We start from the raw sequence: 144,179 nt of genomic DNA on the forward strand, positions 1-144,179 counted from the left end.
GATACGGACGAACACAGCGCGCTGGAACCCACACTGCTTGTCGAGTAGAAGGATCTTCCACGGCAGCGTAACCGTGACCCCAGGTGATCAGTGGTGTAGGGCCTTTCCAGGTTGGATCTGGAGCTTGGCAATACTTTACCAAAGGCCTTGCTAAAGATTCAGTAGTTCGAAAATGCAAATTAACAGGTGAGTCTGCAAAAGAATCTAAAAAGGTTAAATAATTCCAAGTATATAATGCTACAGCAATGAGATGTTGAATCTTTCGCAGATGGTAAGGGCCAGACTCAGTTTGTAATTGTTTCTGAAACAATGCCTTAAAGGTATGATGAGCTCGCTCAACTATAGCTTGACCCTGAGAGTTGTAAGGAATTCCGTGCACTAAAGTAATATTCCATTTCTGACAAAAGGTTTGAAATTCCTTACTAATATAAGCGGGGTCATTGTCAGTTTTAAACTGAGAAGGCCGACTCATTACAGCAAAAGAGGATAGGCAATGAGAAATAACATCTGAAGTACGTTCATGTTTTGAAACAGTAACCCAAAGGAAATGTGAATGAGTGTCAATAGATGTATGAAGATAACAGTATGGCTTAAAGGTTGAAAATTGAGTTACATCCATTTGCCAAATTTGATTAGCTTGGGTTCCTCGTGGGTTGACACCCACTGGAAAGGGAACTGCCAGTTGCTGACAAGCTGGACAAGCATGGACAATATCCCGGGCTTGAGATAATGAAATTTTAAATTGCTTTGCAAGCGATTTGGCATTTTGATGAAAATAAGAATGACTATCAACAGGATCAACAAACAAAGACGCAACATCCTTTAAGGATTCATCTGCCTTCCAATTTCCTTCAGTCAAGGCATTAGTAAAGGGAGTATGACTTCGAATGTGTTCTACATACAAAGAATACAAGCGAGTTTCCAAACTATTCTTTAAAGATAAAAACAAGGATAACAAATTCTTATCCAAAGAGAGAGCACAATAAGAAAAGGGAAGAGATTGCATAGCTAAATACACATATTGAGTATCAACGATCAAGTTAATAGGTTGGTCATTGAACTGTAAATTGTAAAGCCAAAATCACAGCAGCCAGCTCAGCACGTTGAGCTGAAGTCTGCGTGGCAGTAAATTTAGAATACCGTTGTTGTTGAATCTGCCAGACAACCACACCCCTTGTAGGTGATCCATCAGTAAAGACTGTAAGAGCTTTAGAAATAGGATTTTGCACAAAAATGGAAGAAAAGGCCAGATTTAAAGTAGTAGTAACCACTATTCTAGGATCCTTGGGTAAAGAATACAACAAGTTTCCCACATATTGAGAAAAGGCTATCTGATATGATTCTGAAATCATCATCAAATGCTCATGTTCAACTTTTGTACGAGTGAAAGCTATGCTAATGAGATCCTGTCCTGTAAGATGTAAGGCTTGTTTACGACCTTTAATAATCAAATCCTCTAATGCTGATTGATAAGGATAAATGTTTCTAGGCGGAGTAGCTGACAAATTAATCCATTCATGAATGTTGACCACTTGTGGTGAGGCATTAGAATAAATACATCCCGCGGGTAAGGTTGTAGTGGGAAGAATAGCTAAGCAAAGTCCTATTGTTAAGGATGTTATCCTGTCCACATATCAATGCTTAAATTTATTCAATATTTCTTGAAGGCATGTTCTTTGAAGATCAGTTAATACAACTAGATCTCCTGGTGATTGTACTCCCTTCAAAGACTGAAATAAGGGCAACATATCACCAGTTGTAATGTAGAAGAATGGGCGTGCCCAATTAATAATGCCAAGTAATTTTTGCCATTGTACTAATGTATATGATTTCTGTACTTGTAATTCAGGAAGAATTGGAATGGAGAAATTGTGCAACATTCTATGTCCTAAGTAGGTATAAAGTTCTACCTTTTGAATTTTGTCTGAGGCTTTATACAATCCCTGTTGTGCCACAATATCCATTAACTCTTTTAACAACTTAGATTCATCAAAATCCAGGGCTGCTATCAATATATCATCCATATAATGATAAATAGGAAGGAAATTTATTCCGAAAGGGTTGAAGGGCATTATCCACGAAATATTGACAGTGTAGGGGAATTAAGCATTCCCTGAGGCAACACTCACCAATGATATCATTTTGTGGGCATGCTATTATTAAAAACTGGGACAGTAAATGCAAATTTTTCTTTGTCTTGAGGCTGCAAAGGTATAGTAAAAAAGCAGTCTTTAAAATCAACTACCAATAATTTATAAAAATTAGGAATTAAGTTAGGATTTGGTAGACCACATTGTAAAGGACCCATGGGTTGGATACATTTATTAATTTCTCTTAAATCCTGCAGGAGACGCCATTTCCCATTTTTCTTTTTTATAACAAAAACAGGAGTATTCCAAGGACTAGTAGAAGGTTCTATATGACCAGCAGCCAATTGTTCTTGAACCAATTGTTGTAAAGCAGCGAGTTTTTCCCTTGATAATGGCCATTGTTCCACCCAAACCGGCGTAGAACAGAGCCATTTAAGAGGAAGAGCCATCATCAAGAATCAAATAGGCATTAAGAAGAGAGAGGATTTCACGGCCCCAAATATTAATATGAATATCTAGAATGTATGGTTGTAGGAAAAAGGACTTACCAGCAGATGTTGTAACATTAATTTCTTGAACACTCTGCCAAGCAGCTGTAGAACCTCCTATTCCCCACAATGAAGAAACTGTCGTTTTTGGCCACTGTACTGGCCACTGTAAAGAGGAGATGACAGTAACATCGGCTCCAGTATCCAATAACCCTTGAAATGGTTGTTTATTTAGGAAGAGCGTTAACAAAGGACGAGAGGAGTTCAGCTGATGAAGTAAGCCTACAGATAAAGAAGTTGATCCAAATCTTGCATCCACACGATTACCTATACCAGGATATGGAATTTCATGTGGAATAAGAAGCAATTGAGCAACAGAAGAATTACAAGGAAGAACTTGAGGAAGATTCACCCAAATCTGAATCATAATGATACCAGTGTAATCTGAATCTATTACCCCAGGCACAACAAAACAGCCCTTTTTGTGTGCAGAAGAATGAGGCAAAATTAAGCCAACTAATCCTGAAGGAAGAGGCCCTTGAAATTGAGATGGAACTATTTTAACTTCCAAGGGAAATTTAAATTCAATTTCCTCTTGAGTGATTAAATTGATCCCAGCGCTACCGGCTGTGGCTGGGGAGGAGTGAGAGAGACTGTTGGAGGAGTCAGAGTGATGGGAAAGGCACACTTTGGATTCTGGGTGGGTGCCACACCCATTGGCAAGTTTCCCGACCGAAACCAACATTGATTGGCCCAATGAAATCCCTTTTTACAAATAGGGCACTTCTTAGAAGGACGATTCTGAGGCATAGAAGGTGTAGAATGACAGTCCTTCTGAAAGTGGCCAGGCTTCTTACACTTAAAACGGTTACCAATTGGTCACTGTCCTTTCTGAATAGCAGCTGCTAACATATGCATTTTATAAGTTTGTGATCCAATATCCTGGCAGACTCGCAGCATATCTGCCAGAGTGTAATGAGCAGTAGCCTTTAATGGCTGTAAAGCTATTTTACAATCTGCATTAGCATTTTCAATAGCTAATTGGCGAAGAAGTTCACCAGCAGCTTCCTGATGATCAAACTGCTGTCTAATTGCTTTGGACAGATGCTCAACAAAATCAGCATAAGGCTCATTAGCATTCTGTTGAATGTTTGAAAAATTTGCTCTAGGTTCTCCAGCTTGGGGTACCTTAAGAAAAGCATGAAAGGCACATTCAGAAACAATAGTTAACATAGCTGGAGGAAGAACAACTTGAGTAGGAATTGTACCAAATGGTCCAGAACCAAATAGCTGCTCAACTGTATATGCTCCTCCCCCTCCTAAAGCAGCAGTGTGAGCATGTCTCATATATTCACTCTCCCAAACCACATATTGCATGGATGTTAAAATCATGCGAAATATTTGCTTCCAATCTTCAGGGATCATTGTATAACCATTTTTTATTCCTTCTACAAGTCCTCTTGTAAAATTACCACTAATCCCATAGTCTATAACTGCCTTTTTAAACTCTCTTAAGATCTGATACGGCAGACCCTCCCATTCTGCTACTTGCAGTCCAAGCTGTGGCCCCTGACCAGGACGATATTGTACTGGACAAACAGACAGTAATTCTGCAAGTTCTGTTCCTGAGACAGAGGCATCCTTTTTACAATTCTCAACCATTTTCTGAAAAGAAGACTGAACAATAGAGTCAGGAGGCTTTTGCCCTGTATCTGCAGGAGCTGAGGGAATTGAAGACATATATTCAGGTGAAGAAGGGGGATAAATGACAGCATTAGTATAACGTGAAGGTGGAGGTGTTAAAAGAGAAAGTTCATTGAGACCAAATTTTTCAATTGCATGTCTACATAAATGCCACACATGCAAAACTTCTATTTTTGCTCGAGGTTCAATATGCAATGTTTTCCCTATACGTTCCCAATCAGTTAATTTTAAAGACCCCTTTTCTGGATATCATAAGTGTTAGGGATAACATTGTTTACCCTAACTGGTTTGGGTAAAAATAATAAATATGGTATCATGGTTTGTTAGTTAAACTGTGTGTAACTTTAACAGCAAGAATGTAATTAAGGGTGTGGTTGTAAAAGCACTATATAAGAAGCGAGGCCATTGCAGCTCGCTCTCTCTGGCCTACTGATCTCTAATTACTGAATGGATTGATGACTGCGTTCTTGCTGAAAAGGGGAGAGAAGAAGGAGTGTTGATTTTTCTCAACGGAGAGATAGTAAAAAGATTGGACTGATTTATTGTAAGTGAACTGACATTGGCTATTCAACACGGACTTTGCAATTAGAGTATCCTCGACAAGACTTGACTGAAATTGATATATGACTAATGGACCGTTTATTTGACTATGCTATAATTCTTAAATGGAATAAACTATATTCTTGATAGCACAAGCATATCTGTATTTTTACTGCGTGTTAACTAGAAAACTTATCTCACACATTTACTTGTCTTCCTATCTGACTTCGCTGCACATTCTGTTTAGTTTGTTTTCCTTAACACCCGTTGGGGAATCCAGGCTTAACACTGGTTATGGGCCCAGAGAGACTGCAAAGTCAGTTTAACTAGGATAAAAACAGGTTTATGTAAAAAGTGAGATTTTTGTGTTGTTACACGTTACAGTAAACAGACAGCTGTGTTTTATCAATTATAGTTTTATATCCATATAGTGAAATATGGCACAAGACAGTCTACAAAGTTTGTCCCTTATATCCAAGCTGGATGGAACAAACTATGTTTCATGGTCTATGAAATGTAGTCTACTTCTACGAAGAGAAGGTCTGTGGAACATAATTGAAAACCCACCAAACATAGAAGAATGGGATTCTGAAGATGAGGAAGATAGTAAAAAGATAGAAGAATTTAAACAGAAAAATGAACAAGCACTTTGCATCATAGGACTAACATTAACTGATCAGCAACTTGTTCATATACGAGGAGAGCAAACAGCTGTTGAGTGTTGGCAAAAACTGAGGAGGTTTTATGTTCGAGATAACGTTGGTGCTCACATAAATCTAACACGGAAGCTTTTCCGCACGTATCTCCAAAAGAATGGTGATATGCTGAGTCATTTGAATACTATGAAAAGCATTTTTCAAGAACTTCATGAGAAGGAGTTAATTTTCTCTGAACTACACCAGGTCTACATAATTCTATCTTCATTAGACGAAAGTTTTGATGACTACGTAACTTCCCTTGAAATATTGCCTAAAGAAAGCCTAACTTTAACTGATATCACTGGCAGATTGATTGAAGAGGCCAGAAGAAGGCTTGAAAGAGATCAGTTAAGGAGGGAGCAACCTCAAAAGGAAAATAATGAATCTCCTACTGCATACGCAATTAAAAAGTGTTTTAATTGTGGAGGGAGAGGACATTTTGCAAGATTTTGTAAGAAACCAAAGCGCCAGAATGCAAGCCAGAATGCTGTAAGCCACCAAAGAAGAAATAAGAATTATGAGTTAGCAATGTATAGTAATGAAGTTGTAAAAAATAATTTATGGGTGGTTGACAGTGGTGCGTCCCACTGTATTACTAATGATAACAAAAAATTTGTAAAAATGTCCATGAGTTCACAGCATATCTCATTGGCAAACGGATGGAAAATTAAAGCAAAAGGTGAAGGTATTGCACATTGTTCTTATATAAATGAGAACGTAAAAATGTTATATGTACCTCAACTTAAATTTAATTTGCTTTCTGTTAGAATGTTGGTTAGATTAGGATACATAGTTACCTTTAGGGGAGATACTTGTTTAATTGAAAAAGAAGGTAAGAAAATTACTGCATCTTTAAGAGGTGACTTATATGTGTTAAATGATAATGGTTTAGAGGTGGCTAACACAATTTATGATAATAAGAAACCTCATGATGAATGTATTCACTTGTTACACCGAAGGTTAGGTCATTTAAATTTTAAAATGATTAAGAGAACTGTTCAACTATCTAAAGGAATAAGTTTGAAACCTTGTAATAAGTATTTGCAATGTTCTGCTTGTAATCAAAACAAAAGCAAAGTTATACCGGCAAATAGAGTTGATGGATTTACTACCAAAGAGCCTTTAGAGGTAGTATTTGCCGATATAATAGGTCCTAAAAAGCCAAGTGTAGGTGGTGCTAGATACATATTAAGCATAATGGACCACTATTCTAGGTATGGTTTCTGTTTTTTAATGAAGAGAAAAACTGAAACGTATACAAATTTCTTTAATTGGTTAAAATTTGCAGAGAGGAAAACTAAAAAGAAATTAGTAACTCTTATAACAGATAATGGTACGGAATTTACAAATAATAAATTCCAGAGTAGACTTAGAATGGCAGGTATTCAACATAAAAAGTCTGCACCATATAGGCCTCAACATAATGCATTTATAGAGAGATGAGGTCAAACACTGCAATCAATGGGAAGAACTATGTTATCTGATTCTGGATTACCTGAAAATTTGTGGGGAGAAGCTATAATGTGTGGGAATCACATATTAAACAATGTTGTTAATTCAACAACAGGTGAATTACCATTCACTCTGTGGCATGGTAGGAAACCTGATTTGAGTTATATTCACACATTTGGTGCACCAGCATGGGTGCATATTCCTACACAACTCAGGCACAAAGGACAACGTAGAGCTAAAAGATTAATTTTTGTTGGATATCAAGCAAACCATAGATCTTATAGATTCTGGGAACCAGGTACATCTAGAGTATACTGCAGTGCTAGTGCACAATTCCTAGAACATATAGGATGGAATAGATTAGAGCAGGATTCAGATAATGATGTTATTATAGAACCCTATAAGAGGCAGAAGGAAAAGACTAGTTATAAGAAAAGTCCAATTAAGGAAGAAGTCCATGAAGAACAAATAGAATCAGATCAAGAGGAAATAATTGATCAAGAAGAGATAGATAGTCAAGAACAGGAAATAAAGGAAAGTCCACCTGTAAGTCCTGTTATACCTAGACGCACAACGCGTATAACTAGACCATCTGAAAGATATCAGGCGAGTATTGTTTGCCAAGTAAATAAAGTTCCTTCTAGCATAGATGAACTTAAGATGTATCCTGCTAAGGATCAGGAGAATTGGCAAAAGGCAATGGAAAAAGAGTTAAATTCTTTAAAGGAAATGAAGGTTTATGAAGAAACCAAATTACCTCCAGGAGAAAAATCCATTGGGTGCAAATGGATATTTAAAGTAAAGACTGGAAATAATGGGAAAGTAACCTATAAAGCTAGATTAGTAGCACAAGGATTTAATCAAAATGTATTTGATTATGATGAGGTATTTGCACCAAATCTTAAGGCTACAACTTTAAGAGCAGCTTTAGTATGGGCAGCTAAGAAGAATTATATAGTTAACCATTTAGACGTAGAAACTGCATATCTGCATGCACCTTTGCAGCATACAATATATTTGAAAAAACCAGTTGGTATAAATGATAATAAAGTAAATAGCAATGATTGTTGGAAACTCAAGAAGAGTTTATATGGATTGAAACAATCTGGCTATGAATGGAACCAATATATTGTGAAAGAATTAAACAATATAGGGTTAAAATCTGGTTTAGCAGATCCATGTATGTTTAAAAGAGAAAATAATGGAACGGTGTCATTATTGTTATTATTTACAGATGATATTGCTTTGATTACTAAGACCAATAATGAAGCTACTGAGATTATTTCATTATTAGCCAAAAGGATAAAATTAAAGCATTTAGGTGAAATCAAAAAGTATCTAGGATTGACAATTAACAAAACCACAAAAGGATTTAAGATATCTCAAGAGGATAAAATTTGCCAATTAAATTGTATAAAATGGAACTTTGTAAGTCTGCAAAGACTCCAATGAGTCAGGAAATTTGCAAAATTGATGCTCAAAGTCCCAAATTTGATAAGACCATATATCAATCTTTGATTGGTAGCTTATCATATATAAGCAATTGGTCAAGGCCAGATATAGCTTATAGTATTAATCAGCTGGCACGATATAATAATGATCCACATCAATGTCATTGGCAAGCATTAAAGAGAATTTTAAGATATCTTAAAGGAACAATGCATCATGCATTGTATCTAGAGCCAAAAGGTGATTTGAATCTTAGTGCCTATGCAGATGCAAGTTTTGCAACTGACATAAATACTAGAAAATCAACATCTGGGATGGCTATATTATTTGGTAAGACTCTAATAGGGTGGAGGTCAATCAGACAACAGCATATTAGCTTGTCAACCATGGAAGCAGAATTTTCATGTCTGTCATTACTATGCACTGACTTAATTCTGTACAAACAGTTATTATTAGACATGGGTATAACTGTTAAAGAATCTATTATTGTGTACGAAGACAACCAGGCAGCTATACAATTAGCTACTAATATTGCTGTAAAGACTAGATCAAAGCATACTGATTTAAGATACTTAAATGTTAGAGAATCTGTTAAAAATGGTTTAATTAAACTTGAGTACTGCATGACGGAAGAAAATATTGCAGACCAGTTTACAAAAGCTCAAGGTGTTGTAAAATTTAAAGAGAGTTGTAACAATTATGATTTAAGGGTGTAAATGGTTATATTATTGTAATATTATTATTATTACCCAAAAGGGGAGAATGTTAGGGATAACATTGTTTACCCTAACTGGTTTGGGTAAAAATAATAAATATGGTATCATGGTTTGTTAGTTAAAGTGTGCGTAACTTTAACAGCAAGAATGTAATTAAGGGTGTGGTTGTAAAAGCACTATATAAGAAGCGAGGCCATTGCAGCTCTCTCTCTCTGGCCTACTGATCTCTAATTACTGAATGGATTGATGACTGCGTTCTTGCTGAAAAGGGGAGAGAAGAAGGAGTGTTGATTTTTCTCAACGGAGAGATAGTAAAAAGATTGGACTGATTTATTGTAAGTGAACTGACATTGGCTATTCAACACGGACTTTGCAATTAGAGTATCCTCGACAAGACTTGACTGAAATTGATATATGACTAATGGACCGTTTATTTGACTATGCTATAATTCTTAAATGGAATAAACTATATTCTTGATAGCACAAGCGTATCTGTATTTTTACTGCGTGTTAACTAGAAAACTTATCTCACACATTTACTTGTCTTCCTATCTGACTTCGCTGCACGTTCTGTTTAGTTTGTTTTCCTTAACAACCGTTGGGGAATCCAGGCTTAACAATCAGTTAGTTTTAAAGACCCCTTTTCTGGATACCATAAGCACTGAGCTGCAATCTCCTGGACCAGCCTTAAGAGATTTCTCTGTGGTACCTCAGTATTATTTTTCTTCAACAAATAGCCTAATTCATCTACATGCTTCCTTTGTTCCTCAGAAAGCGAAGACCCCATACTTACAGAAACCAAAAGGTTGAAGAAACCACAAAGGGTTGAAGGTGCACCAAATCCTTGCCGGACGAAGTAAGAGCGTCCCTGTTCAGGCGCCACTTGTTGTAATGACGAGGCGGTCGAGTTGTTTGATCATGATCAACTGAATCATGATGATCTTTATTGGAGTCTAGTCTTGCATTTATACACATTTTTAATTATCCTCCAACATTGGTTAACTTTGGTTACTGCTTAACTTTCGTTACTGTTTAGCATAACAGTAATTAACACAATTAATTATCTCTAGTTAAACTCTAACATATGTTTACTTCCTCTCTCTAATCCTCCTTTAGATTAGTGACTTTGTTTGCCTGAGTTGTATTTGCTTGGAAACATTCTTTATCTGAGGTTTGCCATCCGAGATAGGAACATTCCTGCAATTACAACTCTACAAGAATAAATCCGAAAAATGTTGGAAATGTCATCAGACACCTGGCTCATATTACCATAGGTGGTGGACTTGTGCAGATGCTAAAAAATACTGGACTAAAATCCACATGTGGTTGGAAAAAATGACAAAAAAACATATAGACTTGAAATCAGAGATATTTTTATTGGGAATTTTACCTGAAATATATAGTAAAGACTTGAAATACCTGATTGTAAATGTATTAACAGCGGCTAGGATTGTATTTGCTAAAAACTGGAAAAATGAGAAAATACCATCACAGGAGGAAATCATTAAGAAAATATTGGAATGCGCTAAAATGAGTAGATTGACATTTGAAATTAGAGAACAAGAGGATAAACAATTTTATAAAATTTGTGATCTTTTCTATCAATGGTTAGACAATAAAGTACAGTAATGAAATATGTAGACTTTTAGAAAATAATAAATATATAAAGATGTACTTCTTTCTTATTATATCTACAAAATGATTTTAGGATAGATTTGGGATGATAATATGAACTGTTATAAAATAAACTAAGTAAATTATGGTTATCTTGTAAAACATGAATGAATAAAAGTATAGTCAAATGATTGATTAATAATGATACTAAGGTATTTAATTTTTGATTGACAATATGAGATTATATGTAATGTAACTGTAATTGAAGACTACAAAATGGAAGCACAAAACAATTTGTAAACCAGCCGGCACACTATATGTATACCTATGGAAGATAGTTTGATGTTTTTATGTTTTGTTTGTTTATGTTTGTTTTAAAAAACCAATAAAATTTAAATAAATAAATAAAAAAGTAATAGGAAAATAACACCTGAAGGAGTTGAGGAAATCTCTAGGTTTGGCTGGATATTGACTTGATTTAATGGATGTTCCCTTGGGGAAGGATTAAAAGAGGGGAGATTTAATTATTTATTGATGATAGTGGATCACTTGACTGGATGGGTTGAGGCCTATCCAGCCATGAGAGCCACCACAGCAGTAATTACCAAAATTATACTGGAATAGATAATACCTAGATATGGGATAGTAGAAGCTATAGACAGCAACTCATTTTTCTGCAAAAGTGCTTCAATCAATCATAGAGTGTGGAATTCAGTGGGAATGTCACATTCTGTGGAATGCAAATTCATTTATGCCATGGACCAAATGTTTACCCTTGGTCTTTCTCAGAATTCAAACCCATCCAAAAAGGAACGTTTTACCTTATGAAATGAAGTTGGAAGTTCCACAAATGAAACTAAAGATTTTTTTTGTAAAGAACTGTGTACTTGGCCTTTCCTCTTCTTTATCTTACCTCAGAAACAAAGGACTACTAACTGAAACACTACCTCACAAATTTGCTGTCCATAAGTTCCAGCCTGGTGATTGGGTCCTGATAAGAGCTGACATGAGGAAAAACCTAGCCAAGCTTGAGACAGGTCCTACCAAGTCCTGGTGACCACTGAAACGGCAGTCTGAACAAAAGACAAAGGGTGTAAAAGGACATGCGTGTAAAAAGACCAGTTGATGAACTTAAACAGTGGAAAGTGGTTCCTGGAGAAGACCAGCTGAGAATAAAATTACCAAAAACTGATGTGGTCATGGTGGGTTTTGTATTTTCTCATTGCAGGAGTACCAACTTTTTGATTTTTCCTGCCTGGGTTATTCCATCTGAAGATCCCAAGCTAAGCTGTGAAACTTTGCACCCCACAGGATGTGTTGGTTCTGTGATTGTAACTGTATTACTGAATGTTGTTATTCATCTCTTTCCTGAAACATGTGAATCTAGCTCCCTTCTCTCATCTGTGATATCCCCATATTGTTACCAGTTTATCTGTTTAGTAACTGCAATACAGATGTGTTATGTCCCACCTTCTAAAATAAACAGTTAAGGCTGAAAGCAGCAGTCCTTGTAAAGAAAGGCAGCAAACAGGAAAATGTTATGTCCCACCTTTTAAAGTAAACAGATAAGGCTGAAAGCAACAGTCCTTGTAAAGAAAGGCAGCAAACAGGAATTTTCACAGATAGCTCCAATAAGTAAAAGTTCCAACGAACTAAATCCAAGACTCAACAAGATTCTTCAGATCAAAATCCTTCACAAAATAATTCCAATAAGTAGAAGTTCCAACGAATTAAATCCAAATCCCAACAAGATATTTCAGATCAAAATCCTCCAAACTGTGCTCTTCAGTTCTCCTTGCAAATAGACACTTTGTTCCGGACAAAGTGCAAAGTCATATCTCTCCCTTTATAGAGTAACTAATTAGTCTAATTGCTGGTCTGCTCTCCTACTGTATCCTCGTTGGTTCCTCCTTGTCAGGAGACGCCTTGTCCTGACATCTACTCAGCAATCATCCAAATTATCATCTTCTTCACCTGAAGATATCATTGGTTCCTCATTATCACCCGTTCCCGGCTGACCACCTAATTGAAGGGTGGAGGAGTTTGAAGGTTCAAGCCGATCTTGCAAATCAAATGCATTCAACTCCTCCTCATCGTTAGAACTTGCTGATTCATATAAGTCCTCCTCACTGGAGCTGTCATTCAAAAACCTGTAGCAGATGCCGGAATCACAACACTATCCTCACCGCAGGGCCCTTCCCCCGGGTCTGGCGATCCGGATGCGGTTTCAAGGGAAGCGTGCATGAAAGTCTCAAGCAGATCCAAGCATGAAGTGTAGACGCATCCGTCCAGGAACAAACCTCCGAGTCATCTACCCTCCTCCTGACCAAATACTGGAAGCGACCTTTGAGCCAACGGGAATCAAGGACGCCGACCACCGTATCGTCAACAGCAGGCTCCTCAGAAGGCAATGATAACGGACCCGGTTCAGCAGAATCACGTAATCGACAAACAGAAGAATCAGGAATCAAAAGAGATCGATGAAAGACGGGTGAATACGCATGGATCGTGGCAAAGTGAGGCGGTATGCCACGGGATTAATAACTGCCTCAATCGGGAACGGACCAATAAACCGATGATCAAGTTTTCTAATAGGGCGATCGACCTTCAGATGTTTTGTAGATAGCCACACTTTATCACCCACAACTAACGGAGGTGTATCTCGACGGACCGATCTGCAAACCGCTTATAATCTTCTTTTGCCTTGTTCAATTGTTGTATCAGTAGACGGCGAACTGCGTGTAGTTCTTCCAAAAACTCTCGGGTCTCAGGAACCGGGAATCCATCATAGTTAATGGGAAGAAACGCGATGATAACCCATATTTGCAAAAATGGCGTGACACGGGTGGAGGTATGCTGCGAGTTGTTAAACGCGAATTCTGCTAACGGGAGGTATTTCACCCAATCGCTTTTGTCGCAAATTAACAAAACATCTCAAATATTGAGTAAGAATCCCAATCACCTTCTCCGTCCCGCCATCAGTTTCCGGATGGTGCGCTGACGCTAAACATACTTTCACTTGCAAAGCCGCCATTAACTGTTTCCAAAATTCTGCTGTAAACTGGACCCCACGATCAGAAACCACTCTATCAGGCAGTCCATGTAGACGGAAGATATGTTGCAAAAATAACTGAGCCAGAAAAGGGACGATGGTAATTTCCGACAGGGAATGAAATGGGCCATTTTAGTCAACATATCCACTACCACAAGCACTGTTGTGAACCCCGATGAAGACGGTAAATGTGTCAGAAAGTCCATAGAGATCGCTCCCCATGGTCTACTTGGAGTCGGCAAGGGTTGCAAAAGTCCAGGAGGTGCACCGGATGCTGCTTTCGCTGCCTACATTGAACGCAAGAAGCGACGTAAGAAGACACATCATGACGAACTCGAGGCCACCAAAAAGTCCGAGTGACCAAATGCAAGGTCTTGTGTAATCCAAAATGACCAGCGGCTGGGTTATCATGACATTGTGTCATGATGAGAGCCCTCAACGGTCTGGTAGGCACATATAATAAACCCCGATATCGAAGCAGATCGCCTTCAAAAGACCATGGAGAAGTTGGGCCAATGTCCTCCCCGTCTCTGCTGCGCCCACGCATCCAAACGTTGCGCCTCGTAGTTGGGCCCGTAAATCTACCGGTTCCTGCAGTACGGCTAGAGATTCCGGTGGTAACACTGTCCGTAAAGGAAGAGGATCTTCGGCACAAGTATACTCCGGTTTCCGAGATAATGCATCCGCCCGCCGGTTCTGACCACTTGGAACGTAAGTAACCGAGAAATTAAATCTGGCAAAAATAACGACCAACGAATCTGCCTTTGATTCAATTTCCTAGCCGTGGTCAAATGTTCCAGGTTCCTATGATCTGTCCGAACCTCCACCTTATGTCGAGCTCCCTCCAAATGATGTCTCCAAGTCTCAAAAGCAACCTTAATAGCTAACAACTCTTTTTCCCAAATGGTATAGTTGCGTTCCGAAGCTGTAAGCTTCCTAGAATAATAAGCGCAAGGAAACAAAAGAGCGCCATCCTCCGAAGCTTGTAACAGCACTGCTCCGATAGCGACATTAGAAGCATCTGTCTCGACCACAAATGGGCGATCCGGATCAGGATGCTTCAATATGGGTTCAGTTATAAATGCTTTTTCAAAGTGTCAAAAGCCTGTTGTTGTGGAGGCCCCCACACAAATGGAACCTTCTTACAAAGAAGCTGGGTTATGGGATCCATTATCTTCGCAAAACCTGGAATGAAAGTCCGATAATAGTTGGCAAATCCTAAAAGTCGTTGCACATCTTTAACCCGACGAGGAGCTTCCCAACTACACAACGCCTCAACCTTTTTGGGGTCCATAGCAATGCCCACAGGAGAAATAATGTGTCCCAAGAATTCGATAGACGACTGAAAAAGAAACATTTTTCTAATTTAGCATAAAGTTTATGTTCCCGAAGACGCTGAAGCTCTTGACGCACCTGCTGAAGATGTTGCTCTTTAGATTTTGAATAAATCAAAATGTCGTCCAAATATATGACAACAAACTTATCCAACATGTCTCGAAAGATATCGCTCATTAAATGTTGAAATACAGCAGGAGCGTTGGTCAAACCAAATGGCATAACGGTGTACTCGAAATGACCATAACGAGTGCCAAAAGCCGCCTTCCACTCGCCTCCCTTACGCATCCGAACCAAATTGTAAGCTCCACGTAAGTCAAGTTTCGTGAAAATTGTAGCTTCCCGTAACCGCTCCAACAATTCGGAGATGAGCGGTAAAGGATAGCTATTTCTCACAGTGATAGCATTTAAGTGTCACAACAAAGACGAAGTTCTCCGACTTCTTCTTGACAAAGAGAACGGGTGCTGAAAGAGGGGATGACGAAGGTCGAATAAATCCCCGAGCTAGATTTTTATTCAAAAATTCTCGAAGTGCAACTAGTTCAGGCTCAGACAAAGAATACAACCTCCCCTTTGGTAATGGAGCGTCCGTATCAAATCCACGGGACAGTCGTAAACACGATGTGGTGGTAATTGATCTGCCTCCTGTTCACTGAAAACATCGGGAAATCCGACAGCTCTGAAGGAATCGAGGCAGCAGAAGCGACAATATGTTGGCCTGCGCAGACATGTCTCAGGTGGTCCACACATTGCAGGCTTGGAAAAGAAACAGCGTTTCTGCGCCCAAGCCACCAACGGATTGTGTAGACGCAGCCAGGATACTCCGAGCACCAAAGGAAGATGGAGGTTCAAGTGATATAAAAACTTATCGCTCCTCATGATCCCCAATACGCATACGCAGTGGTTGGGTGGCAAAGCGAATAGGTCCCGACTTGAGTTCGCGCCATCTACGGTTTCCACCTGCATGGGGGATTCACAGGCACTAAAGGAACTTTGAAATGTTTTACAAAATCATAATCCATAAAGCTAGTCGTAGCCCCTGAATCCACCAGTGCCACGGCAGGGATTCCTCCTTCCGAGATTGCAAGAATATGCGAGTGTCCAAAAGTAAATGTCGAGGAGGGCCAGAATTAACTTCGGCAATTTGAGATGAAAGTGAATACTGTGCCCGACCTAGGGTTTCCTGAGGTCGGGCCTACCCTGCTTCCCGACGGACCAGCAATGGGTTTTGATACAGGTCCACGAGTCCCCTTCCGAGTGCAGGAATTAGCAAAATGTCCCGAACCCCCGCAATAAAGGCACAAACCTTCCTGAAATCTTCTCGATCGCTCCTGAACTGTTAAACGAGGGCGGAGTGCGCCTATCTCCATCGGCTCCTCTGCTGGAATTCTGGATTGGAAAACCCTCATAGACGGGGTGCGTGAACGAGGAAACACAGGTGGCTCTGCAACGGTCCGTTTACACCCACGATGTTGTAGGCGAGCTTCAACACGTAAGCATTGAGTAATCAATGTGTCCAAAGTTGAAGCACGCTCTGCATGAATTAGTTCATCCTTGATAATGTCGGACAAACCCTCTTGGAATGCTGCCATGTGAGCTGGTTCATTCCAGGTGGAGTCCATACACAACAAGCGAAATTCTGCAACGTATTCTTGCAATGAGTGTTTACCTTGAATAATATCCTCAATTTTCTGTCCACAATTTGAGATTTAATTGATTCTCAAACATAACGTTCATCTGTTGAATAAACCCCTGAAATCGTCCAGTAATGGACTATCTTGTACTAATAAAGGAGTAGCCCATTTGGCAGCCTGCCCGGTTAACAAACTAATAATAAAGCCAATTTTAACTCGATCGGTTGGAAAATCCTCCGCCTCACAGAAAAATACAATTGGCACTGACCCAAAAATGTTGAAAACATGTCCGCTTGCCCAGAAAATTTATCTGGCATAGCTATCGGAATTTTTCTCACAGGGGGTGCAGGGGGAGCTCCAGCTGCAGCTGAAACAGTTTGAGAATTGGCAACGAACGATAATAATTGTGTTACCTGATTTTGAAGGGATACATTGCTCTGAAGTAATTGATTTATTTGCATCTGTTGCTGCTCCACCAATTGTTGCATTTGAGTTGAATCCATCGTTGCAAAGATGGTCTGTTGGGTCCGGAACAAAAAAATGTTATGTCCCACCTTCTAAAATAAACAGTTAAGGCTGAAAGCAGCAGTCCTTGTAAAGAAAGGCAGCAAACAAGAAAATGTTATGTCCCACCTTTTAAAGTAAACAGATAAGGCTGAAAGCAACAGTCCTTGTAAAGAAAGGCAGCAAACAGGAATTTTCACAGATAGCTCCAATAAGTAAAAGTTCCAACGAACTAAATCCAAGACTCAACAAGATTCTTCAGATCAAAATCCTTCACAAAATAATTCCAATAAGTAGAAGTTCCAACGAATTAAATCCAAATTCCAACAAGATATTTCAGATCAAAATCCTCCAAACTGTGCTCTTCAGTTCTCCTTGCAAATAGACACTTTGTTCCGGACAAAGTGCAAAGTCATATCTCTCCCTTTATAGAGTAACTAATTAGTCTAATTGCTGGTCTGCTCTCCTACTGTATCCTCGTTGGTTCCTCCTTGTCAGGAGACGTCTTGTCCTGACATCTACCCAGCAATCATCCAAATTATCATCTTCTTCACCTGAAGATATCATTGGTTCCTCATTATCACCCGTTCCCGGCTGACCACCTAATTGAAGGGTGGAGGAGTTTGAAGGTTCAAGCCGATCTTGCAAATCAAATGCATTCAACTCCTCCTCATCGTTAGAACTTGCTGATTCATATAAGTCCTCCTCACTGGAGCTGTCATTCAAAAAACCTGTAGCAGATGCCGGAATCACAACACAGATGTATTGTTTCTTTTCAAACTCTGCCTGCAAGCCTTCCCAACACTTCCCAATGCTACCCAGCAGACATGAAGGAGAGGATACTGAGATGGATCAGTAAAAAACTCTTTTTCAATCCCCAGAAAACAGCTGGAAAGATTATGGGGGGAGGGTGGAAATTCAGTGTAATGTTTTTGTAAAGTCCAGCTATAACTTAAGATCATGATGTGCCAAAAATGAACTTAAGCAGAGGCTTTGAAGAACAAAATCTAACTTTAACTGATCAATAAGGTTAGGGTAAGAGTAAGATCTATCCTCACATACACACAAGACAGATATGTGAGGAAGGTTACAAAGCATATACAGCAAGTAGAGTCTTCTTATACCTTTAAGATCCTTACAAGTAGTGTAACTGCATTGTAACACTTTCTAACTTAGATTTACATCTTCCCTGCAAAAGACAAATGTCTTTCTGGTACTGTTTACCTTTCATTATCCCTTCTCCTATTGTCCTGCTAATTGATCACAATTGACCAATTAAGGAGGCTATTAACAGCATTCCCATGCTGGGGTGAAATGTATCCATCCAGGAAAACACATGGATTCAGACTGATTTAGATGGGACAATCGTGTCTGCATAGGAGAGGTATGTAACTGATTGCAGGCATGTGTTATAATTGTTTTACAACAAGTGAAAGGTTAAAGAAATCTTCTCTACAACAGCAAGATAAGAAATGCCTATAGAGTGACAAATGCTTAACAGAGACACTTCTACATATACAAGAAAACAGATGCCTAACATCAAGATAACAAATGCCTATAGAGTAACATTCTACTTAATGCTATAATATATTTTACTACATTTCTTTATTTATTACCCTTCATTTTCTTTATTGTCTTATTTATATTGTAACCAGTTTAATGCACTCATGTAAGGATTGTATTTGAGAGTGATTGCCACAACAAGTTCTGAACACCTTGGATTTCTGTCTGGTGGGAGGGAAATTTGTCCAGCATGTTGTATTGCCTATATTGTAAAAGTAGTTGCATACACATGCACACACACAGAGACACATCATTCAGAATTAGACACCTCCACACAAAGCTGCTCCTAGCTTCCTTTTTTGTGGGTTTTTTTTTCCTGCTCTGTGGCACTTTGCCCAAGCAGTCATATCTCCCTGCTAATTCCATGGGGGAAGAGACATCCCCCTTCAGACAATTCCCTCATTTGAAGAGATAGCAGAGGAGAGATCTCCAAACCCCAAGCCCTGACTGTGACTCACAAATGATGCTGCCCAGTAAAGCAGGATATGTTGCACTGGTGGTCTCATGAGCAGGACTCCCAGGGCTCATTGTGTGTAACTTTAAAAATACTAGATAGCCTAGATTGCAAAATGACTAACCTCAATTTGGCCTCACAAACTCTGGGAATAGGCAGAGCTAGGACAGGTTCTAGACAAACCCTGGAAATAGGCAGCCTGTAGGAATTTAAAGGAAAACCATGACTGTAAATAATTTTGGGGCTTGTGCTTGCTTAAAACCTGTCTGGAAGCTCACAGAAAATGATATCAAACATCTGAATTTGCATGGAAAATTAGATACTGTAAATTTCTTTCCAGAACTTTTGCCCTGGCATGGTTGAGAGCTCTCCTTTAGGGAGCCACTGAAGGGATCCTTTTCTACTGCTCTTATCAATGCCTTTACCTTTGCTTCAGAAAAAAATTAAATGCACTCCTCACTCACCATGATAGAAAGCATTCTATTGTTTCTTTTTAAAAAGAAAAAAGGGAGGAATAAGGGGAAATAGTAATAAGGATATAACATGATAACATTGGTGGAGACCTGTTATTCAAGCATTTACTTGTTATTCTGTAAACATTTGTTCCCTGTAACAAACATACTATATTATGCTTCTGTAAAAGTATTGTAAAACACATGCCCCTGCTAATCTTACCCTTGTTTTTCTTGTAACTGATATGTATCCCAGGCAAGAGCTGAATACAGTTCACACATCAGCTCTAACTTATACCTTTGATCTGTGTTGTTAGTTCCATGTATCAACAGGGGGCCAAGTGGCTAATTGACTAATTGGGAGAACAAAGGAAGGATGAAATAACACTGAAGGCATCTACCTTCTGGAGGAAGTTAGGAGGCCAGAACCGGGAACTAAGCTAATGCCTATAAAAGCAAGCCATACCTTCCCCAAGATGTGGTTATTCCTTACATGCATTGTCTCTGTATGTCCAGGATATAGTTCACCCAGTATTTTGTTTTGGCCATAAATAAAATGGGGGCTGCTTTCCAAGAGCATGCTTCTCCTTTTCTCATCCAGGGAGGTATAATATTCTGCCTTTTTAATATTTCCTAGAATATTTAATTCTTGTAGGAGAGGGGTGGGTGCTAACTTTCTACAAGGGAAAATTATCCCATCAATAAACATAGGATTAAACATCACCAAGCACAGAATTAAGCATCACCAAAAAAACAGTTTAGACCAAAACTCAGAAAGGGTATATAACAATCACATTTGAATATCCATCTTTCTAGCTAGCCAAAGAAGCCTTGCTAAATGTCACTCATCTTGGTTCCTTGTCATTAAAAGATTCTTTCTGGCAGCTATGCTTCATTATTCAATTACTAGCACTATACCCATGCTTTGCTACAAAACTTTGTGATCAGGCTTAGTTTTTGGGGAGGAAAATAAAGAAAGAAAATTGTGCCTCTGCCTACCAGCATCCATCGGTATTCATCTGGCTAGCACCCTGTCAGTGTGGGAGAGTTGAGGGCTGTTTGGAAACTGAAACAGTATTTGCTGTGTGAGCACAAAGGAGACAGCAAGGAGCCTGGGTGTGGCTTAGCTCAACTGTTCCATACTGGTTGCTGCTGTGAAACTAAAACTGAAACTCCTCTCCTCTGGTTGTGTTTTGCATTTGGAACAGACTTCTTTTCAGGTGGGGTGGGGGAGTAGAACTCCTTAGCATCAGATTATGTTAATATAATATACGAAATACTAATGCTCTGATAGTCATTTCGAAAAATCCTTTCTTAGTGAGCATCTAGAAGTCAAGAGGAACATACATGCCAAATTTCAAGTTTGTAGGCTTTATGGTTCTGGAGATTTTGTGATGATGCGTGAGTGGTATTTTCCTTTACATATATAGATTTCTTCAAAGCTCTGAATGTTGCATCACTGCGGGAAGAATCCTAATTGGGGAGCATTTTCCTCCCAACAGTTGCAACTGTGAATAAATTCTACTGAAAGTAATTCAAATTATTCTCTAATAAGTTTGTAAAACATCAGCCAAATTCTAGGTATTTATGAGGGAGGGGTGGGAGTTCTTATGTACAGTGTTTTATCTGGAAAAGGGACTCTTACCACTATAGAGAGCAGCATACAAAAACTTGTCTACATTAATTCCGCTTTACTTCTAGCAACCAATTACCGAGGATAATAGTACTGACTATTGGTAGGGGATCACGTGCACATTAGACCAGGCAGTCCAGGTGATCAGAGTGGAGTTTGTCAGGAATGGCGTCTCAGTTCTATTCTCGAGATTGCCAAGCTTTAAAGCAAATTCTATAAACTTGAGTAACTCATACTGCTCTGAATTCTGAAAAATGTAGCATGCACGATATCACGTGGCTTTAAATATTAATTTGATTATATTCATTGATTTATTTATATTTTATGTATTTATATTATAGTTTATATTTTAATAGTATGTTTAGGACATAGTCTAAAGTCATTGTATAGAACGAGTAAATAAATAACTTCCCGATTCAGTCCTATGTGGAATTGCATATTTATTGGAGTCAACATTTTCTTAACTTTCTTCTATTATTCCTTTGAAATGCAGAACGATTTGTAAAGTTTAAAAAACAGAGTAATCTCAATCTTGCCTTTCCATCTGCAAAGATTTCGTCGCTAACGGCATTTTTCCATTAATCGTCTGGAAACTAGCTTTCTGAATAACGACCTCAAATATGTCACTTTTTGTCTTTCCCCACAAGTTGAAGTGGTGCAGTCTACGAAGCAGGCGGAGGCAAATGCTGATTATATCTAGAGTGACGTCACAATACATGTCTTGTACTGTGCATGTTTATTGTGTATCCTTTGATCAGCTGATCTAGAAACAAGCGAATCGTCCCGAAAATTGCAGTTCCCGGCAGCTGCGTTTTCTCATCGCGATTGTTAAGAGCGCTGGAACGGTCGATTAAGGAGACAGGGATAGTCGAAGTGTCCGTATCTGTTCAAGCCATGAAGTTCCAGTATAAGGAAGACCATCCTTTTGAATACAGAAAAAAAGAAGGAGAGAAAATCCGAAAGAAATACCCAGACCGAGTTCCTGTGAGTAGGGAGGCGTAAAATCGTGCTTTTATCTATAGGACCCATGGACTTTTGAGCTAATATAACCTGCCTTATTTGTCGGGGAGTTGAATTTTGTTGCCTGATTTTTTTTCAGACGATAGGCTCACCTCTTGATCCTTTCAATCTTTGATACTGAAGCTGAGGTAGAGACTATTTGCCAGTCTCTACTTCAGCTACAGAATCACAATATTAACAAGTTGAAAGGATCAAGAGGTGTATCTATCTATCTATCTATCTATCTATCTATCTATCTATCTATCTCTGCTTGCACTGGCACGAAGCTGAAAGCATCAGCCTGAGGATGGCGAGTGGGACCTCGCCGAAATGTCGCCAAGATACTCTTAATCTTACATGGGAAAAGACCCGAACACACCTAGACTTGCATATATACGTATACATATATATACATATATATACATATATACATAGACATAGACATAGACATACACACACACACACACACACACATATATATATATATACACACACACACACACATATACATATATATATACACATACATATACATATGTACAGATATATATGTATATGTATACGTATATGTATGGATATATGCATGTTTATATATGTGTGTGTATATATATGCGTGTGTATATACACACACACACCCTAATACCTTTTTTCATGTCTCTTCCTGATTTTTTTTATGATTTGTCCTATATGCTATATGCTGCTTAAGAATTTATTTGCCTCATTCCAGTATCTTCCCTAGAAAAGATTAAGGGAGAAGGATCACTATAGTTTTAGTAAAATAACTGTCAATTTTAAGCCTCTAATTATGCTTCTGGAAAGATCCATTTGCTGAGATGAATCATAGCCCCCTTTTTTTCTTTAATCCTGGGATATTTTTGGTCCTTTTGTTTCAAAGAAGTAGAATATGGCTTGCAGTACTACTGGACAGTAAATTGCAGTGATATCAATGGGGCTAACTTCCAAGTAAAGCTGTTCATAAGCCTGCATTCTCCACCCATAATGCAGCATGATTCAAGGTACTTGTTTATAAGACAGGTCAAGATAGAGAGTATTTGACCATACAGTCACCAGGAGTTAAACCCAACCAATATCACCTGATTAACTAGGAAGCTTTCAGTTGGAATGTAATGATAATACATGTTTTTGCTTGATAATATCACATGATTTTCTAATGATAGTTCCTCATTTACTGTTGCAATATTCTTTTATAAAATTTATTATTTTGGTTGATGAATGGTGAACTAAAATAACTAATATAAATCTCATCCAAACTATCAAAAACTGTTCGTATTGTGATTACCAGTATTTTTTCAGCAGGTTGAGATTCCTCTTGATACTGTGTTGGCCAGTACCTTTAAAAAAAATCTGTGACATAATTAATAGAAATGTAAATGACATCTTATCTTTATTGTAGAGAGACAGCTGGGTTTTCCAATCTTGTGGTTTTTTTCAGGCATTTTTCTCCTATTAAATCATAAAAATACTGAACATGAGCCTAAGACACTGCAACTGTCATAAATATGAGTCAGTTGCCAAACACCTGAATTTTGATCATGTGACTATGACAATGCTGCAATGGTCGTAAGTGTGAAAAAGGGTCATAAATTACTTTTTTCAGTGCTGTTGTAACTTTGAACAGTCACTAAATGAACTGTTGTAAGCCGAGGATTAACTGAACTGTTGTAGGGTCATGCAATTACCATTTGTGACCTTTCTTGCCAATAAGTAAAGACAATGGGGAATCCAGATTTGCTTAATGTCTGCATGATTCACTTAACAACTGCAGTGATTTGCTTAACAGCTATGGCAAAAAAGGTCATAAAATGGGAGAAATTCACTTAACTGCCTTGCTTTGCCACAGAAATTTTGGGCTCCATTGTGGTAGTAAGTTAAGGATTACAGGTACAAAATTGTCATGGGAACAGACTGATGCTTGAAAAGGAGAGCAATGGGGATTTTGCAGCTATTAAATTTATTCTACCAGATCATTCTGTGATAGGGTGAATAGATAGATGGAGGTCATCTATGAATTTATTGCTTTATGTGTAATGTTTAACACTTTCTGTAGCTAGAAGGTAAAGAGCCTGGTGCCTTTGAATATTTCATCTTCAGAAAAATATATAAGCTTTATAAGTCTGATTGGGCATATAATTTGTATTTCATGTATATTTTTAGTACATAATATATACGGTATATTAAGGTTAAGAAATGTTGGAGAAACTACAGTATTTTCTTACATCATCTTTCCCTGTTAATCCCCGTGAATGCCAAAGATTTGAAAAATGTTACTATTATTAGGAATAAAACTGATAGAACTGCATTCATATAAGTGATAGGATGCTTAAGGGCTATTTAGATTATAAAGAAAAATCACACTAATATCAGAGCTTATCTACATATAACAACAAAATAAATTATGCGCTAGGTTCTCCCATAAAATATATTTAATATAGCCAATGTTGTTGGATTACTTTCTGTTTTCTCTTACTGCTGTTTTTTTGTTCTACTTTATTAAATAAAGAGATCCTTCAAGCCACCAGATAGCAGCAGAGACTTCCATCAAAGGGCTGCCATCTAGTGGCAACCAGAATCTTTGCAATATAAATTTGGTAGCCATAATTTGGTGGAATTGATGAGTAAAGACAAAACCAATTGCATAGCACCTCCTTCTAATCAGTAGCTGCGTGAGAGAGCTATTCAGTGGTGGGATTCAGCCAGGATGGGCTGGTTCGGGCAAACCGGTAGTACAAATTCTGGCTGGCCCCTCCCAGCCCAGTCACTCCTCATCTCATTCTTGCTCCCAGAGGGTTGCAGGGAGGCCTACTAGGCTGCGTGACTGGGAGCCGCTAGATGGCAATGGAACAGCAGCCTCGATCAGCTGGGAGACTAATCAGTCATTTCAGACAGACCTTACAACTTCGGGAGATCTTTTTCCCCCTCAGAAGTTGGAAGTCTGACTGAACCTTTTTTAAACTGGTAGTCACATGGTTGTCTTTTGTTGCCCTGCATGGAGGCATTCCAGAACACCCACCATTCTCTCACTAACCTGCTTTCCAGCTCCTGTTCTCCTGCTGCAGGGCAACAAAAGAAGACCGTGTGACTACCGGTTTAAAAAAGGTTCAGTCAGACCTTCTAAAAAAGAAGTTGGAACTTCTATTTTGGAAGGATTTCTTTGGAAGGACTTCTTTTTTGAAGTCAAAACGACTTCTCTTCAAAACTACCCTCAAAACGACGCTATAGAGCGCTGCACACCAGAACAACTAGACATAAGGACAGTTTTTTCCTGAACGCCATCACTCTGCTAAACAAATAATTCCCTAAACACTGTCCAACTATTTATAAAGTCTGCATTACTATTACTATTAATCTTCTCATCACTCCTTATCACCCATCTCCTCCTACTTGTGACTGTATGGCTGTAACTTGTCGCTTGTATCCTTACGATTTACATTGACTGTTTCCTAATATGATTTGATTGCTTATTGTACCCTATGCCTATTATTAAGTGTTGTACCTTATGATTCTTGACTCTTGATGAATGTATCTTTTCTTTTATGTGCACTGAGAGCATAAGCACCAAGACAAACTCCTTGTGTGTCCAATCACATTTGGCCAATAAAGAATTCTATCTATCTATCTATCTATCTATCTATCTATCTATCTATCTATCTATGATCACCAACACCTTAAATTGCATCTGAAAGCAAACCAGCAACTAATGCAGCTCACAGAGCGATGCTATGGGCCATTTTTGACACTCCAAAACTGCCCACCCCGCCACAGCTGTACCAGCTGTAACCTCTGAATGTTCAAGGATAGCTCCATGTGGAGCAATTAAAATAGTCCAACCATGAGATGACTAGGGACTAAATAGCTAAAGGGACGTGCATAAATGCACAATAGTGCCTACCATCCCTGTCCTATTGTCCCCAATTATTAGTTCCTATTTCTTGTATTTAAACTTATGTTTATTCTTGTTTCTGTTATATTGTAAGCTTTTGACAAATTAAATAAATAAACAAACAAACAAACAAACAAATGAATAAATAAAATAAATGCAGGGAATCCTGATCCAGGAAAGGCTGCAACTGGCACACAACATGAAGTTGTGGAAAGGATCTCCTAGCCACAACTGCCATCTGCTCCTTGAGCAGGAGTCGTGAGTCCAAGACAACTCTCAAGTTGGAGGCTGGATCTGTCTGGGGCAGTGCCATCTCATCAAAGATAACAAAGTTCCAGAACTCCGAGCCCCATGTACCCAAATCCATCCAGTCTTTGCTAGAGTTAAGTCGAAGTCTGTTATCCTCTGTCCAGGCCTCTACACCCTCCAGGCACCGTGAGAGAGCAGCCACAGCATCACTTGGGTCACCAAGAGTGGTGATACAATGTTTTATTGTTTTAAAATGTTCTAAAGTTTTTATTTGTAATATATATTTTGAATTGTGAGCCACCCAGAGTCGTTTGCTGAGATGGGCAGCTCTTTTAGATTCAGCCAATAAGGAAGAAGAAATTTTACAAATTGTTTTACTAGTCAGCTATAAAATATAATTCTTCTCTAATGCTTTCTCAAAATGGACATCAATTTGTGAGATCAAATTATATACATACAGGTAGTCCTCAACTAAGCCTAAAATTTATGTTGCTAAAAAATTTGTTGTGAATTTTGACCCATTTTATGACTTTTTTGCCACATTTGTTAAGTGAATCACTGCAGTTGTTAAATTAGTAACTCAGTTGTTAAGTGAATCTGGTTTCCCCATTGACTTTGCTTGTCAGAAGGTTGCAAAAGATGATCACATGACCCCAGGACACTGCAACCATCATAAATGTGAGTCAATTGTCAAGAATCCAAATGTGACCATGAGGATGTTGTAATGGTCATAAATGTGAAAAATGGTCATAAGTCATTTTTTTCAGTGCCATTGTAACTTTGAACGGTCATTAAGTGAACCATTGTAAGCCAAGGACTACCTGTATTAAGACTTGGACTTTATCTAAATTAATGAACATACCTTTAGATTGTTTTTGTTTAAAAGGGTTTGTATCAGTTCATGACCCTTGACTTTTTATTTTCAAATATTAAAGTAATATTTTTCATATGTGTATGTCATTTATCTCTTTAAAAAGATTGGGGAATATAGTGATAATGGGAGAGACTTGAATAGTTTACAACATTGTGATGAGAAGTCCCTCACCTGTTTTATAAGGATATGGTCCCTTCAAAATAAATTTATTTATTTTTTGTTCCTTTCTCTAGGTTATAGTGGAAAAAGCACCCAAAGCTAGAGTACCTGATCTGGACAAGAGGAAGTACCTTGTTCCATCAGATCTCACTGGTAAGAATATCTTGTTTCATACATTTTAACTACAGTATATTACCTGCTAAGTAGTAATTGTATTAATTTCAATTTCAGTCTTGGCAGCTTATTTGATGACTTTGGGACAAAAATCCTTTCTTTTAGCTCAGCCAAATTGATAAGGGGTTCAAATAAAATCTTTATTATTCAAAAGCATAAAAATGCAATAAAATAAAAGTATATCTATAAAAGCTAAAAAGTGTAAGAATAAAAATCTAAAAATAATCTTTAAAAGGGGCCTAAAAGGAGGGTTAAGAGCAATGGCTAGAGATAGGGGAACATGACGAACTAAATACATATCATACATAGCACTCTATAGTGATAAACTAGGTGCTCATTAAAACTGGTTTGTGACACAGATAATTTTCTGACAAATTTCAAATGCAACTACACAGAACCTGACAACATTTTATGTTGTGACAGGTTTAGTATCTGGGAGCAGCAGGGAGGTGTAGAATTATCCTGTCCATCTCGGTCCATCATGCAATAATGGTGAGATGAAGCTAGTGTGACTATTCTGTAATATGTTCTATAGTACATGTTTTATAGTTTCTATATGTCTGGAATCACAGGGACATTGATTTTTTTAGGTAAGGGATCTTTTTGTATTGACCTTCAAGGACATTGCATGGAGGGTATGACATTGTGCCAAAGTAAAGGCCCTTCAATGATCAGGTACTTCAAAATTGGTTAATGATGCCATAAGAGAGGCATACTTAATTGTCAATAAAGTTTGCAGTCCTGGCTAGGTTCTGTCAGTGCTCTTTGTCCATTATTAGCTGTTTAATGAAAGCTTTGGCCTGATATGCTGCATAGAAGACCTGGAGTGAAGCCCAAGTATGAGATTTTAGTTTTTACTATCTTTTTCCACGTGGACTGAAAATCATCCCTCATAGTGAGGCAAGGCCAAGGGGCAAAAAGGATAGTATGAAGCAGTAGTTGAGTATGTTACCTACACTCTAGCCTTTACTTTTATGAGGCCTGTCTCTTGTCTAGTGGCATTAGAGCCATGTTTTGGGGTTTGAAGGGCTAATCTTAGGAATCTGTACTGAACAAGTTATAATGGTACAAAATTAACTCAGGCAATATGAGTGCTCCAAGATCTACATGAATAACACCTCTGGTAGTGAGCTGCATTAGTTGCCATTTTGTTTCTAGGTCCAATTCAGACTGCTGGCTATAATTTTAAAGTCCTCTGTGTCATGCAAAGAGGATATTTGAGGAACCACCTCTCACCAGTTATATTTATCAGACAAAAGAGACATATTGCAGATCCTGTTGACCAGGGAACTTCATCAGGCAGGACCTAAGAAGAAAGTGTTACTGATATGGGTCTCATCCTGGAATATTGTTATCTCTGAGGTGAAGCTGGCCCCAACCCTATTGGCATTTCAGAAGAACCTTAAAACATGGTTTAATTAACTTGGGGATCCCCTCATAGAGTGAAGCTTGCTAAATGGGCAATGACAATTAACAAAATTCATTCTCTTACCACAATTTTGTTTTTTCTTGTGTTTATTTTATTTTAATTGGTGATTTATCAGCTCTTGCACTTTATCAGCTTTTTCTTCCTCTGCGGAAGAGCGGGAAAGAAAGCTGGACATCCTGAGATGTCCCACTGTGGGAGACAGCTCAGGTTTCACTCAGTGGGGGAGAAAGGCTTTGGAAATTGCCTTTTCATTTTCATTCATCATTAATATTGTAATCCATCTCTTTGTTTTTCAAACAAATTATTTGTATTTAAAAAAATTAGCCTTCTTGAAAGCCATTGAGAAGGCGTGGTATGAATTCTGCACTTGAGTGGAAATACAGACACTTGCACTCTCAAAGCTCACAATGCTTCCTCGCTTGGGGTGCACCACTGCTTTACTGGTGTGTTCAACTTTGTGACTCAGCTACACTCTTTAGCTGAGGTGGGCTGCAGTTCCCATCACCTTTGGGAGGCCTGGGTGATGGAAACTTTAGGTGAGGCTCCTCACAGCTGAAGTAATCTGGCTCACCTATGGTCAGGTTGGCCATTGCGAGAGACTCGTCCTACATGTGTGGTGGAGCTGGAGGATGGGGATGGCCTCCAAGATTATATCAGATTAGAATAATTTCATTGTCACTTTGCATGTACACTAATTTGCATACATTAAAATGAAATTTTGTAGCTTGTCTATATACCTCTATCATTCCAGACACTGAATCTAGTTTATTTACCATTCTTACAAGTGATATGCACACTATCACGTGACATTGACTATCTATCTGCCATATATAAACCTTCTGGTTTTTCCTATTTCATCAGAACGTTTTACAATTGGGACTGGGAACTTAGTTTTATGAGAGACTGAGGGAACTGGGTATGTTTAGTTTTGAGAAAAGACAATAGGGAATATGAAAGTAATTTCTGACTATCAGGAGCTTAGTTCATAGAAGAAGGTCAAGAACCAATTATTAGAACAAGGTTGATCTTTGCTGAATGTGTCAAATTGCAGGCTGGGCAACTATCTGTCAGGTAATACATAACTCAAGAAGTAGATTCGGCCTAACCAGACTATTCCAATGGAGCCTATGATTTATATGTGTATCATTCTATACTTTATTTTATTGGATTTATTTAAATATAAACTATGATTTTATTTATATATTATATAAATTATGACTAAAAAGATTATGAACTATGACATAAGAAAAAAAGGAAATAAAAGTACCCCCCACCACAGATGAACTGGAACAGCCCCTTATTCCTGCGTAATCCCCAAATGGCCATTTCTCAAAGTGGGGCGGGGGGGGGGGGGAATGGCAAAGAAAACTCTTTTCTCCAATCCTTTTCCAAGCTGATGGGAGGACAAGGAATGCCGACTCCCCCTCCCTTTCAAAAAAAGCCCTGAGAGCCATGGGTTCCATTCCATGGGTGGGAGAAGACAGTGGACATCAGGCAGCTCCGGGGGAGGGGCAGCTTCAATCAAGATCCCTGCTGACAATGTGGGGGGGAGGGGGTTGGAACCCCAGACCAGCCAGAGATAGTCCTTAGGATATTCCACGGTGGGTGAGCAGTTAGAGTGCACTACTGCAGGCTACTTCTGCTGACTGCCAGCTGGCATGCAATTTGGCAGTTCAAATCTCACCAGGCTCAAGGTTGATTCAGCCTTCCATCCTTCCGAGATGGGTAAAATGAGGACCCAAATTGTTGGGGGCAATATGCTGACTCTGCTTAGAGAGGGCTGTAAAGCACTGTGAAGCGGTAAATAAGTCTTAAGTGCTAAGTGCTATTGCTATACTCAGATTATGAAAAATAGATTTCCCCCTGAGGAATATTTGAGAAAGACTTTCCTGGATATGGCCTGTTCCAGCTGCAGCCATTTGGCCTCCAAGCCACTCCCCTACTATGGGACTTCCCCCAGTCTGGGCAATGAAGCTGACCTTCCCTTCCCATCACCCAGGAGACCCTCTACATTAGGCCTTCCCTCTGCTGATCCTGGGTGATTCGCCCTCCCTTCTCCTCCTTAGTTAGCCTCCTCCTGCATTTTCCCCTGTTTCCAAGTGAGCTGGAAGGAGCCCAGAGGCCCCTTTCAGAGAAGGACCTTCAACGCTCCCTGGGGCAGTTTGGGAGCCTAAATGGATGTCTAGTCCACCCCTCAGATTCTCAGCACAGTAGCTGAGAATCATGAAGAGACCACAGAAAGTGGAGGGTCCCTTCAGGAACTGCCATGAACCTCCTCCTTGAGCTGCAGCCTCCCTCCCTATACTGAACGCAATTTCTCAGGTTGTCTCTGCGCAGAACTATCTCCTCCATTGGGTGAAGTCACAAAGGACTCTGCCCAGGGACTGATGATGCAGGGAGAATTCCCATTGGTGCTGCCGGTTGTTCTGGCCCCTCCTGTCTCAAAAGTCTGAGATAAATGCTTTCTCCGCCCAATTCAGAACTGCCAATTCCTCTTTTGAGGCTGGAAGTATCTGGCCGGGACACACACACACACACACCTATTCATTTCATAGATGAAGATTTCTGCCATAGGAAGAGTTACTGTGCTGGATGAGAAGAGGTGAGGGGCAGCCTTGAGGGTCACACACAGATACCACCCCAATCCAAAGGGAAGCCTCCTAAAACCCTCACCTAAACCAGGAAGAGGCAGAGAAGATTTGCAGGGATCCCTCCTAGCTCCTAGATCCTCCCCCCAACATCCCCCCCATGGGGGAATCCTCTGCTTGGCGCTCTCAGGAAAGGCACAGCTTTACTTCATGGGAGAAAAACGTGATTTCCTTCCTTGAAACACACGTCTCTCTTGCTCGGAATGTCTGGACGAATCAGCTCCTTCAGTTTTCCCGCCCCTCAATGCCAAAGATGAAGGAATCTCCCTCTTTCTTTCTGTGGGTTAGCCTGGGAGGGGAGGGGTGAGATTTCAGCCGGTTCACCAACAACAAAAAGTTAGCTATTGGTTCTACTGAACTGGTGAGAACCAGCTGAATCCACCACTACTCCCCAGAATCAAAGCTGAGATAGGCAGCTGTTCTGTACAAGCCATTTGCATACTTGGAAGCGCCGCTCTGTGATTGGTCGGAACGCACGGCAACCTGATTGGCTGAGCTAGCCGCACTGATTGGCCGCCAAGAATCCCCCGCGATTGGTGGATACTAATCGCGGGAGATTCAAAGCGGTGTCATTGGCCGCGGCCGCCTCAGCCAAAGAATAAAAGCCACTGCTTTTCTTCTGTAGCCCGAGCCAATCTCGGGACTTAATAAAGAGCTGAACCAAGTCACTGGCTCCCGAGTCTTTTTCCCTGCGACGGACTTAACACTGGCGACGAGGGTGGGATCCCGCAACTGATCCCCACCGAGCACGTGGTCCTGAGGGAACAAGACCGACGTGATGGCCAGCCTCGCACCGCCCGCACCCTTTAACCAAGCTACTGAGGACTGGGAATCGTACATTGATCGGTTCCTGATGTTCCTAGAGAGTAGCAACCTCAAGGACGCAAATGGGCAGAAAAAAAGGGCTGTTTTCCTGACACACTGCGGGCCCACAGTGTTTAAGATGGCGAAAGCCCTTGCGAGACCCGAGGACGTGAAGGCAATGGACTGGGCTGACCTCGAGCCATTGCTCCGAGGCCACTATGCTCCCGCCGTGCCCACCCTCATTAGACGGCACGACTTCTACCGGAGGGACCAGAAGTCGGGTGAGAGCATCAGCGACTTCGTGGCAGACCTACGGAATCTAGGAGGCCTGTGCGGTTTCACGGACATGGACGAGGCACTCCGAGACCGCGTCATCCTCGGGCTCAAAGACCCGGTCCTATAAAGCCAGCTGATGGCAAGAGGAGACATCTCCCTCACCGACGCCCTTGCCGAAGCCACCGCCGCCGAGGTAACCCGGAAATCGGCGGCCCGAATGCAGAGACAGGACACCGGGGACCGAGCCATGACCTCCGAGGCAAGCACGAAAACCGAGATGCGTCCAGAAGCAAGCCACCGGGAAACCACCACCCACCATGGCGACCTCGACTCCGCCTCCGACACCACAGATGAAGAGGAGGACATCCATCGACTCCAAACAGAACGGGACCGGCGCAATCGACGGAGTCGTAAGTCGGGGCCCCAATGTGCTGGGTGCGGAGGCGACCACCCTCGATTGGAGTGCCGGTTTTTCGACGTGATCTGCCGGCACTGCGATAAGAGAGGCCACATCGTCCGAGTCTGCCGCCTCAAGAAAGCCTACAGCCCCCGACGACGAGACAACAGCGGCCGAAGACGAGACGGCACCCCCCCCAGGCCCAGGGACCGACAAGCCAAGAGTCGTTGGAACCGGGACGGACGGGGCCAATGGGACAGCGAGGACCGGAGGAGAGAGGAGACCCACCAAATGGTCATCGGCCATTCATCAAGCGCAGACGCCCGGAAGGTATACGTGGAAGTGGGCATCGAGGGCAAGCCATGCAAAATGGAGGTGGACTCCGGGTCCTACCTCTCCATGGTTGCATGGCGGGAAATCAAGCGCCTGGTGCCCGGAATCCACAAGAGGGGGCTGGAAAGCCAGAAGTTAATCCTTAAAGACTACCAAGGAAATTGCATCCCGGTAGTCGGGACAGGACATTTCAAAGTGACATTCAAAGGGCGCACAGCAAAGCTTCCCCTGACGGTCGTGGACTGAGACCGCCCCAGCCTTTTGGGTCTACAGTGGTTTGCGCCGCTCGGGATCGAAGTGACGGGCATCGACCACATCGCAGAGGCAAACTGGGAAGAGCAACTCGCAAGGGACTTCCAGGAAGTGTTCGACGGCACCCTAGGCAAGTACCGAGGGCCCCCCATTTCTTTCAGCCTAGACCCCAGCGTTCCCCCGATCCGTTTAAAACCACGGCGGGTACCTTTCGCACTCCGACCTAAGATCGATGAGCAGATAGACAAGCTCATCAAACAGGGGGTCCTAGAGCCAACTGATCACGCCCAGTGGGAGACCCCCATAGTCACCCCAGTCAAGCCCGATGGGTCGGTGAGAATCTGTGGGGACTATAAGGCCACCCTAAATTGCGCCTTACAACAAAGCGCCTACCCCGTCCCAGTAGTGCAGCACCTCCTACACTCACTGGGGGGAGGCAAGGTTTTTGCGAAGCTCAACCTGGCACAAGCTTACCAACAGTTACCGGTCGACGCAGAAACCGCCGAAGCGCAGACCATAGTCACCCACCGGTGGGCTTTCCGCTGTAAGAGACTCCAGTTCGGAGTCAGCGTAGCCCCAGGAATTTTCCAGAGCCTCATGGAAAGACTCCTACAAGGAATCAAGGGGGTGGTGCCCTACTTTGACGACGTACTGGTGTCAGCAGCCAACCAAAGAGAACTGGAGGGTCGCCTGAGGGAGGTACTAACAAAATTCAAAGAGGCCAGGCTTAAAGTCAAAAAAGAAAAATGCCAGCTGCATACAGAGAGGGTCGAGTTCCTAGGATACCTCCTAGACCGGCACGGCATTCACCCAACCGGAAAAAAAATCAGAGCCATCAAAGAAGCCCCCAGGCCAAGGAACAAAACAGAACTGCAGGCATTTCTCGGGCTGATTAATTTCTACAATGTTTTCCTACCCCAAAAGGTGACCACGGCGGAACCGTTGCATAGGCTGCTCGATACGACAGCCACCTGGACCTGGGGGAAGCGAGAGGAAGCTGCTTTCAACCAAACCAAGGACCTAATCACATCGGATGCCGTCCTCATCCAGTACAACGAGACCCTCCCACTGACAGTCACGTGCGACGCATCACATTTCGGGATCAGGGTGATCCTCAGCCACACACTCCCAAATGGAAACGAAGCACCCATCGCCTTTTACTCAAGAACCTTGTCGAAGCCGGAAAGGAACTATAGCCAACTCGACAAGGAAGCCCTGGCAATCATCGCCGCCGTCAAAAGTTTCCACGAGTACCTCTACGGCAGGACATTCACCATCATCACGGATCACAAGCTGTTGTTGGGCATCCTGGCAGGGAACAAGGCCACCCCGAACATTCTATCCCCAAGAATGACAAGGTGGTCTGAGTTCCTCGCCGCCTACAGCTACCGGCTGATCCACCGACCCGGCAAAACGATTACACACGCAGACGCCTTGAGCCACACACTGTTACCCGACCTGGACGCTGACCCAGCATCCACAACATCCACCTTGAGCATCGAGGCCATACCCAACCTCCCCCTAACTGCGTCAGACATTGCCCACGAAACCAATAAAGACAAACGTCTGGCGCGGGTATTACAATGGGCGGAGAAGGGCTGGCCGGAAAAGGACGTCGATGAGACATTCAGGACTTTTAAAAACAAACAATTGGAACTTTCCACGCAGAAGGGTTGTATATTATGGGGGGACAGGGTGATAATCCCAGAAAAATTACAAAAAAGGTTCTTGGACTTGTTACATGAGGGGCACCCGGGAATCGTCAGGTCAAAAGCCCTGGCCAGAAGCTATGCTTGGTGGCCAGGAATGGACAAGCAAATTGAAGCCTGGGTGGCTAGCTGTAAGCAATGCCAGGAATCCAGACCATGCCCACCCGCCGCCCCAATCCGGGAGTGGGAAACCCCCAGGGGACCATGGTCCAGGATACACATAGATTTCGCCGGACCCACAAAAGGATACACATTCCTCATAACGGTAGACGCTTACTCCAATTGGCTGGAGGTAAGCGACATGAAAACTGCCACCACCGAGGCCGTCATCCGAGAACTCAACAGACTATTCTCAACCCACGGCCTCCCAGACGTGGTCGTGTCAGATAACGGACCACAGTTCACCGCCCTGGAATTTGAGAAATTCCTAGCGGAACAGGGAATACGGCACGCCCTGACAGCGCCGGCTCATCTGGTGGCGAATGGTAGGGTGGAACGGATGGTCCAATTCACGAAAAAAACAATCCAAAAAATCGAGACGGGGAACATGCAGGAAAAAATAAATAAACTCGTTTTCATCCAGCACATAACCCCAAACACAACGACCAACCAAAGTCCCGCAGAACTCCTAATGGGGAGGAAACTAAGGTCCCCCCTGGATAGGCTGCACCCCACATACAACCCCGAAAAACCCACTAATTCATCGAGCAGGTACCGAACGTTTACACCAGGCGACATGGTATACGCAAAAAACCTGAGAGGGGACCCCCTCTGGATACCGGCAACGATAACCCAAGCAACAGGTCCCCGCTCGTACCGGCTACAAACAACCGACGGACAAGAATGGAAACGACACATCGATCAAATAAGATCAAGAACAACCACGGGAAACACAACTGACACGCAAATAAGCACAGACAGACACCTAGAAAGAGAACGGAACCTCCCCAGCACAAACCAAGAGGGGAGGGAAGGCCCTGGGAACCAACCCCAACCAGAAAGAAACCAGGAATACTTACCAACAGACACCCAGCTCGAAGCCTCAGCAGGGAGAAGCAGCCAGGCCAGCTCAACCAGCCCGGAAAGACCAAGCAGGAGCAGCGACAACAGCAGCTCGACCAACCCGTGTAGACCGGGAGGGAGCTGCAACGAAAGGCCCGACTCACACTTCCAGGCGGTTCCATCGACGAGGCAGAGAGCGACACAGAACCCGACCGAACCGGCCGAAGGCCAACCAACAACTAACTTGCGCAAGTCAAGTAGGCAAGTACGGAGCCCCGCCTACTTACGGGACTACGTTATATAGGACCATACCAAGAGGGGAGGGGTGTTCTGTACAAGCCATTTGCATACTTGGAAGCGCCACGCTGTGATTGGTCGGAACGCACGGCAACCTGATTGGCTGAGCTAGCCGCACTGATTGGCCGCCAAGAATCCCCCGCGATTGGTGGATACTAATCGCGGGAGATTCAAAGCGGTGTCATTGGCCGCGGCTGCCGCAGCCAAAGAATAAAAGCCGCCGCTTTTCTTCTGTAGCCTGAGCCGATCTCGGGACTTAATAAAGAGCTGAACCAAGTCACTGGCTCCCGAGTCTTTTTCCCTGCGACGGACTTAACAGCAGCAATACAAAGGTAATTAAACAAAATAAATATGTTAAAAGGAAACAAGAATAGTAATTCAGGAAACCAAATACTAATACAGGTAGTCCTCAACTTATAACCACAATGGAGTCCAAAATTTCTGTTGTTAAATGAGACATTTGTTAAGTGAGTTGTGCCTCATTTTACAACCTTTCTTTTTTTCCCAAAGTTTTTTATTTTTATTTTTTATACACCTCTTCACGTGAGCAACGTGATTCCAGATTACAATATTTATACATAGTCCTAGTTACACTTTCAACTTTCTTAATTAATATCACTTCAAAATATTATCCATTCAACTAATCTTTAGATAAATTTCCCTTTCATATTTCAATTCATTAATTCAGTATCAAAATCATTTCATCCTCACATATATTTTCAATTCTTTATCCCCTATTATTTCCATTTTCAGCTTACCACCTATTTTATGTTACTTTATATATATTATTATCATATATAACTTTCTCAAGACCAAAATATAATTAGACAGTCAATGAAAGAAAAAATGAGTAAAAGTAAAGTAAGATTAATACATTTAGGATCCACATGGTATATCCTCCCATCTACAATATATCTTATATCTATTCCAGAGATATAATCATTTCATATTTTTTCTTTGTTTCTAAAATTTATCTATATAATTTTAATAAATTTTCATTCCCCTGCTTTGATTATAATATAATTCATCCATTATAAATATTTTACATTCCCACATAAGCCCTTCTAGTTCATCATATTTTCTATTTTCTCATATCCTTTGTATAACCAATTGTATTTTCTATTTCATGTATACCACAAAGAAAAATAAAAAAATAAAAACAGAGTTAATTTCCCCTTTTACTTCCCTTTGACCAATTTCAACCTATAGCATTTATATAACTCTAATCACACTTTTAAAACATAATTAATACCAAATTTTCACCCAAATCATCATTTTTTGTTTTCCTAATATCATTTAAATAGTCATTAGCATATTTTAGAATACACACACACATACACACACACACACACACACACACACATATAAAAAGAAAGGATTAATAACAATAGAATCCTCTTAATATCACTCACCCCATCTTCATTTTTCTCATGTATAATTATCTAATAATCTTAAAGTAATTCCCAGTAAGTTATAAGCTTCAAATCTCCCCAGTCTGCATTTCTAATAAAAAATACAAAGATACATTCCCATGTGGTGTCCCCTTTTTATGCTATAACTAACCCTTATCTCTAAATCTCTCGGCCTTGTCATTTCTCTTAGTTTTAGCCAGCTTTCCCTTTATTAAGTTTTCCTGGCCTTTCTTCTTTATCCCTCTTTTTTCCTCTAATATTACATTTATTTCCATCTGCCAGTCCCTCATCTTTCCTCCCCCCTCACTTTCCGTTTCTCTTTTTTGAAATTTCTTCCTGCACAGCTTCTTCTTCTTTTGCTTACTCTTGGGAGCTTTTTCTCTTTTATTTATTATCTCTGTCATCAATGTCTTAGTTTTAGTTCCTTTTGTGTCTTTTGCCAATGAATCTCCGTGTCCATCTTAGCTGTTTTTCTCTTCTTTTGGCTCCTCCTCTCTAGAATTCCTTTGTTCTGCTATAAATTGCATTACTTTTTCTGCCAGTGTGTCCAATAAACCCCTTCGTTCTTTTATCATTTCTTTCACAGTTTGCAGTTCCATCTTAAATTCTTTGCTTGCTTCTTCCATTTTTTAATCAATTGTGTTATTCTTTATTTTATTAAAGTTAATTGTAAACCTTGCCAAGAGACTCCACTTATATTTCTTTTTGTTATTGGTCCTTCTGTTTCCTTCGCATAGTCAACCCCCAACAGTCCCAAGATATTGCCTTCCTTTGTCCTCTTGCTGCAGTCTCCCCCTTTTTCTTTTAAGCTTCCGGGGTTCTTGTTATGTTAAAGTCTTTTATTTCATGTCATTTCTCATTCACACATTTAACAGACCAGTAGTTTTCCATAAAGTCATTCAGGAAAAAAAATGCCTTGTACCATTAGGTGGCACTCTATATCGCTTCCACTTTTCAAAGTGCTCTTTTTTCCTTTTTTCCAATTATATTAATGTTAATTTTCAAGCCTTAATTCCATTATAGCTCTTTTGTAGTCCAGATTTTTATTTACCTTATATTGTCCTCTTGTTTTCTATTCGCCGCTGTTGTACTCTCAAGTGAGGAATCTTTCATTCTGCTTTTTGGGGTTATTAAAATAAAAGGTTCAGCTTCTCTTGTCTGGATACACACCACTCACCACTTCACCTCTCCAGCACACGCTTAGGTCCCGGTAGCTTCCCGTCTTCAGGGCAGCCATTAAAACTGCTGCTTCTCCCTGTCTTCCATGGAAGTATACCAAGCCAGAGAGGGGAGATGTGGCTCTCCTCAACCCAGCTGGCAGTCTCCCCCTCTTCCCCCACCCCTCTGAGGTGGGTCTGATGGTTCAGTCCCGTAGGGACCCCTCCAACAGGGTAAGCACCGATCAAAGCTGCACATGATCGCAGTCTCCGTCTGCCCTCAACAGAAGTGCCACCAGAAGTCCATTTTACAACCTTTCTTGCAACACTTGTTAAGTGTTAATAAGTTAGTAACCCAGTTATTAAATGAATCTGGCTTTCCCATTGACTTTGCTTGTCAGAAAGTCACAAAAGGTGATCATATGTCCTTGGGACATAGCAATGGTCATAAATATGTACCATAAGTATTTTATCCATCATTTTAATCATACATTGTTTCATATTTTCTAAAATTATTTTGTATTTCTAATATAACAATACTATCTTATGTACCGTTGCAGAATCCCCTTTTCAATTACATTTTCACCCATTATCTCTAAAAAGGCTTATACTTTCAATCCTTATACATTTTCCCTGTTTCTGTCTTTTATAACTTCTTTTCCTTTCCTTATTCCCCCTCTTCTTCTCCTTCCCCTTTTTGCCCCCTTGTCTCTCTACTTCTAATTCACTCTTCTGTAATCCTCTCTTCTGTTGCTTCCTAATATTGTTATTATTATTTTTCAAACTATTCCATTTTTTGGTTGTTTTTTCAAATCTTAAACTTTTAACTCTCTTTCCCCCCTTTCCTTTCCCCCCCCACATAAAATTACTTGATCATTAAAGATGGCTTCTTCTTTGTCATGACCTTCTTGTTCTGCAAACTTTTCTTGTTGTTTCTCATAGTTCCAGCTCTCCATTTCTAAAAATTGAAATACGAAGCCAAAAAACCCTCTTCTTGTGCATCTTCTTTCTATTTTTTAAGTTCCATTTTCAGTTCTTCCAAAAGTGATGCCATTTTAAACACATTTAAACAACCATCCGATTGATTTTAGACATTTAAGTCCAATAGCCAAAAATCCAAAAATCACCAAGTAATCCAAATAATCCAAAGCTGTTTCTTCTTGCTTCTTTTTTCTACTTTCTCTTCCTGGGGTTCTATTATTTTGTTACAAAGTTTCAATTAGAACATATCTTTTAGGAATCTTGTTAAAGTTTCACTGTAAGTTCCTTTTTGTTCCAGGCAGTCTCCTCCATTTTTCCAGATCCTGCCCTTTTATTCTTTCCTTTTCTCTCCTTTCCTTCTTTTAAAGGTTTTTGAGTATCCAAAAGTCATTATTATCCCTTCAACATTTTATTTTCAGCTTAAATGCCTATTGATGTCAAAGTGGATTTTTGTCAATTTCTTACTTAACTCTCTTAGCTTTCAGTATAAGGAAGGGAAGTAAAAAAAAAAGCCAAATCTTTTCCCTTCCCTCTCTCCTTCGCTGCTTTAAAATCTTCTTTGGGAACAATGTTATTTTTTATAGTTCAAATTCCAGGGTACCTTACGTTGTTGCTTTTTCAGTTCAACCCAGTCAACCAAAACTTTCTCTTCTTATCTTCCTCCTGCGCATTCTTTTCCGGTTGAGTTCTTCTTTGAGGTGGCCATTTCTGACCACTGCTGCAACCGCCTTCGGGAAAGGGAGTAATGGCCAGCTGAGGAGGAGAGATATGACTCTCCTCGACCCTGCTCTCCTCGACCCCCTCTTCACCACCTCTACGGGATGGCTTAGCTCTGAATCCAGCCGGCTCAGGGCACTCCAGCGGCAAGCATGGATTGAAACTGCGCACGATCACGGATTTCGGTCTGTCGCCGAAGAAGCTCAAACCGGATGTCCTATATACACACCTCTTAAGGGGATCTTTACTCTCCAGCCTTAAAGGGAAATATCCATACTCTGCTGAATCACTTGTTACATCAGCCAGACTTACATCAGCTTCACAGCATTGTGCAGCGACTCACTGCTGGTCAGTTTCTAAATCTTAATACCTTAACACTCCTCCCATTTAAAACTGAACAGCAGATAAACCAAACACTTTCACATAGTTATTATACCTTTCTACAGATAAAGGCTTTGTTAACATATCGGCTATATTACAGTTGCTAGAACAATGCTGTAATTTGATCAGTTTCTCCTTTACAGCTTCCCTAATGTTATAGTATTTATTTATTTATTTATTTATTTATTTATTTATTTACTTATTTATTTAATAGTGCCGCCTATTCACCCATGGTGACTCGAGGCGGCTTACACCATATTTAAGCCATATTTAAAACAAAAAATAAAAATAATAAAAACTAACAAAAAGAATCAAATTAGTAAAGTACAATAGAACAAAATTTGGGAAAACAAAACAAAAAATCAAAAATCAACTCCCACTCCCCTCCCTGATGACAGCAGATCACATTAGCCACCTGATGGGCTCCATCCCTCTCTGGGTTCCCCAGGCCTGCTGGCAAAACCAGGTCTTCAGTGCCTTTCAGACTATTAGTGAGGGGGGCATTCTAATCTCTGGGGGAATGATGTTCCAGAGAGACAGAGCCACCACGGAGAAGGGACTTCTTCTGTGTCCCACCAGGTGTATCTACCTCAGGGGTGGGACTTGCAACATTCCCTGCCTCCTCGCTCTAATGGGTCAGGTAGATGTGACTGGCAAGAGATGTTTCCTTAGATAACCCAGACCCAAGCCATGAAGGGCTTTAAAAATGATAACTTTTAAAGATAATTTAATGTCTACATGTTTACTTCTACTTCCAACGCAATCTCCCGTTGCCATCATCATACATGCAACATTGTCTTCAAATACTGGTACTACATCATTTACATTTACATGTACATCTTTTAACAATTGTACACACCATATTATTTCCGAACAAACCTCAGACAAAGCTATGAATTCCGCTTCAGCAGTAGAGAGTGCTACTGAAGGTTGTTTTCTGGATTTCCATCCAATTACATTATCTGCAAACAACACTACAAACCCTGTGGTCAGCTTTCTATCTTGCACATCATTTGCCCAGTCAGTATCCACATAGCATTTCAATTGAGGTCATCAGATGGCTTTACCCACAGTCCTAAGTTCATTGTTCCTTTCAGATACCTTAGTATTCTCTTTACTCCTAACCAGTGGTATTGTTTTGGTGCCATTGTGTGCCAGCTTAATATACTAACTGCATTGGTAATATCAGGCCTTGACCACTGGGATAGATATAATAAATTGCCTATAGTAGATTGTACATTTTGTTATCACACTCTGTGTCATTTTCGATTACCACAGTGTTCTGAAAGTTTATTATCATAGGAGTTGATACACCATTACAGTTTAACATATTGTATTTCTCTAATAATTGTTTTATTTTTGTTTGCCTTACTACATATCCTCCTTGTTGTGTTTTACTTATCTCTACACCTAGGTAACTCCTCCAGGCTTTTCAGTCGAAATTCTTTTTCCAATTGTTTGGCAAAACAATAAGCTTGTGACCTCTGTTTACACATGAAATATATGTCATCCACGTATGCTAACAGCAAACACTCTGCTCCCTTATACTGTGCAGAATATAAACATGGATCTGCTTTGCTACTCTTAAATCCTAATTTCTTGAGAGCGGTATCTAAGCATTGATTCCAGTTTCTGGCTGACTGTTTTAATCCGTATATGGCTTTATTCAATCTATATACATATCCAGGCTTCACACTTTCATAATCTGGAGCTTGAGCCATATATATCTCTTCTGCCAAGTGAGCATTCAAATATGCAGTAGAAATATCAAAAGTGATATATATATATATTTATATGAGGCTGCTAACACTAATGCTAGCCTTATGGTCTCACTTCTTACAGTCGGTGCAAACACTTCATCATAATGAATATTCTCTCTTTGTGTGAATCCCTGTGCAACTAACGGTGCTTTATACTGCAATTGTGTAACACCCTTTTCTTATACATTCATTTGCACCCTACTGCCTTTTTCCCTTTTGGCAATCTCATAGGAGTAAACATCTGATGCACATCCATAGATTCCATTTCCCTGTCCATAGCATCCTTCCATTTGTCTTGTTCTACCTTGGGCAATGACAACATTTTATGGTAATTTTGGGGTTCATACCTAACACTGTATACTCTAACCTCACTTGCATGCCCCAGTTTCTGATGTAATAAATGTATACGATTATCATGTGGGAACATTCTTACGTACATGTGCACAACTATTTTTCTGCCTTCCTAGAATGTACAGGCCATCTTTCTTAATCTCTTGTGCACTTATCTTTCAATTCTTCCTAATGGTGTACTGTCCCCCTGCAAATAGTATTTCATAACCCGACCTGTCTAATTTGGATATAGTTAACAAATTATGTTCTAATGCAGGTATGTATAAAACATTGTACAATGTTTCACATATTTCAGGTAAATAAATGTTACCATCCCCTTTTACAGCAGCTCTTTGTCCATCAGCAAGACTAACCCATGTTTGCTTTGCTGGTTTCAAACCAGAAAATGCTTGTGAATTATTAGCAATATGCTGGGTCGCCCCACTGTCCAACAACCACCTATTCCTGGTGTGTTCAGATGTTGACGCTGCCAGGGAAAACAACGCTGGAGAACCACACCACATTTGCAGCATAGTCCTGCTCCCTGGTCTTGCTGCTCCTCTGTTTCTCCTCTCAGGGCAGTGTCTCTGGAAATGCTCAGTAGACCCACATGTGTAACATCTTTTCACAAAGTTCACTGCCTCAGCTGCTCTGCTGCCATCCTGGACCTTTGTAGATGCTGGTCTGTGCTGAATGCTCTCTCCTCCCATTCCTGGGCTCCTCTCCAGCCGTTTCTGCTCTTCCTCTAACAACCGACCAGTTAAATACGCCATGGTTAAATCCTGTTCTTCCACCAACTCCAGATTTGTCACAAGAACATCCCATGAACTGTCCAAGGAACTGAGCACCACATACACCTTGTGTGACTCAGTAAATGTCATTTCTCTTCCTTCAAACTCAAGGAATGTCCTTCTTATATTCTGCAGATGTGTGGACATACACTCTCCCAATCTCAGCTGTGCTTTATACTAGGGATCCCTAGTATAAAGCACAGCTGAGGTCGGGAGACCTCAGGGACCACCAAACTCCTAATTTTAAATCCTGTGGACAAGAGACTCTGGGAAAATCCCCCAAAAAGTCTGCAGGAAAATTCCCTAGCCTGTTTTCCCACCAATGATCATTCTTTATTTGGGATCACAGGATACCGCCTCCAGCTCCGTTTTCTGTCTGTTGACCTTGACATATTTTGATAAAGAGCTGCGGCTGCACATAGTATAGTATAGAAACCTAAGCAAGAAACTCCCCCCCAACTTATACAGTTTTGTTTTTTAAAATCTCCAGCTCACTTCCCATAACCATGTCCCCCTCCTCCCCCCGTTACTTATGACAGCCGAAAGATGCAAAGCAAAGGAAGAAAATCTTGAAGGCTAACATTCGGCCCTCCTGCAAAAGAGGCGTTAGCCCTATAAAAAAGAAAGAATAGAAGATAATAATATACATGTAACATCACAATACTATATTTTAGGGTTTATCAGGATATTTAGTATGAAACGCCTTGACAAGCTTAGGAGCTCGAACATCCTTCTCATTCACCCATTCAGAATGGGAAGGAGGAAAATGTTTCCAAACAACTAAATATTGGAGTCGACCTCTTTATTTTCTAGAATCCAAAATTTCTTTAACTTCAAAATGTTGTTCACCTTCAATTAGCAAAGGCACAGGGGGATCAACCTGAGCTGGTTCAGGTTTTAATAAACTAACATGGAAGACAGGGTGGATTCATCGGAGGGTTTTTGGTAATTGCAGTTGGACTGCCACAGGATTCACAATTTGTTCAACTGGAAAAGGTCCAATATACTTAGGTCCAAGCTTTTTTGACTTTTGTGTGGTCTGCAAATATCTGGTGGATAAGAAGACCTTGTCACCAACTTGATATGATTTTTGTGGAGTTCTCTTTTTGTCTACAAAATTTTTATGAGCTTGATGAGCATCATCTAATGCTTTACGGGTAACCGGCCAGGTAAGCTGGAGTTGGGTTATCCACTCATTCAGTGACTGAACATTGGGTTTCTCCTGTGGAAGCTTGGGTATGCTATGTACCAAATTGTTATATGCTACCTCAGCGAATGGCAATAGGTCAGTCCAATCATCTTGCTGATAATTTATATAACATCTAAGATACTGTTCCAATACTGAGTTAATTCTCTCACAAGCCCCATTGGTTTGTGGGTGGTGGGCGGAGCTTAAGCCCTGGGTGGAGCCCAATAACTTCAGGAACTCCTTACAAAAGTTTGAGGTAAACTGGACACCCCTATCTGAGATTATGCATTCAAGAACACCATGTAACCTGTAGATATGTAAAAGAAATAGTTTAGCCAAAGTTTTCGCAGATGGGATTTTTGCACAAGGTATGAAGTGTACCTGTTTGGAAAACAAATCTGTTACTACCCAAATAACTGTATTTCCCCCACTTTCAGGTAATTCCACTATAAAATCCATAGAAATTTCTTTCCATGGAGCAGTTGGTCTAGCCACATTTTGTAGCAAGGCCGCTGGTTTACCAGGAGGCCATTTGGCTGAGGCACAGATAGGACAACTAGCCACATAAGTCTCAATGTCCTTTTTCAAGGTAGGCCACCAAAATTTCCTTTTAACCAAGTGTAAGGTCTTCACGAATCTAAAACGTCCAGCAGCTTTAAAGTCATGAGCTTGCTGTAATATTTGGTTTCTCAACTTTGCTGGCACATATAATTTGGCCCCCACCCATGCCAATCCATCTCTAACCGTACAGTTATTTGAGTGAGTAAGGAACCAATCATCAAGTTTCAGAGCTTCTTTTAATTGTGCAGTCAAATCATTTGATAAATCAACCTCCTTCTTTTTCTGGGCTCTGGTAACCACTGGAGCCACCAACTGTTTGGGACAATAGGCCGGACCACTTCTGAGCAGGCACTATTATATTGAGGTAATCTAAATAAAGCATCTGCCATGAAGTTCTTCCCCCCTGGAATGTACTTCAATGAAAAATTAAAGCGTTTGAAGTACTGCGCCCAGCGAATTTGCTTGGGAAACAGCTTCTGAGGCGTTTTCAAAGCCTCCAAATTTTTATGATGCATCCACACCTCAAAAGGGTGTTTTGCCCCTTCTAGAAAATGCCTCCAGGTTAACAGAGTCCAGCAAACTGCAAAAGCTTCTTTTTCCCAGATGGCCCATCTTCTTTCGGTCTCAGTTAGTTTACGGGAAGTATATGCACATGGTTGCAGAGTCCTCGTCTTGTTTGCTTGTAGTAACACTGCCCCAACTGCTACGTCACTCGCATCAGCTTGGGTTACAAAAGGGGCGTCCATGTCTGGGTGCTTGAGTACTGGCTCAGCGGCAAACAGTCATTTCAGCTTCTCAAAAGTGGCTTGGCACTCCATGGACCAATCCAGTGGTTTACTAAGTTTAGGTTTCACCTCCCCTTTGGTTTTTAGGAGATTTGTAATAGGCATTGGAATCTTCACAAAAGCAGGGGTAAACTGATGGTAAAAATTAGCAAATCCCAAGAAACTTTGCAGTTGTTTCCTGGTGCAGGGAGAGACCCATTCCAAAATGGCGCGAACTTTCCCCAGATCCATTCTATGCCATCATGTGATAGCGATAGCCTAAATAGTCAATTTTTTTCCTGGTGGAATTCACACTTGAACAACTTCACGTACAGTTCAGCAGCTCAAAGATTTTCCAGAACTGAACGCACTAGCTTCACATGTTCATCACAAGTCTCAGTGTAGATAAGAATATCATCAAGATAAACCAGCACCCCCTTGTATAAATGTTCATGCAAAACCTGATTTATCATTTGCATGAATACTGCAGGGGTCCCCTGTAGGCCAAATGGAAGAACATTGAATTGGAAACACCCCATTGGGCAGTTAAAAGCAGTTTTCCATTCATCTCCTTCCTTAATTCATACTCGGTAGTAAGCTTCTCTCAGATCGAGTTTCATAAAAATTTTCCCTTTGGCTAAGTGGGCCAACATATCCTTCATCAAGGGGAGGGGGTACATGTTTTCCATCGAAATTGCGTTGAGGTTCCTATTGTCAACACACAAACAAAGAGAGCCATCTTTCTTCTCACGGAATAATACTGGGGCCGCTACTCGGGGCCTAGCAGGTTGGATGAAACCACGTTCCAAATTTTTATCAATAAATGACTGCAGCTCTTCTAGCTCCCGTGGTGTCATCGGTTTTGGGAGTTTCACTCCTGGCAAAATTTCAATACTGCAATCTGTTGAGTGATGGTGGGGAAGCTCATCCGAGGCCTTCTCACTGAATACCTCCTTTAAGTTCCTTCTGGAATTTTCTCCTCCCCCCTCAGATTCTCGGTGCCAGTGGAGGCCAACTCTGTGGGATTCTGGGGTTTCTGTTGAGATTGCCCCTCCCCTTCCGAGGGTTGGTCAGTATGTATGCACAATGATCCCCTCCTCCAGTCAACGTGGGGGTTCGATTTCTGGAGCCAGGGCAAACCTAGTATTAGGGAGCGCTCCATCCCAGGGGTAACAATAAAACACAAAGTCTCTCTATGCTTCCCCATCGTCATTTCTACTGGTTCCATTATGAAATGTGCAGGGCCACCCCCAGCTACTGATCCATCCAGTTGACAAAATGCTGTGGGTGTTTTTAAAGTCTTTAGCCTTAAGCCCATTTTTTGTACGACTTTCGAGCTGATTACGCATCTTGTGCACCGAGTCTAACAAAGCCAACATTTCCCCTTGGGCTCCCAACGTGGGTACCCTTAATCTCACTGGAATGGTCATAGGGCCCTTGTTTGGACTTACCAGTGAGTCATCTTCTGATTCGGATTCACTCTTTTCAGAAGAGGTTGGCGTTCCCAGCTCCACTCCTTTTGGAGGGGCGATCTCTACAACCTCCTCCATTTTAAGTGCTGTTTTGCGAGGCTTGACTGGAGTTTTTTCAGGTTTTCTTCCTTCTCCTGGCACCCCCTTTGGCTCTAGCTTGACATGGTAGTCTGCAGCCCGGTGACCTTCCTTCCCACATCGGAAGCATGCAGTGATCTTGGGTTTTGTCACCAGCCCTCCCTTTTGAGGTTTTAAGGCTTCTCGAGGGTGGTGGGGGATGACTTGCTCCAACTAAGCCCCCCCGGTGTCTGTTAGAGGTCAGATCAATTTCCACCTCTGCTGCCAGCACGTACCAGAGCTTCAACTCACTGGGGTCTCTTCTGGCAATATAGCTTTGATAAACATCTTCATTCAAACCATCTTTAAAAGCTTTTATCAGGGCTCCCTGGGACTAGCCTCGAATATGACATGGCAGCTCTCTAAATGCCTGGGTGTAATCGGCCACTGATCTCCGCCCCTGATTTATGGTTCTCATCCTAATTCTAGTTCAGCTAGTGGGTCTTCAAATCTGGCATGCAGTGCTGTCATGAACAGGTCACAATTCATCAGCTGGGGGGCATTATCATTATGCAAAGTCACCATCCACTTTGCAGCTGTTCCTTCCAGGGGGGTAACACATCTAACTTTGGCTGCTTCCGAAGAAAAATCATCCCCATATTCTTCCATGTGGCTCCAGACTTCTGCCAGGAAAAAATGTAACTCCTTTGATCCCCTCCATATTTTACTTCCAACGGAGGCACCTTTGGAGTTCTATGCCTTCTGGCAATTACTCCCCCCCGCTAGGGGCCCCTGGGCTGCTGCCACCTGTTGCACCAGCCCAGGATGATTTATGGGGGTAGCTGCTCTGGTTCTCCTGACTGGGGCTGCCTCCCCCTCTTCCTTCTCATACTCAGTCTGAGTTTTTCCGACAGCTTCATTTAGAAGATGCAGGGCTTGAGTTAGTAAAAAGTTCTTTCTTTCCTTCTCTTGCCATGGCTCTTCTCTTCCACGGTGACGGGTAGTGGTCACTCCTGGAGGGGGCTTTTCCTCCGGATCCTTCCAGCCGACTCCCAGGGACCAGTTGGGCTTTACAGCTGGTTTTTCGCCAAGACTTAGTTCTGCTAACAAGTCAGCTTCCCCTGACGCCTCTAACAGCAGGGAATCTGGTGCTCCAGTCGCTCCCAGGTCTTCTTGGTCGCTGCCTGGATTGTGTTCAGACCCCCTCGGAAGAAAATTTATTAATTCTCCAGGTGGGCTGGTAAAGTCAGATTCAGAATAAAGTCAGATGGTGCTCCATTCAAAATCCAAGAAAGAAATGCTTAGACTCCATTAATTAGAGAAAAGATACCTTTTACTGGAAATCAAGTGGTAGCAACAAAAGAATTCTGAATCTGAGAAAATGAGCGCATAAATCACATATACAAAGTGATGGCAATGTTCCCACCCACAATAGTTCAATTTGTTCATCCAAAAAAAAGTTGTGCATAACATCATGTGGGCATCTCCAGGTGGTGATGAGGCCTCTGTCCGTTGACCTTGACATATTTTGATAAAGAGCTGCGGCTGCGCATAGCATAGTATAGAAACCTAAGCAAGAAACTCCCCCCCCCCCAGCTTATACAGTTCTGTTTTGTAAAACCTCCAGCTTGCTTCCCATAACCATGTCCCCCCCTCCTCCCCCTATTACTTATGACAGCTGAAAGATGCAAAGCAAAGGAAGAAAAGCTTGAAGGCTGACAGTCACCCAAGTTGACAAGGACCCCTTTTTGTACAGGTGTGCATGTAACACTTCATTGATTAGTTGCATAAATACCCCTGGGGCCCCTTGGAGTCCGAAAGGCATGATTTGGAACTAGAAACCACCCAGAGGGCAGTTGAAGGCAATTTTCCATGAGGAGGATTTCTTTGGCCGAAGGTTCCTCATTCTCTTCTGTGGGGAGGGAATGCTCTACAATATGTCTAGCAAACTGGCTAGTGTCTGGAGGCTTTCATGAAGTTCTTTGGCCCCTGGCAGCTGTACTACGCCTTGGTTGTGGAATAGGTGCAGGAGCCAGACATTCAGTTGTACTATGAGCAGCCTGGCCACATCGACAGTACTTTATAACGCTTGTGAGTTGGGAAGAGCAGCATCATCAGGTTTAGTCAGAGGCCGTCTGACCAAAGTTCTCCTAGGAGGGCCCTCAGAGGGAGGTTTTCAGTGTGAGTAGATTTTCCTGTCCAGCTTAAGGGATAGGGCATACCAATCCTGTAGTCTCTCTGGTATTCCTCTGATGCTGCATGCATTTTTGACTTCTGGATCAATAGCATTCCTAAAATAGTGCAGAAATATTCTGTCAGGCTGGTTCATGAGGTTGCTTGCGACCCTTCTAAACTCCCATACAAAGTCTTTTAAGGGTTACTTGCCTTGCTTCATTTCCATTATTTTGTCTTCACTCTCCCCTATTCTATCAGGCTTTTCAAACCTAGCCCTGAGCAGCTCAACAAATGCATCGGCATCTTGTAGTTTGGGGGCATCCTCATAGTGTAATTGAGCTACCCAATCAGAAGTGTCCCCCTCATTCATCCCATCTATAATTGTGGAAACTAGGTCACGATCTGTTGCGTAGTGATTTCCAAATTGATGTATATGTGACCAGATCTGTGTAAGAAAGTAAGCAAAGTTTTCATGCCTTCTGTCAAAAGTTGCTTTAAAAGCCACTGGGTCTGGTCTGGAGGGGGGACCATGGGCTGAGCTGGAATGTGTTGAGCCAGCTGCAGGAAAGCCCCCTGCAGTGGTACCCCGAGGGGCGAATGAGCTGAGATTTGACAAGTGGTTGGGGCATGCTGAAGGAAGGGCCCCTGCAGGGTTGCTCTGAGGGGTGGCTGGATTGGAACCTGCTGAATAGGGGCTGTCTGCTGAACTTATCTCCGCACTGGGAAAGGGGGGATGGCCACAGCCTGCTGCCTGCACTGATCCCCTTGCTGAGGAGGGATCGCTGCTGCTCCTTGGGTCCAGGGTGCTCCCAAACCAGGTGGTGCAACTGGTGCTGGCATCTATTGGCATTGAACCCACCCCTGACCAGGTAGAATCCCCACCCTGGAGGAGTATTCTCCACAGGGGTAACCACCTTGCTGGCTGTAGAGGGGAGGATTTGGGGGTTGTGACGTACCCAATGTTGGCTGCATCTGCTGCATCTTGCTGCTTGGCCCTGCCATGGTGGGCCGATCCTTAGGCCACCTCTGACCAATGCTACGCTGGTTCCACTGTCAAGTCTTGGACTAGGGAAAGTGAATGTGGGCTGTGTTAGGACTCAGCTCGGCTGGAGAGACTGTGGCTGTGAGACACACAACTTTCCATCTTAAGTTGCTGGAATTGCTCTGGGATTCCTGCCAATAACTGGCTTCAGGATGGAGGGAACAGGTTCCAGTCTTGGGACTTGTCTGATTCTAACACCCCACTCCCCATTTCTCCACTCTGTCTCATGGGCTGTCCTCAGAGAGTTGGAGTAGGAAAGGTGTTCAGACAGCTTCTCCTCTGGTCCATTCTCTGGATTCAGCTCAGTCTAGCAGCTTCTCCATGCATCTGTGCCTAGCCTTCGTCTTTTCTCTGCAGCTTCCATCACTTGCAAAAATTCTTCAGAATGAGGGCAGGGGGTCTCAATTAGTTCTCTGGTACCTGGTCCCATAGCCCCTTCTGTAGCTTCCTCCCTTTCTTTCATCTTCACTGACTCTTCGCACTACTCCATTTTTTTGAGTCAGTGCTGGGGCTCAGCACCCCTGACAGCCCCCTTTCAGGTGCTGGAATTTGTTTAGAGATTTGGGATAATGTCAGCATTCCAGCAAACCTCCATTCCAACCAATAACTTCAAGACAGGCATCTCTCAAAAGTTTCTTTTATTTGGGAGTTCCGGTTTGTCAGGCTTCGGAGGCAGCAGGAATTCGCGTTTGTGCGCCATCCCTGCTGCGCTCACTGCTGGAGTGCCTTCGATCCAATTGGATTGGGAGGCTATAGTTATCCTGTAGGGATAACTGAAGAGAGGGGAGATCCGGGCAGGGGTCGGGGGATATCGCGCCCCCCTTCCCCAGCCGGCTTAACTCCCTTTTCCAAAGGTGGTGGAGCGGTGGTCAGCAATGGCCGCCACAAAGAACCTCTCAGCCGGACAAGTTTTGTGCAGGAGGAAGTGAAGAAAGAGAAGGCTTTTGGCTGAACCGGGATGACAATCAACATCTGAATACCCTGGAACTTTGGCTCTTTAAGTGATATATTGTTTCCCAGAAGATCGTTAAGCTGCGGTGGAAAGTAAAGGGAAAGCTTTTTTTTTTTTTCCTCCTCACTCTCCTTCCCCACGGAGACAGCAGATGGAAATCGGAAATACCCGCTTTGGCAGCAGAAGGTACTAACTTTGAAAATTAAAGCCAAGGGGACATTAGATTTCTAAACACTGACATTTAAAAATTAAAATCTTTTTGCTTTAAGTGGGAAGGAAGAGAGGTAAATGATTTATACCAACGTTTGTTGAAGGAGATTGCTTGGAGTTTTATAAGATCAGAGATTAAATTGCAATAAAACTTCCAAAAAATACCTTGGAATTGTGTAATTGAATTCTACCCCAGGAAGAGAAAGTAGAAGAAAGTGCTAAATGAAACAGACTGTGCTGATTGTGCTGACTTTGATTGCTTGATGACTTTGGGACTTTTGTGAACTATCTTTTGAAAGACTAAGAAAACATTTGGATTGTTTAAAAATTTCTTCACAATGGTATCTGTTGAAGAACTGAAAATGCAATTTGAAAAATTAAGAGAAGAAGAAGAAGAAGGCAAGGGCTCCTTCGGATCTATCCTTCGCTTCTTAGAAATGGCGATTTCTACTTATCAGGAAATGCAACAAGAAAAAGGCTGGGATGATGAAGAAGAAGCCATCTTTAATGGACATATGATCTTAAATGAGAAAGAAAAGGGTAAAAAGGAAAAGAAAATGGAGAATTTAAGTTCTAAAAAAACAACCAAGAAAGGGAAAAATAAGGTGAAAAATCGATATAATGTCAGAAAGCAACAGAAAGGAGGAATACAACAGAGAGGGGAGACTAAAAGGCTGGAGATTGAGGGGGGGGTAAAAAGGCTAGATTTGACAAGGAAGGAAGGGAAAAAGTGAAGGGAAGTTATAAAGGCTTAAAACAAGATGCTAATAAACAGGTTTTTTCCAGAGATAAAGGGTAAAACATAATCTAAAAAGAGATTCTGCAAAAGTACACAAGATTGTATTGTAGTATTTGTATTTGAAATATGTGTTAATAGAATATTGTAGGGAATGTGTAAAATGTCTAAGATTTAATTAATAGAGTTTAATTATGGAACATTATTTTTAATATACTATAAGATCATTATGTTTTATATTTTAAAATGTTATGTAGAATGTACTAAGCAGAATCAGAATAGAAACTATGTATTATTTTAAGTGTTAAATTTGGGGGAAAAATAGAAAGGTGTCATACTTCAACCAGTGATTACAGGAAAAAGTTTGTGTTAAAGAGAAAAGATAAATAGATAATTGAAAAAGAACGGACAAAAGATACAAGTATAATGATTTAAATTGAGATTAAATAAATAAAATAGAATTAAGAGAGTGAAAAGAGGGGAGAAGACATATGGAAAATATAGAATGTTAAATAAGATATGAAATAGTATATAAGGTGAGCATGAATTTGATTTATGTCTGTACAAAAAGTTATAACCCGGGGTTAAGCCGCTTTCTAAAAAGAAGTTTTATGTTTTTATGTTATGTATTTTGTTTGCTTATGTTTGTTTATTGAGGATTAATGATGTTGGATAAGAACATATGAAATAGTAACAATATGAAATATAGTAATATGAAATACATGAAAGTATAAGCTTAATGAATAAAATTGAACAGAAATAAAGGAAGAAACAGTGAGAAGTTGGAAAAGAGTAATAAGATATGAAGTTGAATATATAAGATGCATATTAAATTGTGTGTGGAAACGTGATAATTTAGAATTGTGTTGTACTTAAATGAGATGTTTTATTTGTTTTGTTAAGCAGTTTTTAGAAAATATGTTCTATGTTCTTATGTTTTATGTTTTGTTTGTGTATTGTCTTTGAAAATTAATAAAATTTGTTATAATAAAAAAAAAAGTTTCTTTTATTTGGATAGTAACTGGCACATCCGTGGAATCCCAAATCTGAAGTTCTGGGCTTTCTTGCAATAAGTAAAAACTACAAATCCATCCCTTATACTCATCACCACATCACATGGCCCAATCACCATCCGTCCCAAAGTAAGATTTCCTTTTCACTGTGCGCAACACTACCTGACCTTGAATCAGCAAAATAATTTTATTATGCCTAACTAGATATATTCCAATGAATTCCCCCCTCCCACTTTCCCAGGCTCAATTGTGGCAGCGTGGGAGCATCAGATCTCAATATGGCTTCCAAAGTTGACACTTGGTTTTAGTTTAAAGCCCTTTGGACAAGCTGAACCAGTCGTTTTCCATATACATTCTTCCCAGTTCTTGTGAGATGCAGTCCATCCCTTGCCAGAAGTCCTTCATGTGGGTAATATAGACTAGGAATCCAAATTTTTCTTGGCAACACCAATCCTTAAGCCAGTTGTTTATTTCTAAAATCCTTTGTTCCCTCATTCGATGTCAATCTTTTGTTGGAAATACAGATGAAAATGCCACTTGTGATCCTAACTCTCACTTTCTTGCTAGGCTGATTGCAGTCTCTTGATATTGTTTTCAGGTTGTTTGTCATGTCATTCATCCCCACATGAGGGATAAGAAAAGAAATCTGTGGGCTTGATTATATATTAAGGTTCTCAGACACATTTTTGATTTTAGCTCCAGGGAGACAACGTACCTCCTTAGATTGAATACCTGGCTTACAGATGACTGATTCTGTTCCCTTGTGAAATGAATTTCCTATCATAAATATTTGCTTTTTTTCTGGGGAATGTTGGGCTACTTTTCTTTTTATCACAGGAACACTTGATACTCTTTTTCCAGATGTCTTCATGTTTTCTTCCAGGGAGAGGCTATGAACTTGATTACTTAGCTCCAGTGGGGCTGCACTGGTATGGGTTGAACTAGACAACAGGAACATTGCTCTTCTTGATGTTGTTTTTCTTCTACAAGTAGTTGTTTGTGCTCGGTTTGGATATAGTTTTCTTGTTTAGGTTAGAGTTCCTTGTTTTGTAGGTTGAAACTTGGAGTGGCAAAAGTGGTTTCTAGACCCTTTACATTTTCTTTCAGTAATTCAGTTAGTCTATATTTGTTACATATGTAATTTGGGTCCTCTGTGGGCACACCATATTTAGCAAATCGCAACAATGTCAATCTTATTTCCATGACTTTATTTTTTCATGTTCATTTAATAATTGATAATTTTAAAAATTTACAAAATGTTTAACAAATGTAAAAGTTTTCAAAAAAATTAAATTCTAAATTAAAAATTCATTTAAATTTAAAAAAATTCAGTTTATTTAAATATATTAAAAAAATTAAATATTTTTTCAAAAATTTAAAAACTTAAAGTTTTTGTAAAAATTAAAATATTCAAATGTTCAAAATTTAGGATTTTTTATTCTTATCTTACATTTGTAAAAGTATTAAACATTTTTATTTTTCAGTGTTAATGTTTTGGTCCCTCTTTTGGCTAGGACTTAAAGTTGCCCTCTAGATATAGTTTGTAATCCACAAATATATAAAAATGATAGGTGAATATATAAAATTACAGAGGAATAAGAAGATGAAAGAAAAAATAACATCTCAGCTGAAAAGAAAAATGGTATCTCAGCTGAAAGTAAAAATGTAGTACCAGCTTGTAGATAGTGCAAAAGTATGCACTTTGATATGCATTGCCTTTTTGCAGGAAATCTCTGGTTAAGAGATGCTTTGCTTTCAGCCCTCTGCTCCCTGCCTTGAAAATTTATCCCTTTCCTCCTTGTCTTGAAGTGTTTTGTACTTATCCTTTTCTCCCTGCCTTTCTGCCCTTCAGTTGCCTGGCCACTGCTGGGATTTTCAGGTATGATGTGCTGCTCTAGACGCTCTGTTCCATTCTTTAGCTCTGCATTGCTGCTGTTCAGCTGGTCTGTCGTGCTGCTCAGCCACTGCTCTGTTGCCATCCAATTCTGTTCCACCGCTGCTTAGCTGGCCTTTGTTTGTACCATGCTGCTGCTGCTTAGCTACCTCAACACCTGTCTTGGAATTTCTGGGGCCCTGAACTGCCAGGCTGAGTTGTTGGGCCACAGCTGCCTCTCATTTTGGGTACTGGCCGTGTTTTAGCTGAGATGCTGTGTCTCTCAACTGGGCCACTGGGCCATTCCTCTTTCTCGCTCTCTCTTTTTTTAAAAAAATAAAGTTTTATTCAATTTTTCAAAAAAAAAAAAAAAAAAGCTCTCTTCAGTATACAACATAATTCCGGGTCAACACTTTTACATGCAAATATGACAATAATTACCTATTCATTTTCTACATTCAACTTTCTATCTTATCCATTTTTAACTTAATTCTCCAACTTTTACATAAGAAAAGGAACAAATTCATCCTATTCACTAATATTACTTTTGTTATAAATATATTCTCAGTTCATTTCAACTTATTTCAAATATTTCTTAAACATTGACGTTTCTTTTAAGCGTTACCTTTTCCTGATACTCTTTTCTCATTTAAATCACTAATAATTCCCATATCTTCATACTTTTTACCTTTTAATTCTTTTATCTGTCAGATTTGCAATTCCATCGCATATTATTTCCATAGATTCTAGATTAATACAAGCTTTTACACACAAAACAGAACATAAATTTCCTCTCCCCTTTTACTAATTTGGGAGTGTCACCTCAGTGATTTACTTCAATTCCCTCATCTTAATTCCCAGTAAACATTTATTTTGATTAGTTATAGTAATTATCATTCCCTTAAAAAAGGAACTATATAACATTGTACTTTTCAATCAGATTCTGCAGTATATTTTCCCCCTTTACTTCCAGAGTTTTATTTATAATACAAAAATAATAATAATAGAGGAAGAAGAAACAATTAATCCATTTAGCTAGTCCTGGTCACTGATATTAATCTCATTTTAAAACCTCCTCACAATTCATTTCAATTATTTCAATATACTGTATATAATAAACATTGACCTTTCTTGTCGCAATAAAAATAAGAACATACATTCATCTACTAAGAAATATCAGTGCCGTTCCCTCCTCTCAATTGTCTATATTCCCCTATTTTCTAGATAACTTGTAATTGCAAATACATTCTTATTACCCCTCATATCAGTGCAGAATCCCCTTTCTTAATTCATTAACCATCTTTATGTATTCTAAATAACCAATTTTTTCCATTGTTTTACAATTCCCATATTTATTTATTTCCTGTTCTTGTTCCTCATTACCTCTCTTCTCTTTTGTTTTTACAAATTTTTTCTCCCTCTGATTTGTATCCCTCTCCCTCTTTGTATCTTCTTTCCCCCTGCTGTTCCTTCCTGGCTTTCCTACTTTTACAGGTATTCCCCTTTTTAGTTACTTTTTGGAATTTTCTATTTTTAACCCCCCCTTCTTTTCTCTTTTCTTTGTAATGTTCTTTGTGTTAATTGTCTATTTAAGATGGCTTCTTCTTGAACTAACCCCTCCTTCTCTGAAGTTCCTTCCTCATGTTCTTCAATCATCATTTCCATAGCTTTTAACTCAGAGCAAAGTGATTCACCTCTTGCATATAGTAGTTATTTCATATTTTTAAGTGCCATTTTTAATTCCTGCAGAGATATCATCATTGCACATTCTTATATCTAAAAGTCTTTAAAATCCACAAATCAACTTTTCTTTTTCTTTTTTCTTCTTCAGGCTTTCTGGATTCACGATTATTCCAACTTTGGGCTTATACTAAAGTTACCAATTAGTTCAAAAGCCCATCTTTTCTTACTTTTTCTTTTATTCTAGTTCAACTTTCACTTTCTGGGGTACTTGTTTTGTTGTTTGAGTCTTTCCTTTTCATTGTATCAAGTCAAATTCATAAAGGAACAGGAATTTTTTCTTTATATTTTTCAGTTTAAATTTTTGTCCACAAGATGGCACTTTCCGGCAACAAAGTCCTCACCTCCCCGTCAGCCTTTAAGATTTTCTTCCTTTGCTTTGCATCTTTCGGCTGTCATAAGTGACGGGGGGAGGAGGGGGGATATGGTTATGGGAAGCGAGCTGGAGGTGTTACAAAACAGAACTGTATAAGTTGGGGGGGAAAGGTTCTTTCTTAGCCTTCTATCCTGTGCTATGCACAGCCACAACTCTTCATCAAAATATGTCAAGGTCAACGGACAGAGGCCTCATCACCACCTGGAGATGCCCACATGATGATATACACAACTTTTAATTGGATGAGCCAATTGAACTATTGGGTGTGGGAATGTTGCCATCACTTTATATATGTGATTTACATGCTCATTTTCTCAGATTCAGAATTCTTTTGTTGCTACCACTTGATTTCCAGTAAAAGATATATTTTCTCTAATTAATGGAGTCTAAGTATTTCTTTCTTGGATTTGGAAGGGAGCACCATCTGGCATTATTCTGAATCTGAGAAAATAAGCACGTAAATCACATATACAAAGTGATGGCAATGTTCCCAGCTGGCAGTCAGCAGAAGTAGCCTGCAGAACTACACTCTAACCACTGTGCTACCGCAGCTCAAAATAGGTTATGAGAGGCTATTTTATACAGGATAATCACTTAGAGAAGAAAAAATCCCAGGAAAAGACGCAAAAGATATTGGGCGAAATTAGATAGAAAGAAATTCAGCTGCAAAAGACACCTATGGATCCTAAAATTTAACACCATATCAAATTGTTACTGCAACAATTATCTATGTTAACAGTGCAGGAAATAGAAACAAAATTGAACTACGCAAAACAAAGACATTTTGAGTTTGCAAATAAACCAGGTAGATGGTTGCCATATAAATTAAGAAAAGAAAGGGAAAAGACAATGATTGGAAAAATCTGTGAAGGCAATAATGTAATAACAGAGAATGAACTTATTAAAAAGTCCTTTCATAATTCCTATTCAAATTTGTATAAAAGACAGGAGATAGATATCTCAAAAATAGACAAATATCTTTTAAGACTTCAACAGTTGCCTAAACTATCACAAACCCAGAGACAACTTATGAACAACCCGATAATTGCCTTTGAGATATCAGAAGCCATTAAAAAATGAGGTCAGGCAAAGGCCCAGGCCCAGATAATATTACAAGTCAATACTATAAGTGCTTCAAGGATGAACTTCTTCAACCACTAAAGCAGTGGTTCCCAAAGTGGGTGGTACCTCCCCTGGGGGGGGGGATGCCTTAGGCGGGCACTAAGAAACAGCAGGGGGCATTCAAAGCGCCGGCCCCGCAGGGTCACCCCACTGACTGTTGCACCATTCCGGAGCTGGCACCTTGAATGTGGCAGCTCTGATGCACTGCTCTGCTGCAAGTCAATGGCATCCGTGGATCACCTAGGGTTGGGGTCGGCAACGTGCAGCTCTGGAGCTGCATGTGGCCCTTTGGACCCTCTCCTGTGGCTCCCTGTCAGATGATCCCACCACTGGCTCTGCCCTGCCCCTCGCTCTTTGCCTGCCCTGAGAAGAGAAGGGCAATGGCGGCAGATGGAGTCTCCTTCCATATTCTAGAGTAGGAGCGAAGCACCCCTCTACTTGCTTCTTTTCCTGGCCCTTGTAAATGCTGTATTCACCTCGGCCGCTGGGAGAGATTTGTGACTTTTCTCCAGTCTGAGACACTGGCCGGGTCACTTGGAGCAGATGCTCCGCACTGTAATGGAGGAGGAGGAGGAGGAGGAGGAGGAGGAGATGGAGTGAAGTGCAGTAAATTTGAGTGTGCTGCACAGGTGCTGCAAGAGCAGCGAACAGCCAAGGAGCTGACTGTGGTGAGGCCTGGAGGGTGCACACGAGAGGAGAAGGAGGGGAAGAGTAATGAAGGAAGCCTCCGCCACAGCTTGCGCTCATTCCTCAGCCAACCTGGATTTCTAAAAACTCGCGAAGAAGAAAGAAAAGAAGCTTCTCACACTCTCGGAAAGCCCTGCATGCTCTACTCAGGGCTCTTCGCTATCCTTTTTTCTTCCTTCCTTTTGGAAATCTGGGCTAGCTGAGGAATGAGCAGAAGCTGCAGTGGAGGCTTCCCTCCTCCCCCTCCTCCTCCTCTCGTTCTTCAGCCAGCCCAGATTTCCAAAAGGAAGAAAGAAAAAGGGACAGCAAAGAGCCCCAAGGAGAGCACACAGGGCTTTCTGAGAGAGTGAAAGAGACACAGAGACAGGGAGCGCGAGATACACACACACACACACACACACACACACACACACACACACACACACACACATTCAGCTAAATTCAGCTCTGTCTGCTCCCCTCTCTCTGTCTTTGCTCAGTTTTGAAAGGATTCAGCAGTGATCTAAGGCAGCAACCTCGCAGCACTGTGAGGTAACAGTCTGACTCCTTTTGGAATGCAAGGTTTATTTTTGTTTCTTTCTAGAGACAGCAAGAACATGGCCAAATTTCCTTACAGTTATTCCCTGGGTGTGGGAGTTGGGAAGGGGGTGGGGAGTGGGGGAGAAGGAGGGAGGAAGAGGCATAGATAGAGAGAAAGAGAGAGAGTTAGAGGAGAGAGAGAGAGAAGGAGAGGGAGAGAGAAAGAAAGAGAAAGAGATGAGAAGGAGGAAAGGAGGGAGATAGAGGGAGAAAAATAGAGATGGGAGAGGGAGGGATGGAGGGAGGGAGGAGAGAGAGAGAGAGAGAGAGAGAGAGAGAGAGACTTGATGCATCAGATTGAAATGAGGCCTAGTTTAGACTGAGGCCCTTTTCCACACTGAAACATCTTTGCCAGCACATTTAAACATCTTTGGCTTCTATTAAAGCTTTTGTGGACGAAACATGGTCAAGACTATCAGGAAGTTCTCACATTTTGTTGAGGCTTTAAAAAGGATCCATTGGACCAGATCTCCACCCTAAAATAAATACTTTCCCCAATGTATTAGTGCCAATTCTGAAGAAGGCAAAACCAAAATGTACTGGTAAATTATAAGGAGAACACACACACACACACACGCACGCACGCACACACACACACCCTCCCTCCCTTCTAACCCTGTTGGAGCAGGTGATTGAACTAGAATAGATATCTCATTATCTTTCTCCTCTCTCCTTCCCTCCTTCTTTATTTCTTTTTCTTTCTGTCCCTTCCTTCCACCACCACCCCTCGTTCTTTGTCCCTTTTTCTTTCTTTCCCTTTTCTCTTTCTTTTCTTCCTTCTCTCTTTCTCTCTCTCTTTCTTTTCTCTCTCTTTCCCTCTCTCAGGCTCACCCCATTGACTTGGTGCACTGCTTCGCTCAGACTTGCTTGGGCAGGTCCCTCCGGTGCAGCGGGCTCAATGGGGTGGACCTGCGGGGCTGGCACCTAAAACACGGCAGTGTGGCATGTTTGAAAAGTCGAGCAAAACCAGAGGTCGGTAATTTTTGCTGCAAAGAATCACAAAAGCTTCTGGGTTATGCACAAGAAGGGACACACATGTCAATGCAACATAAAATAAAGAAATACAAATAAAACAAATCAACAAGAATTGGCAAAGCATCTCTGATTAGATTTTATTCACTACTAGAATCTAATCAGAGATGCTTTGCAAATTCTAGTCTAATGACCTGCTCCAGCAGGGTTAGAAGGGAAAGTGTATGTGTGTGCATGGCTGTCAAAACTCCAAAAACAGGTCAAGTATCTCTGGGGAGGCCAGTCATAAATTAGAACACTTGCTAAACAACCGGCCATTAAGTGAGGACCACTTGTATTTGGTTTGCCAGTCACCTGACCACGCCCACCCAGTCACATGACCAAACCATACCTACACGGTCATGTGGCCAGCAAGCCACTCCCAGCCAGCAAGCCACGCCAGCCAGTCACATGACCAGCAAGCCACGCCCACCCAGTCACATGACCAGCAAGCCCTCAAATTAGGCCATGCCTACAGAAATTTAAATCCCACCCTGGGTGGGGGGCACCGAGGATGATTTTGTAGCACAAAGGGGGCGGTGGACTGAAAAAGTTTGGGAACCACTGGTGTGGATCATCGTCATTGCAATACCTGGTGACAGCAGAATAGACGAGAAACAACTTGAAAAAAATCACCAGATATCAGGTCTTGAAAATCAAACTTCAGAGACTCTGGCATAAACCAGTGCAGGTGGTTCCAGTGGTACTCGGCATACTGGGTGCTTGTGCCTAAAGACCTAGACAAGCACTTAAAAACAATTGGCGCTGACAAAATCACAATTGGTCAGCTGCAGAAGGCCACCTTACTGGGATCTGCTCGCATAATCCATCGATACATCACGCAGTTCTAAATTGGGAAGTGTTCGACAAGTGATTTGTGATACGAAACCCAGCATAGTTATCTCGTTTGCTGTGTACAGTTGTTTTTGTGTATAATAATAATACCGTGTTTCTCCAACAATACGGCCTCCACCAATAGGAAGACCCAGCATGTTTTCTAGGCATAAAATCAAATTAAGCCCCTCCCCCAAAATTTAGGCCTAGTTTAAAACATGCAAAATGGGGGGAACGGTGGGGGGACTTGCCATTTGGAGTGCTGTTGGAGCTGCCGCCACCGTTTGGAGTGCTGTTGGAGCTGCTGCCGCCGTTTGGAACTGCCGCCGCCGTTTGGAGTGCCATTGGAGCTGCCGCCGCTGTTTGGAGTGCCGTTGCAGCTGCCGCCGCCGTTTGGAGCTGCCGCCACCGTTTGAAGTGCCGATGGAGCTTCCGCCGCCGTTTGGAGCTGCCGCCGCCGTTTGGAGCTGCCGCCGCTGTTTGGAGTGCTGATGGAGCTTCCGCCACCGTTTGGAGCTGCCACCGCCGTTTGGAGTGCTGTTGGAGCTTCCGCCGCCGTTTGGAGCTTCCACCGCCGTTTGGAGCTGCTGCCACCATTTGGAGTGCCGCCACCACGTTTGGAGCTGCCGCTTCTGTGTTTGGAGCTGCCGCCATGTTTCGAGTGGCGGCGGCACTCCAAACGGCAGCGGCAGATCCAAACGTGGCGGTGGCAGCTCCAATGGCACTCCAAATGGCGGAGGCAGCTCCAAACGGCGGCAACAGCTCCAAACGGCGGAGGCAGCTCCAAACGGTGGCAGCAGCTCCAACGGCACTCCAAACAGTGGCGGCAGCTCCAAATGGCGGCGGCAGCTCCAACAGCGCTCTAGATGAGGATGAAAGGGGGGAATTAAATCACCCCGAAAAGATGGCCTAGCCATTTTATCGGGGCTCAAAAAAAAAAAAAGGGCCCGGCCTTATTATGTGAGAAACACGGTAGTAGTAGTAGTAGTAGTAGTAGTAATAATAGTAATAATAATAATAATAATAATAATAAGTCAATGATGTTAGATTGAGAGAGGTTAATATCAAAAGAAAATTTTTTCAAGGAGATTTGCTTTCGCCAAATGTTTGCCACTATCATTAATACTGAATAATTCCTCTATCAATAATACTGAATAACTCAGGCCATGGCTATCAAACATCAAAAACAGACTCTCCCACCTCTTTTACATGGACAATCTGTAATATATGGAAAAATACCATCTGATATAGAATCGCTGCTCAACACTGTCCCCATATACAGCCAAGATGTTGCAGTGGAATTTGGACTGGACAAATGTGCCATGCTTATTATCAATCAAGAAAAAGTAGTGAGAACAAAAGGAATCAAGATTATCTATGGAAATACCATCAAGAGTCTGGATGAAGATGATCACTACAAATACCTGCCATCCTTCAAGCTGACATCAAGAATGAAGAAGATATTAAAATTCAGTGGAAGAAGTATTATTAAGCCAATTAATACCCGAGCAATTCCAGTCTTTAGATACAGATAATCTCCGGGTTACGAGCGTCACCTTAGTGAACATTTGAAGTTATGCAATAGACACCCCTAGTGTTTGTGAACAAGTCCCGAAACTATGAATATTGTAGCACCACGGCAGTTGTTCGCCCTTACAAACAACAACCACAGAGACTGCAATATTTGCCCTGAATGTTGCTGGCCAAAATGGGGCTTCTGAGGGGCTGATCTGCCCCTCCGACACTCCATTCATGACTTCAGAGACCTTACCTGGCATGTTGCAGGCTGAAATGGAGCTTCCGAGGGGTGGATCCAGCCCTCTGATGCTCCAGCCCTCTGCACACCTCCCTGGCCTGTTGCAGGCCAAAATGAAGCTTCCGTGGGGCAAATTCACACCCCCCCGGAAGCTCCATTTCAGTCTGGAATTGGCAGGCTCCATTACATTTATAATTCGAGGACTATCTCTATACACTTGGAAGTGACTGGACTCAAGCAGAATAAAAGGGCCTGGATAGGAAGACTAGAAAAATAATGTAAATAAATCATGTTCTTCATCCTCAGAGCAATGTTGACAAACACTTCCTAGGAAAATGTGTGGGTATAGAATATTGCAAATATACCAGATAGTTGAAGAACTAAAAAGGGCATTGGAAGAATATTAGAAGGACAGTTATGAAGAAGCACTGAAGCCAGTATAACAGGAAGGCTTACTGAATAGAATACTGGAGACACCAAAATGGCCTACAAGGAGGACCAAATGAAGAACAGAAAAGTGGCATGGGAAGATAAAATATACATAGTCCCTGATTTATTACCACAATTGATCCAAAAATTTCTGTTGCTAAGCAAAACATTTGTTAAGTGAATTTTGCCCCATTTTACGACCTTTCTTGCCACAGGAGTCACTGAATCACTGCAGTTGTTAAATTAGTAACAGATTGATAACTGAACCTGATCTTCCCATTGACTTTGCTTGTCAGAAAGTCATAAAAGAGGATCACATGACCCCAAGATACTGCAATTGTCATACATATGAACCAGTTGTCAAGCATCTGAATTTTGGTCATATAACTGTGGGGATGCTGCAACAATTTTAAGTGTGAAAAATTACAAATAAGTCACTTTTTAAAGTGGCCCATTTTTGACTGGCAGAGTGCTGCAGGAGGCATGGAGGGCAAAAACGAAGTTCGGCGAGGCACATGCAGACCCCTGTGCCCTGTTTTGGCTGGCAGGGTGCTGCAGGAGGCATCCATTCCGCCCTGCTGCCCCACCCGCCGCCGTCAGCTCACAGACAAAAACTACAATGCTGATTCGGGCCTCGAAGAAATCCAATTTAACATCCTTGCATTAGAAGAACAGTGGCAGGAACTGGGTATGATTAGAGAAAAGAAGAACTGAGGTGACATGATAGCAATATAGTAGTATTTGAGGGGCTACCACAAAGAAGAGGGGGTCAACTTATTTTCCAAAGCACCAGAAGGCAAGACAAGAAATAATGGATGGAAATCAAGGAGAGAAACAACCTGGAATTAAAGAGAAACTTCCTAACAGTGAGAACAATTAATGGAACAGCTTACCTTAAGAAGTTGTGGGTGCTTCACCACTGGAGATTTTTAAGATGAGACTGGACAGCCACTTGTCTGAAATGGTATAGAGTCTCCTGCTTGAGCAAGGGTTGGAGTAGATGGCCTTCAAGGTTACTTGTAGCTCTATTCTGATTGACGAATACATACAAAGGCAGAATTTAGAAGACAGCAACAGGTAGCAAGCGCCTGCTCTGCAAGGAAGCTGAAGAAAAACAATGGACTACCTGGTTAACTGGTGTAAGAAAGTCACACAGATTGACTACAAAAAACAACGTGACAATATAGCAACAATGATGCTTGGAAGATCTGCAAGAAATGCCATTTGTCTGCAAGCTAGAATGGGTAGGACCATAAAGTAGCAAAAGTAATAGAAAATGAAGAAGCTAAAGTGCTCTGGGACTTTAGACAGGCACCTGCCACATAACACCCCAGACTTAACAACTGTCAATAAGAATTCCAGTGGTGACATCATGGCGGTGCAGAGCAAGGAGAACGGGCACTGTTCTTTTTTGCCTGATTTTTCTGCTTGGAGGCCTTTTGTGGTATTGTGGATCCTGGAGAGAACCACGCAATAGAGGGGAAGCCCTGGGAATAGCGAGGAGGAAGGCAACCTCCTGCTATGATAAAGGGAACCCCCCCCCCCGAATCCGATGTGAAAGAGATCAGCAGATATTGGTAAATATGGAGAATCCGGAGCTGTGAAAGCCAGCTGTGATCGGAAGAGTGTAAACAACATGAAGGGATCAAAGGGAAATACGTCAGACTTAGGAGGTCAAAAAAGTGAGTCCTGAAGCAATTGACTGTAGAAGTGTGACTGTAGAAGGAAGTGTGACCTGAGAAAGAGCGGTGAACTGGTGGTGGGAGCGGAGCTTTAAAGAAAACTGATTTTTCCTTTTGACAGTCCAAGAGGAGTAGAGACTGGGGAAATCAGGAGAGGACTAACTAACTAACACTGGCTTAAGAAAATTGATGTGAACTTGTAATAGAATAAGAAAAATGTTAATTAGAAGTCCTCTTTGTGAGAGGAAACCATATTGGTGTGGGACAGTGACTGCAAATTGATGAAGAGAGTTAACAAACGGCAAGAAGTGGCTGATGAAACAGAAGTGATAGGAATGGTCTGATGACTAATATTGAAGAAAAACTGAAAACTGTATAATTAACTATAAAGTATCTAGATAATTTGTATATATATTTTGCATTATATAAGCTATAAATTGATTATTACATCATATATACACACACAATGAATATTATTTTTATATAGAGTTTATAGATATTTTTACCTATTTTATATTGGAAATCATATAACAATAGATTAATATTTTTGTTTTGTTTTTTAAATAAATTTTATTAAGTTTCCAAATTTAAAAAACATAAAATAAAACTTTATACATTGTTATCAACATCAAGACATCTTTTGCATCTCCTCACATTTTTCAGTATATGTATTTACTTATTCCTTTACCATTACATCTTACTCTTACTACTGTATCTTTTATCCTTACATATCAATCTTCTCCATGGTATATTTACATATTTACAAATTCCTTCATTCTTTTCCTAATTGCCATTTTATTTTCTTTTTATTTCTAAACCACTCATACCAGGCATACCAGGCCCTATAATAAATTGAATCTTCTCTGTCTTTTATTTTCATCGTTAGCCTCTCCATCTCTATACAATCTATTATTATTTTTTATAACCATGCCTTCCGGCGGAACCCTTTTTTCCTTCCAGAGTTGTGCATACAAAATCCTTGCAGCTGTTAATATATGTAACATAATATATCTATCTGTTTTATTGCATTTTTGTGTTATTATACCTAATAAAAAGGTTTCTGGATTAAATTCAATTTTCTGATTCGTGATTTCTTCTATCCATTGTCTAATTGTATTCCAATATTTTTTCACTTCCTGGCATGTCCACCAGGTATGAAAATAAGTGCCTTTTTCTTTTCCACATTTCCAACAATTTGGGTCTGAGTTAAACATTTTTGCCAATCTAGCGGGGGGAAGGTGCCATCTCTAGAACATTTTGTATTGATTTTCCTTGTATGCTGTGGATGTAATTAGCTTGTAATTTGATCCCCACATTCTCTCCCAATTTTCCAGGTCTATATTGTGGCCAACAATAGATTAATATTTTTGATTGCACCTTCTTTAAGGACCCCAATTGTGACTATTTTAGATTGTTAGAGATACTATCCATACTAAAACATATATTAATAGGTATCCATACTAAATATATATTAATACTTATATAGATATTTACTGTATATTTATAAATATTTATTGAGTTAAATAAGCAAAGTTAGTAATAACAAATTGAAATACTGGGAGAATAGTGAAACATCCAAACCATCACTGATAATTGCACCCCCATCAGGTAAGTGTTCAATTGAGGGCATGTTGAGTTCCAAAAAAGCAAGTTCTACTTTAAATATGCAGACAATGCAAACAACTCTTATAACAAATGATGAAAAAAGAATTGGAGATATTTTTCAGACAAAATATGAAACATCAAACAAAACCTCAAAACTTATGGGATACCACAAAAGCATATATAAAGGACTAACAATAGCATATATGGCACGAAGAACAAAGTAAAAAGAAAACAACAAACTGCATTGCAAGATAAACTCAAAAATCTGGAAATAATACTACAAAGAGAGCCACAAAACAACAAAATAAAAGGAGAAAGGACTCTGGTTAGACACAAATTAAACCTATTGATGCAAGAAGAATGGATACAAAACATTAGAATGGTGAGGCAAAATTACTTCGAACATGCAAATTAACCAGGGAGATGGCTATCACACAAATTAAAAAAAGAAAAAGAGAGAAGGTCAATACAACACCTGATAGACGAAAATGGCACCCTCTACCACCAGAAAGAAAAGAAAAAAGACATTACGAGGAAATATTTTGCGGACCTATATAGACGGGAAGATATGACAAAAGAAAATATACAACAATATTGAAAAGAAAGATGTCTAGCCACAATTTCGGAAGAAAATAAAGAAATGTTAAACAGTGAAATAACTCAAATGGAATTAAAAGAGACGATTCGAAAACAAAACAACAACAAGACTTCAGGACCAGATGGGGTCCCGGGGAGCTATATAAAATCTTACAAGAATCACTGGAAACAAGAATGCTAGAAGTATACAATGAAGCAATGGTGGAAGCGAAATTACCAAAATCATGGGAGGGAGCATATATCACACTAATTCCAAAAGAGGGCACAGATCATCAACAGATTCAAAACTACAGACCTATATAAATGTTGACTACAAAATATTTATTACTATTATCACAGAAAGGCTGAAAAAACTCCTAAGCAAAACTATACATCCAGATCAAAATGGATTTTTCCAGACAGGCAGATCAAATATAATACAAGAACAGTAATGAACATTTAGAGTATTATGAGGCCCACCCTGAAAAACAGGCAGCACTAGTGTTTCTCGATGCACAAAAAGCATTTGATAATTTAAACTGGCAATTTCTTATATAACAACTGAAGGCCATGGACTTTGGAGAAAAATTTATAGGAATGATATCGGCAATCTACTCAAATCCAAAAGCCAGTGTGTTGCTCAATGGGGACAAAACTGAGACATTTAAAATAAATAAAAGACAAAGATGCCCATTGTTACCTCTATTTTTTATCCTCTCATTAGAAATACTATTAACAAGTATCAGAAAAAAACAAGAAATACTGTAAGAGGAGTTACAATTAGAAAAGAAGAATACAAAACACAAGCATTTGCTGATGACGTGTTTTTTTTTATAGAGGAACCTGGCGAAACTGGAATTGTTTTATTAGCAACGATATATCCCAATGCAATGGACTTAAACAAAATGAGAAAATATAAGGATTGACCCACAAGGAAGGACAAAAACAACACAAGAACTAAAACAACAGGTATTGAAAATTGGCAAAGTAGCAGGATTTAAATTGAAAAAATTGGCAAAGTAGCAGGATTTAAAATAAACAAAAATAAAACAAAAACCTTACAGATACCCAGAAAAAAGATCTAGAGGGAAAATTGGAAATCCAGATAGTCAAAAAGATAAAATATCTTGGTATTTGGTTAACAGCAAGATGCTGTTATCAAAAATATTTTTGTTATCAAAAATATTATATTTATTTCAAACTATACCAATAAAATTAGGCAAACCCTTTTTTGAGAAGCTAAATAAAATAATAGCCAAATTTGTTTGGGCAAGGAAAAAACCCAGAATTAGAAAGAAATTAATGCAGGATAAAAGAAGTAGAGGTGGCTTTGGACTTCCGGACTGGGAATTATATTATCAGCAATGGCCACAACCTGGATAAGAGACTGGATTAATTTGGAGAATAAAAGAATATTATTAATAGAGGGACATGACTTGCAACGAGGGTGGCATGGATTCTTATGGGAAAAGTCATTCTTATTTCCAAAGACATCAGATCAGAGATGCACTTATTTAGGTGTGGGGAAAAATTAAAAAAAAATCATTACACCAAAATACCAATCTGGCTGTCAACGATGGAAGCAATGATATATCCCAATGCAATGGACTTAAACAAAATGAGAAAATATAAGGATTGACCCACAAGGAAGGACAAAAACAACACAAGAACTAAAACAACAGATATTGATTTCGATTGGTGGCCCTACCTACAAATTCAGACAAGATATAAAAAAGATAAAGAAGAATATGGATTTTATAAAGATCAGCAACAATTAGATAAAATAATGCAGGAACTGGATATAATCTATAACAGTGATGGCTAACCTATGACACGCGTGTCACTCATGACACGCCGAGGCACTTTGACTGACACGCCTGTTGGTGTGGGGAAAACCTGCACATTTAGAGGCTGCCTGTGCTCTGCTCCAATCCCTGCTCCCTGCTTGTTGCGTGGAGGCGTGGTGTCACCGCTGCCGCAAGATCTTTGCAGCAGAGAACCAGTTTTAACCGCCATAAACTGAGGTTTGTCAGTTTCATTACCTCAGGAACGCTACAGGAGGAAAGGAGATCCATGAGGTTCACAGCCCTGTAAGGTGGCCTTCCGATCCCCACATCCTGCACCTGCAGCCCTGAGACCAGGGAGATGAGTTTCACAGCCCTGTGTGATCACCCCAGCCCAGTCCGTCATAAACCAAATTATTGATATTTCTTGAAGTGACACACGACCCGAGGAAGGCTACACTTTTTCCCGATTTTCCACACACCAAGCTGAAAAGGTTAGCCTTCACTGATCTATAATATATAATCTACTTTTGAATTTTAAAATGGAGAAAGAAATTATAAAAAAAACAATGATAGTTTGGGCGAAAAATTTGGGATACAACATTAAATTAGAATATTGGGAAAAAATGTAGGGGGGAAATTATAAACGAACATTATTAGCAGCATATAAAGAAAATATATGCAAAATGTTTTATGCGTGGTACCTACCCCCTGCTAGATTGGCAAAGATGTTTCCAACTAGAAAACCAGAATGTTGGAAATGCAAAAATAAACAGGGCACCTACTTCCACATGTGGTGGATATGCCCTGAAGCTAAAAATTACTGGAATAGGATTAAAAAGTGGATAGAGGAAATAACAAAGCAAAAAATCGAATTTAGACCAGAATTGTTTCTATTGGGAATAATAAGGGGAGATTATAAGACTGACAAATACATCATTTTACATATAACAACAGCGGCCAGAATTGTGTATGCACAGTACTGGAAACAGGATAATATACCATCTGAGGGGACTGTGATAAGAAAGATTTTGGACTGTGCAGAGATGGACAGGCTGACTTTAGAATTAAAAGATAAAGTTGAATCGGAGTATTATTTGGTCTGGGACACCTGGTATACCTAGTTAAACAATTGATACAAAAATAACATAGTAACTAATATATGAATATGAATATTGATGCTGTAACATTGTTGAAAGTATAGATATGTTATAAATTGTTGGAAAATGTTTAATAAAATTTATTTTTTTTAAAAAGACACAAAAAAGTCTGGATAATGGACATGGCGGTACCTGGAGACAGCAGAAAAGAAGAGAAAGAACTGGAGAAGATAACAAAATACAAAGACCTGCAAATAGAAATACAATGACTCTGACAAAAGAAAGCTACTATTAATAGGTACCTTGGGTGTAATCCTGAAACAACTTGGAGCACCCACTTGAACACCATTGACAAAATCACGACCAGTCAATTGCAAAAGATAGCTTTATTGGAACAGTGTACATTCTACATTCTGTTACAATACCTTTAACACCATCAAGCATCCACTGTTGCTTATCTCAAGTCCTTGAGAAGGATGTGATAAGTTCAGCATGAACATCTGGCTAACTCTGCACAAACCATAATATGATGATGATAGTGTTCCTAATCTTGCTGCAAAGTGCTTGTAGAAAGTCACTTCTTGTATGACAATGTCTGAAAGGGAAGGTACACTGCTCAAAAAAATAAAGGGAACACAAAAATAAGACATCCTAGATCTGAATGAATGAAATATTCTTATTACCGTATATACTCGAGTATAAGTCGACCCGAATATAAGCCGAGGCACCTAATTTTACACAAAAAACTGGGAAAACTTATTGACTCGAGTATAAGCCGAGGGTGGGAAATGCAGCAGCTACTGGTAAATTTCAAAAATAAAAATAATTAATTTGGGAAACGATCTCACTATCATGAAAGGTTTAATTGATTCACTAACCCAAAAGAAGAAGATGATGATGATAGCGGGAGGCAGGAGTCACTCTCTTCCCCTCCCTCGGAGGCCCCCTGAGTCAGGAGTCACTACCGCCGGCGCGCCCCAGTCCCGCCGCCTCGGGAAGGGAAAGGCAAAGCGCTTTTTGCCTTTCCCTTCCCGGCTGGCTGTTGGGAGTCGCTGCCGCCGGAGGCCGCGACTCCACACCATTTTTTTTTCAGAGGGGAATCTGACTCGAGTATAAGCCGAGGGGGATTTTTTCAGCACAAAAATTGGGCTGAAAAACTAGGCTTATACTCGAGTATATACAGTAAATACTTTGTTCATTACATAGTTAATGTGCTGACAACAAAATCACACAAAAATTATCAATGGAAATCAAATTTAGCAACCCATGGAGGTCTGGATTTGGAGTTACACTCAAAATTAAAGTGGAAAAAAAAACACTACAGGCTGATCCAACTTTGATGTAATGTCCTTAAAACAAGTCAAAATGAGGCTCAGTAGTGTGTGTGGCCTCCATGTGCCTGTATGACCTCCCTACAATGCCTGGGCATGCTCCTGATGAGGTGGCAGATGGTCTCCTGAGGGATCTCCTCCCACACCTAGACTAAAGCATCCCCCAACTCTTGGATAGTCTGTGGTGCAATGTGGCATTGGTGGATGGAGCGAGACATGATGTCCCAGATGTGCTCAATTGGATTCAGGTCTAGGGAATGGGTGGGCCAGTCCATAGCATCAATGCCTTCATCTTGCAGGAACTGCTGACACACTCCAGCCACATGAGGTCTTGCATTGTCTTGCATTAGGAGGAACCCAGGGCCAACGCATCAGCATATGGTCTCACAAGGAGTCTGAGGATCTCATCTCGGTACCTAATGGCAGTCAGGCTACCTCTGGCGAGCACATGGAGGCCACCCCACACCATTATTGACTCACTGCCAAACCGGTCATGCTGGAGGATGTTGCAGGCAGCTGAACTTTCTCCACGGCATCTCCAGACCCTGTCATGTCTGTCACATGTGCTCAGTGTGAACCTGCTTTCATCTGTGAAGACGACAGGGTGCCAGTGGCGAATTTGCCAATCTTGGTGTTCTCTGGCAAATGCCAAATGTCCTGCACAGTGTTGGGCTGTAAGCACAACCCCCATCTGTGGACGTTGGGCCCTTATACCACCCTCATGGAGTCGGTTTCTGACTGTTTGAGCAGTGACATGCACATTTTTGGCCTGCTGGAGGTCATTTTGCAGGGCTCTGGCAGTGCTCCTCCTGTCCCTCCTTGCACAAAGGCGGTAGCGGTCCTGATGCTGGGTTGTTGCCCTCCTACGGCCTCCTCCACGTCTCCTGATGTACTGGCCTGTCTCCTGGTAGCGCCTCCATGCTCTGGACACTACGCTGACACAGCAAACCTTCTTGCCACAGTTCGCATTGATGTGCCATCCTGGATGAGCTGAACTACCTGAGCCACTTGTGTGGGTTGTAGACTCCGTCTCATGCTACCACTAGAGTGACAGCACCGCCAGCATTCAAAAATGACCAAACCATCAGCCAGAAAGCATAGGAACTGAGAAGTGGTCTGTGGTCACCAGCTGCAGAACCACTCCTTTATTGGGGATGTCTTGCTAATTGCCTATGCTTTCCACCTGTTGTCTATTCCATTTGCACAACAGCATGTGAAATTGATTGTCAATCAGTGTTGTTACGTAAGTGGACAGTTTGATTTCACAGAAGTGTGATTGACTTGGAGTTACATTGTGTTGTTTAAGTGTTCCCTTTACTTTTTTGAGCAGTGTATATTGATTTTCAAATACATTCTGAGACAATAAGATTTTTAAAAATATATATATAATATTTAAAAATATAAATATATAAATAATATAAGAAGATTTAAGTATGAAATAAAAAACAGCAGCAGAAAAAATAACCCCAGAATGAAAGAACACTATCTCTTTTGTGTGTGTGTCCACATTTTCAAATCACCTTGATTCCTAGTGACTATCTGGAAAAGTCCCTGCATTTTCTTGCCAGTTTTTCAGAAGTGATTTGCCATTGTCTGCTTTCTAGGGCTGAGAAACAGTGATTAGCCCAAAGTTACCCAGCTGGCTTCAATGGCTAAGGCATAATTAGAAGTCAAAGTTTCCTGATTTCTAGCCTGGTGCCTTACCACTACACCAGTCTGACTTAGTTAATTTTAAGAGAGAATAATTAACAGATAAGAGATAATCAGAGTTGGAAGGGACCTTGTAGGTCATCTAGTCCAACCACGCGCCCAATTACACCATTAATGACAAATGGCAGTCCAATCTGTTCTTGAAAGTCTCAAGTGATGGCGCTCCCACAACTTCCAAGGGCAAGGTGTTCCACTGGTTGATTGTTCTCACTGTCAGAAAGTTTCTCCTTATTTCCAGGTTAAATCTCTCCTTGTTCAGTTTCCATTAGTCCTTGTCTGGCCTACAGGTGCTTTAGAAAATAGCTTTACCCCTTCCTCTCTGTGGCAGCCCCTCAAATATTGGAAGACTGCTAGCATGTCTCCCCTGGTCCTTCTCTTTACTAGACTAGCCAAGCCCTGTTCCTGTAACCATTCTTCATATGTTTTAGTCTCCAGTCCCCTAACCATCCTGGTTGCTCTTCTCTGTACTATTTCTAGAGTCTCAACATCTTTTTTGTAATGTGGTGAACAAAACTGGATGCAGTACTCTAGGTGTGGTTTTACTAAGGCTTTATAGAGTGGTTTTAGTGTCTCCCTTGATCTTGATTGTATCCCTCTGTTCATACAATTTAGGATTGCATTAGCTTTTTTGGCTGCTGCTGCACACTGCTGGCTCTTATTTATCTGGTTGTCCACTAAGACTCCAAGATCCCTCTCACAGTTACTGCTATTGAGCCTGGTTTCACCCAGTCTGTATGTGTACTTTTGGTTTTTCTTGCCTAAGTGTAGGACTTTACTTTTCTCTACATTGAATTTCATTTTGTTAGAAACAGCCCAGTGTTCTAGTCTGTCAAGATCCATCTGGATCTTGAGCCTATCTTCTTGGGCATTAGCTATTCCTGCCAGCCTAATATCATCTGCAAATTTGGTAAGTTCCCCTTCTATTCCCTCATCTAAGTCGTTAATGAAGATATTGAAGAATACTGGGCCTAAGACGGAACCTTGTGGTACCCCACTGCTTACTTCCCTCCATGTAGACTTAGACCCATTAAGGACTACTCGTTGAGTACGGTTTGTCAGCCAGTTGCGAGTCCCTCTAGTGGTGGTGCTATCTATTCTACATTTTTTTTAGCTTACTAAGAAGTAGGTTGTGGTCTACTTTGTCGAATGCGTTGCTGAAATCTAAATATATTATGTCCACAGTATTTTGCTGGTCTACTAATTTAGTCACTATGTTGAAGAATGAAATAAGATTGGTTTGGCATGACCTGTTCTTAACAAACCCATGCTGACTGTTAGTTATTACTTTACTTGTGGCTAGATGTTGGCAGATCTGTTTTTTTATTATCTTTTCCAGTATCTTCCCAGGTATTGATGTTAGGCTGATTGGTCTATGTTAGGAATGTAAGTCACCTAACAGCTATTTGGGTTGTAAATATATAAACCAGGATAGACATTTTAATACTGTATCTTTAAGAGAGTCCTGGAGGTGTAATTGGGTGTGGTTTCTAAAATGGCCATAAGATGGAGCCAGAAACCTGGGTTGTTTAGTCTTAGTCTCAGAAGAAGTCTCAGTGAGTCTCTGTTTCCTTCTGTTGGAGAGTATTGCCATTCCTCCATTTTTTCTAATGACTGTTATTCTTGGATTTAATGTAAGTCTGATACTGAACTGTTTTTGACACTGGACTTTGTTATTGGATTATCCCTGGACTGAAAACTGACTGGTTTTACCTGTGAATGACTTTGGATTGCTTATTTTGAACTTTGCTTAAAAGTTTCTGGAAGTAAAAACCTACATTTACTGTACAGTGTATCTGTGTGCTGTGTGTGTATTATTCAACACTTCTCTCAAATAAGTCTCCCTGTATGTGCTCATTCTCCTAATGGGGAATTACCTCAACAGTCTATAGTTTCCAGGATTAAAATTAAAATACTTTACATAGTACCAGAAAGACATCAGTGTTCTCATTATCTCATTTCAGACAGAAAAGGCAATCAGACTTTATGGAAGATTTCTGGGTGTGGGGAAATGATCTATCTGTCAGATCCACCAACTTCAGCTTTGTTTTGCCGGCATTCTGCCATCAATCAGGGAAGGGAGGGGGAAACAAATGGGCAACAAAGCTATATAGTTTTATTATGGGAAATTGGTTAGGAAAATTGACAGTTGAGGAAGAACAGAGCATTGTGGAATCCAGTTTGTGCTGGTGCACTGGCATCTCTAAGGGTGGAATTTCACCAATCCAAACACTGCAACACTTTCCAAAATATCTTGGTGGCTAAACACACATGGACCGGGGGCGCTAGGGGAAACCAGAGCTTTAGTTCTGTACTGGTGTGTGGGAATTTTAAGATTCTGCTTGACTTTACTGCAATCAACATCTCCTAGTAAAAATGCCTATTCAACCAAATGGAGTCGAGAGTTATCTACTATATATCTGATGCATTTTTTCTTTACTCTTTCTTACCTCTTCTACCTTTTCTAGTTGGTCAATTCTATTTCTTGATTCGAAAGAGAATCCACTTGAGGCCAGAAGATGCCTTGTTCTTCTTTGTCAACAACACTATTCCTCCTACCAGTGCAACTATGGGTCAGCTGTATGAGGTAAATACTAGAATTTCTTCTATTTTAATAGTGGAAATGATGGAATAGTGCATAATAAATAACACGGCTTTGTTTATTTAGTACAGTGCTTTTGCTTTCTACATGCAACTAAATTCCACTTGCCCATTGCTCTATTGTATCTCAAAGCTTAATTTCTGAACCTTTTCTGTTTTTTTCTGAGTGACTTTCAAGCACCTATTGGGGAAACACTTACTCAGTCTGAAATCTACAGATGCACAGCTTTTTATTTATTGTTATATACTCCAGGCTCCTTTCCTTTGTGACCAAAGGTAAGCTCGTCTAACCAATAACCAGCCAAGACTCAGTGAAAGCCTTTTGTATTTTATTGCAATAAGTTTTATTGCAAAAGGGAAGCTTTCAAAGCTTGGTTTTCTTCAAAGTTCCAATCCAAAATATTCTTGTCTTTATATAACCCTGTCCTGGCAGCTACATCCCCCCTTGTTTCCCATTGGCTGAGGTCCTATGAGGTTACACTCTTCCCAACTGCCACCTACATATTTCATACTAAATCAGGGGTGTCAAACTCAAGGCCTGCAGGCCAGATCTGGCCTGCATGGTGGTTAGATCTGGCCTGTGGGGCTGCCCTGGGAGTAGCAAAGGACCAGCCCATGGTGCCTTGGCCTGGCCCAGAGCGACCTGTTGCTAATCTACAACTTGGTGGCAGCCATCCTGGCCAGAATATGGCCAGCCTTAGATCCATGGGGCTGCCCTGGAGTCTATGAGGGGCTGCCCCCATCCTGCCACCTGGGTATGCGCACAGGAGGCGGCACCTGACTTCTCCAGGAACTGTCTTGCCCTGCAGACCGAGGACACCAGGGGACAGGGTCGAGGTGGCAGGGCAGCCCCATGGGTCTAAGGCTGGGTGCAAGAACCAACACCATCCATGGCCCAGGTTTGCTGCTTGCATGTGCCGGCCTTATTATTTGAGGGAGGAACAAAGCCTTCAACCAGACATGTCAAACATAAGGAGCAGATTTGGCCTGTAGGGCTGTCCTGGAGATCATTACTGCCACAGCCCACCCCATCCGGATGTCCCCCAGCATGCTCACAGGAGGCAGTGAGTATATGGGGGCTGACAGTGTCCAGTAACAGCCCTCTGGCTGAGGGGCTCCACAGCATGTGCAGTGCAGGTGAGTCTGGGGCACTATGACTGCCAGCCTGGCCTTAAGCAGCAGGCAGAGGCAGATGCACAGGGGAGGAAGCACGTGATCTGGCCCGTTGGAAGTACTGCATGGCCACCCACCCATCTGCATGCTCCATCCCACTGTCTGTCTTTGCTTGCCGGTTGCCGTCACAGCTGGGATGGGGCAGGCAGCCCAGCAGCTGCCCAGTGCATCTGGTGGGCTAGATTGCGTGCCTCCCCCCTTTGCCTTTCCCTTTCCCTGAAGCCAGTGCTGCCACCATGAAGGGGAGGCAGGTGGCAGGGTGGAGGTGGAGTCATCCAACTTTGTCTTCTAACTCCGCTGCACATGTGGGACAAGTCTTCTGCCCACTGCCTCACTCGTGAAGGCCTCAGCAAATAGGAAAGGTGGGGAGCCCCAGAAGCAACTGGGACACTGCAGTCTGCGCAGTGCAAGTGGGTGATGCTCCAGGCAGCAGGTGGAGGCACACAGTCTGGCCTGCCAGATGTGTCAGGCAGCCACTGTGCAGCCACCTGCTCTGTTCCAGCTGTTGTGGCCATGGGCAAACACAGATGCTGGGGTTGGCATAAGGCAGCCCAGCCGGTCATCATCACCACCACACCCACCAACATGAGGCATGGACCCACCTGCATGTGAGGGCTGCAGAGCCTCAGCTGCCTCTTGGGGATGGGAGCTCCTGGCCTTTCCCATTTGCTGGGAAGTGGGTGGGTGGCAGGCATGCTGGAGGATGAAATTTGATAGGGGTCAAGCATGCAGGGGCCACAGCATGGTGATGATGGCAACCAGCTGGGCTGCTTCACCGCAACCCATCTGCCTTTGTTCCTTCAGTGGATCACACCCCGGCACCTGCTTTGGTCCTGCCCCCTTCTGCCAGAGATGCCTCTATCCCCTGCCCAGCTCTGCCTGATCCCAACAGCCCCCCACAATGCAAGCAATGTCGAGCTGGCCACACCCAAGCCGGACACACACCCCAGCCATCCCGCAGGGCAACCACAATGCTGATGCGGCCTTCAATGAAGTTGAGTTTTGACACCCCTGTACTAAATCAAACATCACATGTACATTAAAATTAGGAGATAATTTATGCAAGGTGTGTCAAATAATATTCATCTGCTAATTAGACATGCTCAGTTGCCTGTTTTGAATTCTGGGCTTTTTATGGATTCTTAGTATATTTTTCTTGTTTTTCAGTTTTGCCTTTCCTATTTTCCAATTCAGTTATCTTTCCCATTATCCCCTTCAGTAAACTTGCCCTGGCTAGCCATTTCCTTTGGTAGCTGTTTTTATAGCTTGTATTCTTTCTTTTCCCACTCTGAAGACCCAGCTATTTTTTGCCTACATGTCTATTTTACATCCTGCTTTTAGACTGCCATTTTCTTTCTTCCCATTATGGCAAAAAAAAAATTTCTATTCAATAAATTTCCACTACACAGAAGATTTGACTGTCTCTGAAGATTCATCATACTGGTACATATTTATTAAAATAAAACCCCATGTATTTCTATATACTCTGATAAATATTCACTTTTGGCTATATTGGATAGTATAAATTGAATCTTCATCTTCTCAAGAAATGTTTTTAACTACTGATCCCAGTGTTTTGGTGCAAAGTGAAAGACATCATGGGAAACATTGGATACAAACACAGCACATAATACCTATCATAACAAAAATACTAGTCCTGCAAATATTTGTTTTAGCCATCCAAAATTGGAAAGCCAATTAGTTAACCAACTCCAATCGCCCCACATATTTTCATACTTTTCTTCAGGAGTTTTAGCCACTTTCCTGATTCCTTGTGCAATATCCATTACTGCTTTATGATTATCATCTATCTATAAACAATGTTGGTGTAATTAAATTTTCCACATAGTCTTATAACATATTTTTACTTGAAGTCAAAAGAGTCATCAAACTATATGTACCAACAACAACTCCCAAAACAAAACAAAAAAGCAGATTACCCATATCAATAAGGAAACTTCAATCCAAAAAGAGATCACTCTGGTGGAAAAACAAATCTGGTCACGTTGCCAATTTCAAAAACCGATACAAAAATCTATGCCACCAGATAAAGACCGAATGCACCAATTATCACATTAAACAAGAGGAAAACCTTCTAAGCACCAATTCCACCCGCGCTTTTTACAATTTTGTAAACAACAAACTAAAAGACTCAAGGTCCATCCCTCCCTTGATAGGACCTGATGGTAAAGACTGCAACGACGACACCATTAAAGCCAACATCTTTAACACATTCTTCGGCTCAGTATTTGTAAACAGCAATGGATCATGCCCAATATTTCCTAGCCGTACCACAGATAACAACAATGATCTAATACATATCGATTTCACAGAAGACAATGTTGAAAAAGCAATACGCAACCTAAAACCATCTCTATCTATTGGACCGGATGGAATATGTGCCTACTTCTTAAGAAAGCTATCCACTGCCATAGCCAAACCTCTAAGCATAATCTTTGAAAAATCTTTCAGAACCAGCTCCTTGCCTAACCTATGGTCACAAGCCACAGTCATCCCCATCTTCAAAAGGGAGACCCAAGCCTAGTTGAAAACTACAGGCCAATCTCCTTATGCTGCGTCACCTGTAAAGTCATGGAATCAATTATTAACCAATCCATCATCCTTCACTTAGAGACAAATAACCTACTCTCCAATAAACAATTTGGTTTCAGGAAAAAACTATCCTGTAATCTGCAACTCTTACACTGCAAAAACATATGGACGACACAACCTCGACCAGGGCAAAACAATAGACGCAATCTACATAGACTTCTGTAAAGCCTTTGATTCAGTGGTACACGACAAACTACTCCTAAAAATAAAATCCTATGGTATCTCTGGACAACTGAATAACTGGATAGAAGCATTCCTGTCAAACAGACAACAAATGGTCAAAATCGGGAGCGTCCTATCAAATCCAGTACCTGTCAATAGTGGTGTTCCCCAAGGCAGTGTTCTAGGACCAACTCTCTTCATACTCTACATAAACGACCTCTGTGATCATATTAAGAGCAATTGTGTTCTCTTCGCTGATGATGTAAAACTGTTCAATACCACAGACAATACTGCTACCCTACAAAAAGATCTTGACTATGTATCCGAATGGTCAAACAAACGGCAACTTCAAATCTCAACAAATAAATGCTCTGTCTTACATATTGGCAAAAAAAATCAGAAAATAAAATACAAGCTGAATAGTCAAGATCTTGTTGATGACCCAAGCTCTGTAAAGGACCTTGGAATACTCACCTCTAATGATCTAAGTGCTAGAGCACACTGCAACTACATAGCCAAAAAGGCATTAAGAGTTGTTAACCTAATCCTACGTAGCTTTTTCTCTGGTAATATCACACTACTAACCAGAGCATACAAAACATTTGCTAGACCAATACTCGAATACAGTTCATCAGTCTGGAACCCACACTACGTATCTGATATTAGCACAATTGAGAAAGTCCAGAAATATTTCACAAGAAGAGTTCTCCACTCCTCTACTCGCTGTAGAATACCTTATGCCACCAGACTTGAAATTCTAGAACTAGAAAACCTTGAATTACGCCGTCTTCGGTCTGACTTAAGCATGGTATACAAAATCATACATTGCAATGTCCTACCTGTCAATGAATACTTCAGCTTCAACCATAACAACACAAGAGCACACAATAGATACAAACTCAAAGTAAACCGCACCAAACTTGATTGCAGGAAATACGACTTCAGCAATAGAGTGGTCAATGTCTGGAATACTCTACCCGACTCTGTAGTTTCTTCCCCAAACCCCAAAAACTTTAACCTTAGACTGTCTACTATTGACCTCACCCCTTTCCTAAGAGGTCTGTAGGGGGCGTGCATAAGCGCACCAACGTGCCTACCGTCCCTGTCCTATTGTTTCTCTTATTCTTTTATTTTTCTTATATGTAACCATTTCATGTATTCACAACTATATATACATTTATACTTATTATCTTGTAAACAATTGGCAAATCAAATAAATAAATAAATAGTCCTTCTTCACAAGCTAATGTGTAATCTTAGAACAATTTTATTTTGGATCATAGCTTCTCTGATTTGTCCTACCTCAATAGCCAGTAATTCTAGAGCTGGAGACTAAAACATATGAAGAATGGTTACAGGCACTAGGCATGATTAGTCTAGTAAAGAGAAGGACCAGGAGAGACATGATAGCAGTCTTCCAATATTTGAGGGGCTGCCACAGAGAGGAAGGGGTCAAGCTATTTTCTAAAGCACCAGTAGGCCAGATAAGGAATAATGGATGGAAACTGAACAAGGAGAGATTTAACCTGGAAATAAGGAGAAATTTTCTGACAGTGAGAACAATCAACCAATCAATCAACCACCTTGCCCTCAGAAGTTGTGGGAGCTTCATCACTTGAGGCTTTCAAAAAGAGATTGGACTGCCATTTGTCAGAAATGGTATAGGGTCTCCTGCTTTAGTGGGAGGTTGGACTAGATGACCTACAAGATCTCTTCCAACTGTGTTAATCTAATTTAATCTGATCATTTGTTAAGTGACCTGTTGTATTTCAAGGACTATCTATATGCTATTATTCTATCTGTGTACCATATACCCTTCCAACTTTGTTCTGGGGCTTTAGCTGTATCTCTCTTTCCCCTATATTTCTTATATGAGGAGATTTGTATGTCATTATCCTTTCCATTTTCTAGTAAAAAAGATTTCAGACATCACTACCCCAGGGTAGCAGATTCCAGCCCAATCTAGGGGCAGTGCTCAGTATGTCCTTGATTCATATCCAGTATTGACATTTTCTTGCTGGCTGTCCCTTAGGAAAAGGTCCTTCCAATTGCCATCCCATCCAATTGGTGCTATGGTCATATTTTATCCTCCATATGGGATAGGCATAGCCTACAGGGTTGCTCCTACACATCTAAATACCTTTCCTTTGTCATTTATCCCTTGGCCACTTGTAAATTTTCTAGTATTCAGTGAATTCTGAGGTTAATGTTGCCAACCCCAGGTTCATTCTGTTAACTGTTTTACTATCCTTTCCTTATTCTGCTTTCTGCATAGCATCCCAATCTTAACTTATTTGATATATAAGACCATTGTTTTTGAGTGTGTGTTATTTTAAGTTGGGTACAGTTTACAGGGACTCTCATGATTGGTATCTGGTCATACGTTTGAGTCCAGATACATTAGCTTCTCCCCAACATTTGATCTCCTTTACTTCTGTTTAAACAATAGAAGCCAGTTGGAATATTACTTAACTCCCACATATGTCGGTTTGTATCCATCCAATTACTGGTGTAATCCTTAGAGTCAGAGAGAAGAAAATATGGGCTCAAAGGCACTACTCTCATAGACCACTAAGCTATCAAAGGCCTACCACACACCCAACACTTAGTTAAATTGAATTTTATGCACTTGCCTGCAAATTTTTCCTTCATTTCCCAGACTGTTCTGGTGTGTTATCTTCAGGAATATTAGAATTAGAATCTACTCCCTCATAACTATTACCTGGTGTTTCACACCCATAAATTGATCCACAATCACAACAATGATAACAGCAACCACACTGTCAATAAGAATGTTTTTAGTTTCTACTGTTTCCCCAAAAATAAGACCCAACCAGAAAATAAGTCCTGGCATGATTTTTAGTGTGTTCCTAATATAAGCTCTACCCCCAAAATAATCCCCAGTTAACATTGTCAACCCTGGGGGTGGGGTGGCCAGCACAGAAGGCAGTGAGCATGCAGGGGCTGATTGTGCCCAGCAGCAGCCATAGCCTTCACAGCGCAGGTGGGTCCAAATGCTGCGATCACCAGGCAGCAGCTGTGGGAGGCATAGGGGGGAAGTACACGATCTGGATGTGTCATTTGACCTCTTGTTCCATCACGGCTGTGGGCAAGCAAAGACAGACGGAATGATGGGGCAGGCAGCTGTGCAGTCCATTTGGCGGGCTGGATTGCATGCCTCCCCTGCCTCTGCGTCCTGTCTGCTACTGGTGTCGCCATGAGGATGAGCCTCCTGCAGCCACCTGCCCACTCCATCCCACTGTCTCTTTCCTTGTACCTCCCTCATGCCTCTGCCTCCACCTGCTGCTTAGAAGGCCAGCCAGGTGGTCACAGTGCTCGAACTCAGCTGTGCAACCCCAGTGTGCTGGCTAAAGAGCCAGTGGGCTGCAGCTGCTACCAGACATAGTTGGCATATTTTCAGGGAAACACAGTAATGGTGTGACATCTTTCTCGGTAGGCTTTACTTGTAACAAACCACTTTTATTTCTCTCATGTATGTTCAAGAAAATAAAACTCTTGAAACAATTAACAATTCAAAAGGAACCTTTTATTGAAGGAAAGGGATTGCAAGATAAAGGAAACAGGATCTAAAGTTTCCTGGGCAATTCAGTTAGGATAAAGCAGTTAGAAACCCCTCCCTTCAGTCCAATGTTGAATAAAGCAATCCACAGGTGCAAAGTTATTTTGAGAAGGGCAGGCTGAGAAGGTGATAAGAAGTTGTTCCCAGGCATCTCTTGCTGGAGGCTTTGGAACTGAGATAAAACAGATGGCCTTCCCTCCTTACATTCCCAAGGAGGTAAATCAAAGTACAGGATACATAGGCATCAGGAAAATGGCTATAAACTAAAGAATGCACCCAGGCCCCCTCCCCATCAGAATGGCAGCATCCCAGATCTATGGGATCTGACACATGAATCACCAACAACACTTTTGTTCTTTGTCTGGGGTCACCTGGAATTCTAATAGAAATGTTTGAAATAGATGGGGGGTTCTGTTCCACCACCTATTCAAGTTTTTTTAAAGATGGTTTTCAGTCCTTGTTTGGGGATGATTGTCCAACTTCTTTCAGGTTCAGTCACCACCTTTGCTCATGTGTAATAAGTCCAACACTTCTCAGTTGTCCAGACAACAGATTCAGTAGTCAGTAGAGGTTCCTCCTTCCATTTATGAATCAACACCCACTGATCTTATGGACTGGAAATTCCAAAGGAACTGTTCGTGCCACCAAGCCTTCATGTCGAAGAGAAGACAAAAAACCCAATACTTGTTCACATATCTTTTTATGAACAGATCAGATATTTCAGGTAGAATGCTCCCACCTTCCATCCTTGGCAATGGATAATCAAACACCAAGTCATCCTACATCAGCCCTTAGTTTTAGCTCTAATCCTAAATAGGGCTAAGGGCAATATTTTATTGGTCCAGGGCATCCTGGTTAATTTCTTTAACTGATTTTTCAAAGTTTGGCTCCCTCATTCTGCTTTTTCCAGAACTTGAAGGGTGCCAGGATGTGTGGTGTTTTTACCCAATCCCCAAAGAGTCCATATATATGAGCCAGCAAGGTGCTGCTGCTGCCAAACAAAAGCCAATACAGTCTTGCAACAACAGAAGATATCAAGATCACATGAAGTGTTATTACTGCTTTATACTGCACTAGTAAGACCTCACTTGGAATAATGAGTCCAGCTTTAGTCAGCAGGATTAAAAAAAAAGATGTCGAGACTGTAGAATGGGAGAAGAGAAGAGCAACATAAATGATTAGGGGGCTGGAGGTTAAAATGTACAGTAAATAGTTTTGGGAATTAGTTATGCCTAGTCTAATAAAGAGAAGAAATAGGAGGTGATATGATAGCAATCTTCCAATATTTGAGAGGCTGACAAAGAGAAGAGACATTCTACCTATTCTCTGAAATACCTGAGGGCAGCACAAAAAGTATTGGATGAAAACTTATCAAAGAGAGATCTAACAGAATTAAGGGAAGTTCCTATTTGTGAGAACAATCAGTGGAAGGCTTGCCTGGAGAAGTTGTGGATGTCTGTTTTTTTCTCTTTTAAGTCACTAATACATCTAATCTGCTTTAGCAATTGTGGTTGATTAGATACTGCCACCACCAGGATTTTAAGGAACAAAGTTTCAAGGTGACAAAAATGTAAAAATAGAACACATCAGAATGCTAAAAAAAGGTTTCCTCTCTCTGTGCTTCTGATTGGAAATTTTCCTTATGGATATTTTCTTTATAGTTGTTTCACTAAACTCTTCCTGCTTTACCTACAAAATTCTTTTTAAAAGAACATTTAAAATTATTATAAGCTGTTACATGCTAAGTCTGACATGCTGTCCCCACTTCTATATAGCTGACTGTGATCTCTATTTCTCCCTACCCCCTTTTTATCTTTTAATAGGATAATCATGAGGAAGATTATTTTCTCTATGTGGCTTACAGTGATGAAAGTGTTTATGGCAAGTGATTCTATGCATTGCTAGCCTTACAGATGGATTGGACTGAAAAAGTTATTATGGAAGGAATTTGTGTCCAGCAAAAGCAGGAAACAGGAGAAAAGGCTGGATGACAAACCATGTATTTCATGTCATTGTTTCTTGCACCTTTTAATAAATTACTATTTTATTCAATCATAAGAAAAGAACAAGGGTTTTAAAAACATCTGATGGTTGGTGCTTTGTCATATTCCATCAACTTCCATTCTCATAACTGACATGTCAAGTTTACTATGAGGGAATAAGGAAAAAACAGGAGTGGGCAAGAAATTCCTTAGCAATATAATCTGTTCTTTTTCCATGCCAAGTCAGTCAAAAGATTGAATAGCAAGTTATTCAATTTCAATTGGCCTTTCCTTCAACACCCCACAGTTAATGTTCTTTATTTTAATATATTTATTTTCCTGACCTGTCTACCCATCAAATGCATGAAAGAGCATAACATCAATGATTGTTTTCTAACATCATTATAATAATTACAATCCCTTGTTCTTAATTCAGTTCAGATATTGCACTAGTAGTCTGGTTAACAGAATCATGTTAATGCTTCTTGTTATCAAGAAAGTTGTGCATAAATAGTAGTTACCTAGTTAGTTCAATTGAACTTCAACAAGTATACAACACATTCTTTCTCAATATAATCAGAATTTGGACTTTGGTATTCAGTTTCACTAATTGCATGAATGTTCTGTGATGTTCTGTGTCTTTGCTTTGTTAGTAAAGGCTATTCCCATGTAGGTCATGGTTACAGCAGCTGAAACTGCACTATGAAACCCTATGACTGAAACCCTCTGAAGTTAACTTTTACCCACAGCCTTGCTAAAATATATATTCTGCAACTTCTTACGAAATAATCCTTTTTATGATAACAATCTTCCATATACTTCTCTACTTGTGCTTAATCATAATCTTTAAAAGGAAATATTTTACTCAACTAAGCAAAGCAGTTTCCAAAACAACTGATAGTTGTATTCCCTGTATATAATGGCAAGTAAAAATAAAAATTATGACATTTTATACTGTGTCTTGCTTCTTAGTTTTAGGGTAACTTGGAAAATATTAAAATATTATATCTGTATATAAAATTAGAGAAATTGACTCACTCTTAGCCTCTGTTTTTCCTACTTTGAAGTGTCGTTCTAATAATTTTTGGAAATAACAAAGGAATCCATGAAATGGACTGAAGTGCTGTTTTAGGAGTGTGGCATAGCTGAGATAACTTTTAGGATGAAAACTGCTAGAAGGAATTACTGGAATATGCTACCCCAATAGCCAGACAATGAGGACTAAGCTTTCTTTGTTTTGTTCGGAATAAAATAAAACTGGATACCACTGTTACAATTAATTCTATTCTAATGCTGAATTCATTTCCTATGTTGCTACTAATCATTAAAGGATGCTAATAAAATGTCAGTTTACTCATTGATACACGTAAAATACTCTATAAGTTTTAACTGCTTTGTGCCATTTTTCATTATTGCTTAGCTTCAACTTATAAAAGATAGCGCTATGTATTATTTTTCTGTGATGAACCAAGACAGCTTTAGATTTTTGTAAGAATTTTGTTAGTCAAATAAATACACACTTGAAAATCTGAAATGGAAGTCTGGAATTATGTTTAATAATACAGCTAACTTGGGCTACAACTACACATAAGGTACATTAAAGAACACAATTTTTGTATAATTTTTCCTAAAACTGTTAGATTTGGGCCATTAGCACAGATGATTGATTGATCGATTCAATGTATGTACTCAATGTAATACCATCTTACCATAACAACTCTGCTAATAACATGTAAAACAGCATACAAAACGACAACAAAAACCAATCAAGAGTTAAAAGCCTATAATAATAACTGAGGTAAAATCCAATTTAATAAACTAAGAAAATCCTGTGGACTCCAACTAACCTGAGCCACGTTCTCAGGAATACTTCCAAATCTTTAAAACTTCAAAAAGATGGTATGGTCAAGACCAATCTAATCTCAGGATATATGTTCCAAAGGATAGAAAAATCCTTTCCTACAAGATACACCTGTAAATCCCCGTGTTGCTACATTTTGGACCAATAGAAGCTTCCAGGCATTTTTCAAGGATAGACATATATAGAACATGTTGTAGTAATATCCCTAGGAACATGACCAATACATTCCTCCTGATCTAAGAAAGGGACCAAATGACACACAAGACAAAGTTGTGCAAATATTCTTTTAGCTACAGCTGTCACCAGTTCCTTGAACAGGAGTTAGGATTCCAGGAAGACCCCAAATTGTGCACTGGATTGCTTTGGAATAGTGCAACACCATCCAGAACTAAAGATTAAAAACCATAAGATCCAGGAAGCCCGAAAACCCAAAGCCACTTAATCTTGCTAGGATTATATTGTAATGACCTTAGAGACAGATGGGAGAGCCTTCTGGCAATTGCTCCCCCCACCAGGGGCCCTGGGCTGCTCCTGCCTGTTGAACTAGCCCAGGTTGATTTATGGGACAGCTGCCTGGGCTCTCACAGCTGTGGTTGCCTCCCCTTTTTCCCTCTCATACCTTTGATCAGGCTGGATTCCTCCGACAGCTTCAGAAGATTTATGGCTTGAGCTAATAAAAGATTCTTCTTTTGTTCCTCTTGCCACGCTTCTTCTCCCTGATGCCATCGAGTAGTGGTCAGGGGAGGGGATTCTTCCTCCGGTTCCTTCCAGCTGACCCCCAGGGACCATTTAGGTTTTACAGCTGGCTTCTCATCAAGATGTAGCCCGGCTAGCAGCTCGGCCTCCCCTGAAGCATCTAGAAGCAGGGAAACTGGTCTTCCAGTGGCTCCCAAATCCTCTTGGTCGCTGACTGGACTGGTCATTGTTTTCAGACCCGCTCAGAAGAAAAAGTATTAATTTTCCGGGTGGGCTGGTAAACTGAGATTCAGAATAATGTCAGTTGGTGCTCCATTTAAAATCCAAGAAAGAAACACTCCATTAATTAGAGAAAAGATATCTTTTACTGGAAATCAAGTGGTAGCATCAAAGAAATTCTGAATCTGAAGAATTGAGTGAGAAAATCACATACACAAAGTGATGGCAATGGTTCAAATTATCCATCTAATTAAAGTAGTGAGTAATATCAAGTGGGCATCTTCAGGTGGTGATGCAGGCATCTGTCCATTGACCGTGGCCTATTTTGATAAAGAGGTGCACTTGCGCATAGCACAGGAAAGAAGCATAAACAAGAAACTCCCCCTCCAACTTATACAGTTATTTGAAAAATCTCCAGCTCACTTCCCACAACTATTTCACCCCTCCCCCCCATTACTTATGACAGCCGAAAGATGCAAAGCAAAGGAAAGAAATCTTGAAGGCTGACACACGCGGTGGCTGCAGGCATTCATGACAAGGGCGACGGGGGTCTGGTGGGGAGCCCAGTGTCAACAATGGCTCAGCCCTGGCTTGACTTCCGTGACATCCAGCCATGGGAGGAAGGTAAAGACATGGCCATGGGATGATGAAAGAGGCGGTCATGAGGGAGGAAATGGGGAGATTAAGGGCTGGAGCCTCTGAAAGGGGAAATGGGGTGATGCAGGATTAGCCCAGGCCTTTGACAGATTAGGCCACACCTGTCTGGGCAGAAAATAGGTAGATAGGTTAAGGAAGGAAGAGAGAGAGAGGGAAAGAGAGAAAGAGAAAGAGAGAGAAAAGAGAGGGAAAGAAAGATAAAAAGAAAGAAAAGAAAGGGAAAGAGAGAGAGAAAGACAGAAGGAACAGACAAGAAAGTAAAGAAAGAAAAAGGGAAAGAGAAAGGAAGAAAGGGGATAGACATAGAAAGAGGGGGGATGGAAGGCAGGTACAGAAAGAAAGATAGAGAGACAGAGAAAGAGGGAATTAGAAAGAAAAAGAAAGAAAGAAAGAAAGAAAGAAAGAAAGAAAGAAAGAAAGAAAGAAAGAAAGAAAGAAAGAAAGAGGGAGGAAGGAAGGAGAATGAATGGGATGTGGAGGGAGGGAGGGAGGAGAGAGAAAGAGAAAGAGGGAAAGAGAAAAAGAGAAAGAGAGGTAGAAAGAAAGAAAGAGGGAGGGAGGAGAAAGTGAATGGGATATGGAGGGAGGGATTGAGAGAGAGAAAGAGAAAAGGGAAAGAGAGAGAGAAAGAGAGAGAAGGAAGAGACAAAGAAAAGAAAGAGAAAAGGGAAAGAAAATGGGAGAAAGGAAGAAAAAGGATAGACAAAGAAAGAGGGGGAATGGAAGGAAGGGACAGAAATAAAAGAAAGAAAGAGAGGGAGGGAGGGAGGGAGGGAGGAGAAAGTGAATGAGATATCTAGTCCAACCACCTGCTCCAGGCAGGGTTAGAAGGGAGTGTGTGTGTGTGTGTGTGCGCGCGCGCGTGGCTGTCAAAACTCCAAAAACAGGTCAAGTAGCTCTGGGGAGACCAGTCACAAATTACACTTATTAAGCAACCGGCCATTAAGCGAGGATCACTTATATTTGGTTTGCCAGTCACATGGACACCTGGCCATGCCCACCCAATCACATGGCCTCCTAACCACACCCACCCAGACACATGACCACCAATCCACGCCCTCCCGGTCACGTGTCCACCAAGCCATGCCCATCCAACAAGGCACGCCCACCCAGTCACATGACCACCAAGCCACACCCACAAATTAGGCCACGTCCACAGAACCAGTTGTTAAGAAATTTGAATCCCAGTTCTGGGTGAGGGGAACTGAGGATGAGTTTGTAGCACCAAGGGGGTGGTGAACTGAAAAAGTTTGGGAACCACTGCTCTATGAGGTACTCTGTGGAGCCTATAGATATGCTTCACGAACAGTTTTGCAAGCTTTTTTGCTGATGGTACTCCTTTACAAGCTGTAAAGTGGGCTTGCTTAGAGAGTAAGTCGATAACAGTCCAAATAACTGTATTCCCTCCACTCTCAGGTAATTCTACGATAAAGTCCATCGCGATTTCTTCCCATGGCTTTGTTGGTTCTGCTACTTGTTGAAAGAGCCCAGGGAGTTTTCCAGTTTTGTGTTTCATTGTGGCACAAATTGAGCAGCTTTTCACATAATCTTCAACATCAAGTTTCATTTTTGGCCACCAGAAAAGCCTTCTGACTAAATGCAGGGTTTTTAAGTACTCAAAGTGTCCCTCCCAACCTTGAGTCATGGCTACGCTTCAGTACCATTAGTCTTAGATTATTGGGTATATAAAGTTTTGTCCCTTTCCAAGCCAATCCCTCATTCATTGTCAAGTCGGTTTGATGCTCCTCAAACCAAGGATTGGTCAAAAGGGCTGCTTTCAGCTCAGTTGTCAGTGTCAGCCTTCAAGATCTTCTACTATTGCTTTGCATCTTTTGGCTGCCATAAGTAACGGGGGGAGGAGGGGGTAAAGTCTGGGAAGCGAGCTGGAGGTGTTACATTCTAGTGTTGTATAAAATGAGGAGGGAGGAGTATAAATTCTTGCTTAGGTTTCTATTTCTCGCTTAGCTTTCCTTTTTCTGCGCAGCTGCAAACCTTTATCAAAATATGCCAAGGTCAACGGACAGAGGCCTCATCACCACCTGAAGATGTCCACATGATCTTATACACAATTTTTAATTGGAAGAATCATTTGAACTATTGGGGATGGGAACAATTCCATCACTTTGTATATGTGATTTGTGCGCCTAATTCCTCAGATTCAGAATTCTATGGTTGCTACCACTTCATTTTCAGTAAAAGATATCTTTTTTCTAATCCAAGGAGTCTAAGTATTTCTTTCTTGAATTTTGAATGGAGCACCACTTGACATTATTCTGAAATCTCACTCTACCAGCCCATCCGGAGAAAATATCCAGTTACTTCTGAGGGGGTCTGAACATCATGTCATCTCCAGCTAGTGACCAGGAAAACCTGGGCGCCATTGGAGGGCAAGATTCCTTGTTACCGGAGGTACGGGAAGCTGAATTGTTAGCGGAGCTCAATCTGGAAGAGATCCCAACTGTGAAGCCCAGATGGTCATTGGGAGTTGGCTGGAAGGATCCGGAGGAGGCTCCCCCCCCTGGAATCACCATCACCCGATGGCATGGAAGAGAGGAGCCATGGCAAGAGAGGGAAAAGAGAGATCTTTTACTGGACCAAGCCAGGCAACTCCTCAATGAGGCGTTTGGACAACCTCACGCTGCACAAAGGTATGAGGGAGAAGGGGGAGCAGCCCTAGCCAGAAGAAGCCGAGCAGCCCCCACCCCCATAAATCAACCTAAGCCAGCGCAACAGCCAGCAACAGCCCCGGGGGGCCCAGCGGGAAGTGAAATTCCTAGAAGGAGTAGAGCTCCCAAGTTGCCTCCGTTAGAAGTAAAATATGGGGGAAATCCCAAAGACTTGGGGTTTTTCCTAGCACAAGTTTGGAGCTATATGGAAGAATACGGGGAGGAATTCTCCTCAGAAGCAGCCAAAGTGAGATGTGTTACCAGGGCTCTGGAGGGAATAGCTGCAGAGTGGATGGTGACTTTGCATAATGATAACGCCCCCCAGCTGCTGAATTATAACCTGTTCATGACTGCGCTGCGGGCAAGATTTGAGGACCCACTGGCGGAGCGAAAGGCCAGGATCAGGATGAAGACCATAAATCAGGGGTGGAGATCAGTGGCTGATTACACTCAGGAGCTTAGACAGCTGGCGTGTCATATCTGAGGCTGGTCCCAGGGACCCGTTAGAACAGGGGTCCCCAACCACCGGTCCGCGGACCGGTACCGGTCCGCGGAACAAGTCCTACCGGGCCGCTGGCTTGCTGGCGCCGCCATCTTTTTGATGAAAAAGTGCTTCCGGTGAGCTTTTCCGGGTAGAAAGCTCACCGGAAGCACGTTTCATCAAAAAAGATGGTGGCGCAGCGCTCGGTGAACTTTTCCGGGTAGAAAGCCATTTCTACCGGAAAAGCTCACCGAAGCGCTGGCGCCGCCATCTTTTTGATGAAAAAGTGCTTCCGGTGAGGTCGCCGGAAGCACTTTTTCATCAAAAGATGGCGGCGCCCAGCTGATGCCGGTACCGGGCCGTGGCACCCAGCTGATGCCGGTACTGGGCCGCGGCGTAGAAAAGGTTGGGGATCACTGCGTTAGAAGCATTTAAAGATGGATTAAATGAAGACGTATACCAGAGATGCGATGCCAGAAGGTACCCCAATGACTTGCAGATGTGGTACTTGCTGGCAGAAGAGGTGGAAATTGATCTAACCCAAAGCAGATGCCGGGGGGGCTCTGGGTGGAGCAAGCCTTCCCTCCCATGTCTTCAAGAGGCCCCAAGCCCCAGAAGGGAGGGGTGGCGGCAAGACCCAAGCCTTCTTCCGATGTGGGAAGGAAGGTCACCGGGCTGCGGACTGAGGGCCAAGTTGGATCCAAAGGGGGCACCAAAAGGAGGGAGGAAGCCTGAAAACCCCCCAGCGAAGCCTCGCAAAACCGCACGAAAGACGAGGGAGGTTGTAGAGGTCGCCCCTCCGGAAAGAGAGGAGCTGGGACCTCCGACCTCCTCTGAAGAGAGTGAATCTGACTCGGAAGACGACTCCCTGGTAAGTCCAAACAAGGGCCCTATGACCATTCCAGTGAAATTGAGGGTACCCACATCAGGGGCAGAAGGGGAGATTCTAGCCTTGCTAGACTCTGGGTGCACGAGGTGTGTAATCAACACGAGAGTAGTAGAGGAAATGGGTTTAAGACTAAAACCTTTAAAAATGCCCATAGCCTTTTGCCAATTGGATGGATCAGTGGTGGGGGGCTGCCCTGCATGCTTCATAACGGAACCCATAGAAATGACCATGGGAGGGCATAAAGAAACCCTGTGTTTTATTGTGGCCCCTGGGATGGAGCAACCGCTAATACTGGGATTACCATGGCTTCGGAGGTGGAACCCCCATGTTAACTGGAGGAAGGGGTCGTTGCGCATACGCACCAACCAGCGACCAGAAAGGAAGGGGCAATCTCAGTCGAAGCTTCAGAATCCGGTTGAGTTAGCCTCCACAGGTACCGAGAACTTGAAGGGGGAGGAGAAAATTCAGAAGGAGTATTGGGATTTAAAGGAAGTGTTCAGTGAAAAGGCCTCAGATGAGCTCCCCCCGCATCGGTCAACAGATTGTAGTATTGAAATTTTACCTGGAGTGAAGCTCCCGAAACCGAAGTTATATTCGATGACACCACGGGAATTAGAAGAGCTGAGGTCGTTTATCGATAAAAATTTGGAACGTGGTTTCATCCAACCCGCTAGACCCCGGATAGCGGCCCCACTGCTGTTCCGTGAAAAGATAGATGGCTCCAAGTGCTTGGTGGTGGACTATAGAAATTTGAACGCCATTTCCGTGGAAAATGTGTACCCCCTTCCCCTGATGAAGGACATGCTGGCCCACCTGACCAAGAGAAAGATTTTCACGAAGCTGGACTTGAGAGAAGCGTACTACAGAGTTCGAATTAAGGAAGGAGATGAGTGGAAAACCGCTTTTAACTGCCCGATGGGTTGTTTCCAATTCAACGTTCTTCCATTTGGCCTACATGCAGATGATCAATCAGGTGTTACATGAACATTTATACAAGGGGTTTTTGGTTTACCTTGATGACATCCTTATCTACACAGAAACTTGGGAGGAACATGTGAAACTAGTGCGGTCAGTTCTAGAGAAACTGCAGGCCGCTAAGTTGTATGCTAAATTGTCCAAATGTGAGTTCCATCAAGAGAAAATCGACTATTTGAGGTATCGCATCTCACATGAGGGCATAGAAATGGATCCAGGGAAGGTGCATGCCGTGTTGGAATGGGCCCCCCCATGCACCAGAAAACAACTTCAAAGTTTCTTGGGATTCGTCAATTTTTACCGGCAATTTATCCCGGCTTTTGCTAAGATAGCAATGCCTATCACAAATCTCTTAAAAACTAAAGGGGAGGCGAAGCCAAGGTCTAGCAAGCTGCTGGAGTGGTCCATGGAGTGCCAAGCAGCCTTTGAAAAGTTGAAACGGCTGTTTGCTGCAGAACCAGTGCTAAAGCACCCGGACATGGATGCTCCTTTCGTGATCCAAGCCGAAGCGAGTGATGTGGCCGTTGGAGCAGTATTACTTCAAATCAATGAGAAAGGAACTTTACAAACCTGTGCCTATACCTCCCGTAAACTATCTGAAACCGAAAGAAGGTGGGCCATCTGGGAGAAAGAAGCTTTTGCAGTTCGCTGGGCTCTATTGACTTGGAGACATTTCTTGGAAGGAGCGAAACACCCGTTTGAGGTATGGACTGATCATAAGAATTAGGAGGCCTTAAAAATGCCTTGAAAACTGTCCCCTAAACAAGTTCGCTGGGCCCAGTACTTTAAATGATTTAATTTTTCATTGAAGTACATTCCAGGGGGGAGGAATTTCATGGCGGATGCTTTATCTAGACTGCCTCAATATAATAGTGTTCGCCAGGAAGTGATACGGCCGATTGTCTCAACCAAACAGCTAGCCGCCCCAGTGGTCACTAGAGCTCAAAAGAAGAAAGAAGAAGTGGATTTATCGAATGATTTGACTGCACAATTAAAAGAAGCCCTAAAACTTGATGATTGGTTCCTGGCTCACTCGAATAACTGTACAGTTAGAGATGGTTTGGCCTGGATGGGAACAAAGTTGTATGTACCAGAGACACTGAGAAGCCAAATATTACAACAAGCTCATGATTCTAAAGCGGCTGGTCATTTTGGATTCGTGAAAACCTTACACCTGGTTAAGCGGCAATTCTGGTGGCCAACGTTGAAGAAGGACATTGAAACTTATGTGGCTAGCTGCTCAATATGCGCATCAGCAAAGAGACCTCCTGGTAAGCCAGCAGGGCTGTTACAAAATGTGGCTAGACCAACGGCTCCGTGGAAGGAAATCTCTATGGACTTTATAGTGGAATTACCCGAAAGCACCGGAAACACGGTTATTTGGGTGGTAACTGATTTGTTTTCCAAACAAGTACACTTCATACCTTGTTCCAAGATTCCATCTGCAAAAACGTTGGCTAAACTGTTTATACTACATATCTATAGATTACATGGCGTTCCTGAACGTATAATTTCTGACAGAGGGGTTCAATTTACCTCGAACTTTTGGAGGGAGTTCCTGAAGTTAATAGGCTCCGCCCAAGGCTTAAGCTCCGCCCACCCACCCACCCCAAACCAATGGGGCCTGTGAAAGGACTAACGCAGTGTTAGAACAATACCTTAGATGTTACATAAATTATCAGCAGGATAATTGGGCTGACCTATTGCCATTTGTCGAAGTGGCATATAACAATTCTGTACATAGTACTGTACTGGGTTTACCCCATTTAAAGTGGAGTCAGGATAAGATTTTGTACCCATACCTGAGCTTCCTCGTGAAAAGCCTAACATCCAGTCATTAGACGAATGGATATCTCAACTCCAACTTAATTGGCCAGTCACTCGTAAAGCATTAGATGACGTACATCAATCTCATAAGAAGTTTGCAGACAAAAAGAGAACCCCACAGAAACCATATCAAGTGGGCGACAAAGTTTTCTTGTCCACCAGATAGCTACAAACCACTCAAAAGTCAAAGAAACTTGGTCCTAAATATGTGGGTCCTTTCACGATTGAACGGATCGTAAATCCTGTGACAGTCCAACTGAAATTACCGAAAACTCTTCGACGAATCCACCCGGTTTTCCATGTTAGTTTGTTAAAACCTGAACATACTTCTGGTTTAAGACCGACCCAACCTGTTCCTCCTATACCATTGCTGATCAAAGGTGAAAAACATTTTGAAGTTAAAAAAATTCTGGACTCTCGCAAATGGAGGGGTTGGCTCCAATATCTTGTAGTTTGGAAACACTTCTTTTCTTCCCAAGCTGAGTGGGTCAATGAAAAAGATGTTAGAGCCCCTAAGCTGATCAAAGCCTTTTGTACAAAGTATCCTAATAAACCCTAGAAATGTATCCATTTTATTTACCTGATTATTAATTAGTATCTTTTATGTTTCTTTTTCTCTTGTAGGACTAACGCTTTTTTTCTAGGAGGGCTGAATGTCAGCCTTCAAGATCTTCTACTATTGCTTTGCATCTTTTGGCTGCCATAAGTAACGGGGGGAGGAGGGGGTAAAGTCTGGGAAGCGAGCTGGAGGTGTTACATTCTAGTGTTGCATAAAATGAGGAGGGGGGAGTATAAATTCTTGCTTAGGTTTCTATTTCTCGCTTAGCTTTCTTTTTTCTGTGCAGCTGCAAACCTTTATCAAAATATGCCAAGGTCAACGGACAGAGGCCTCATCACCACCTGAAGATGTCCACATGATCATATACACAACTTTTAATTGGAAGAATCATTTGGACTATTGGGGATGGGAACAATTCCATCACTTTGTATATGTGATTTGTGCGCCTAATTCCTCAGATTCAGAATTCTATGGTTGCTACCACTTCATTTTCAGTAAAAGATATCTTTTCTCTAATCCAAGGAGTCTAAGTATTTCTTTTTTGAATTTTGAATGGAGCACCACTTGACAGTCAGTTTGTCTTCTAGGCATCTGGGGCTGCGGTTGGCTTGGCCTCAGGTGGTTACTTGGCCTGCTGGTTGGGCTTCTGATATTATAGTCTGCACTACTTCCTCTCAGCGACTGTCAAATTGGGGTATTCTCGACAGGGCGTCCGCCAGTATGTTTTTCCTGCTTGGGATATATTTCATGTGAAAGTCGAACCACTTGAAGTATTGAGCCCAGCGGACCTGTTTAGGTGATAGTTTCTGAGGGGTCTTTAGAGCCTTGAGGTTCTTGTGATCAGTCCACACCTCAAACGGCTCCTTCACCCCTTCCAGGAAATGCCTCCAAGACAGCAAAGCCCATCGCACTGCAAATGCTTCTCTCTCCCAAACTGTCCATCTATGCTCTGTGTCTGTCAATTTTTTGGACACATAAATGCAAGGCATTAGCCGGTTCTGAGAGTTCTTTTGGAGAAGAATGGCCGTGACAGCCACATCACTAGCATCAGCTTGGACTGTGAAAGTGCTGGTCAGGTCCGGATGCTGGAGAAGGGGTTCAGCTGCAAATAAGCATTTTAAAGTCTCAAAAGCTTTCTGACAGTCCATTGTCCAAGCAAGGGGTTGACCGGGCTTCGGTTTGTTGGGGGAAGGTCCAGTTTTCAATAACTCTGTCAAAGGGAGGGTGACTTCAGCAAAAGAAGGAATAAATTATCTATAGAATTTGGCAAAACCCAAAAAGCTCTGAAGTTGCTTACATGTTCTGGGGGGTTGCCAATCTAGCACTGTTCTCACTTTTCCAGGGTCCATATCAATTCCCTGGTTGGATAGCATAGGTAATGCAGTGATTCTTTGTGGAATTCACATTTTGACAGTTTTACATATAACTTGGAGGCTAAAAGTTTTTTCAGCACGTCTGACAAATTTGACATGTTCTTCAATGGTTTCACTGAATATAAGAATGTCAATCAGATAGACGAATGTCAACTTGGTACAGATGTGGATGTAACATTTTGTTGATGAGTTGCATAAATACTGCTGGGGGCCCTTGGAGTCCAAAAAGCATGACTCAGAATTGGAAACTAGTCAAAGGGCAGTTGAAGGCAGTTTTCCATTTGTGTCCCTCCTTTATGCGAACTCGGTAGTAAGCCTCTCTCAGATCTAGTTTGGTGAAGACCTTGCCTTTTGACAGGTGGTTTAAAAATAAGTCTTTCATGGGGGGAGTTACATGTTTTTACATACATGGCATTCACGCCTCTAAAATTAACACATAATCTCAAGCCACCATCTTTCTTTTCTTTGAATAGCACTGGGGCGGCCAATCTAGATTTGGCAGGTTCAATGAAACTTGTTATTGATGTATTTTCTCAATTCAGTCATTTCAGATGATGTCATGGAATACATCTTTGGCAGTTTTGCCCTGGGTACTAACTCTATGGCAGTCAGTGGCTCAATGGAGAGGTAAAACATTGCATTCCTCTTCGCTGAATACCTCAGCCAAGTCTTTATATTGTTTAGGGACTTGGGGGGCACCTGGAGGAGAATCTGAGGCGGTGGATGCTGCTTCAGGTTGGGGATCTCTGTTGGGTGGTAGTTTCTTTGAAGGTGGGGTGAAGGGCCAACCCCAATTATGATTTTTTGGTATCCATCCTCCCACTTGATTGTTGGGGTCCATTTATTTAGCCAAGCAAGTCCCAATGTTACAGATTCTGACATCTTTGGAGCCACTATAAAACGTTTGAGTTCACGGTGACTGCCCATTGGTAGTTGGTTAACTCTGTCATTTTAGTGGCTAGGGTTCCCCCAATTAAAGTCCCATCTACTAGCTCAAACCTGATTGGCTGTTTCAGGTTTTTTGTTTTTATTCCTAATTGTTCAATGATGGGGAGACCAACCAGGCATCTGGAAGACCCAATATAGAAGCCTCCAATTAAGATAAAGTTACTTGATGTTAGAGTGTTTGTTTCCAGTTCTGTCTCAGCTAATAGTCCAATTTCCTTTCATTTCCTTTCATTGTTAATTTTGGATTTTCTATAGTTCTCTGCTTGTTCAGTTATTAAGTTCTGTGGTTCTACAGTTCATTCCTCCAGTCATTCAGTTTTCTCTAGATTTTCTTAAGTTGCCTTGTTGTTCTCTAAGCTGCCAAAGCTATCCACTTCCTCTCTGCTACTCATGAGGCTTTTCTCCAACAAATCCACAGTCACCTCCAAGCTCTCTTCTTATCTTCTTTTCCTGCTTCACTCTCTCAATCGCACAGCCACGCAGCTGATACTTTGTTGCTTCCAGCGCCAGTCAAGCTGATTCACTGGATTCTCCTTTTCCCCTCTCTTGGTTTTAAAGTCTATTCTCTCTTTTTCAACTTTCATCGACTTTAAATTTTTTTAAAATTACAGCTCTTTCTTTCGGAATGCCACTTTGAGCTTCGTCCTCTGCTGAAAATATCTGGAAATTACTCACTTTAAAAGTTCAATCCAGTCTATTGCAATATGGGATTCTTTACAAAATGTCACAGTCTGTTCTTTACAGTTGTTCCTTCCTCCTCAATTGTGACTAGTCATGGTTTCGAGCCCACCATGTCAAAATGACAATGCAGGACACTCTCCACGCCAGGATTGAGGGAAATCCCTCAGTGCAGTGGGAGGCTGGCTCCCTCCCACCACACCCTTGGGGTCACCTCTGCTTCGTGTTGCTCTCCAAGCTTCCTGGGCCTTCGAGGGGTCCCCGATTGCGGAAAAATCAGAGTTAAAGGATGGAGCTAGTCCTCTTCACTTTGCAACACCAAGACCTCATCATCGGAAGTCCTGCCCTGAGATTTTCATGACTTTTTGGGAATGTATAAGGGAGAGTGCCATGTGGGTTGTTTCACTCTAAAAGCTGATGGAAGATGACCCTGGGAATTCTCAGGACAGCCATTACAATAACATATTCACACCTATGGATTGGCTAAATCCACACTGGACTGGAGTTTCTGTTTCTTTTCAGTTTTCACAAAACAAAGAAAAATAAAACATCTTTTTTTAGTGAACAGCTTGGTTCCAGGTTTTCAAATCTCCATACAGATATAATCTCAGTTACATGTTCATCTTTCATCTTCCATATTCAATTTCATATCTTATCACTACTTTAAATATTCTTTATTAATTTTTCTCCTCAGATACTTCCCTCAGGCTTATTTTATCACTCTCTCATTCATTTCTAAATCTATTACATATCCTTTTCAAGGTTGTCATATTTTCAAAATAATTATACTTATACTTTTATCTGTCCTATGTACAATTTCAATCCATATCCACATTTCAAACATTACAAAACAAGGTTTCCTCTATAGTTGCCAATTAAAGTGTGTCATCTTCATATCTTATAGTTGATTCCCTTTCACATCCCATTAACTATTCTACTTCTAAATTATCCCATTAAACAATTATAATTTCCATCACTTAATAACTATATTATAACATAAATCCCTTTTAGTCAGATTCTGCACGGTACTTCCCCTTTAAACAATTAAAGGGGAAATACTTCCCCTTTAAACAACCTCTAAACAATTTTAAGTTTAAAAGAAGTAAAAATAAAAAATAAAATGGAAGAAAATAATTAATAAATTTGAATTGATCCTAAAGAAAAAACTGGTATTAATTCCCTTACAATTCTTCTCATAATTTATTTCAGTCACATTTTATAAATCCTCAATATACATTAATATAATTCAATTATATTTTACATATTTTCATTTTTTATTTGATCTTGTTACATTTCATTAAGTAACAATCCCTGTTTCATCTTCCATTTTAATTACATATATTTTTCTGTTTTCTACATAATTTTTTATTTCTAAAATATTTATACAATCCCTCATCACCATGCAGAATCCTCTATTTTAGTTGTATTTTCTCTGTGTCTATCAATCAAACTATTCCCTTTAATTCTTGTTCGTTTCCCATATTTCTTTATTTCCTGATTCTGTTTTTGGTAACTTCTTTTCCCCTTTATTTTCCCCCTCTTTTTGTCACTCCAATTTTTGTCCCCCTTCCTCTTTAATGCTTACTTCTGTAATCCTCCCTTCTGCTCTTTCCTTATATTTTGTTTATTTCTTACATTGTTCCTTTTTCTGATTACCTCCTCTAATCTCCAGTTTTTAAGTTCCTTTTTCCCTTTTTGAGTTTCAAACCTTGTTGTCCCAATTTTTTTAAAATTAAAGATGGCCTCTCCTTTATTCAGGTCTTCTTCTTCCTCTGAAGCTTTTTGCTGATCCTCATAGTCCAAGACTGCCTTTTCAAGAGATTGCAGAACAAAGCCAAATGATTCTCCTTTCACTTGCAACTGTTCCTTCATATTTTTTAATTCCATTTTCAGTTCCAAGTAAAGTTCTGCCATCTTTCAACACTTCCCAGTACTTTTACACAACCAAATTCTATAAGATTGCTTCCCAGAATTAATTTCAATTATATCCACTAATAATCCAATGTCCAAAGTTTCCAAAATCATCAAACAATTCCAGAACAGTTTTTTTCTTGCTTCTTTCTTTGTTACAAAGTTTCAAGCTCCACTTTCACTTTCCAGGGGCTCTATTTGATTGTAGCAAAATTGAGAATTTTCTTAATTTCATAATGTGTTTCCCCCTGTACCGTTAACGGATCAGGGGGAGCGATTGGCATTGGTCTTATCATTGATGTAGCAGTTGGTTTTAGCAAACTATTATGGAAAACTGGATGAATTTTTCCTAATAGTCGAGGGAGACTCAATTGGACAGTGACTGGATTGATTATTTTCAAAATAGGGAATGGACCAAAGAATTTTGGCCCCAGTTTCTTACTGGGGCAGTTTCAACCTAAGATACTTGGTTGACAAATATACTTTGTCTCCCACTTTAAAGGGTAATAACTCAGCCCAGTTTTCTTGTTGATAATTTACATAGCATCTAATGTATTGTTTTCCCTCCACTTGAAACATAGGTCACCCAGAAATCGAATTGAGCAAAGAATAAGGACCATCTCACCTGATGCTGGTTCAATGTCCGAGCTGTACGTAGGTGTTCCAAATTGTGATGATCCATCTGAACCTCGATTTGGTGACGAGCCCCCTCCAGGTGGTGCCACCATGTCTCAAAAGCGACCTTAACCACCAATAGCTCCTTGTCCCAAATTGTATAGTTGTGCTCTGGAGCCGACAACTTCTGGGAATAATAAGCACACGGGAACAAAGTGCCTGCAGGAGCATAGGCCTGGAGGAGCACTGCACCAACAGCCACATCGGAAGCATCTTTTTCCACCACAAATGGCTGGCCTAGATCAGGGTTTTTGAGGATAGGCTCAGAAGCAAAGGCAACTTTCAATGCCTCGAAAGCTGCCTGCTCCTCAGCACCCCAATGGAACTTCTCCCCCTTCTTGTGCAGATTAGAAAGGGATTAGAAAGTCAAGGCAGCAAAGCAGGGAATGAATGTGCGGTAGTAGTTCGCAAACCCCAATAGTCATTGCACATCCTTAACCCGCTGTGGAGGTTCCCACTCCTGCAACGATTGTATTTTTTCCGGGTCCATTTGCACCCCAGCAGGTGAAATACGATGTCCCAAGAAATCAATTGTGGTTTATGCAAACTGACACTTCTCACATTTAGCGAACAGGTGGTTATCACGCAAAGGTTGCAACACCAGCCGCACATGCTGCCAATGTTCCTGCAGGGAGTCTGAGTAAATCAAAATGTCATCTAAATAAATGACCATGAATTGATCCAACAAATCACGGAAAACATCATGCATGAAATGCATGAACACAGCTGGGGCATTGGTTAATCCAAAAAGCATCATGGTATACTCAAAATGCCCGTACCTCATCCGGAAAGCTGTTTTCCACTCGTCCCCTGCATGAATGGGAACCAGATTGTAGGCCCCACGCAAGTCCAACTTTGTAAAAGTCTTAGCTTGACGAAGCCGGTCAATCAGTTCAGGGATGAGGGGAAGTGGGTACCGATTCCTCACTGTGATTGCATTCAACTTGCGGTAATCACAACACAAACATAGCTCCCCCGATTTCTTTTTCACAAAAAGCACCGGTGCAGCCAATGGGGAGGTAGAAGGCCGGATAAACTCTTTCCGGAGGTTCTTGTCAATAAAATCCCGCAATGCGGCCAACTCCGGTTCCGACAGGGAATATATCCGACCCACCGGCAATTTTGCATCGGGCAACAAGTCAATTGGACAGTCATACGCCTGATGCAGAGGCAACTGATCCGCCTCCTTCTCTCCAAACACATCAGCAAAGTCTACGAACTCCGCAGGTAGATGCAGGTCCACGGGCGTAGCCACACTCCCTGCACAGGAGCGCAAGCAATGGTTGGCACACTTCCTATCAAGAAATTGCGCAGTTCTAGATGACCAGACAATCTGTGGATCATGGCCCTGTAACCACTCCAAACCCAGCACCACCGGAAAATGAGGCACTGCAGCAACGTAAAACAGTTTCCTCTACATGCTGCCCAATACGCATGCAAAGGGATTTGGTTGCAGCAACCACAGGTCCCAAATGAAGGTGCCGACCATCAATCGTCTCCACCATTACTGGTGGGGATACCTGTTGCTGAGGAATGAACCACTGCTTGACAAAATGAGCATCCATGAAATTGGCTGTGGCCCCTGAGTCTACCAAAGCTGGGATCTCCACCTCTCCCACACCAGGCACGAACACACTCACTGGCAGCACAAGATGCTTCACCAATAGCGACTGTGGTGGAGATGTCGAAGATGTCAAAGGTGGTGAGGGTGGCAAGGTTGGTGAAGATGTCGGGCCTATGGACTTTACAACCCGACCTACAGACCCCCGTAGGCCAAGCGATGCTCGTTTCCCGCCACCACAGGTGTCGCTGCTGTGGATGTCTTAACAGGACACTTGGCCACAAAATGGCCTCGATTGCCATAATAGAGGCATAAACCATCACGATGACGTCTATTCTTTTCTACTTGAGTCAGGCGAGGGCGGGCAGCCCCCAACTGCATGGTTCCTCCAAAGGCACTTCCACCAAGGGTGCCATATGGCTGGAAACAGATAGTCTCTGTCCGTCATCACACCCGTCGCTGCTAGCATCGATACGAAGACACAAATGCATGAGCTCCTGAAGGGTGTGAGGGCATTCAGTGCACGCCAACTCATCCAGGAACTCCAATGACAAACCCTCCTGGAACTGGTCTAATAGTGCTGCCTCATTCCATTGTACATCCTGAGCAACCACCCGAAAACTAGCAATATAATCCATGCATGAGCCACGCCCCTGCTTCAACTCTCTAACGTCTGTTTACTGTTTAGCTTCAAACAGGGTCCTCAAACATGGCCTGAAACTGATGGCAAAACTCGGCGTAATTGTCCAACACCTGGTTGGGCTGGGTCAGAAGAGGCGTTGCCCAACGTGCTGCAGAGCCTGACAACAAACTAATCAAAAAGCCCACCTTATTCTGGTCAGTGGGAAAGTCCTCAGGCTGAAGGCTCATGTAAAGCTGGCACTGCCCAAAAAATGCTGGAAATTGGGCCAACGAACCATCAAATTTATCTGGCACTGCCACTGGGCATTTTCAGCGTGGCTGGGCAGCTTGCATTTGTGCCACCTGTGCAGTCAAAAGAGCCACTTGCTGGATTAACTGGGCAATCTCTGCTCTGAGCTGATCCATGGTCACCCTACAAAAAGCAAAAATAAGTTGAAGGGGTGGCTGGAGTCAAAATGTGATGACCCGTAGTATCTCAAAATAACCCAAAACCCAAAACATATATTAAAGTCCGGTAAGGCCTTCAACTTAACTTCACTGTTTTATTAGGCACAGTTTAAAGTCACAAAAGTAAATAATGAGGCAAACAGAAAACCAAAACAAACCGCATTTATGAGAGTTTTGAATCAAGCCGAGATAACTAATTATAAACTCCAGGAAAATAACCGAGAAAAGTCCATGGAAGAACGCCAGCAAAGCTAAGCCTCTTTCAAGATGAACACTAATTGACTTCAGCAATTCTAACTGCGCAGTTGCAAACTTATATACATAGCTCCCACCTGCAAGCCACGAGGAAGATCATGGTAATCTCTTCTTGAGTAGACCTCGCTTTTCCCTGATCCTCTCCTCCCTGCGTGACCTAGGATGGATGGGGATGGGCCTGGATCCTCCTCTGACTGCTCAGCTGGCCTCTGCCCTTCCCCAGCCTCCTGCACCACCTCTGGAGCCACACTTGCACTCCCTGTTGGCTGTTCCTCCTCTTCCTCAGAGTCAGTCTCCACCAGGGGCATGACAGTATGTCTTTTGGTTTCCCCGGGTCCATTTCTACCTCATTGCTTGACACTTAGTAGCTCAAGTAGTCTAAGCGAGACTTGTGGAATTCATATTTGGATAGTTTGGCATACAGATTTGCTGCCAAAAGTTTCTTAAGCTCCTGGCATACCAACTTCACATGCTCTTCCATAATTTCAGTGAAGATGAGGATGTCATCCCTGGGTACAGCAAGAATTGTTTTTGCCCAAAAATGGAAAAATAGAGAAATTTCCTTAGAATGTGAAATGATAAAGAAAATATTGATCTGTGCAGAAATAGGATAGATTGACATTGGAATTGAAAAATAAAGGTGAGACAGAATATCATGAGATATGGAATAAATTTTATCAATGATTGGAACTGAAAGCAGGGACCCTGGCTCTACAGGCAAATGTAAATCCTAGGTATTTTGTTTGTCTGAGCTAATCTTGTCAGTTGCTGCTCCTTACCTATTGTGCTGCTTATTTGAAGCTGCTGGCTGCCCTTTGTTTATGAATAGAATGGCCTGGCTTTATGGATAGATACAAAATATCAGTTCATAAAGCCTGTCCTCTTTAGGTTTCTGCTTGAGGCTCTTTTCCTATAGCAGAAAGACTGGAGCAGCTTTCTGCCTTTGTTAAGAAGATTTTTTTTTCTTTTCTCATTTAAGGAAATATTATATTCTACCTCTTTTAATATTCTGCAGAGTATTTTATTCTGGTGAGGGGGCTCTTCCCCCAATTGCCACAAGTGAAGTAAATCTAACTTCCCTTGAATTCTGTTGACCCTTATCTAAGTCCTAACAAATACTAACCATTACTTGAGAATGTTCCTATGCATAGGTATGGATAGCAATACATCAGTTAACTGGACCTTCATATAGGGACCTGATGTTTCACACCTGACAGTGACCAAATGTAGTTGTTAAGGAAGGAGCACATTACTTCTATTTTGGTTTAATTTTCTTCACCAAAATACACTGCTCAAAAAAATAAAGGGAACACAAAAATAAGACATCCTAGATCTGAATGAATGAACTATTCTTATTAAATACTTCATTCATTACATAGTTGAATGTGCTGACAACAAAATCACACAAAAATTATCAATGGAAATCAAATTTAGCAACCCATGGAGGTCTGGATTTGGAGTTACACTCAAAATTAAAGTGGAAAAAAACACTACAGGCTGATCCAACTTTGATGTAATGTCCTTAAAACAAGTCAAAATGAGACTTAGTGTGTGTGGCCTCCACGTGCCTGTATGACCTCCCTACAATGCCTGGGCATGCTCCTGATGAGGTGGCAGATGGTCTCCTGAGGGATCTCCTCCCACACCTAGACTAAAGCATCCCCCAACTCCTGGACAGTCTGTGGTGCAATGTGGCATTGGTGGATGGAGCGAGACATGATGTCCCAGATGTGCTCAATTGGATTCAGGTCTAGGGAATGGGTGGGCCAGTCCATAGCATCAATGCCTTCATCTTGCAGGAACTGCTGACACACTCCAGCCACATGAGGTCTTGCATTGTCTTGCATTAGGAGGAACCCAGGGCCAACGCATCAGCATATGGTCTCACAAGGGGTCTGAGGATCTCATCTCGGTACCTAATGGCAGTCAGGCTACCTCTGGCGAGCACATGGAGGGCTGTGCGCCCCCCTAAAGAAATGCCACCCCACACCATTATTGACTCACTGCCAAACCGGTCATGCTGGAGGATGTTGCAGGCAGCTGAACTTCCTCCACGGCATCTCCAGACCCTGTCATGTCTGTCACATGTGCTCAGTGTGAACCTGCTTTCATCTGTGAAGACCACAGGGTGCCAGTGGCGAATTTGCCAATCTTGGTGTTCTCTGGCAAATGCCAAATGTCCTGCACGGTGTTGGGCTGTAAGCACAACCCCCATCTGTGGACGTTGGGCCCTTATACCACCCTCATAGAGTCGGTTTCTGACTGTTTGAGCAGTGACATGCACATTTTTGGCCTGCTGGAGGTCATTTTGCAGGGCTCTGGCAGTGCTCCTCCTGTCCCTCCTTGCACAAAGGCGGTAGCGGTCCTGATGCTGGGTTGTTGCCCTCCTATGGCCTCCTCCACGTCTCCTGATGTACTGGCCTGTCTCCTGGTAGCGTCTCCATGCTCTGAACACTACGCTGACACAGCAAACCTTCTTGCCACAGTTCGCATTGATGTGCTGAACTACCTGAGCCACTTGTGTGGGTTGTAGACAGCAGAGTGACAGCACCGCCAGCATTCAAAAATGACCAAACCATCAGCCAGAAAGCATAGGAACTGAGAAGTGGTCTGTGGTCACCACCTGCAGAACCACTCCTTTATTGGGGATGTCTTGCTAATTGCCTATGCTTTCCACCTGTTGTCTATTCCATTTGCACAACAGCATGTGAAATTGATTGTCAATCAGGGTTGCTACCTAAGTGGACAGTTTGATTTCACAGAAGTGTGATTGACTTGGAGTTACATTGTGTTGTTTAAGTGTTCCCTTTATTTTTTTGAGCAGTGTATATTAGGAAATAATTAAGATCAGGATAAAGGAACAGGATTGAATCTTGAGACCTGATATCAGTATAATCAGAGAATGCCTGTTTAAGTTTAAATGCTGGGCCAGATAAATTGCACTCCAGGTTAATGAAAGAGATAAATCTTTATATGTTTAAGAAGATCCAGAAATTTGTCAGTATATTCATGAACTGGAATAGAGCTTGATAACAAGGTCAGCCAATGAATAGGCATAGCAACTAAGTCAGCCAATGAGGACTGTTTTGGAAACTGAAACTAGAAGTAGCCTAGGCTGGAAACAGAAACTAAAAGTAGCCTAGGCGTGGCTCTATGTTAAATTCTGCAGCTATGTTAAGCTCTGAAGCTCTGAAGCTATGTTGAAGCTCTGAGTCTATCTATTGAAGATTAAACTAACTTGCTTGCTTGTTGAAGACTGGAGATCTGCTCTGAACTTGCAACATGTTTCTGTTTGAGTTTGCTCCAAGTTGAAAAATATACTTATGTTTATAAAGATGTTAAATGAAGCATCAGCCATCTGTATTTTTTTGGCACTGGATTATTGCTGCAAAACTTCAAGAAAATTATAGAATATTCAGTGTGATACATTTCTAGAAAGATTGTACAGCATTATATAGATCAATCCATAACCTTTTGAAAAACAATTGCCAGAATCAACATGCCAGAACTTGTTTTTGATAAAATAATTTTTAATAGATTATGTAATGTTACATTTATAATATGTCTTGATTTTAGTATAACATTTTACCAATACTCTGAGATTCTGATTGGAAAGCCAGAGAAAAGTAAAATAAATTAAATATTCATTCTGAAAGTAGCCGAATGAAATGCAACAACAAAAATGCAAAGTTCTTCATTTAGAAAATAAAAATAAAATGCAGTTATAGAATATGGTTTGTTAGAAAGTATGGAATAGTAGTCAGCGGCTAATATATACTATAGTGCAGTATGACAGAAAAATAAAAGTAACAAGGCTACATATAAATAATTATTTCCAAATCCCAAAAGTTCTACTTCATTATGCAAGGTTCAATTTTCATCTGGAGAAGTTCTAGTGAAAGTTCAGAGACTAGAAATAAAGTTTTGAGAGATTAAAATAGGCCATGATTAGTTTTCGGTTATGAAATATTTAGGGTATTGAAGTATTGTAATAAAATATCAATGCTGATAAGAATGGGGTTTGCTTGCAGTTGGTGATTTATTAATATATATAGAGTTCTCTTGGTAACAATATGGATTTTTTTTTATTCTGGATTCTTTGTTTCAGGTGTAAATAGTCCTGTTCTTTTCTAATAGTCTTTTAGGTACGTACCAAAGATATTACCGTGTTTCTCCAACAATACGGCCTCCACCAATAGGAAGCCCCACCATGTTTTATTGGCATAAAATCAAATTAAGCCCCTCCCCCCAAATTAAGCCCCATATTAAACATGCGAAATGGGGGGGGGGGAGAGCGGGGGGGGGGGCTTGCCGTTAGTAAGTACTTTTGTTGCATGCCCGGATATGGTGCTGCCTGCGTTGGTGGGGCACTTCATATCGGGAGACCTTCCACCGTTGCTTCTCCCTTCTCCCTTGCTGCCCCTTCTCCCTTGCTGCCGCGGCGTTTGGCGCAGCCACGTGCGGCCAGTCAGGGCTCCTCCCTGCAACCGGAGCCCTGAGGAGACACTTGGCTTCAGGCGCTCCCGTCTTCCCTTTGCTTTCGAAGGTAAAGCGAATTATTTTACAAAGCCTCCCCTGCCCGAGAGGGCAGCCCAACCCCACGTGGGGAGGCTAATCTCCCGGGGCCTCTTCCGTTCCTCCCCGACCTCCCTACGCTGCGCGCCTCTGACGCGCCGCTCCCTTCAGCCCAGCGAGCTCTTCCACCTCAAAGAAAGGCCAGGCGGGCGGCTGCAGAGCAGCAGCAGCGGGTCTGAGCCGCTCGCAGCGGAAACAGCCACCACCCGTAGCCCGACGCGGGGAGAGCGAGCGAGTTTAGCGCCCGCCAGCCCGGGAGCGAGGGGCAGGAGGAGGCACGCACACACCCGCGGCTCGCTTTCCCAGCTCTGCCCAGCCCTTACGGCTCTGGCGCGGCCCTGGTGGGCAGCGAGCGCTCCCGCCGGACCCTCCGCTCATCCTGCCAGGGCCGCGCCAGAGCCGTAAGGGCTGGGCAAAGCTGGGAAAGTGAGCCGCGGGTGTGTGCGTGCCTCCTCCTGCCCCTCGTTCCCAAATCTCGCCCGGGCTGGCGGGCGCTAACCTCGCTCGTTCTCCCCGCGTCGGGCTCACGGGTGGTGGCTGTTTCGCTGCGAGCGGCTCAGACCCGCTGCTGCTGCTCTGCAGCCACCCGCCTGGCCTTTCTTTGAGGTGGAAGAGCTCGCTGGGCTGAAGGGAGCGGCGCGTCAGAGGCCGGGGAGGAACGGAAGAGGCCCCGGGAGATTAGCCTCCCCACGTGGGGTTGGGCTGCCCTCTCGGGCAGGGGAGGCTTTGTAAAATAATTCGCTTTACCTTCGAAAGCAAAGGGAAGACGGGAGCGCCTGAAGCCAAGTGTCTCCTCAGGGCTCCGGTTGCAGGGAGGAGCCCTGACTGGCCCCACGTGGCTGCGCCAAACGCCGTGGCAGCAAAGGAGAAGGGAAAGCAACGGTGGCCCGAACCCGAAGGTCTCCCGAATATCCAAGCTGTCGCCGCCCGCCCACCCACCCGAGGATGCAAGGGGGGAGAATTAAGTCACCCCCCGAAAAGACGTCCTAGCCGTTTTTTCGGGGGTCAAAAAAAAATAAGGCCCGGCCTTATTATGTGAGAAACACGGTACTTCTTACTTGGTTTTTTAAATCAGCCAAGATTGGGTAAATGCTGCCACCTAAATGACCTGGAATTTATATACTACTCTTCAAATACACGTAAAAATGCTGAAGAGAATCATGAAGCTATTATTTGCAGGACATGGAATAAAATATTTTAGTTATGTTAAACATTAGTTGGGAGTGGGATTCTACTGGTTCGGATCAGTTCTATAGAACTGGTTGTTATGATTCTGCACATTTTAGAGAACCACCAAATTGGGCCCCTTGCTGCCCCCCCTCTGCCCCCTCCCTCCCAGTCAGTCCTTATCACGCATGCGCAACATTGCGTGCATGCCCAACATTGCTCACTGTGTTCGCCCAGTCACTCTTTAAGGTATTTCTTTTTTCCCCTCCCGACAATTAGCTGTTCCTATAATCAGCTGTGCCGGGATTCCCCTCGTTTACTTATTGCTTCATCAGGAGGCTTCCCTGAGGCTCAGGAAGGCAAAAAATGGAGGGGGCGCAGCTGCGTGCCCCCCATCCTCCATTTTTTCCTTCTGAGCCCCAGGGAAGCCTTCTGGGAGCAAAAACACCCCTCCCGGAGGCTCCCCTGAGGCCCAGAAGGCCCCAAAAATGCGGGAGGGGGGTGTTGCTACCCAAAAAAGAAGCCACGCCCACCACACCCACCTGGCCACACTCACAGAACCAGTTGTTACAAAATTTGAATCCCACCCCGATGTTAGTTAAAATTTAGGGAGAAAGTCTTTTTAAGATCATTTCAACAGTGGATTTAATTATTCAGAAAGCTAATAGCTAAAGGCTAGAAGCCATCTGTTAAGGCTATTTTTTTTATTACTATACTCTACAGCAGGCTTGTCCAACCCGCGGCCCATGGGCCGCATGCGGCCCAGGTCGCCTCATAATGCGGCCCAACACCCACCCCAACCTTCATGAAAGATCCAGCGAGGAGGAGGAGGAGGAGGCAGGTGCGAGGCAGGGCGAGGCGAGCAACAGAAAAGGCAGGCAGCCGCAGCCCAAAAGTCCCGCCCCGGCACCTCCTGCTGTTGCCGCCGCCGCCACCGCTGCTGCTTCTGCCCCCCCCGCCGCCACCGCCGCTGCTGTTTCTGCCCCTCCCCCCGCCGCCGCTGCTGCTTCTGCCCCCGCCGCCCCGCCGCCGCTGCTGCTTCTGCCCCCGCCGCCCCCGCCGCTGCTGCTTCTGCCCCGCCACCGCTGCCGCTGCTGCTGCATTTGCAGGAGGAGAGGTGGGCGTGAGGCGGGCGAGCTTTCTTCCCCCGCAAAATTTGGCCAGAAAATTATAAAATAAAAAATAAATACTTTTTAATAATAATTAATAATAAATAATAATTTTATTTTATTTTATTATTAATTTAATTTAATTTAATTTAATTTAATTTAATTTAATTTAATTTAATTTAATTATTTAATTTAATTTAATTAAATTAATATAATTAATATAATTTAATTAATTATTTAATTTAATTATGTGCGGCCCAAACCAAATTTTCATCTTCTAATGTGGCCCAGGGAAGGTGAAAGGTTGGACACCCCTGCTCTACAGAAAGTTGGATTCCATGGCTTTAAACAACTCTTCAAATATTACGACTCCATGTATTTCAAATGTACTGATACTGTCCTCAAAAAAGGTATAATTAAAGTAAACTTCTTTGTGGAATGTTACTATGGAAATGTTAATTATGGCTAAGGAAATGGCTTATATTTTAGAGCACTGTAATTTGAAGTATAATATTCTTTTTTATGTAAGCCTCTGTGATTCTTGAATAGAAATGTGGGAAATAAGTGTTAAAAGAAATATGTACAAGAGGGGATCAGAGGCCTTGCAATATACTAAATTTATTAAATCCACTGCTATTGCCAAATGACGTATGTATTATGGCTCTTAGACATTACTTCTTATAAGAAACAGGAGAGTAATTATAGCAATAGCACTTAGACATGTACCGCTTCATAGTACTTTACAGCCCTCTCTAAGTGGTTTACAGAGACAGTTTCAACTGCAACAAGAGGACACAACAGATACAAACTAAATGTAAACCGCTCCAAACTTGATTGCAGAAAGTATGACTTCAGCAACAGAGTGGTCAATGCCTGGAATGCACTACCTGTTGTTACATCCTCAAACCCCCACTCCTTTAAACTTAACCTATGCACTATTGACCTCACCCATTCCTAAGAGGCCTATAAGCAGGGGTGGGATTCAAATTTCTTAACAACCGGTTCTGTGGGCATGGCCTAATTTGTGGGTGTGGCTTGGTGGTCATGTGACTGGCTGGGCGTGGCTTGCTGACTGGCATGGCTAGGTAGTTATGTGATGGGGTGGACATGGCTGGGGGACATGACTGGGGTGGGCGTAGCTAGGTGGCCATGTGACTGGCAAACCAAATACAAGTGGTCCTCGCTTAATGGCCAGTTGCTTAGCAAATGTTCTAATTTACGACTGACCTCCCCAGAGCTACTTGACCTGTTTTTGGTGTTTTGACAGCCACACACACACACTTATGACCAGTTACAGCATCCCACAGTCTTGTGACTGAGGTTTTCTATGTTTTTTGCCAGTTTCCAACAATTCCTATTGGTTTCTGGTTAAAAATGCCCATTGGGGAAAATGGACTTGTTTAACAACCAGTGTTTGCTTAATGACCACAAGGTTCACTTAACAACCATGGTGTTTGCCTAACCCAGGGGTCTGCAACCTTAAACACTCAAAGAGCCATTTTTCTATTTTTTTTTAAATAGGTATCTCTGTCTCTGTCTTTCTTTTTTTCTTTCTCCCTCTCTCTTTCTCATCTCTCTCTCTCTGTCTCTTCCTCCCTCTCTCTGTTTTTCATTTCTCTTTCTTTCTCTCATCTAAGATTGGAAGCTGTATTTTTATAATCCTATTTCTTTGCAGTTTTTTTCACATACATTTGTGTATATGTATCCAATACTCTTTCTTCCTTTCCGCTATGTATTCAAAATGAGCAATGATTGTCTGTGTGTATGTGTGTGTGTGTGTAGCATGTGTATATGTGTGTTATCTATGTGTATGGATATGTATATATATTTCACTTTTAATGTGTGCCAGTGTACTTACAGTAAAAAAAATGACAATAAAAGTTATCTTATCCTATCTTCCTTCTTTCCTTCCCAACCCCATTCCTCCCCACACCCTATTTTGTGTTGGCTTCCTTACCAGGTCCGATCCTGTTTAGCTTTCTAAAATCAGCCTACTGAAATAAATACCAAACTAAACTGCCCAATAATTTACCTACCATTACTATCTTTCACCTGATTTCAATGTAAACAGCCAATCTGCAGTATTACTAAATTTTGCTAGGCATCTGCTGCATGTTATTCTCTCTTCCTTGATAATCTAGTCAAGAGGTCTCCAGACTTGGCAACTTTAAGACTTGTGGACTTCAACTCCCAGAATTCTACAGCCAGCTATGTCCCCAAGTCTTAAAGTTGTCAAGTTTGGAGACCCCTGACATAGATCAACCACATGTACAAATGGTGAAATGATGAAAAATGGAAGACACTGATTACAGCATAGACAAAATATCATATATAATTATTGGGTAGGGGATGATAGCAAAAAAGTAACATAAACCACTCATGGTTAGAACTTGCTTGCTTGAGTCCCAGAATTTTAGGATTGTGCAGTCCATCGGCAGCTACGCAAAGCCATCCAGTCCCTTAGAATTATCCATTCACTCTAGACACACATACACACATGCCCCTTATCCTTGCACGAAGGCGTCAAGCTCCGAGGGATGTTCACCTGTTCGTTCCCCAGATAAACTGAAAGTCCTGCAGTAGGTGGGGGATGTAGCAGCAGTGAGGCGGCAATGGTGATTCTGGCAGTGTTGGGGCTTCCAGGATCAGTCCCCCCCCCCGCCATCCATGTGGCTGCACACGTGGTGCATCAGGGCTTCCAGGCTCTGCTCTAGCAGCCACTGTCAGCTGTCCTGGACTTGATTAAGGGGTGCCTTGCTGACAAGCCTCTGGCCAGGGAGAGGAGAGAACATTCTCTTCTCTCCTCTCCCTGGCAAGCACAGCCCCGGCCCCATGGCGGCTTCTTCTTGACCAATGGGAGGAGGAGAACACTCTCTCCTCTCCCCAGCAAGCACAGCTCTGGCCCCGTGGTGGCTTCTTCCTGGCCAGCGGGAGGAGGAGAATGGTCTCTCCTCCCCACGGCGGCTTCTTCCTGGCCAGCAGGAGGAGGAGAATGCTTTCTCCTCTCCCTGGCAAGCATGGCCCCGGCCTGTTGAGGTAATTCCCTGTTAGGAGAATGAGCACATACAGGGAGACGTATTTGAGAGAAGTGTTTGAATAATACACACACAGTACACAGATACATTGTACAGTAAATGTAGGTTTTTACTTCAAGAAAGGTTTCAGCAAAGCCCAAAATAAGCAGTCCAAAGTCATTCACAGGTAAAATCAGTCAGTTTTTCAATCCAGGGATATTCCAAATATCAAATTCCAGTGTCAAAAACAGTTCAGTATCAGACTTACATTAAATCCAGTAATATCAGTCAATTAAAGGAAATGGAGCAACGGCAATACTTTCCAACAGAAGGAAACAGAGATACTCACTCAGACACACTCTCTTCTGAGACTAAGACTAAGACAATCCAGGTTTCTGGCTCCATCTTATGGCCGTTTGAGAAACCACACCCAACTACAGTTTTGCATTTTCTTAAAGATACAGTTTTAAAATGTCTATCCTGGTTTATATATTTCTAACCCAAATACCTGTTAGGTGACTTATATTCCTAACACGGCCCTGCGGTGGTTTCTTCCTGGCCAGCGGGAGGAGAATGTCCTCTCCTCTCCCTGGCAAGCCTGGCCACCAGGCAAGCCCAGGGATGGGGCAGGGTGTTGGGAGACAGCACAGCAGTGGCTGGCCTGGGTGTCGACTCGCCCGGGGCTTGCTTGTATGCTCACTCACCCAGGGAGATCAGGGATGTGGTGGAAGGCAGGCAGTAATGGTGGGTGAAGGCAGGTTAGCAATGGCGGACGAGATGAGGAATGACGGCGAAGTGGGGCAAGTAGGCGGGCAGGAAGGGGCAGGGCCAGCCAGTGGCGCGATTTACCGGTTCTCCAAACTGCACAGACTCATAACAACTGGTTCTACTGAACTGGTCCAAACCGGTAGAATCCCACCCCTGCCTGTAAGGGGTGTGCATAAGTGCACAATCATGCCTACTGTCCCTGTCCTATGGTCCCCATTTATTCGTACTTATTTCCTGTATTCATATTCATGTTTATTCTTATATCTATTATCTTGTAAGCAATTGACAAATCAAATAAATAAATAAATAAAATATTGCACCCAACAATCTAGGTCCTCGTTTTACTGACCTTGGAAGGATGGAAGGCTGAATCAACCTTGAGCCTGGTGAGATTTGAACTACCAAATTGCAGGCAGCCACAGCCAGCATCACCATGGCTCAGGTTTTTTTTTAACTATGAACCAAAGATCTGAGAATAGGCTTGATCAGAATACTAGTTGTTAATAAGAACACCTGATTAATATTAATATTTTTTCTTCATGGTTTGCAGAGGGTAGTATGAAAATATGATTTTGGAATTCCTGAAGAGGCAGAACTATTGGGTATTTTATTTTATTATCATCAGATATGACTCAGCATTATATATAAGAATATTATGTTCTTATATATAATTCAGATCTCAATTTTTAGTTGTAGTAAATATACTGAAAACAGTGGTTTTAGATCATTTTCAGCAGCCTAACCTAAAAGTGGATGTTGGATCCCTATGGAGAAAACAAATTGGCAATATCAGTATATTTCAACCACCTTCCATAAATTAGAGAAATTCCTTTTAATTCCACTGCATTGCCTCAGCTTCAGTTTCCTTGGCAACAATGCAGTGCACTGAATATTTGCCCTTTTCTTCAGTCAAGATGGATATTTCATAGAATATGAGGCACATGGAGGTGGTATATGTGTATGTACTGTATATGTGTATGCATAAGAGCTTTATAGGATTGAAAACTTTAAAAACAAGGTTTGGAAATGCTGTTTTATTTTGCTCTTATTACACCAATCTCTAGTCTAGAGAAAAGCAAAAAAATTATAATTCATGGTTTTTTTTTAGAGTTGATATTATATCATCTGGTTCTGACAACTGGCCATTTAAATGTTTGGTCAGATTATGAAAATTGCAGATAGGGGATAGTTTTAGCAATATTGAAAAAGCCTAGTGGTCTAGTAGTTAAGACACCAAGCTAGAAAGCAGGAACTATTTGTAAAAATAATAAACATGGGCTATAAACAAATAAATAAATAAGGAGCTCCTCAATAGTGGCTTAGATAATAGTCCAGGAGGAAGATGAAACCAACCAACTATTGAAACATACAATCTTGCTTCTGCTTCTGGTGACTTAGTCTTCATCTTGTCTAAGGCTATCAACACTAACTGCCTCATGAGAAAAGTAGGAAAAGAAGATAGATAGGATCAGTTGTCAGTGGTAATTACTAACAAGACAAAGTCAGGACTGGTCAATTCCAATATGATCATACTATATTAGAACTGACCATGCCATCTTGGAATCCAATATAATAGATATACAAGTAACATATCATGATCAAAGCAATGTCCTAGATTTTAAAAGAGCTGATTTTAACACGAGAACTTGGGAAGGCTTCCATGGACAAAAATCATAATGGGGAAAAAAGTTTGGGAAATTCTGAAAAATATTATTTTAAAAGCCCAGTCCAGCACAATACCGTTGAAAAAGAAAAACAGGAAATCCAAAAGGAAACCAGCATGGTTACATAAAGATCTCTCTGATATACTAAATAAAAAAGATAGGTACAGAAAATGAAAAGAGGAATACATAACTAATACCAAGAAATAGCCCTAACCCACAAAGATGAAATGTGGAAATCTAAGGCTTGAAGTAAGATTGAAACAAATGTCAAAAATAATTTTTAGAAAATTTACTTCAACATATAAATAGCACAAAAAAGTCAAAGAAACAATTTGACTGTATATAAGAATTTGTGAGCTGGGATAGCCATAACAAGAAGTCAGCCAATGGGAACTGTTTGGTGACTAAGAAACAGCACCAATTGTGAGCCATGTGAGACAGCTTGGAGAGTGGGCATGGCTTAGGGTAACTGGTCTGTATAAATATAGAACTTCTGTGATTTCTGAATTCTGGTGGCTCTGCTTCTGCTTCTTGTACTTGCTACCACATTGCAAGAGCTGCATGGGTATTGTATACATGCTTTATATTATTGTATATAAACAAGTTTATTCTATAAATGAATCCTGCTGAATTATATACTTGTGTGCTGGTTGGATCGCTACAAACACAATTGACTCATTGATAGGAGAAAATGTTAAAAGGGCAACAGATAACAGAGAGAAAGCAGAATTGCTCAATTTATTTTTTGCATCTGTTTGCATACTAATAACAAAACTGTGAAAGACAGACTAGGAATGCAAATTAAAATAGGCAAGGAAAAAGAATTCCTAACTGCTCTAGTGAGTTCAAATCAGCAAGATTGATGAATTACATCCCAGAGTACTGAAGGAACTGGCATAAGAGAAATCAGAACCACTAAACCTATCGTTCAAAGTTCCTGGAGAACTACCGGAACTGCCGGAAGACTGGAAAAGAGCAGATGTAAAAGAGCAGATCTTTAAGAAAGGAAAACAAATAAATACAGGAAACTAATCAGCCTGACATCAATATCTGGGAATTCTGGAAAAGATAAGCAACAGAACTGCAAACAACTATAGCAGAACAGAATAACAGAATAATAGAGTTGGAAGGAAACAAAGCAAAACCATAACCAGTAGCCAACATGGGTTTGTCAAAAACAGATCATGTCAAATGAATCTTATATCATTTTTGACAAAGTTATTAAAATACTTGATCAGCAAAATGGCACATAGTATATTTGGATTTCAGTAAGGTATTTGGCAAGGTTGATCACAACCTGCTTCTTGGTAAGCTAGAAAAATGTGGGATAGACAGCATCACCACTAGATGCATTTGTAACTGGCTGACAAACTGCACTCAACGTGTAGTCCTTAATGGAACTACATCTATATGGAGGGAAGTTACTGGGGGAAACCTAAAGATTATATTTTAGGCCCAGTACTCTTCAACATCTTCATTAACAGTTTAGATGTGGAAATAGAAGGGGAAGTCATCAAATTTACAGATGTGTTCTGAAACTGGAACTGGCTTCCACTCTGAACTGAGGACGTTTGAAGTAAGGAGCTGCTCAATGCTCTACCCTCTTAAGAAGCGAAGGAAGAATCTTCTGCTTGTCCTTGGTCTCGACTAAAAGGGGTTTGAGGACCGCACCAAAGAGCTTATCCCCTTGGAACGGGGCAGACACCAGCTTCCATTTTCGTCTGCCATCAGCTTGCCAGTTGCGCAGCCAGCACATGCGCCTGGCAGCCACCGAGGAAGCTATGGCTTTCATTGCAAATCTGGCATTATGCAGGATGGCATCAGCCATGAATTCTGCAGCCGCTATGATCTTATTAATGTCCTGGTGGGCTCGGACATTCGAAGTGGGAAGCCTATCCCTCAATTGCTTAAGCCACTTGAGCAAAGTCCTTGTGAACACTGCTGTAGATGCCTTGACTACCCAGGCAGCGGCCAGATGAGATCTCTGCAGCGATTGTTCAACTCTTTTCTCCTCAGCCTTGAGGACTTCCTCCGGATCAGATGGAGCAGACGAGGAGGAGGCTAAAGCTGCTACAGGAGCATCTACTGTGGGAATCTGGAGGGTTTTGGTGAGCTCAGGTCCCACATTAAAGAACCTGCAGTCGGAAGCCAGAGGACTGAGCCCCGTGGCAGAAGATTCCAGGTGTTTCTTGATGACTTTCAAAAACAGTTTGGGAAATGGAACCATTTCTTTCCTCACTTCCGGTTTGTCAAACAGAACATTGGACTCCTCAGGAGGAAGGGAGGCCTCCACCTCATCATCTGTGCCCTTCAGGTTGGCCGTGTTCCGTGCCTTGAACAACAAGGGATTAAAAAGGTGTGTTTAAAACAACCTGTAAACCCAGGAACCTCACGGGACATGCCTTCATCTGCTGACATATCAGATTCTGGCTTGTCAGATTCCCCCATCAAGGATGGAGCCACTGAGGGAGCAGGAGCGTAGTCCTCAGCCAGAACAAAAACTGGATCCTGGATAAAGGAACCTCTTTCTGACAAGAGAGCTTCTCGAACCCGGGACCTTTTCTCTGATAAATCAGAAGCAGCAGAAGAATGCGAGTCGCTCTCTGGAAACCTTCTGAGATGCCCTTCCTGATGGCTCTGTCAATAAGGATTTGAAGATTGACAGGTACATCTGGGTCAGAAGGATCAGCTGGTCTGAGGCCAGCAGCAGTAGAAGGAAAGGAGGGTTCCACCCCCTGTCTACTGCAATCACACTCTTGCCAAGGTATTGCTTCTCCTTGAAGACAGCCTCCTTCAGAGGGAATGGGAGAAGCACCTCTCCTGGACACATCAGGGGACCAAGTCTGGATGCTGGAGTGATGCTGGAGAAGAAGCTCTAGCTGGTCTGCGAGTAGAGGTTTGATGTACCTTGGCTATCTGCTTCTCCATGGCCTGATGGCGCCTGGAAACATTCTTCTCCTCCGCTTTTGAGGCCTTCTTCACAGGCTGCTTTCCTTTGGTAGAAGCAGCAGGAGCAACCTTTTGAGGCTTTGTAGCTTTGGAAGCTCTGGTTTTCCTTGGGGCTTCAGCCATCTTGGAACAGCAAGGCCTATTCTGGACTGAAAGTCCTGTGCAAGGAGGAGAGCACACGAAGGGATTTATAAAGGGACTTCAGGGGAAATCTTCTCCATCCCCATTCCAACCACCACTCTCTTCTGCCCTATGAACCTTCAGTAGGATGTTTTAACACTTCCTACTGGGACTCATATCCTTTTGGGCCTAATAGGGCAAGTAATATAGACCAGGCCCAGCTGGAAGGCCCAAGGGTCCTGGTCTACCTTGAGATAGGGAAACCAATCCCCCACCAGAATTTTAAATAAAAGGCGCCTACCCTTCAATGTTTCACTCAGCAGCAGCAGGAACTGGGCATGATGGAGACAGACAAGGCGCAGGAAGAAGCTGGCCTGGAGTCTTCAAAATGTCCGTCTTTTATTTAAGATTGCTGCTGGCCACGAGGTTGGTCTAAAATGGCTATTTCTGGCCACAAGTCTTGTCCAAAATGGCCACTTCTGGCCACAAGGCTTGTTTCTAGTCGAGGCTGCAATGAGTCCTTCTAGGTCATGGAGAATGGCTCCCTGCTATTTTGCAGCTCTGCTGGCCAGAGGCAGCTCCAGGAACAGCCGCTAGAATTGCAGCTAATTGCCTTGCTCCAGGGCAGCAAAAAGCCTTGTGGCGCTGAATAGAGAGAGGCTGCCACCCCCGCTCTTCTGAAAAGCCAGTTGATGGTGCAAATGGCTTCTTCTTCATCGCGGCCAGCCCAAAGTGGCCCCACGACTCTGTAATGAGGGCGGAATCCCCCGCCCTCGTCAAATCTTTGATCTTTGCCCTGGAGGGCTGAAAAAGGCCCCCACGGCCCCTGCCAGCTGCTCTAGAACACCAGAGCAGTCCTCAGCTGTTTGGCGGCTTCCTAGCAGTCAGCTGTGAAGCGGAGTGCCAAATTCAAAAGGGGAAAGAAAACGGAGGCTCCCCCCCCCTTTTTTCTAAAGGAAGAAGATTTCTCCTTGCAAGGCTACCTTTGGATTCAAAAATTCCAAAGGCAGGAGAGACAATACTTTGTGTCCTACTCCGCTAAGGGCTGAGTAGAAACTGGGGAGGAGTCACTCAGACTGGGTGGAGCTAGATTAATAAGCCTTTTTGCACAGACTCAGTCCTAAGAAGCTAATGAGGGGTATCATGCATCCTGACCTGTCACAGCCTTACAAGCAGGGGTGGGATTCTACTGGTTCCGTCCACTTCTGTAGAACCGGTTGCTCTGAAAAGCAGCAAACAGAGAGCATACATAGAACCGGTTCTATGTCTGCTGCTGTTTTGGTCCACCCACCCACCTGGGCTCTTACCTGACCTTTATTTCCTGCATTTTCAACTGCAGCTGCTTTGTGCGACACAACTGCAGTTGAAAAAGCAGGAAAAAGTGCTTTTTCAACCACTGCGCACGCGCGCAGTGCTGCTCAGCTGTCCAGGCGATATACATGCACATGCAGCAACATGTAAAATCACCGAACCGGTAGTTACACTGGTCAGATCCCACCCCTGCTTACAAGGGAAAATTGGGTACGTCTAGTCTAATGAAAAGAAATACTAGGGTCAACATGATAGTAGTGTTCCAATATTTAAGGGGCTGCCGTAAAGAAGAGGGTGTCTTTTCCAAAGCAGCAGAAAGCAAGACAAAAAAAAATGGACAGAAACTAATTTAAGGAGAGAAGCAACCTGGAACTAAGGAGAAATTTCCCAACAGTGAGAACAATTAACTAGTGGAACAGCTTGCTTTCAGTAATTGTGGATGCTCCACCACTGAAGGCTTTTAAGAAGAGATTGCACAACCATTTATCTGAAATTGTATAGAGTCTCCTGCTTGAGAAGGGGGTTGGACTAGGAGACCTCCAAGGCAAAGAGGTCCCTGGCCACCAAATCTAGAAAAATGATCCAACCTGATTTTTCATTTACAGCTATTGTTAGAAAATGAAGTTTCTATTTTGCAATCAATTATTGGAATAATACACTATTGACAAAATATCTTATACCAATTCCTAGTAGATAAACTGCCATTCATAAATTTAATATTTTTCTTCCACTGATGCTTTCATTATTGCATGTAAATTCTGCATCCATTGATGGAAATAAATTACTTTAATGTAGTCTTTAACCAGGATAGATCCATATAATCAAACAGTCCTTAATTTATTGAATATCTGAATTGTATTGTATCTCTATCTATTGGACTGGGTGGAATATGTGCCTACTTATTAAAAAAGCTATCCACTGCCATAGCCGAACCTCTAAGCATAATCTTTGAAAATCTTTCAGGACCAGCTCCTTGCCAAACCTATGGTCTCAAGCCCCATCTTCATCTTCAAAAGCCCCATCCCCATCTTCAAAAAGGGAGACCCCAGCCTAGTTGAAAATTACAGACCAATCTCTTTATGCTGCATCACCTGTAAAGTCATGGAATCAATTACTAACCAATACATCATCCTCCACTTAGAGACAAACAACCTACTCTCTAATAAACAATTTGGTTTCAGAAAAAACTGTCCTGTAATCTGCAACTCTTACACTGCAAAAACATATGGACTACACAACTCAATCAGGGGAAAGCAATAGATACAATCTACATAGACTTCTGTAAAGCCTTTGATTCAGTGGTACACGACAAACTACTCCTAAAAATAAAATCTAATGGTTTCTCTGGACACCTGCATAACTAGATAGAAGCATTCCTGTCAAACAGACAACAAATGGTCAAAATTGGGAGCGTCCTATCAAATTCTGTACTGTCAACAGTGGTATCCCCCAGGGCAGTGTTCTAGGACCAACTCTCTTCATACTCTACATAAATGATCTCTGTGATCATATTAAGAGCAACTGTGTTCGCTTTGCTGATGATGTAAAGCTATTCAACACCACAGACAATACTGCTACCCTTCGAAAAGACCTCGACTATGTATCAGAATGGTCAAACAAATGGCAACTTCAAATCTCAACAAATAAATGCTCTGTCTTAAATATTGGCAAAAAAAATCAGAAAATAAAATACAAGCTGAATAGTCCAGACCTTGTGGATGATCCAAACTCTGTCAAGGACCTTGGAGTTCTCATCTCTAATGATCTAAGTGCTAGAGCCCAGTGTAACTACATAGCCAAAAAGGCATTCAGAGTTGTTAGCCTAATCCTATGTAGCTTTTTCTCTGGTAATATCACACTACTAACGAGAGCATACAAAACATTTGCTAGACCAATACTTGAATACAGCTCATCAGTTTGGAACCCGCATTACGTATCTGATATTAATATAGTTGAGAAAGTCCAGAAATATTTCACAAGAAGAGTTCTCCACTCTTATTGCAGAATAACTTATGCCACCATACTTGAAATTCTAGACCTAGAAAACCTAGAACTACGCCACCTTCGGTCTGATCTAAGTATAGTATATAAAATTATACATTGCAATGTTCTACCTGTCAATGAATACTTCAGCTTCAACCATAACAATTCAAGAGCACACAACAGATACAAACTCAACGTAAACTGCACCAAAATTGATTGCAGCAAATACGACTTCAGTAACAGAGTGCTAAATGTCTGGAATACTCTACCTGACTCTGTAGTTTCTTCCCCAAACCCCAAAAACTTTAACCTTAGACTGTCTACTATTGACCTCACCCCTTTCCTAAGAGGTCTGTGGGGGCGTGCATAAGCACACCAACATGCCTACCGTCCCTGTCCTATTGTTTCTTTTTTATTTTTATTTCTTTTATTTTTCTTATATGTATCCATTTCATGTATCCCTAACTATGTTTATACTTATACCTGTTATCTTATAATTGCTTGACAAAATAAGTAAATAAAATCAATTAATTAATTAATAAACTCAAAGAGAACTTGGGAAAGATTCCTTGGATGAAAATCCTTAAGGGGAAAACAACTCAAGAATCTTGGGAAACTGAAAACTATGAACCCAACCTACCAAAAATATAACCCATTTGTGAGTTCAGAGCCAGGCCACCATTTATCGGGACATTCCCAACTGACTGACTGAATTTGAATAGCTATAAAGATTGACTGTGGTTTGCGTGCCAATGAAATGTGAAGGAAACTGGATCCCAGAGAGAGGGAGGACAACCTGAGCAGAGATCACCTGGCAGATGGGATGCCACAGTAATCCAACTAGCCCCAAGACCAATCTTCCCCCAAAGCCAGTTGAAATAGAATAGAATAGAATAGAATAGAATAGAATAGAATAGAATAGAATACCTTTATTGTCACTGCATTCTACAAATACAATGAAATTTGAAAGCTACTCCAGCACAGTGCCCCAAACACCACATCACAATCATACTACAGAGTATTTAAAAATTTAAATAATTAAAATAATGATAATAATTAAAAACCTAGCCTAAAACCTATCTAAAACATATAGTAAGTTAGATAGTTTTAAAATGCCACTATATACATAAGACTAAATCACATATGCATTGTTTGATTCAAGACTATTATTGCCTTTGAAAAGAAACTGTTTCTCAGTCTATTAGTCCTCATTTTAAGATACCTATAGTGTCTCCCTGATGGTAACAGTTCGAAATATGAATGACCAGGATGAGAATGGTCTGTAGAGATTTTTAGTGCTCTAGAGAGGAGTCTGGTCTTTGTTAGGAATATGAGTCACCTAACAGCTATTTGGGTTAGAAATATATAAACCAGGATAAACATTTTAAAACTGTATCTTTAACCAAATGCAAAAATGTAGTTGGGTGTGGTTTCTCAAATGGCCATAAGATGGAGCCAGAAACCTGGGTTGTTTTAGTTTTAGTCTGAGTCTCAGAAGAGAGTCTGAGTGTATCTCTGTTTCCTTCTGTTGGAAAGTATTGCCGTTGCTCCATTTTTCCTAACTGACTGCTATTACTAGATTTGATGTAAGTCTGATACTGAACTGTTTTTTGACACTGGACTTTGTTACTGGATTATACCTGTGAATGAATTTTGGACTGCTTATCTTGAACTTTGCTTAAACTTTCTGGAAGTAAAAACCTACATTTACTGTACAGTGTATCTGTGTACTGTGTGTGTATTATTCCAACACTACTCTCTATACGTCTCCCTGTATGCGCTCATTCTCCTAACGGGGAATTACCTCAACACTGGTTATGGGCCCAGGCCATACCAGGCTCAGATAACTGAAAGTTAGTGTGAATGCACAGTACTGTATACAGACAGCTGTTTACTGTTTAATTGTGGTTTACTATCCTGGTAAAGATGGCACAAGACACTTCAACAAGTCTATCACTGATAACCCGGTTGGATGGAACAAACTATGTTTCCTGGTCTATGAAGTGCAGTCTACTTCTGCGTAGAGAAGGGTTATGGAATGTAGTTCAAGACCCACTGGATGTAAATGCTTGGAATCCAGAAAATGAGGATGCCAAGAAGCTTGCTGACTTTAAACAGAACAACGAACGAGCTCTTTGTATAATTGGACTAACACTGAGTGACCAGCAGCTAGTCCATATTCGTGGAGAAGAGTCTGCTGCTAGGTGTTGGGAGAATTTGAAGAGGATTTATGTTCGTGACAGTGTAGGTACACACATACATCTTACACGTAAACTGTTTAGAGCACGTCTTCTGAAAGGTGGAGATATGTTAGCTCATTTGAACTTCATGAAAAGAACTTTTCAAGAGCTACATGAAAAAGAACTGATATTTTCAGAGCTGCATCAAGTTTACATTATTCTTTCCTCATTGGATAAAAGTTATGATGATTATGTATCTTCACTGAAAATCCTGCCCAGAGATAAACTGACGTTGACTGACATAACCGGAAGGTTGCTGGAAGAAGCAAGAAGATGGCTGGATAGGGACCAACTGAGGAAGGAACAACCACAAGAAGAGGATTTGTCTTCAACTGCCTATACTGTTAGGAAATGTTTTTCTTGTGGGGCTAGGGGACATATAGCTAGATTCTGTAAGAAAAGAAAAGGACAGAATACTAGTAATCACCAGAAGGCCAAGAAGAATATTAGTTTAGTTATGTCTAGCAATTCAACTGTAAACCATGATTTGTGGGTTGTTGATAGTGGAGCATCGCAGTGCATTACTAAAGATAGAAAGAGGTTTGTAAAGATGTTCACAAGTAAGCAACATGTATCATTGGCAAATGGATGGAAGATGAAAGCATCAGGTGAAGGTACTGCATATTGTTCTTGTATAAATGAACATTTAACTATGTTATATGTACCTAAACTGAAATTTAATTTATTATCAGTAAGGGCTTTAGTTAATCTTGGTTATGTAGTAACCTTTAGGGGAGATAACTGTATAATAGAGAAAGAGGGTAAAAGTGTTACTGCTAATTTAGAGAATGATTTATATGTGATACATGATGATCAGTTGAAGATGGCTAACTCAGTTTATAACAATGTTAAGCCACATGATGAATGTATACATTTACTGCATAGACGTCTAGGGCACATTAATTTCAAAATGCTCAAACAAACTGTTGAATTGTCAGAGGGAGTAAAATTGAAACCCTGTAGCAAGTATTTACACTGTAATGCTTGTAGTCAAGAAAAGAGTAAGGTTACACCAGCAAACAGACTAAATGGGTTTAAGACCAAAGAACCTTTAGAGGTTGTGTTTGCTGACATAATTGGTCCTAAGAAACCAAGTTTAGGAGGTGCCTGCTAGATTTTGAGTATTATGGACCATTACTCATGATATGGTTTCTGCTATCTTATGAAAAACAAAACAGAAACATTCCAATATTTCCTTAACTGGCTAAGGTTTGCTGAGAGAAAAATGAAAAGTAAAGTAATTACTTTAGTAACTGATAATGGGACTGAGTTTGTTAACAAAAGATTCCAAACTATGCTGAAATTGGCTGGTGTTGAGCATAAACGTTCTGCACCTTACAGACCACAACATAACTCCTTTATAGAACGAAGAGGGCAAACATTACAAGCCATGGCTCACACTATGTTATCTGATTCAAGTTTACCTGAAACACTGTGGGGTGAAGCCATAATGTGTAGCAACCATGTTTTAAACAATCTAGTTAATGCAACAACTGGAAAATTGCCATTCACTCGTTGGCATGGCAGAAAGCCAAATTTAAGTTACCTACACACATTTGGAGCTCCAGCATGGGTGCATATTCCCTCACAAGTAAGACTGAAAAGGCAACATAGAGCTAAGAAGTTATTTTTTGTGGGTTATGAGGCCAATCATAGATCATTTAGATTCTGGGATCAAGGCACAGCTCATGTTTATTGTAGTGCTAGTGCAAAATTTCTTGAGCATGTTGGGTGGGATAAACTGGAACAGAAATCCAGCAATGATGTTATTATCGACACCCAAATAGTCCCTAAAGATAACATCAGTAAACAACAAATAGCCATTAAAGAGGAAGCACAGGAGGAAGTAGTAGAACAGGCATAGGAGGAGGTAGAAGAACAGGAGCAGGTGGCACAGGAAAGTCCACTAGTAAGCCCTGTATTACCAAGACATTCAACCCGAGTAACATGACCACCTGATAGATATCAGGCTAGTGTTGTATGCCAAGTGAATACAGTTCCTAGTAATTATAGTGAATTAAAGCTGTATCCTGCTAAGGATCAGGCTGCTTGGCAGAAAGCAATGGATAAGGAACTGGAATCATTAAAAAGACTGGAGGTATATGAAAATGTCAGGTTACCACCAGGTAAACATGCCATAGGGTGTAAATGGATTTATAAACTTAAGACTAGTGTAGATGGGACTGTTACCCATAAAACCAGGTTAGTAGCACAAGGATTTAATCAGACAGCAAATGACTATGATGAGGTGTTTGCACCTAGTCTGAAGGCTACTACATTAAGGGCAGCATTAGTGTGGGCAGCTAAGGAGAAATACAATCATTTGAATGTAGAGACAGCTTATCTGCATGCACCATTGCAACACACTATATATTTAAAGAAACCTTTAGGTCTCAAAAACGATAATACTGATAAAACAACTGATTGCTGGAAATTAAAAAAGAGTCATTATGGTTTGAAGCAATCTGGATATGAGTGGAACCAATGTATAGCTAAAGAATTGACTAAAATAGGGTTTGTAGCTGGCATGGCTGATCCATGTTTGTTTAAAAGAGAAAGTAATGGTATGATTTCATTATTGTTATTATTTACTGATGACATGGCATTAATCACCAAAACGGAACAAGAAGCTACTGAGATAATTTCACTATTGGAAAATAAATTTAAGATAAAACAGTTAGGAGAAATCAAACAATATCTTGGTTTAGATAGAACTAGGGGAGGATACAAGATCTCACAGGCAGATAAAATTAACCAATTACTAAAAAGTTTTAAAATGGAACTTTGTAAGCCGGCTAAGACACCAATTAGTCAGGAGTTTAGCCATAGTGATGTTCAAAGTCCTGTTTTTGATAAGAACATTTATCAGTCCTTGATTGGTAGTTTATCTTATCCCAGTAATTGGTCAAGGCCAGATATTGCATACAGTGTAAATCGATTAGCGAGATTTAACACTGAGCCAACTGAAAGGCACTGGCAAGCTGCTAAACGTGTGTTAAGATATCTAAAACAAACAATGCACTATGCATTGTATTTGGAGCCTAAAGATGAACTGAATTTAACTGCATATGCTGATGCAAGTTTTGCTACAGACATAAATACACGAAATTCTAGATTGGGTACTGCTGTATTATTGGGAAAAGCATTGATTGGATGGAGGTCTATTCGACAGAAACATCTAAGTTTGTCAACAATGGAGGCTGAATTCTCATGTTTGTCTTTATTATGTACAGATTTAGTTTTGTATAAGCAATTATTAATTGATATGGGAATTGATGTAAAAGATCCTATTGTTGTTTACGAAGATAACCAATCAGTAATATAGATGGCTTCAAATATTGCTGTTAAAACAAGAACGAAACACACAGATTTAAGATATTTAAATGTGAGACAATGTGTGCAAAGTAAGATGATTAAGCTAGAATACTGTATGTCAGAAAACAATATAGCAGATCATTTTACAAAGGCCCAAGGCTCTATAAAGCATAAGGCATGCTGTGAAGATTATGGACTTAGAATGTAAGGTTGTATATATTGTCTTACCCAAAAGGGGAGAATGTTAGGAATATGAGTCACCTAACAGCTATTTGGGTTAGAAATATATAAACCAGGATAAACATTTTAAAACTATCTTTAACCAAATGCAAAAATGTAGTTGGGTGTGGTTTCTCAAATGGCCATAAGATGGAGCCAGAAACCTGGGTTGTTTTAGTTTTAGTCTGAGTCTCAGAAGAGAGTCTGAGTGTATCTCTGTTTCCTTCTGTTGGAAAGTATTGTCGTTGCTCCATTTTTCCTAATTGACTGCTATTACTAGATTTGATGTAAGTCTGATACTGAACTGTTTTTTGACACTGGACTTTGTTACTGGATTATACCTGTGAATGAATTTTGGACTGCTTATCTTGAACTTTGCTTAAACTTTCTGGAAGTAAAAACCTATATTTACTGTACAGTGTATCTGTGTACCGTGTGTGTATTATCCCAACACTACTCTCTATACATCTCCCTGTATGCGCTCATTCTCCTAACAGGGAATTACCTCAACAGTCTTCACAATCTCTTCCAAAGAAGAAAAAGAGCAACCAATGATTTTTTTTGTGCTGTTTTTATAACCCTCTGGAGCATCTTCTTATCCACTACAAAACACCCAGCATACCACACCGTTACAGAGTATGCCAAAATGCTCTCCATGGTAGAACGGTAAAAAGTAACCAGCAACTTCTCACCCAGACCACTCTTTTTCAGCAGCCTCAGAAAGTGCAGGCGCTGTTGGGCCTTCTTTGCAGTGGCCATAGTGTGGACCGACCAAGTAAGGTTGTTGGAAATATGAGTTCCTAGAAATTTAAAACTATGAACTCTTTCCACATAATCTCCATTGATATATAGTGGGAGAGGCTCTGCTTTGCTTTGAAATGCTACAGGTGCAGAGGGATAGCCCACTTTGCATTGGCTTGTGCAACTCCAGCTCTAAGACCCAAGCCAGAACCACCACCCAGGCCACCCATGACCAGAATGAGGCCCCAGGTGTGCCGCCGACAAGTCTGAACAAGCCTCCCAGGCTATTGAGGTCCCTCCCCACCTGGCCAAAGGGGGAGAACTCCAGCTGATGATGACCAATCACCAGAACCCTGTGACAATGAGGACAAAGGGGAAAATGACCCGATGGTGAGTGAACCTATCCACCCTTTTGTCTTCCTGATATGTCTCACAGCCCCCAAAATGGACTCAGGGCACATTTGAAATCCTAATGGACTCAGGCTGCACTAGATCCTGAGACTGGGGATCAGAGCAAAAAAATTGGCCCTCCCGATTAAGTTTGAGCAGGTTGACAGGTCCCTATTGGGGAGAGCCCATACCACCCATCTGACCAAACACGGGAGGGTAGAGCTAGCGGACCACTCGGAATCAATTTGATTGATAATAGCTCCCAAAATGACAGAGATGGTCATACTGGGACTCTCATAGCTAGACAAGTGGGCAAGTGGGAAACCAGAGGCTGAAGATAGCAAGAGGCCCCCAACCTCCTCTGCACCAGCAAATAGAGGCATTGGCCACACAGGAAACTCCCCCTAGAGCACCACCCGAACAACTGGCAGCCACCTCTGAACAAATCCCAGAGGCTGAACGGATCCAGGATCTCACTGAAATGTGCAGTGTGATGTCCTACCCCCCGCACCGTGCAATGAACTATTCCATTGAAATAATCCCCAGTGTCAAGCTTTCCAAACCCAGACTGTATGCCACGGTGCTCCAGGAAATGCAAAAAAAAAGTGCAAATACATAGACAAAAACCTAGCAAGAGGGTTCAGTCAAGCCACGAGTTGTAGCCCCAGTCCTATTTAAGAAGAAAAAAGATGGAAATATGAGATTATGTATGGATTTCATGGGGATGTGTGCACAACTTATACCCCCTCCCTCTCATGAAGGACATGCTGTCCTAGCCAAAGGAAAGGTCTTTACTAAACTAGACCTCAGAAAAGCATATTACCGAGTCCGAATCAGGGAGGAAGACAAATGGAAAACAGCTTTCAACTGCCCCCTAGGAAGCTTTCAATTCAAAGTAATGCCTTTCGAGTTTTAGGGCCCCCCAGCAGTGTTTATGCAGGTAATAAATGAAGTACTGCATGAGCACCTCTACAGGGGGGTCCTCATCTACCTGAACAACATCCTCATCTTCAACTGAGACCATAGTGGACCACATGCCCCTAGTCCGTCAGGTGCTTGAAAAGCTTTTGGTGGCAAACTTATACAACAAGTTGTCAAAATGCAAATTTCATTGCTTGTGGCTAGACTACCTGGGCTATCGGGTGTCAAAAGAGGGGATGGACCAAGCCAAAGTACAAGATGTCCTAGAGTGGCAACCCCCTTGCACCCACAGACAGTTACAAGGTTTCCTGGGATTCACAAACTTTTATAGGCAATTCATCCCCTCCTTTGCGAAATTTGCCAAACCCATGACAGACCTCCAAAAACAAGGACCCCAGGACAAAGCCTACCTGGGGCAACCCCTACAGTGAGACCTAACTTGCCAAGAGGCATTTGAAACACTAAAAAAGCTGTTTGCAAAAGAACCTGAACTGAAACATCCCGACCCTGAACAACAGTTCATCATCTATGCAGATGCCAGCAATGTGGTGGTAGGAGCCATTAATACTCCAAAGAAATTGCCAGGGAAAACTGCAACCTACAACTACAACTGAAAGACAATGGGCAGTATGGGAAAAGGAAGCTTTTGCAGTAAGATGAACACTATTAAGCTGGCACCACCTTTTGGAAGGGGGAAGAAACCGTTTGAAGTCTGGACCAACCATAAGAATCTGGAAGGCCTTAGGACCCCATAGAAACTATTGCCCAAGAAAGTCTGCTGGGCTCAGTACTTCAACTGATTCAACTTTCTGCTAAAACACATCCCAGGGGGGAGGAATTTCCTAGCTGATGCCTTCTCCTGCATGCCCCAATACAAATGTGGGCGGGAGGAGGTAGTAGATGCCATCATTCCCCTCATCCAAGCTGTGGCTCAAGTGACCACTCACCAACAATGCTGCAACTGGCAAGGTCAACTCGCAAGTGATTTAACCACAAAACTCAAAAAGGAACTGGAAGCAGACCCCTGGTTCCATGACAACCAACACATCTTGACAAAAAGGAAGGACCTAGTGTGGAAGGGGGTGAAAATCTACATCCCTGAGTCCCTACAAACCTCAATCCTCTAGAGAAGCCATGATGTCAAATTGGCAGGCCATGTTGGATTCCTAAAAACTTTACACTTAGTGAGGAGACAATTCTGGTGGCCCGGCATGAAGAAAGATGTGGACAGTTATGTAAAAAGTTGCACCATCTGTCCCATTACAAAAAAGAGCCCAAGAAATGCCCCCAGGTTGCTGCAACAAGTGGCAGAGCCAACAAGACCATAGGAGGAAATCATAATGGACTTTATAGTCAAGTTGCCGAACAGCAGGAACACAGTGATCTGGATTGTGATTTACTTATTCTTCAAGCTGGCACACTTCATACCCTGCAGTGGACTACCCTCAGCCCACCAGCTAGCCATACTCTTCCTGAAGCCCATCTACTGCCTGCATGGAGTACCACATAGAATCATCTTGGACAGAGGAGTCCAAGTTCATGTCTAAGTTCTGGAGGGAGTTCTTGTGGTGCATTGGGTTGTCACAGGGCCTTAGCTTGGCTTTCCATCTAAGTATCAATGGAGGGGCAGAGAGACTTAACACCATGGTAGAACAGTAACTGAGATGCTACATGAACTACCAATAGTTGGGCGGACCTTCTGCCATTTGCAGAAGTGGCCTACAATAATCTCTTCACAGTAGCATGGGATTAACCCCTTTCAAGGTAGTAAGTGGGATGGACTTCGTCCCAATGCCAGAAAACCCAAGGGAACCCCCCTCCTCAGTTTGACTGATTGGCTGTCAATGCTGAAAGCAGCATGGGAAAATGTAAAGAAAGTGTTAGCTAAAGCAGCGCAGACCTGTAAGCAACAGGCAGACAAACACCAAGCTCCACAACTGCCATTCCAGTTGGGGGAGAAGGTCTACCTCTCCACAAAATACTTAAGGTTAAAACTCATCGCTGGGACCTTTAATTCATGAGTCCATTCCCTATAGTAAAGATTATCAATTTGGTCATGGTGCAATTGAAACTGCCCTGAATGCTGGAGAAAATACATCCGGTATTCCACAGCAGCCTTTTGAAACCAGTGGTTGGGTCGACCCTGAGACCACCATCCCATGAGCCCCCAGATCCAGTGATCATAGGGGACCAAACCTATTATGAGGAACAACACATCCTCGACTCTAGATGGCACAGGGGGCAACTCCAATACTTAATCAAGTCGAGGGGCTACCCTCCATTGGAGGCATTCTGGATAAAGAGCAGAAACATCTAAGCTGATCGCGCCATAGCCAGGTGCCATGAAAAGAACCCAGGGGTGGGATTCTACAGGTTTGGCCAGGTTCAGCCAAACCTGTAGCTCCGAAGATCATTTGGGAGTGAACCAGTTCGAAGATCAGCTGCTGGGCCCACCTGCCTGCCCCAGCTCCATACTGACCTTTATTTCCTGCTTTTGACGCTCAGCTGCATTGTGCGGCATAGCGAATTGCCGCATGTTGAAGAAACAGAGAGTGTGCAGGAGTGCAGGAGAAGGTCAGTAGGAAAGCCTCTGCATGTGCACAAAGCACACCCACCAAGCCATGCCCACTGAACTGATGGTAAACCAATTTGAATCTCACCACTGAAGGAACCCAACCAAGCCTGGGGGTGGATCACACCCTTAAAAGACATACCTATATTCAAATTGTTTTTGCTCTGCACAGGTTGCCTTCAGGAAGTGAGTAATGTCAACTTGCAAAGCTTTCCTGACTTGCTCCCAAGTTGCCATAGGCAGGGGGATGGGAAATCGTGCCTCGCAGCTACACTGAGGAAGTCACACTTCAGCCAAAACAAAATACAACCTAGCTGGGTGAAGTCAAGGCCATCTCCATGGAGACCCGCAACAGCTGGAGGGAGAGATTTCTACAACCTGCGAAATTGCTTCACTGGGGAATGTGACACCTTGGGGGGAGCGGGCAACAGGGTCAGAGGCAAGGCACGAACTAGGTGAAGTCACAGCTGACTTCACTTAGGCCGTGCCAACATGGTGCTCCTAATAAACAACTGGATTGTTTTTGAAAACTGGCTTGAGGCTCCTGATTTTATTAGAGCGTTGGTCAGAACCCTGACATCCAGTTCATGTGAGGTGCAGTCCAACCCTTGCTAGCAGCGCTTCATGCAGACCATGGTCTAAGAATCTGAAATTCTGTTGACGACACCAATTTTTCAGCCAGTGGTTCACTTCTAAAACTCTTTGCTCCCTCATTGGAAGATGGCCTTTTGTTAGAAGTATAGATGGAAACACCACATGCTCTTAATTCTTTAACTTTCTTCCCTAGCTGGTCATAATCTCTTGACATTATTTTCAGATTTATTTTTGTGTCATTGTCCTCATGTGTGGGAGAAGAAAGGGGTAGTAATCTGTGGGATTTATTATTTTAGTAAGGTACTCAGTTATATTTTTGATTTTTGTCTAGGGACACAATATACCTCACAAGATTTACTACCAAGTCTGCAGATCTTTAAAAAGTGGTCTCCAACCTTGGCAACTTTAGGACTTGTGGACTTCAACTCCCAGAGTTCCTCAGCCAGCTTTGGTGGCTGAGGAACTCTGGGAGTTGAAGTCCACAAGTCTTTTTTTTTTTTGTAAATTTTATTTGAGTTTTCACAAAGAGAAAAAAATACGAATAAAACATCTTTTTGAAAGCAGCATAATCCCGGGTTACATTTCTTTGTACAGAGACAAATTCAGGTTCATGCTCATTTTTATATTCTATTCCATATCTTATTACTATTTTACATTTTCTGCATAGCTTCTCCCCTCTTTTAATTTTCTCAATTTTATTTTAATTATCTCATCTCAATTCAAATCATTGTATTTATGTTTTTTGTCTGTCCTGTTTCAATTATCTATTATCTTTTCTCATTAAACAAAATTTCTCCTGTAGTTACTGATTGGAGTATGACGCCTTTATATCTTTTCCCTAAAGTTGTAACATTCAATATAATACATAACTTCCATTCGGATTCTGCTTGGTACATTCTTAAACTACACACCATATTCTTAAAAAAAGAAAAAAAAGTATAAATGTATATAATTAAAACAACATTCCATTCCAATTCAATTCTATCATCAATATTAATATTCATTAAAGTCTTATCATCTTTAACATTACTTTTCAATTAAATATCATACTTCTATGGGAACAATTATAAGCTTTCCATAGTTAATTCCCCCCCTCTTCACTTATATTTTATAAAACATTAACTAATTAAAATGTTCCCATTCCTTTCTAATTCAACTTTCTCATTTATTTTATTTCACTTATTTTATTCACAAACATTTCACTAAATTACACTATTTTATCCCTCATTTTAATCATACGTTGTTTCCAATTTTCTAAAGTTATTTCTATTACTAATATAACAATACAATCTTATGTACCTTTACAGAATACCTTTTTCAGTTAGATTTTCACCCATTATCTCTAAATAGGCCCTGTTTCTCTATATCTTGCCCCGGTCCTTTGTAACTTCTTTTTCTTTCCTTCTTCACTCTCTTCTTCTCTCTCCCCTTTTTACCCCCTTGTCTCTCTACCTCTATTTCTCTCTTCTGTATTCCCCTTTTCTGTTGCTTTCCAGTATTATATTTATTTTTCAAATTATTTTTCTTTTCTTTGGTTGTTTTTTTAAGTCTTAAATTCTCCATTCTCTTTCCCCCCTTTCCTTTTTCTTCCCCACATAGAATTACTTGTTCATTAAAGATGGCTTCTTCTTTGTCCCACTCTTCTTGTTTTGCAGTCTTTTCTTGTTGTTTCTCATAGTTCCAAATCTCCATTTCTAAGAATTGAAAAATGAAGCCAAAAGAACCCTTCCCTTCTTGTGCATCTTCTTTGTACTTTTTAAGTTCAATTTTCAATTCATCCAGAAGTGGTACCATTGTATAAATTTTTAAACAACCACCCGACTGATTTTAGTCATTCAAATATAATAACCAAAAATCCAAAGATCACCAAATAATCCAAATACACACAAGCTGTTTCTTTTTTGCTCTTTTTTTTCACTTTCTCTTCCTGGGGTTACTATTTAGTTGCAAAGTTTCAGTTAAAATGTATCTTTTAGAAGTCTTGTTGAAGTTTTACTTTAAATTCTTTTTAATTCCAGGCAGTCTCCTCCCTCTTCCAGATCCTGCCCTTGTTCTTTTTCTCTCCCTTCCTGCTTATGAAAAAGAAAGTTTTTAATGTCCAGAAATCTTTATTATCCCTTTGGCAATTTGTTTTATTTTCAGCTTAATTGCCTATTGATGTCAAAGCGGATTTTTCCAATTTCTTATTTAAGTCTCTTAGTTGTTAGTATAGGGAAGGAGAGAGAAAAAAAAAAAAGCCAAACCTTTCCCTTTTCACTTTCCTTCGTTGCTTCCGACTCTTCTTTGGGAATGATGTTATTTTTTGTAAGTTTAAATTCCAGGGTACCTTGGTTGTTGCTTTTACAATTTAACCCGGTCAGCCAAAACTTTCACTTCTTCCTCCTGCACATTCTTTTCCGGTCGAGTTCTTCTTTGTGGTGGCCATTTCTGACCACCGCTGCAACTGCCTTTGGGAAAGGGAGTAATGGCCAGCTGAGGAGGAGAGATGCGGCTCTCCTCGACCCTGCTGGCGGTCTCCCCCCTCTTCACCACCTCTACAGGGTGGCTTAGCCCCAAAACCAGCCGGCTCGGGGCGCTCCAGCAGCGAGCCCAGACAGAAACTGCGCACAATCGCGGATTTCTGTCTGTCGCCAAAGCCCTTCAAACCGGAAATCCCTTGAAGTCCACAAGTCTTAAAGTTGCCAAGGTTGGAGACCCCTGATCTAAATGAGGGAATAGAAGGGGAACTCATCTATTTTGCAGACAACAGTAAGCTGACAGGAATAACCAACACTATAGAAGATAAGCTCAAGATCCAAAAAGATCTTGACAGACTTGAACGCTGTACCCTATCTCACAAATGAAATTTAAGGTAGATAAAAGTAAGGTTTTAGGCATGGAAAAACCAACTGTATAGTTACAGACTAGGTGAAATTTGACTTAATACAACAAACTGTGAGAGGGATCTTGGAGTCCTAGACAATCACTTAAATATGAGCCAATAGTGTGCAGCAGCAGTCAAAAAAGCTAATGCAATTCAAGGCTGCATTAATAGAGGAATATAATCAAGATGACATGAAGTATTAGGACCACTTTACAAAGTCTTAGCACTGCCACACTTGGAATACTGCATCCAGTTTTGATCACCGCAATATAAAAAAGATGTAGATGTTTTGTGAAGAGTGTAGAGAAGAGCAACAAGAATTAGGGGCCTGGAGGCTAAAACATATGAAGAATGGTTACAGGAATTGGGTACATCTAGTCTAATGAAAAGGATTAGGGGAGACATGATAGTAGTGTTTCAATATTTGAGGGGCTCCTACAAAAATGAGGGGGTCAAGCTATTTTTGAAAGCACTAAAAGGCAAGACAATAAACATTGGATGGAAACTAACCAAGGAGAGAAGTAAACTAGAACTAAGAAATTTCCTAACGATGAGCACAATGGAATAGATTGCCTTCAAAGGTTGTGGGTGTTCCATCACTACAGGCTTTCAAGAAGAGATTGCATGACCATTTGTCTGAAATGGTATAGGATCTCCTCCTTGTATGGGGTTGGAGTTGGGGTGGGCTAGATGACCTCCAAAAGCCCTTCCAACTCTATTATTTTATGTTCTACCTCGAAGGTCCCTTCCAACTCTGTTGTTCTGTTCTGTTTTATTCTGTTCTGAGTGATCAGGCACTTTTTGATGAAATTGTGTGGCTATCCAGTTTGTTGGAAAATATTGCATTGATGCTGTTTTTCTTTTTCTGTTGTTCAGGGTTGCTGCAGTGTATTTGCACTTGTTTAAATAAATAAAATGCTGCAGCTTTTCTTGTCGGACTTGGTTATTATTATCTGCAATTCACTACGGATTTCATACTCACGAGACCATCTGCTAAGAATTAGGCAATGTTTCCTTAAGGAGCAGCTTTCTGATTCCCCAACCCTACCTGTCTTTGCAAATGCGGAGGAGATTCTAACCAATTCCCCGCTGTTATGGATTACAACAAAGAAAACAAAGAAGCAACCACACTGGAAGAGGAGACGAGGCAAACGAGCTGGAATTTTAAACTGACTAAGCAATAGGGGGGGAAATACTCCTCTTCCTTCAATCTTTCTTTTTTTATATATATATACATTTTATTGTTTTTTAAGACAAACATAGACAAACAAAACATAAAAACATCAAGCTATCTTCCATACGTGTACATACAGTGTGTCAGTTGATTTACAAATTGTTTTGTGCTTCCACTTCGTAGTCTTCAATTACAATTACATTGTATATATTCTCATATTGTCAATCAAATAAAATACATTAATATCATTGTTAATCAATCATTTGACTATACTATTATTCATTCATGTTTTACGAGATAATCCACATTTTACTTAATATATTTTATGACAGTTCATATTATCATCTCAAATCTATCCTATAATCATTTTGTAGATTAATTTAAAAAAATACATCTTTATATATTCATTATTTTCTAAAAATCTACATATTTCATTGCCATGTTTTATTGTCTAACCATTGATAGAATAGATCCCAAATTTTATAAAATTGTTTATCATCTTGTTCTCTGATTTCAAATGTCAATTTACTCATTTCAGCACATTCCAATATTTTCTTAATAATTTCCTCCTGTGATGGTATTTTCTCATTTTTCCAGTTTTTGGCAAATACAATCCTAGTCGCTGTTAACACATTTACAATCAGATATTTCAATTCTTTACTGTATATTTCAGGTAAAATTCCCAGTAAAAATATCTCTGGTTTCAAGTCTATATGCTTTTTTGTCATTTTTTCCAACCATGTGTGGATTTTAGTCCAATATTTTTTGGCATCTGCACAAGTCCACCACATATGAGCCAGGTACCTGATGACATTTCCAACATTTTTCAGATTTGTTCTTGAACATTCTTGCTATTCTTGTTGGGGGAAAATGCCACCTGTAAAACGTCTTATACAAATTTTCTTTATATGCTGTTGACATTGTCGTTTTATAATTTTGAGATCACAGTTTTTGCCATTTCTCTAGATCAATCCCATATCCAAAATTCTTCCCCCAAGCAATCATTGTTTCTTTAACTTGTTCTTCTAATTTAATTTCTAGTAAATATCCATACAATTTTTTAATCACCTTTTCATCAGCACCTGTCAAAATCTTATCTAAGTCAGTCAGTTTATCATAGTAACCTTCTGTTTTAGAATCTTTATCATACCTTGAATGTATTTGTGCATATGAAAACCAATTCATAACTTGTTCCTCTAATTTTTGCATAGATTTAAGTTCACTCTTTTCATTCAATATTTCACCATATCTAACTGTTTGTTCCTTTTTATATATTATAGGATAGGAAAATGCTTCAATAGTCGATAGCCAGACTGGAATTTTCAAATAACATTGTCTTTTAATCTTCTCCCAGTTTCCCACAGAGACTCCCGTATATAATGTCTTCTAAAATATCCCTGTGTTTTAGTTCCTTTATACCATAAAAAAGCATGCCACCCCAACAGCAGATCATGTCCTTCTAATGTCAACAGTCTAGCATTTCTTAATGTTATCCGTTCCTTAACCCACATCAAATTTGTAGCTTGGTAGTATAACTCCCAATTAGGCAAACCAAATCCTCCTCTTATTCTAGCATCTTGCAAAAGTTTTAACTTTATTCTCGCTTTCTTACCTTGCCATATATATTTCAACACAATTTTATTTAAATCTTCAAAATAGTTTTTTCCAAGCCTAACTGGAATTGTTTGGAACAAATATAAAATTCTGGGTAATATATTCATCTTGATTGTTGATATTCTCCCTATTAGTGACAGTTGTAAATTTTCCCATTTCGCCAAATCTAGCGCTATCCACTGCTTAAGTTTAATATAATTATTCTCTTGCTGTCAAATATACTTGATCTTATTCATGACCTGGATTTTCAATACATCCGCCAGTTCTTCCTTTTGTCTTGATAACATATTCTTTGTCAAAATCTTTGTTTTGTCTTTGTTTATTTTCAAACCAGCCACCTTCCCATATACTTCTATCTTTTTTATCAATTTTAATGTTGTTTCTAGTGGGTCTTCTAAAATGAAAAACAGATCATCTGCGAATGCTTGCAACTTAAATTCTTCCTTTTTAATTTTCATCCCTTTTATATCCTTTTCTTCTCTAATATTTCTGTTTAACACTTCCAAGGTTAACACAAACAACAAAGGTGACAGTGGGCACCCTTGTCTTGTTCCTTTTCTTATATCAATAGAGTCTGTCAGTTCTCCCTCTATCATTACCTTTGCCATTTGGTTATGATATATACCTTCTATTGCATGAATAAATTTTTTACTAAAGCCCATCTGTTCCAGCTGTAATAACATGAATCACCAATTCACATTATCAAATGCCTTCTGTGCATCTAAAAATATCAAAGCCATTTGTTTTTCAGGGTGTGCCTCGTAGTATTCCAAAGTGTCCAAGATTACTCTCATATTGTCTTTAATTTGTCTCTTTGGTAGAAATCCATTTTGATCAGGGTGGATAAAATTATTTAGGTATTTTTTAAGTCTTTCTGCCAATATTGAAGCAAAATTTTTATAATCTGCGTTCAGTAAGGAAATAGGTCTATAGTTCTTGATTTGTAATGGATCGGCCTCCTCTTTTGGGACAAGTGTAATATAAGCTTCTGACCATGATTTAGGTATCTTCTTCTTTAACATAACTTCATTCATAACTTCTAGCAATGGAAGGTTCAATGATTCTTGTAGTGCTTTGTAGAATTCTGCCGGAAGTCCATTTGGGCCTGGTGCCTTTCCATTGTTTTGCTTCTTAAGTGCTTAGTTAACTCCATCATTGTGATATTGCTTTCTAACATTGTTTCAATCTCTTTAGGTATCTGGGGTAGATTAGCATTCTGTAAGTACTGTTTAACTCTTTCCTCATCAATATTCTCTTGGGTGTATAGTTTCCCATAATAGTCTCATATAATTTCCTTCTTCTCTTTACTTCCATAGCAAACTTGGCCTTGATCATCTATTAATTGCAATATTTTCCTTGATTCTTTCTCCTTTCTCAGTTTATATGCTAACCATCTACCTGGTTTGTTTGAATCTTCAAAATAGTTCTGCTTCGCACCTCTGATTTTCTGTGCTAGTTCTTCTTTTTCCATTAGTCCCATTTTATGTTTAATTATATCCATTTTTAACTTAATGTCCTTTTTCTGTGGCATTTTCTGTAACTTTGTTTCAAGTCCTTTATACTCATCCTCTAATGTCTTTTCGTGGTATTTCTTTTCCTTGTATAGTCTATTGTCAAGCCTCTGGCATATGCCTTCATTGTATCCCATATGTTCTGCATTGATGTGTCTTCTTTTTTATTTTCTCTAAAGAAAAAAGCCAGTTCTTTCTCCATCCTCTGTATGAAGTCTTTTTCTTTTAGTATAGTATTATTTAATGTCCATCTAGATCTTCTTCTTTGTCCTTTCCATTTAATTGTCATTGGATTGTGGTCTGCCCAAGTACTTGTTTCAATATTTATTTCTTGGATATTAGCTAACAATTCTGTTGACATCCACATCATATCTATTCTGGACCATGATAAATGTCTGTTTGAATAGAAGGTGTCTTAGCGTTTCTTTCTCTCCATGTTTCTTTTTAATTAATTTTTATTATATCTTGTTTGGAAAAGGAGGGGGAAAGTGAAAGCAGAAGAAACTTTGTAACACTGCCAACTAGAGGCTTGGAAATATTGTATCTCTTGTTTTTTTCTTAATCAGACAAAGCTGAGAATGGGCGTTGGTACCTACCTGATACGCCCGTTCTCGTGGAGCTGCGTAGAGCATCCAGATAGTGGGAGGTGCTCTAGTCTTCGCTCTGTCAGGCTGAGCTTGATTGAAGGAACGCTCCTCCTCCTCCACGTGACATCTCCACGCGTTCCCCCAGTTTTACGAAGACGAGAAGACAGCAACTATCCCCTCGTGTCAACTATATTACAAGACCGAACTTTGAAACTATAAACATCATTGGCCGAAACGGGATTTCCCCCCCCCCCAGACGGACCAAATAGGGTGGGGCTGGATGCTCTACGCAGCTCCACGAGAACGGGCGTATCAGGTAGGTACCAACGCCCATTCTCCGTTGAGCTGCTGCGAGCATCCAGATAGTGGGACATACCAAAGCCTGGCTTGTCCTACGGGAGGGACTCCGTCTGGTCCGGAATCACCTCTGGCTCCCTAGCCACCTGCTGAAGGACTCGCCTGCCAAAGGAAGCCTCAGCTGAGGCGAAAACATCGACTTTATAGTGACGTATGAATGGAGATGGCGAAGACCAGGTGGCTGCTCGACATATGTCCTGAATTGACGCCTGAGTGG

At 41.4% G+C, this 144,179-nt stretch overlaps 1 protein-coding gene across 1 annotated transcript; it reads left to right on the forward strand.

The window, feature by feature from the left end:
• The first annotated feature begins 22,092 nt into the window (after nucleotides 1-22,092).
• On the forward strand, nucleotides 22,093-88,418 carry GABARAPL1 (GABA type A receptor associated protein like 1). The gene is made up of 4 exons (XM_026675505.2): nucleotides 22,093-22,362; nucleotides 27,635-27,713; nucleotides 77,242-77,360; nucleotides 86,726-88,418. The coding sequence occupies exons 1-4, from the start codon at nucleotides 22,273-22,275 to the stop codon at nucleotides 86,789-86,791; spliced, it is 354 nt and encodes a 117-aa protein (XP_026531290.1). The 5' UTR covers nucleotides 22,093-22,272; the 3' UTR covers nucleotides 86,792-88,418.
• The last annotated feature ends 55,761 nt before the right edge of the window (nucleotides 88,419-144,179 follow it).

The sequence above is a fragment of the Notechis scutatus genome, chromosome 2 (assembly GCF_049901735.1).
Source record: "Notechis scutatus isolate UNSWTSFEM ecotype Mainland chromosome 2, rNotScu1.2, whole genome shotgun sequence".
Lineage (NCBI taxonomy): Eukaryota > Metazoa > Chordata > Lepidosauria > Squamata > Elapidae > Notechis > Notechis scutatus.

Coding starts and splice junctions, on each gene's coding strand:
- GABARAPL1 (XM_026675505.2), top strand. CDS start 22,273: ATGAAGTTCCAGTATAAGGAAGACCATCCTTTTGAATACAGAAAAAAA. Junction 22,363..27,634: donor AATACCCAGACCGAGTTCCT/GTGAGTAGGGAG, acceptor TCCTTTCTCTAG/GTTATAGTGGAAAAAGCACC. Junction 27,714..77,241: donor TGTTCCATCAGATCTCACTG/GTAAGAATATCT, acceptor TACCTTTTCTAG/TTGGTCAATTCTATTTCTTG.